Consider the following 144,179-nt stretch of genomic DNA (forward strand, 5'->3'; position numbering starts at 1 on the left):
ACACACACACACACATGCCTTGCATACCTAATTACTTTTAATTGAGTATAAGTTTGTAGAAAACCTTTTTCAAATGGAGACTAAGTGCAGTACCACTGTAAATTAAAATGCCAAGAAGAATTTTTTTTCCTTTTCCTTTTTGGATCACAGCAGGTGGTGCATCTCATTTCTCTGTTTCACCTTTTTCAGAACACTGCAAAGCAGGTGATCCTAGCATCTCTGAGTCAAGAGAGTTAGTTCAATCACCTGCTTTTCTTTTCCCACCTCACCCACCTCCTTCCCAGTTGGAGTTCCAAGTAGTCTGTGAAACCTTCTGCAAATGATTACAAGAAGGAGAGTTCTCAGGGAAAGCAGCAAAGTTCTAATACAAGAAAAACTGTTCCGAATGTAAAACACATTTGAAAATCTAAATGTGTACCCCTCAAACCACATCAATAGAACCTTTAATGATCTTCAGAGCCACACTTCACTCTTCCAGTGAGGAGGAAGATTGTTTCAAATCTGTTTGTGCCTGGAGCACTTTTGATTTGTGACAGTCTTCTCATTCATGGAATAAACATGGCATCCCACTGGAAGTGCCATCCGGGTTCACAGCAATACAGTATAATATGAAAGTAGAAACAGAAGTAGAAACTACATTTCCCCTCTGAGATAACAAGTGCAACTAGATTTTCAGGCCACCTATTATGTCATAAAAATGAAAGGGTAAGGAAAATAAGACCTACTGTATGGCAACTGTTGGGCTCATAGGAATGAAAACTCTTAGACACATTGTTGTCCCTTTTATATAATGATCTTTGTTTCAGAGCCTCAGCTACTAGATGTGGCTAGGTTTTTTTAAGCTTTTCTGAGAATAGGTGACTAGGGGCTGATGAAATATACTCTAATGGACAGACAATCAGCATGTGATTGAAATTCTTTCTATTTTAGGGTGTCTGGTTAATCACTGGTTGATTGATTGAATGACTGATTTGCAAACCAATCCTGTTACTCTTTACTTTAGGTTACCTAGTTGACAACAGGGGCTCAGTCATAGCTGAAGACTTCAGGCTCCCTTGACCCATATTAAGATTTAAGATTCTTCTCTTCCTGCTTCTCATAATAATGAGCTGACTGGAAACAAACAATGCTAGTTTTCAGTATTGATAGATACACTCCACCCTCATTATAGAAGTATTTTCAAAAGCCAAGGATATTGAATGTTATAACAGTAATGTCAGTTCTCATGATTTAATCATGAGGCACATGAGTTTTTCGTTTAAATTTGATGTTCTCATGATCTCAATATTTTTCATGCAAATCTTGTTATTTCTGCATCCTTTCACACTCCAGCTTAAATTGCTTGTCAATTGCCTTGCTCTTCTTGAGTGCCTGGCTTCTGAGCTTCCCCAATATGATTTTATACTGTACATCTATTTATAACGATTACTTCGGTCTCTTTTCTCTTAAAGAAAGCATTGTACATTATTCCCAGTCTCTGTTAATGGAATCTATTGACTTGGGAACAGTACTTTTTGGAAAGTAAGGATAAAAAGAATAGGGGTGAGGAGAGGATAATGTGGGGAAAGAGTGGCCTGAGAGAAGATTGCAGAAACTTTTTTTTAAAACAGTTAAATTGCCATTACAGCTAGTATGTTCCCACTAGGATTAATGAAAGCTAACGAAAGCAGTCTAACAAAATAGCACACTATGAATAGGAAGATAATTGCAATATGGCTCAAAAGAAATACTTCTTTAAAATATTAAAACCACCACAGTCACCTCCAGTAAATTTCAAAGTACATTTATCACTGGGACTAAAATTTTTGGAGCCTAGATCAAGAAAATGACTTAAAAACACATGAGCATCCAAATACATATAAAGATTCTGTTTAATTATTTTTGAGGGGGAGTTATTTTTCCCCCTTCCTGCCTACTCTCCTAGCACCCAAGTTCAATCAGTTTTATTCTTAGAAATCTAAGGGAATAGGTCAAGAGGCCCATAATTCCAAGTTTTACAAGCACTTCACTATGGAAATGAACAATTGTCCAGGCAGGCTATTTTCAGCTCTCCCTTTTCTTTACCTTCTCTACCCTAATGCAGGATTCATCCTACTCTGTAATACATTGGAACTCATCACTGTGTATCTTATAAAACCCAGCTATTGTACTTGCATTGGTCCAGAATGTCAATGATATTGCCAGACATACAACCTTGTTCACTTCTATATTTGAATACATTCCTAATTGATTTCACATCTAATTTCCATACAAACATGATGTTTGGGATAGAATCCAAGAAAAAAAAGTGTTGGTATAACTGTGTAATATTTTAAGTATCCCTTATGTTAACTATTAAACACACTACAGAATTTTCTTTTTCACATGTTTTCCCAGACATGTAACCTACTTATTTCTTTCTCCATGCATTTTTATAGTCCAGAGGATTCTCCAGTGACAGAACATTTTCAATCTTTGCTTCTCTTTGGTAGAATCAATTATCTCCTGATAGATTCTCTTTCCAAGTTTAAAATTGCATTTAAAAACTCATCTGTTTCCTGCATTCTAATTGGGTGTGCTTTGAACTATAGATTCTTTGGGTGAATGCTTGTTTATGAATCTCCTTGGGTTTTAAATAGTTGCCAACACTTTTATGGGCTGGGTACAATATTCTACATACAATATGTAATTCAATTGGGAAATCACATTTATTTTTTTAAAAAGGCTTTGATTCATGCTGAAATGAAAGAGCAGAAAGACCCACCTGACAAAAATAAAAGTTGAGAAATAATTATGTATTTTAAAGATTTTTGTTCTAAATGTCTGATTAGTTTACCTTGTAGGCTATGTAAATAAAACATTGCTTTTTAATTGAGAGTCAGTATGCTGGAGTGAAAGAAGCAATAAAATTTGAATGAGAAGAGAGGACTTTGAGGCCCAATTCTGCCTCTCACTTATATATGCTTATTGAGTAAATTCACCTGTATTAATCATAGTTAAACTCCTATACTAAATAAAGAAGTTAGGCTAGGTAAAGTTCATTCTATCTTGAAAATTTTGTGAAGAGGAAAGGAAGAAGAGGAATCAAGTATTCATTACACATCTATTCTGTGGCAGTATTTACTAAGCACTTTATAAATACTATCTTATTTGATCTTCAAAAGCTTATCAGGTAAGTTATCTTATTATCCGCATTTTATCTAAGAAAACTAAGGCAAAGAGAGGTTAAGTGACTGGTCAAAAGTCAGAAATCTGTTAAGTTTTTTGAGGCTGGATTTGAACTCTGGTCTTCCTGACTCCAGGTCTAATGCTGTATATTCACAGTGCCACCTACCTGCCTAATTAGCCATGATTCAGCAACTAGTTCTTTTTCTCATACACATAGACTCTTTTTTGGGGTATTTTATTAATGAAAGTCTATATCCCTATCCCTATTCCTATATAGTAGAGGGAGTTATTTATCTGGAGGTTATTTCTCTAGTAAGCTAAAACATTTTAGAATCAGGAAATAAGCCAAAACAACCTCAGAGCAATCAAAATAACCACCAAGTCCAAGTCCAAAAGTTCACATACTTTAGTTATATGCACTTTCATTTAGAAATATAATTTATATGTAATTATAAACATGGCTATATACATATCATATGCATGTATGTGTATGTATCTATTATCCACCCGTCTATCTGTTTTTCTATCTATCTATCTATCTATCTATCTATCTATCTATCTATCTATCTATCTATCTATCTATCTATCTATCTATCTACCTTTGACTCCCCTGGTCCCCTTACGCTGAAGACCACATATGTTACATTTCACTCCATGAAGACAAGTACTTTTTTCTTTTTGTAAATTCTTAGCACATGTGATCCTATGATTACATTGAGGCCATGTAGTCAAATACTATCATTTTGTAGATGAGGAAATCATGAAACAAGGAGTTTGACTTGTCCAAGTTAAAAAACATTGTTATTGTTGTTGAATCACTTCAGTTACTCTTTGTGATCCCATTTGGGGTTTTCTTAGCAGAGATACTGGAGTGGTTTGCTATTTCCTTCTCCAGTCCACTTTATAGATGAGGAACTGAGGTAAACAGTGTTAAGTGACTTGCCCAGGATCATATAATTAGTATGTGTCTGAGTCATGATTGGAACTCAGAAAGATACCTTCTAGATTCCAAGCCTAGTGCTCTATCTACTTTGCTACCTAGTTGCCCCTAGTAAGCATTAGAGGTAAGTTCTTATTTAAGTCCTCTGTTCCAGAGCCAGTGTTCTTTCCATTTTGTTACTGTTGGAACTAAATAAATGCTTATTGACTATTTTTTTCTACATTATATATCAAGAGATACTACTAAGCTACCAGTTTTACCCCTATAGGCAATTCATTTGGGTTGATCTAATCTTCCTTATGATTGATCTTCTGGCCATGTGCGTTAATAAGATTATCAAGGTTAGCAATGAAGTCTCTGGCCAGAAAACAGAGCAAGATTATGTAACCTACATTAAGATTCAACCTATTACCCTTGGTTCCCTTACTTTTTCTTTTTTTTTTCTTTGCAGGGCAGTGAGGGTTAAGTGACTTGCCCAAGGTCACACAGCTAGGAATTGTCAAATGTCGGAGGCTGGATTTGAACTCAAGTCCTCCTGAATCCAGGGCCAGTGCTTTATCCACTGTACCACCTAGCTGCCCCCCTTACTTTTTCAATAATTGTTTAGGTTTTCACATTTTGAATTCCCCCCCCCGGGTCTTTTCAGAAATTATTTTCTGATGTTGCAAAGAAATCTGTTTCTATTTAATGTATAACTATTAATATTATTAAGCTATCCAACTATAGTAAGTATATATTGTCCATAAAATATGAGCTCTTTCATGGTAAGGACTATTTTATTTTTGTCTTTGTATCCGCTGCATGAGCACAGTGCTTTTCATGTAGAAGGTCTTTAATCCCTGTTTGTTTTTATTTACCTGATTAAAGTCTGCCTTTAAAAAAGGCATAATAATGAGTCATTCACTTCAAGAGGGATCATATGGGGACAACTCAGAAGCTCAGTTTGGGAGGTTTTACTCCAGAAACAAGATAGTCCTTAAATGCAGCACAGTATTGTGGTAAGGATGTTAGATCTAGATTCAGGGGTCCTGGGTTTGAATTTCAGTTTTGTCAATAAATAACTGAATGACTTTAAGCAAGTAATTTAGCCTTTCTGGAATTTAGTTTCTTTTTTGGTAAAATGAGGGTCATTAAACTATATGACCTACAGGGACTCTTCCAGATCTATTACCCTAAGATAGGTCACAAGCAAGTTGAAGTCATCTTTTCTAGGAAGAAGGACAAATCAAGCAATTGCTATTCAAGAGAGCCGAATGAGTCACTAAAGCTCTTAGTGCCTTTAGTGAGCTGTTAGGAAATGCTAATAGAGTATTTAGCATGGAGACTTTGATTGCTTAAAACAGATGAAAATAGGCTAAGAAAGAGCCAAAGCAGTTCTGACCATCAAATTAAGAAAAAAAAGTTTTAAATGTTTTTTATACTCAGAAACACCATAAATTATAATATTTCTATTCCCTATATGCTGAATAAACAATTTTTCTTTATGAATACTTCTATTTTCTGGGAAAAAACAATGTTTGCTCTTTTTTCTGTGATTCTTAAGTTTTCCAGTCCTAACAGTTGTTATTCTAAATCATTGTCTCTGACATACTATATGTATGATCAACACCACTTTGTGGTAGAAACTAGAGATAAATGTAGTATGGAGAAGGAAATAAGACCTTTTGGGGACACGCTCCCACACCTAAAAAATGATGTTAGTATTAACTAAAACAGGTTTTGAGGCAACCTGCTCTTATCTACTGTCTGAAATGAAGGGGAGATGGGAGTTGGAGTTGGCGAAGATGAAAAGGAAGTTACAGATTTTCTGGGGTATAGCCTATTGGTGGTTCTGATACCCACTGGAGAAACATCAAAGATTCTGAGATTATTGAGATAGGAATACTGAAAATTCTAAGACAAAGTGAGAAACACAGGAAGCCTAAGAAAGTAAAAGTTCAAAGAATATTGGGTCAAGTGCACTCAGCAAATGAAGTTCAGAAATTGAGACTGTAATATAGCCTATTGGGAGAACTGCTATAACTTGTTAAAGAAAAGATAATTCCAATAGGATAGTATTTTTCCAAATATTGAAACTTTTCCCTTTAAACCAAATGAAAACCTGCATATTTTTATAATTCTAATTAAAAATATAATAACACATGGAAAATAATGTGATTCTAGATGTGAAGTAGCTTAGTAAGACAGTTGGTAGAGAACTGGATTTGGAGTCGGGAAGACGAGTTCAAATCATGCCTCAGACACTTATTAGTTGTATGACTTTGGGCAGGTCACCTAACCAACCTCTCTCATCCTCAATTGTTTCATCTTTCAAAAGGGCGTGTACCCAATAGGGTTGCTATGAAGATCAATTGCGATGACATATGTTAAGCATTTTGCAAACCTTAAAACTGCATATAAATGCTAGCTATTATATTATTGTAATTATATATTTCTGATAAATATTCTTTGCTATTTAATATATTTCAGCTAAATTATGTAAGTTATTTAACTGGGTTTCCTCCTTGCATTTTATATAGCGGAAGAAAGGGGCCATATATTCCTATATATTTTGAATCTATCTCTTGTCTGTTGGGAAAATTATTGTTATTTTAGCTTGTAGTGTAAAATGGATGGGAATTAGAATGAAATCCAGAAGTATTTGGACATAAATAGAGGAAATGGAACTGGAAATGCATAAAATGGAAACCACAGCATCAAATCTTATCATTTACTCCTTCTGTGACCTTGGACACTTACATCACTTAAACTTTCTGAGGCACAGTTTCATTAACAGTAAAATGAGGGGGCTGGATTAGATGACACATGGTGTCCTCCTCTTGACTCATGATTCAGTGATCCCTGATCAAAAAGGTACAAGAATTTGCTGCAATGGATCTGTAAGAAATGTAATGGTAGAGCAAATAACTGTTAAGAAAAGTTCACAATCTCCTGCAATAAGAACACCAAAATTCAATTAATCAAATATCTAGTAAGTACCTCCTATGCATAAAAAGGGAAAAGGACCCACATATACAAAAATATTTATAGCTGCTCTTTTTGTGGTGGCAATGAATTGGAAAATCAGGGGATGCCCATCAATTGGGGAATGTCTAAACAAGTTATGGTATATGAATGTAATGGAAAACTATTGTGCTGTAAGAAATGATGAGCAGGTGGATTTTAGAGAAACCTGGAAAGACTTACATGAACTGATGCTGAGTGAGATGAGAAGAACCAGGAGGACATTGTACAACACTGTATCAACAACATTGGGGGGGCAAATTTAATATATGGAGAGTTAATTGGGTGACTCGCCGAAATATTGGGGTCCCAGAAATAATGAGGGACCTCTAGGTTCAAATCTCCTTCTCCTCCAAACTGCCCTTTTAGATATTTCTCCCAGGCCAATAAGAAAGGAGCCTTGCAGCTTCTTTTCCACAAAAGGACCAGATTTTATTGCTTGGGAATTAATTAAACAACAAAGGTGAAATTAATAAAAATCAAAGATAATGCAGTAGGGAAAAAGAAATATAAATTCTCCTAGGTCTAACCTAAGTCTATACAATCCCCAGCTTGTGTCCAATTAAGCTAATTCAAAGGAATGGGGAGGGCTATTGTGTTCACTCACCACACCTGGGAAGTCTGCTAGTTCCTCACACCACCAGGAAGGCAGATGAGAGAGAAGAGAAGCCCACGTTCTGGAAGCGACTCAGCCTCCCCTCAGCGAGCATTCAATCTTCCTCCCCCAAAAGGGGAGGTCCTTTGAAAGCTGCTTATGGAGAGGTTTCTCCTTCTGACCTCAGTAGCATACATAACTTCAGGGTGGGCCAGGTGTGTCCCCTCCCAAATGAGTCAGCTAAATTCCAATAATTTTTACCACAACATTGTGTGATGATCAACTGTGATAGAACTTAACTCTTCTCAGCAATATAATATCCCAAGATAATTCCAAAGGACTCATGATGGAAAATGCCCTCCACATCCAGAAAAAAGAATTGTGGAATCTAGATACAGATTGAAGCATACTGTTTCTACTTTTTTGGTTTTTTAAATTTTTTTGAGGTTTTTCCCTTTTGTTCTGATTCTTTTTTCACAACACAACTAATGCATAAATATGTTTAATGTGATTGTACCTATATGAGATTGCTTTCTGTCTTGGGGAGGAGGGAGAAAAAGTTGGAACTAGAAATCATAAAAACAAATGTTAAAAACTATATCTATATGTAACTAGAAAATAAAAAATACTTTTATGATGAAAAAAGTACCTCCTTTGCATACATTTACTAAGTTAGTCACTGACAGAAGATACAAAGATGAACAAATTACAATCTCTTTTCTTATAGTTTACAGTTTATTAGTTTCTGAAATCCACATATATTCTCATGACTCCATACTCTGTTAAATATACTTAAACAGTAGAATCGACAAAATCTAAGTAGAAAAGTCATTGGTGGAAGTAACTTAAATGATAAATAAATCCAGAAAACCAGAACAAAATAAAGGAAATGATACACCAATTTTATCACGACCATCTTCCTTCTGGATGAAAAACGATATTTAAAAAAATGCATTTGGTATCTCAAGTTTTTATCTGGGAATGAGGAAAGAGAATTCTTAAAATGCTCTTTTTCTTTCAAGGCAGGCCTTTGATTTCCTTCATTATTAGTCTTCTAGAAGAGGTATCATGGTTTAGTGGCTAAAGAGCCAGGCTTGGATTCAGTACAGGAAAAGCTGGGTTCAAGTTTTTCATTTGATTCTTACTACCTGGGTCATCATTTAAATAATTTTATTTTGGAGTATCTCAGGCAAATTTCTTAGACTAAAAGTTATAGACAAGTTGTTGGTCAGCATTAATAAACACAATATTAATGAAATCATGGTTCTTCCTTGCCCCTCCCCATTCCACCAATTCCCTCCCCTGCCTAACAACAATCATGATGATACCCATAACAAATTCTTGCATTGTATACCAGTTGATTCCTGCGCCTTATGTTAAAAAAATCTTTCCTTATTTCCTCATTTCCAGTTTTTATCTTCCTGTTCCTTGATCACTATTTTCTACTCCTGCATATTATCTCCCTGATGTGCTCATTTCTTCATAGAAACATTTCAACTATAGATTTCCTTGGCAGAGAAACATGATAAGTCTTGAAAAAAATAGAAAAAAACCAATAATGTTATGTGGAAGGCAAAGACAATGCCTGAGATGAAAAGAGAAAACATCCAGGTCTTAAGGATGGCCCAGAAAAATTGAAGGCAAGGAGCTACTTGATTTTGTCGCAGATGCAACCCACATGTAGTAAGGAAAAGGAGCTTAGGACTAGGTTACAACCATTTTAAGTCAAGCATTTATATCTCATATGCTTAGAATTCTTCCACTAGGATTTTATGGACATACTTGACTGCTTGTTTCCTTAATATAATGCTCTTGTAATAGGGTGCTTGGACAATGAAAGCCCAATCCTTAAAGATGTGACTTTCCTGATAGATCATATAGAACTTACTCAGTATTCCTTTCCTGGTTTAAATCCAACATTTTAGGAGTGATTGAGGAGTTGGCATTATAGTGATAAAGTGTATTTGTAGTGATGAAGAATTTTATTTGATCTTATAATTCTCTTTCAATTATAAGATTTTGTTATATTATTGTCCATTGTCCATTGTGAGATATCAAGCAAAGTGAACACATTTTACTGCATTTAGAATCTACTAGACAAGATATACTTATTTAAGAGTTCAGGCATTTTTAATTAAGTAGGCTGCTGCATTTTATATTCATTATATCATATGCTATCCAACTATTAAAAACATTCTAAACTGAATTTTAGGTGCCTTGTTTAATCAAATCCCCGGGATAGGTACTAGATAAATCCAGGGACTTCATTTTTATGGCTTTGCTATTGAGCTTCAAACATCTCATTATGTAGCCTTTTGCACTTGCTGAACAAAAGTGGAGGGATCATAGAGCCAAAAGCATAATTGTATACTCATTATTAGGATCTAATTATGAGACAGAAGCTCAGGAAACTATATATTAGAATCTATATCATGAGAGGCCTGAGAAATGAAACCTAGAAGTGGACCTAGCAAGAATGATAAACTCCAACCATTGGCTTTTGACTATGGAGCTCACCTTTTTGTTCCCTCTCATTGTTTCAACAACAATTTTTGGATGTCTTATACATTTCTTTCATCATTTATTTTTCCCTTTCACTACTGTTCTTGCATGTGTCATAAGATCAAGGAAAAGAACTAGAAATGTGAAATAAATGATACAACTAATTAGATCATTCTAGGATATGGTGTTAGAGAGGAATAATTTGGTTCAATGAGCAGATCTGATTTCTTCCTCAATTGATATGGGAAATGGACCTAGTCTTACAAAATAGGTAGTTTTCCATGTTTTATAATATGAGGGGAATTAGGTAAGGACCTCTGTCTAAAAATACCTTTCCCACTCCTCATTCATAGCATCAAAAATTCCACTACTCTTTGTTACACACATTGTGTACATGGGATTACACAATAAACTCCTGTTGGTTTATATAATTTCTGGGTTAACAGAAATATGAGTTGAAGGTCCTATGGAATGCAAAACAAAGTAGGTTCCTGGAGCAAAAGAAACATAATTGTGGGGTGGGGAGAAAGATGCCAAAGAACTCTGCATCCTCTAAAATGTTTTCTAGGGCCATTCCTACTACATTGTAGAGCCATCTGTGCCCATAAAAGAGTGGGTTCTTTGGACTGAGGTTGTTATTTAAAGTCTTTATCATCTGCACTTATGAAACTCAGCAATAATTCAGTGGCTTCCCAGACAGAGAAGAATCTAACTTTAAATTAAGAGAATTTTCAGTTTTCTAGTCACTAACAGACTATATCATACGGCACAATTTCTAGCTCAGATGAGCAATAGGTATTTTCTTGAGGACATCACAATTCTAAAAAGTCTCCTGACATTTCAGTCCATCATCTTCCTTAAGGATTTTATAATGGTTAAAATCCCATGGCCCTTAGGGGTAGGTAGAATCACATCTAACTTGCTCCCCTTAAAGGTATAAAATCAAATTACAACAAAAGCCTCCTTAGAGTACAGCTGTTTGCCAATTATTTGAATTATTTGCAGCCACTTTGGCCCATTTCCCCTCTAGACGAAATAAAATCTTTCAGTCTGCACCAGTGAAGGATTTCATATTTCTCAGTACTTCCACATATATAGCATAATGAGAATAAAAGCTTCTCTGCCTCACAGATCTTACCTAAGGTGCCATAATGCATGGAAAATAACATCTATTTCGAACACAAGAAGCCTCCAGATTTTCTAAAGGAGAAGAGAAATGCATTAACATTACACAAGAAAACTATTTGCTCTTTGCTTAAAAAGTCCAAATTTGAGCACACCAGAGACTCCAGGCTTAAAAACGACATACATCTGTGCTGAGACATGGAACCTCTGAGGTGCTTCATTATTGGCACTTAAAGCCAGTTTCATGAAACACCTGGTCTGAGTAAGCAATGTGATCAGAGAGTGTCAGCAGGGTGGACAGGCTTTAAATGGAAGATTGTTACAAACTCAAAAACCATTTAGAAGCTAAAAACGGCTATATCAGCAAACTGGTAACAATGACTTAAACATCCCTGAGTATTTTATTAATGCTTTTATAACTCCAAAGACCTGATGAGTGTCTTTTAAAATTTTTTTTGTCTGAAAAGATCATGTTTTTCTTCGATTTGTTTTTTAAAAATATTACTATGTAATGATAGCCTTACTTATTTTTGATTACCCCATTCCCTCCTCCCTTTCTATTTCTTCCTCCTTCATTGTGTTATTTCCTTTCCACCACTGCCTACAGCAGCATTCACTGAAATCACTACCCATTGCTCAGTATTCTTCCCTTTTCTCAGTAGCACGGCTCTTAGGATTGAATCCCTTGCCTGAAGCATTAAGAACTGGAAAAAAAATCACTGCTCATTGCTTTGCTTGCAGTTCTCATTTGGCCTAGTGCTTGCAGAAATTGAACTGAACTTTCTTCACTGTTACTGCATCTGCAAGGTAATTGCCTCAACTTGTTGAGCCAATCGGAATTGCTGTTCTTTATTTTTGCAAACGTGAAGAAACCGATGAAGCAATTTGTAAGCCATATGTGGTACATTCCTCTTTCCCCACTCAGTCATATTGCTTTCTGTAGTAGTTTTGTATGACCCTTGTGAAAAATTATACTCCAGTATTCTAGTGTAGTATCCCTAAACACTACTGTTTAAAAGAGTATTGCCACTTGTAGGATGATTTTTGACCTTGTATAATCATGCACAACTCTCAGACTAAACAAAAGGAGCCTATAATGAACTCAAAGTAGTAGTTTGCCTATAGCATTTGGTGTGAGTCCTGAAAACTGGACAAGTTTTATATAAAAATAGCTGAAAATCAAAGGGAGAAAGAGCTTCAATATAGAAATAGACAGAGTGGTGGTATTTTTGTTCATAATGATACATTATTTTTTTACTCCTGAGAAGTTCAGTAATGTTGCCTTATTAACCCTGGCCAAACTAACAAGAAGAATGAGATATTTTTTAAAAAGAAAAACAACATAGATTTAGAAAACAAGAGAACTCAAGGGCTATACCTGTGTTTGCCCCTAGAAAATAAAGTGAAGGAGCAAAGGTTGTATTTCTTGCTAGGAGGAAATGGTCGAACATTTCCTGGACTATTGCCCTACTTGTTGTAAAATTGAATGTGCTGCCCTTCATAAATGAAGATGATGCTACTGACCTAGCTGAATCCTAAGTGAATTCATAACTAGCTAAATTATCTCCTTTGAATTTGATGTCAAGGAGGTCATTTTCACTTCAAGGAGACAATTATGGAAAACTAGTCCAAGTGTGAACACTCTCTTTTTCTGTCTAGCAGATGATCCATTAAGAAATGCAAAATAGAGCCACTTAAAATAGTCATAATACTCTATATCTTAATACATATTTCCACCTTCCTGCTTCACTCCTTTCAGACAGCTCTTTCTTCACAAAGCTCAGATTAATATGAAGAAAGCATCTGCCCTAGAAGTTTCCCCAATTACCTTTGACAAATGGCATAGGAATAAAATGGGGAGGGGGAGGTGATCTAAGTTTATTTTAATCATAGTCATCACCATTGTTATTGATCACTTACTTTATGTAATTTGCTGCTTTGAGTGGTAACTGGAGGATTTAGTCATTACCTGCTCTCAGTGGATTTATGACCTAAAGGGGAAGAGAAATGTACTTAATGAAGATGAGCATCTGTGTGAAGACACAGAGAACCTTAACTAGGTCAAGGTTACCAGGGCAGATCCCAGAGTCCTAGCACTTTTGGTGGAATGTGACTTTTTCACCTAATTGTCCTCTTCTAACCTGCACTGTGTGGGAATTTATTTTGATTTGGGGACCCTGCCTTTGGGCTGAGATTAAAAAGCCTTAGGCCCTCAGGGTTTCTTCTGGGTGAGGGGCTGGTGCCCCTCCCCCTCCACTTCAGCTGAGCCAAAAAAGCCCCATGGGCTTTTTAGGATGCCAGGTCAGACCATTGGGGGGGGGGAATAAAGAAGCCCCAACTCCCTATGCCCTGAGGGGAGCTGCCCTGGAGATCCCAGGCTTGTCCTGCTAGGCCTTAGCATAGCTCGTGTGCAGCAGGGGTCATGCCCCTCGAGCTCCCCTGGGCACAGCTCTAGTGTGGCCTGCAGATTAGTTTGGCATGTGTGGGGGCGCAGAGAGCCCGAGGTTTGATATACAGAGCTAGCGAGAGAGTGAAGGGGAGATACTGGATGACTAGGAGGACTCAAGGATGCTGGAAGATTAAGAGGACAGACAGAAGCGGGGCTGCTACAAGGATGTTAAGGAGACTGAGGCTGTGTAAAGAAGGGGGGGCACCAGAGGGCTAGGAGGACACAGGGAGGCTGGAAGATTAAGAAGACAGGAAGGGAGGATGGACAAAGTGGGGATGCCAGAGCTCTAAGAGAACGCAAGGAGGTCTGTGAGAAAGAGACACAGGGGTTCAGTGCAGCAGTATGGAGAGGAAAGTTAGATGGGGGGGTGTTGACAAAAGTGAAAGGGGCTTGGAGTTAGAAGAAAGGAGCGGAGCAGTGAAAGTGGAGTTGGAGTGAAGGAGTGAAAGTTAGAGAAAGCTGGAGCATACCCTAAGGCAAGAGGTGGCAATGGCCCTTATTATATTCAAAGCAGACAGGTTGTATAATTTGCATTTCTTTACATTGATTTTTATAACTAAATTCTGCCTTGATTATTTAATCAAGAGACTTCTTAATCTTTTGCTTATCAATTTGGGAGCAGAGCAATGGGGGAAAATTTTATAAACAGCCCATAGGAAATTAATAACAGTCAGCCAGGCAGTCAAAAGTCCCCACATTAGTACCCAGATTAGTCCCCCCCAAATTAGTTTCCCTTAGTAAAAATAGTTTTTACATTTGAATGGCGACCACAGCAGGAGTTACAGCCCAATTATAATTTTTCTAAAATTATAATTTTTCATATAATCATAATTTTTCATATAGTCAACAGTTATACAATTTTTTCATATTAAATTAGTAGATATAGTTAATTTTTTATTTACAACTACATGGTACCATCCCTCTCACTATTCTGCCCAGCCTTGGGGTGACACCTTTAGGGTTCTATCTTTATGGGGCTTATTTTCTAGGGACAGCATTCTCTGATTAACTGAGGTTTGAATTCCAAAGTGAATTACAAGGATGGATGGAAGCACAAGGCAGAGTTAGCAGAAAGTGAAGCAAGCAAGTTTAAGGGGGAAATAGAAGGGCAATCAGTGATTGTGGGAGCAGGTCTATTGAAGGCCCAGAATATAATAGGGTGCCACACCAGTAAAGTCAGGTGGGTTCTTAACTGGATCAAGTAGGACCAGGAATTGGTGGTGGTGGGGGGGAAGGGAATGGAGAGCCCAGATCAAAGTTTGGGGACTAGTGCTGATTCATACTGAGGGTTGTTGGAGGGATACCTGGGGAATTGACTGCTAGTTCCACTCCAGAAGAAAAAAGTGTTTATTTGTTACTAGAGGCCTTACTTCACCTGGATGCCATAAGGACTTGGGATTTGAGCATCCCTGGTGACTTTTAATTGAGCAGGAATAGCATGCTACTGATGTCCTTATACTGCCACATTCCTATTTTTGGGTCCAAGAAAAATTCAGATGTACAAAGGTGTGTCTATGCAAAGGACAATCTGTCCCAGGAAGATAAGATATATCTCATATTTACCTGTTTGAGAGATTGGCACAGAGGCTTTCCTTCTTTTTGGAGACATATGGTGCTGTTTTTGTTTTGTTTTGTTTTGTTTTGTTTTGTTTTTGTTTTGTTTTGTTTTTTGCAGGGCAATTGGGGTTAAATGACTTGCCCAGGGTCACACAGCTAGTAAACTAGTAAGTGTCAAGTGTCTGAGGCCAGATTTGGACTCAGGTATTCCTAAATTCAGGGCTGGTGCTTTATCCACTGAGCCACCTATCTGCCCCTCATATGGTGCTGTTCTAGTTCTTTCCCCAATGTTTGAGAAATTAAATAGTATGATATTTGTAATCACATCATGGTACATTTTTTGCTGCAGAGTACCTTCCTATCCCAAATTAAATTTATGATGTATGAATTCATATTTACAGTTATGTGTAACTCATTTGAATGTGTACATAAATTAGTGGAACTACTAGACATACCTGATTATACTGTAATGGAATTTATTAATGTGATCATTGACAATGCTGTGCTAAGGTTAGGAAAAATCCAGCAATTCAAACAGTTAAAGAAGAGAATCCAGCTTTCCAGACCAGAGTCCAGAATCCAGTTTTCCAGACCAGAATCCAGCTCCCTCCTGATGACATCTTACTACTTCAAGAAGACAAGAGAACTCAGAGATTTTATATGAACAGTTTTGTTTTGTTAATTTTTACTATCTCCTTCTGTTATTATATACCATCTGTAACATATACTCTCTGTAGAGGCCCTGCCTCAGCAAGACCAATGTCAAACTGTCATGTTCATGAGGGACTGCCCCTCTGGACAAAACTTTTCTCTCTCCTTTTCTATATTGATATTATCATATTATTAGATAGCATAGGATATTATTTTTGGCTGTTTCATTGAGCAAACATTCATTTTTCAAATGAAAGCAAAGGGGGGAATGTGGTAAAAAATGAAAGTTTTTAACTAAAATTTAAGGGTTGAATGCATACTACTGAAACAGTTTTTGAAGGACCGCCCTTTCAGGGAGGAGACCATGATGAACAGCCATGCGCCTGCTGCTGCCCGGGAGAGTGTGGCCAAGCATGCCACTTCCAGGGCGCCAGCTTAAAAATGAGGAGAGAACAGAAGTGCTCTCTCTCTCGGCACACACACGCTGGCTCAGGTTTGACGGCATGCTGGGGTGATCGGCTCTGGTCCTCAGTGGCAGCACGCGCTTGACTCTGGTTTTCAGCCTGAGAGGCAGTTTTGGGATTCGGTGAGTTTTATAAAAGAATATAGACTAAGCTTAGATCTAAGACTATTCATGTATATTTCTACTTTCCTATTTCTCTAATCATTATTACCTGTTTGTTGGCTAATTAATTCCCAAACAATAAAAGCTAATTAATCCCTCTCTAATTAAAGCTCAGAGGCTTCTTTCTCTTACTGGTCTGGGAGCTATATATAAGGGAAAGGTTAAAGGGGAGTTTAATGCTCTTATATACAATTTTTTTTTTTGGTGGGCAATGAGGGTTAAGTGACTTGACCAGGGTCACACACTTAGTAAGTGTCAAGTGTCTGAGGGCGGATTTGAACTCAGGTACTCCTGAATCCAGGGCTGGTGTTTTATCCACTGCGCCACCTAGCAGCCCCTCTTATATCCAATTTTAAATTTCACAATACATAAGAAAATATACTTATGGGAGATGGGCTAGCAAAGTCTTCAGGAACCCGAAAGGTGGGGAACTAAGACATTCCAGAATTGGAGGGACGTGATATTATGCAAAAAGATATAAAAATCCCAGAATATGGAACATGAGAAAAATCTTAGAAACAGATGTCAGACATGTTAAGGGCTAAAATTCTAGCTAAACTGTCTAAAATATCTAATGAGTGGTCGCCAATAAATTATAAGCTTTAGCAAGAGTTAGACTTTTAAGCATTTATTAAGGAGAATAAGAATTTGGTAAAGAGAGAGAGAAAGGCCTAGATTCCTATCTATTAAAGGGAGAGCACATTTCTAGCTCCCTTCTCCGCCAGAGTCCAGAGGAAAGAGAGCGAGACTGAGCGCCAGTCTCTTCCTTCCTCCTCCCACTAGTCCGCGTCACTTCCTGACTCCTGGTCTTGCCCTCAAAGACCTTCCCTTCATGGGCAGAACTCTTCTACAGTAAGTATCCAGCAGGTGGCGTTATTCCAATCGTTACAGTCCCCCCTGTTGTTCCTCAAGAAACAAAATGTTTTCCTTGACGGAACAGTAAAAAGAATATAATAACTATTGCTAACTAATAATATGTGAACAACAATATAGAAAAGGAAGAGAGGAAAGTTTTGTCCAGAGGGGCGATTTTTTTTTTTTGTCCTCATGAACCGACGCTTTGACATTAGTCTTGCAAAGGGAGGGCCTCTGCAGAGAATACATGTTACAGATGGTGTATATTATAACAGAAAGAGAAAAAAAACCAACAAAAACAACAAAAACAACAAATCAAAACTGTTCATTTAAAGTCTCTGAAAGTCTTTTCTCAGATGTCCTCTAGGTGTAGTCGTAGAATGGAAGTCTTTTCAGGGGTTGATGTGTGGATGCTGGTAATCAGCCAGGAAAATTTCCTACAAAATTGAGCTTAACACAACTTTAAAATAGCTTTGTCAATAATCAAATCAAACAATGAAAGTTCTCAAAAACATGTCTAAGGGAATTCAGAATCTTAGTTGTTACACATGAAACATATAATAAAACAAAAATTGAAACATTCTTTAAAATTATAATATTACTATAGTCCCCCCTTATGGAGGGTAATTGAGAAGATAATTGCTGCAATATTAATTATTAAAAATAATTTTTATCTGTTTCATCACTTTTTGCATCATCTGCCTAATTATCCTCATGCCATTATGAGAAATTTTAAAATCTAATATAATTAGTAACAGATGTCAAGGCCAAATTCAACACTGTTATTTATCATGACACCTGAGATAATTATGGGGGTTACCATAAAAGAACAGAGAAATGATGGGATATGAGCATTCCCACACTTGAGCAATATGTACTGCCCATACAGTATGCCAGGCTTAAAATAGGTGGATGGAATATATGTCCAAGCCACCGAACATATTGGAAGAAACTGAGTCAGACTTAATCAGATGCATGGGATTGAGATGTCCATGGCATCAGGCATATAGGAGGGAGCATAGAAGCCAGGTGTAGAAGTGAGATGGGTGGGATGAATACTTCCAGCCATCTGTACAATATTGTGGGGAAAAATAAAATAAAATATTAAACCAAGAGAATCCAACCTCAACATTTGTCAAAAGCCGTTCCCTCGGCCATACCTTAACTTCGTGCATGTCTCCCCTCATGTAACAGTTCAATGTCTGCTCTTTGCATGTATTCCTCTTGTGATTGGATGGCATCTTGGCCAACTGGCATCTGATAACTCAGAATAAAGGCAATTAATGTCTTAAATGATAAGTTCCCATAATCCAAGTCTCATATGGATTTAAAAATTGAGGATAATAAATGATTGCAAAAAATGTGAATACATCTTGACTCAGAATATAATATATAATTATGCAACAATTTCAAATAATACCTTTTTTTTACTTAGTATACAATTACTTTTGTGAAAAATCAAAACATATTTAAATACAAGTTAAAGCACAACAGAATCTCAAAGAAAACTTTTTTTTTAAAAGAAAACTTTTACAAATGTTCCCCTCTTTTTTTTTTTTTTTTTTGGAATATGCTTATCAAAAATAATACTTCTAGAATCAATTTACACTTGCCATGGCAAACAATTTGCCAGGGAAATGCTTTAAAGAGTTTGATCAAATAATCAGTTGAGAAAAAATAACAAAAACAAACAACTCAGAATATGGGAGCACAATACTCCTAGAATTAACATTGTATTATGAAATCAAAACCATCTTGCAATTTTTTAAAATTAGATAAATGTATAGAAGAAAATACACATGGAACAATAAAAGACAGTGAAATTCAAACTAAGGAAATCTAAATGAGCATGAACTTAATATTAATGAGTATTATAAAATATAAACTTGATCATATGACTATAAAAAGCTTTTACAAATATTCTCCTTGTTTTAGAAACTAAGTATGACACAATCTCAAAAGCATGAAAATCTCTATGAAAATAAACCTATACCATTAATTTCAAAATGTATATGTAATAGCATAGAAATCCTATGTAACCTCTGAACTGACAATAATCTGAGTGAATTCAGAACACTCTTGATTCCGATATCTAAAATCCCCAATACTCATATCAATACCTTGCTGCTTACTTCTACATTTCTGTAAAATATATACCCTTCCATGGCAAAAGAAGCAGAGTCTTGAACTATGTTGATTGTCATTCTTATTCAGCTTAAGTTTTTCTTCTTTAACCCCTCTATATTGTCTGTCGGGCTTTTCACCATACAAATGCTTTATAAGATTACTAATTAAAGACAAAAGCAGGTTAGCAAAATTATGAACAAAACGAGCATATCTGGAATTTAAAGAGTTTTCTAAGATTGTCTCAAAAGCACAGCCAGGCCGGGGAAGGGCTGAGCCTGAAGCTGCAAATGCAGGTAGAAAAAGTTGAGCATGCGCATCAGATCTCTGGACTTCCCAGGCAGGGGAAGCTATGGGCTTGGCCATAGGAGGAGTAGAGGGTGGGGTCTGGAGAGGAGGGGAGGGACCAGAGCAATTTGAATCAGACTTGATTTTGAACTCAGGCCTGGATTCCTCTTCCCCCACTTTGCCTCCAGGTGCTAGGGGATTAAAAGCTTCTAGAGGGTGGGTCATTGCCTCCAGGCATGCAAAATTAAAGCAACAATTACTGTTAGAACTGGGAAAAGCTGCGGGAATCTCTTCAGGTTTCTCTGAAAAAGCATGGTTGGGAGAGGGAGAGATATTTCCTTGTGTGAGTAAGTTGCTGGCTCTTTTAACAAAAATAAAAATAAAAATAGAAAATCCACAAAAACAAAGCATTAACATGATCTTATCTCCCATTTGTCTGGTTAAACAGACTAAAATCAAAAATAGGATAATTAGGGAGTTTAAAAGGTCCATTTGAAAAAATTTAAAGGGAAAACACCAGGCAATTCAGCAGTACTTAAGATTTAAAGGGTTAGGGTAGGGAAAATTTCTTACCCAACCGGAAGATCAGAAGTGAGGTTCAGCTTTCCTCTTCGTGGTCAGCCATCTGTTAAGGGCTAAAATTCTAGCTAAACTGTCTAAAATATCTAATGAGTGGTCGCCAATAAATTATAAGCTTTAGCAAGAGTTAGACTTTTAAGCATTTATTAAGGAGAATAAGAATTTGGTAAAGAGAGAGAGAAAGGCCTAGATTCCTATCTATTAAAGGGAGAGCACATTTCTAGCTCCCTTCTCCGCCAGAGTCCAGAGGAAAGAGAGCGAGACTGAGCGCCAGTCTCTTCCTTCCTCCTCCCACTAGTCCGCGTCACTTCCTGACTCCTGGTCTTGCCCTCAAAGACCTTCCCTTCATGGGCAGAACTCTTCTACAGTAAGTATCCAGCAGGTGGCGTTATTCCAATCGTTACAGACAAGTACAAATAGTTGAAGAAATATTTCTTTTAGAGTCCAGAGGGAAGGTGGCAGATTACTGCTGGTTATGAAAACAAAACCAAAAATTATGGTGCCTGGGACAAGCAACTCTAAATGTGTCCTCCAATCAACTCTGAGGGAAAGAACCCAGGTACCAGGCTTTTGGAAAGGGTGGGTGGGGGGCACAAAAACATCACTAAGCCACTGCTGGAGAGGCCACCAACTTGGAGAAGATCTCATTTAGAGTGTACCTAAAACAGGGATAAAGAGAGTAAGAGAGGTACACCATCTTATAAGTAAGTAGTCTAATTTCACACTCTTGATAGTTTTGTCAAAATGTAATTGTAACTTGTTTTTAAATGGCATGATTCTTAAAAAGTTATTTTTTTTCACTTTCTAATTTTGGTGTTCTTAGTTAAAACCTCACTTGTCTTGCCCATGTTAAAACTCTCAGAAGAGAGCTAGTGGGATAAAGTAGACAGAACTTTTCTGCTCATTGTTGTGTAACCATGGTGGGCAGGTTTCATTTTTCTGAACCTCTGTTCCTAATAAAATGGGAAGGACAATATTGTCTTATCTATTTCATAGGAATATTCTGGGCCAAAAGAAATAATGTATGTGAGTGCTTTCTAAATTGTAAAGCACTACTTAAGTGTTGGCTATCATTATTATTAAATCAGAGGTATGAGTGAGTAGTGGGAGTACTTGGGAACTTTGTCAGGTATTTTGATCTTGTGATTCAGGGTACTGAAAGTCATCTCAGAGTTCTGAGAAAAGATGTATGGTAAAACTCCTTTATAGAGCATAAAGTCACTGTTACTACAAGGAAGTCAAATTGTTATCTGATTGGGAGTTTAAAAAACAGAATGGTATAGATTTCATTTTCTCAGTAATTCAACATTCCAAGTCCTGGCTAAACGAAGAGATTTTAAAATGCTAATTATATTGTTGCAGTGACAAGCTCTATTTTTTAAAAAAACATAAACACTTTTCCTCCCTATTAATCGCAAGAATATTTTCCTTTTACATATCACAGTAACTCGTTTTCTATATGTCCAGACCTCAGTCCTTCACCTACACCTACCTAGCTAATCTGAGTAATTAAAGAAGAATGATGCACGTTGCATTTTATAGTTAAGTGAAATGAGTATAAATCTCACACAACAGCTGTATTCCTATCCTTGGCAACATGGCACAGCATGAGAAAAGCAATCAGCTGCCTTTCCTGTTGGCAAAACACTTCACTGGTCTATCCAATTTTGAGTCCCCTTCAGGATTTAGTGTCTTCTCACTTGTAATACACAGTACACTAATTCCAGATGGACAGCCTTGTCATATGCTATTTTTATGTCGTATTTTAACTTTTAAAAATGGGAGTAGTTCTTCACTCTAAGGCATGAGGTATGTAACTTCTTATATATACATTAGTACAGATTTTCAAATTGAGATTGCTGGATTGCTGATGTGCTTAATACATTCATATAAAAGGATGCATTCTTGTCAATCAAATAGTTCTGCTGTCAGTAAACTACTTTTATTGAACTCTAACCACATGAAGTGTTTTTTAGACAATCAGGAAATATAATAATTTGTTTTATAATATAATAGGCTGGCCAAACACCTACATAGAATAAGGCATGAACAATTATGGAAAAATATATCAATGAGTGTAAAATGAATGGGGAAGGTGGCCTGGAGAAAGTGAGTTTTTATCTTGAAATTGAAGAAGATCATGGGTTAAAAATTTGAGGGGAAGGGCATTCTGAGTGGAGAAGGCAAATATCCAGAGGGATGAATAGGCAAATGGTATGTAAAATCTCAAAATGATTGCTTTGATTAGAGTGAAGGAGTTGTTTGGGGAAATACAGACAGATGAAACTGGAGAAACAGATGGAGGCCTTCAAATGAGAAACTGAGAAATTGGGACTAGGTATGACGTATAAGAGGGAGTTGAATTAGAATATGGAGCTTGGGTTTGAGGTGATATAAATAAAATTTGAAGGTTAGTTTCTGTCAGGCTCAAGGCAGAGACCTCAGCTACAAAAATGTTCTAGTTATATAAAAGTAAAGGTATGAACTTCTGGAATTGGATGATGGCTGTGGGAAGTTTCCCATGGAATTCTCGATGCTCAGTGAAAGTATTTTTTTCTGATAAACATAACAGCTTAGTTAGATTGTAGTGGCAGAGCCTCATAAATTTTATACTTTGAATCCTTTTAAGTCAAATAAAAAGACAATGTTGCTTCTGTCCGGCAGAGGTTATGTGACTGGAAATGATTACTAGGTTATTTGGTATGTCTAATAGGAATTGATATCCCCTTAAATCTGGAAGCATATAGACTTAATGGGATACTCTTCTGTAGTGCTTTTCCCTCCTTTGAACTCTTACATTATTGAGACAGTAGGAGAAGATATAATTGCTCACAGTTTTAAAAACAACTTTTATGGTTTGATGGTCAACTATAAACATAGGCTCTATTCTGCATTTAATGCCTTATTTAAAAAAGGAAAACAAAGGTCATTTCAGTCACACATTTAGATTTTTTTAAACTGAATGAAAGTAGTTTGTTCTACCTATTATTTTTTCATAAAATGCAAATATTTGGTGAAACTCAAGTTAGACTGTTGTTTTACTTCATTGGAAATAAAATATTAAAAAAGTGACTTTCTAAATCTAAGTATTCATTTAAGTAAAAGCTATAAGAATTTTCTTTGAAAGTAATTGTTCTACAATTCCAAAAATATAACTAGAAATATCAAATAACTTAGATACATGCATAATACAGAAGTTCATTTTGAATAAAAATCTGCCCTGAAACAATGTAGCAAAATCATCACTGTAATCAAGGAGATAGGAAACTTACATTCAAGTCTCATTTCTATCAGTTGCATGAATTTGACCTCAGATGTTACTTGTTTGAAATTTCCTGAGGTGTAAAGTAAGAATGACATGCTACTTGGTGAATTTGGCTCTTGGGCCATTCTTACCTGTGAGATGACAGTATAATGGAAAAACTCTCTTTAAGGGGCCCTGGATGCATGTATGAAAGAACAAAAGAAACATTTATTTGTGGCACCTTGGCTTTTTGACAAAGTTTGGGAATACTTTAACATTAAAATGCACTTACTATGTGCAATGCACATCAATATTCTGGGTGGCCTGGGAGGAAAAGAACTGAAAACTTGTGCTATATATTGTACTTGAGCTATTTATCACCTTCTCCAGTAGCACTGATCCCTGAAAAAAAAACACCCTTTGTGGTATTTGAAAGAATTTTAATATTATTGAGGTTTAAGAAATGAAGAACATACTTTCAGAAAAAAACCCTATAGATTTGTATGAACTAATGCAAAGAGAAGTGAGAACCAGGAAAAAAAATACAAAAACATTTGTACATATGTACATATATAAATATAAATACAGACATATATATATAATATTGCAAACAACATGATTGAATATGGAATATTATTGTGTTATGAGAAATGAAGAGCATGCTTTCAGAAAAATACTGTAGTTTTGTATGAATTGATGCAAAATGATGTGAGAACCAGGAAAATAACAAATACACACATATGTGTATATATGTACATATATCAACATCAACATCTACATCTATATCTATATCTACATCTACATCTATATGTATACACACTTTTATACATAGCAGCAACAATATTGCCAAGAAAATGAACTCTGAAAGACTTGTTAAGTCTAATTCAACACAAAGACCAACCATAATTCATAATTCCAAAGGACTTATGTTGGAACATGCTCTCTACCCTCAGAAAGAAAACTGATGGACTCAGAGTGTAGATTGAAATATATATATATATGTATATATATATACACATACATACATATATATACTTATACACACACATATATATATATACACTTTTTCTTTCTTTTTTGTGCATTGTTTTGTATGTCTATACATATTTGTAATGGCTTTTATTTTTCTTGCCTTCTCAAAGATTGGGGGAAGGGAAGAGAAGGGATAAAATTTGGGACTGAAAATAAAAGAGAATAGAATTTTTAAAAAGGTAAACACCACCACCCTTTAACTTTCCTTTGATGACTGATGAGTAAATTAATTGGTAACATATGTGGACTATTATCAGTCCTTTGGATGTGATAACATTACTAAGGCTTAGTTAATAACATTCATGCCAACTGACAAAATATCAGTTCTATGGTTGGCTTCTACTAGTCCATAGATCCATATAGATCCCATATGATAGGATTACCACACAGTGAGAATCCTGCAATAGCTGACATTGCTTATGACAACTGACAGAGTAAACCCACATAGATTATATTTGTAGGGCTGTGATCAGTCTTATTTGTCTGTGTATAGACACAGTCAATGGGATGCTCCTGTCACATCCTATCATCAATGTTTGCAGTGTGTTCATAGGGTGCATAGCACTATTATTTTCTTTGAGAAGTCACCTTTAGTATTAAATAGCCAATGTAAGTGATTTTCCTCCTTCTTTTTCTGGGAGATTCACATTGGCAATGCCTTTCTCCAGGGTAGTAATTTAACTTCTACCTACCATATGTCACTGTGAACTGCTGTGAATGGCACTGTTGAAACCTGTGTTCTCCTTGATCTCCCTCTACATTTAATTCCCTTCTAATCATAGCTTGCCTTCACTTTACTTCTTGTAGTGAAAACATAGCATTTCTAAGCCAAAAGGGGCCTTGGAGATTATCTAGTCCAACTTCATCATTTTATAGATGAGGAATCTCAGGCCCCTAGAAGCAAAATGATGATTCCAAAGTTGCATAGCTAGTCAATTGGCATATCCCAGACTATAAATGGTCTCCCAAATCCTAGTCCACTGTTATTTTCAATAAACTACACTTATTGATTATATCTTTCTAAGTATTGCACTTGAGCTTGTATTGATGCCTTTGGAACCCCATTGCCTCCTTCCAATGCAATAGTGTTTAAAATGAATTACTGTTAATCATATTACATGCCTGTTAGATAATTATATCTATCTGTCTATCTATTTTATTTGCTTCCTATTATTTACATTTTAGTTTGTGCCTGTGCAGGAATATTAGAAAGAGCATTTTTATAACATTTACTGATGAATTCAGTTAAAGAACCTTTTTGGCTGATCATTTGGCTGCATTAGTCTTTGTATAAATAAATGAAAAAATCCACTTGTTTTTTGGCATCATATAGACCCAGCCTTAGTTATTCATTTTAATTAAGGAAATAGTTTATCACCTGCAAAGCACTGTGCTAGGTTCCGCGGATACAGAAACAAAAATGCCCATTTACCTGTCCATTAAAAATAATTACAAAGTAATTTTAAGATGGGAATAGCATTAATAACTGGGGACATCAGCAAATGTTTCATGCAGAGGATGGATCTAGAGTGGGGCTTTGAAGAACCTAGAAGGGTCTTCAACCTACATTCCAAGTAGAGGCATAGCATATGTAAAGGTCCAAATATAGAAGAAAACACATTGATGTTGGAGATAAAACAGCCCAATTTTGCTAGATCATGGAGGGCATGAAATGGGGTAATGTGAAATGTTGGCAAAGTAAAGTAGGCATGAGACCAGTTACAAATGGATCTAAATGGCAGTTTGAGGATTTTACATATTATTCAAGAGTATGTTGGGAGTAAGTGAGTAAAATGGTCAGAGCTGTGTCTTGGGAATATCATTTTTGTCAGGTAGGTGGAAGATGAGTAAGAAATAGCAACAATTAGAAACTGAGAAACCAATTAGGTAACTGGTGCAATAGGCTTGGGAAGACCTACGAAGGGCCTGAACTATAACAATATCTGAGGGAAAAGAAAAATGTGAAAGATATTGCAGAAGCAGAATTAATGAGACTTGGCAACAAATTGAATACAAGGAGTAAAGGAGAGGAAAAATATAAAGATAACTCAGCCTCTGAATCTGAGTGACTGGAAGGATAGTGGTACACCAAATGGAGATAAGGAAGTTTGGAAGAAGATGGATTTTAGAGTTTCAAGATAATGGAATGTGATAGATGAGATTTGGCAGATACTCAGGAGCCCAGCTGAGTGGATTCCTGTCTTATTTGACTGGATTACCAGTTGACTAGATTCTAAGCACATCTGGCTGTTACTTGAGAGTATTTAAAAAAGCATGGTTCTCAGAATCTAAAAAAACTTTGAACTTCTGGTCCAGTCAACCAACCAGTTTGAAGAACCTCCCATTTTTGGGACAGGACAGGAAGGAGGAAGGAGAGCCTGTGAAGAGAGCTCTGTCTTTTTTGGTTCCTGACTTCACCATGGTGGAGGAGAGAGAGACTCCAGGGAAGACTTCACAGGGAAACTGAGGAAAGATAGGATTGCCAGGCTGTAGGAATTCTGTTCTCAATCTTTCTCTTTCTATCTTTCAATAAACCCTTAAAAATCTAAACTCGTGTTATCAGTGATTTTAGTCAGTTTCCCCCAAAAGTGGGGGAACAGATTAGAACCCACATTTAGAATTTTAAATTACACAAGAGGAAATGTAATTTTTTCCTATTTGGGTATTCTTAGTATGAGATGCTAGTAAACTACACTGATTGAGATGATTAGCAGGTAACTGGTAATGTGGGGCTGGATTTCAGGGGAGATTTTAGGGTTGGATACATACATATATACATGTGTATATATGTGTGATCTTCATAGAGGTGATCCTTGAATTGATGGGACCTAAAGAGATCACCATAAGAGAAAAAGCCCAGGACAAAGATATTAGGTAATACCCATGTTTAATGGATAGAAAGTGGATAACAATCTAGCAAAGGAGAGTGAAGTAGGGTTCTTAGACACATGAGAGGAGAAACAAATCAAAGTACCAACTCAGAATCTAAAGAAGCATAGAATATCCAGATAGAGAATATGGCCAACAGTGTCAAAAGTTGTAGAGAGATAAAGTAAAATGAGAACTGAGAGAAGGCCATTGGATTTTACACTTGACATCACTGGACAGAGTGGTTTCAGTTGAGTGTTGGGATAAAAAGTAAGATTACAAAGTATTGAGAAACCGGAGATGTGGAAATGGAAGTAACATGTGGAAATGACCTTTCAAGGAGTTTAACTGTGAAAATGAGAACATATAGAATAGTTTGAGAGACTGGCAAGATTAAGTGATTTAAAAAAAAAACATTGGAGTAAACCTGGAAATATTTATAGATAGCTAAGAAGTCAATGTATGAGAAGAGATTAAAGATGAGAAACAGGAAATAAAGAGGCAAGGGTATGAACTCAAGTAGAAAAATTAGTTTTGTCTGAGGGCCATCTCTGTTACAGAGGGGAAAAAATGAATGATAAGGTAGACAGTTTTTGAGGGAACTCATAGGAAATGGCTTTCATTTTCTCAGCAAATTAAAAAGGAAAGTTTTTGCTGAGATAAAGTGGGGAGTGAGTGATGAGGAGTGGGAGTGGGGTCCTGAGAAGGGAAGCAATGACTTAGAATAGCTGCAGTGGGACTGTAGTCAGGGAGTCAATTTGGAAAGAATTAAAGGATTACTATTTAGCAGTGAGGGCCCTGTTGAGATTAGAAAACATACATTTGCAGTGAAACCAGGTGGCATGGTTGTGTGACTTTCTCTAATAATGTTGATCAATACAGGAGTAATAGGAAATAATATGTATGATAGGGATAACTCTGACTAGGTTTTAGAAAGGGATGGTTGATGGTAGAATAAAGGAACAAAAAATTCAAGGATAAAGGTTAATATATAGTTAAACTGATCAACTATAAGTTAAAGTGTGAGGCTGGAAAAGGCTTAGGAATAAGGCCAGAAGAACAGGTTTAGGACTAAAGCATGAGAAGTGATAGAAAGTTGTGATGAGAGAATTTGAGAGTCCCAAGTGATGAAGGTAGCAGATTTATGGGTAATGATGAAGTAAAGAGTACAGTTAATTGAGATGGAGTGAAGCAAAAGGTCATGAAATTTCAGGAGGGTGGTGAACTAGGCGGCCAAGGTGTCTGAAGTTCTATATTGAAGTGTCTATATTAAGTAGGAGATCTGGACTTGGGTTGAGATAAACCAGAAATTAAATACTTTTATAAAGGAAAGAGAATTGTCTGGAGGTAGTAGATGGCAAAGACAAACATCTGAACTGCATGATATGAGATTACATTTAGGATTTTTCTTTAAATTAGGTCAAGTCCAAGAAAACAAAGCCTTATCTGATATTAACAAGAAGGAAAATCTAAAAAATTACATTTCAGATACTAATCAATATACATCTCTCTCTTATAACCTACATAGAAGTCTAGACTATGCCTAGAATACTTGGAGTCATTATAGGTCTTATTCTTAGTGTAATTTAGTATTCCTGCTACTTAGGGAATAATAATAATTTTTTTAAAAACCTATAACTTTGATTTATAGAACTTTGGAAAAGCTACAATGACCTACACATATGTCACTCCCCTCTCCTTCATGAGTAGACTATAATATCTTTAGAAAACTCCTTGAATATAGACGAATGCAGTTAAAACTTAAATGTTTTAGTTTGTCCAAGTAAACATCCATCTGAGACATTTCGAGCAATTGTGTCAGGTTTTGTATTTAGTTAACAAAAGTCCTGAGACAAAAATGTTGTATGCTTCTAAAGCTTTCAGTTCTTCTGAAAGTGACAAAAGGAAGTCAATTGGGTATGTACACATCATCATATATATGTATATGTGTGTGCATAATATAAATATAAATAATGATTAATAAAATTTAACTACATGCAAATAATCTAGGGAACAAAATATAATGTAGATAGGTATTACACAGGCAATCTATACTATATATCTATATTTACTTATGTACTCACATACATGTACCATATACTTGTATTATAGATAGCTGATCCATAGGTACACACACATATATGTATGTATATATGTGTGTATATACATACATACACTTATATACCAGGGTTTCTTAAACTTTTTCCACTTGCAACCCCTTTTCACCAGAAAAACTTTTACTCATGCTCAGGTATATAGGTACAAAAAATAGCATACATAACCTTTTACTGTTGCCAATTTTTTTGTGACCCCCACATTCATACCTCATATGGGTTTGCAACTCACAGTTTAAGAAGCTTTAATCTATACTATCCTATACTGTATGTAGACTACCATATACAGAGTTTCTAATATATGCAATATAATATATATAGTAAGGATATATGTGTATGTATATATTTATATAAGTATGTATATGTATATATGTGTATATATATGAAGAGAGACAGAGAGATAGAGACAGAGACATACACAGAGAAAGAGTTAAAGAGAAAGAAAGAGAAAAAACATGTAAACACACACACAGACACACACACACGTATATATCATAAATAGCTATCTATTGTTATTGTTGTTCAGTTGTTTCAATTGTATCTCACTCCATGACCCCATTTGGGGTTTTCTTGACAAACATACTGGACATACTGGAATGGTTTTCTATTTACTTCTCCACTAATTTTTTTTTTCTACTACAAATGAGAAAACAGAGGCAAACAGGGTTAAGTGGTTTTCCCAAGATCGCACAGTTTATAAGTGTATGAGGCTATATTTAAACTCAGGTTTTCCTGACTCTAGGCCTGGTACTCTATCTATCATGCCATGTAGCATTATGGCTATAGCTGTTTATACTCTACCTTATTCTCTAGATTATTATCCTGTGATATGTGTGTGTGTGTGTGTGTGTGTATATATATATGTACATATGTATGTATATATGTATATATACACACATATATTTATTACAATATAAATATAAATTCTCAAGTCTTGGCAACTTGTTCATCATCAGGCTGTAGTTGCTTATCTCATACCTTGGGGTTTCTGTTCATCTTATGTTACTAAATTCCAACCCATCTAGATCTAGTATCAGAACTAACAAGAATATCAATGTTGGTTTCAAATCCAACCTTGATCTTTTTTATGATTAGCTCCTTTTACAGGGTCTTGTTTTCTGATGAGATAGCTTTATTCTTTGTGGGGGGCATCATAGCTACAAAATCTGTGTTCAAAGTTAGAATGAAAAATTCTGGTTTCTTATTTGGAACAAAGTTTATGACATGATGACTATCTTCAGTCAGGTAGGGAAGCTGTAAATACTCTCTTTGCCCTGTTGCTTGCACTGACTCATGGTGGCACAATCTGTGACAGTTCTCTTTGCTTTGATCAGAAGAACGTCATATTGCTTCTTCTACTGACATGAGGAAGAGTTCTGTCTTTTTAACCTCAAAAGATCAGATTACTTTGGGTTCTGAGCTCAGATGATAACTGTTATCAGTTGTCAAAGCACTCTCCCTCCAACTTTAATACATCTTGACAATTACTATATGAATGACTGACTCCCTCCTCTAACCTCTAAGAAAATTTTACCTTTGTTACATTTTTCTAGAATTTGTGAGTACATCTGCATCTAATACAAAGAAACTAAATCCAAAGTTTTGGACTTAATTCTATGTGCAGTCTGGGTTAGGAAAGTTGGCAAAACCATATATTGTGAATAAGGTGACATATTTGGAGGCATCCTTATAGTTAAGCCCCCAACCTTACTAATTCTTTTTGTATTTATTTTAAATTTTCTATATGTTTATAAATGTGCAAATTATTTCCCCAGATAGACTGGAAGCACGGTGGCTTTTCTTTTTTGGGGACTTTACATACCCCAGTGTCTATTATTACATTGCCTGACACAAATAGGTGCTTAATAAATGCTTGTAGATTGATTGAGACAAAGGAATTAGACTTTATTCTTGAAAACTGGGTTTTATTCAAAACCTTATACATGCAGAAAAGATCTGTCTCTAGGCATGAGAAAATGAAGAAATCTGTCCATCTTGTTCTTTCAGACCTATAGGACAAGGTAATATACTGGTTAAATACAATTAGCAACATTTTAGCAACATTTTTTTTATTTTTTGGTGAGGCAATTGGGGTTAAGTGACTTGCCCAGGGTCACACAGAAAGTTAGTGTCTAGTGTCTGAGGCTAAATTTGAACTCAAGTCCTCCTGAATCCAGGGCCAGTGCTCTATCCATGTTGCCACCTAGCTGCCCAGTTAAATACAATTAAATACTTACTCTACTGGTTCTATAAGAGGAAGGAGAAGAGATTCTAAAAAAGCTCAAACAGCATAGTTTCTTACTTCTAAGAATTCTGATTGCCCTTGAGGACAACAAGAGTTACAGAAGAAAAACTGGAATTGAGAAGTCATAATGTTTTGCATTGAAGTAACTACATAAGAGACACAATTCAACAAGTTGGAAGTAAAAAGCCAAGGTTGGAATAGGTGACAGTGACAGTAGTATCAATGGATGCAGAGAAAAGTAAACAGAACCAGAATGATTTATGTAACAACATCCATATTACAAAAAAGAACAATTTTGGAGAATTGTTAACTGATAAAGAATGAAATTAGTAGAGTCAGAGGAACAACTTCTACAAAACCAATAACACATTAAAGATGAATATCTTTGAAAGCTATAAAAACTATGATCAAAGCAATGACCATTCGCGAATACAGGGGCATTGAGGAGGAAGCAGACTGCTTGAATTTAGGATGCAAAATGAGTCATATTTTGACCAATAGAGTATTTTGATTTGCTTAACTATGCATATTTATTACAAGGAATTTCTTTTTTTTTCTTTTTTCCCCAAAAGGTAGGATGTGGGAGGGAGAGAAAATGTATTTTTAAATTAAAAAATAAATCTTTAGGGGCAGCTAGGTGGTACAGTAGATAGAGCACCAGCCCTGGATTCAGGAGGACCTGAGTTCAAATTCAGCCTCAGACACTTAATACTTACTAGTGGTGTCACCCTGGGTAAGTCACTTAACCCCAATTGCCTCATCCCCCCCCAAATAAAACTTTAATTAAAAATAGGTAAAATTTTAAAAATTTCATTTATCTCATAATATCCCCCACACACACACACACTTTATGTACCAATCAAGTTAGATTTGGTATCTCATGTACACATCCTGTACTTTCGTATCTCCCAGCTACTCTCTGAAATCTTTCTTTCTCTCCTTATTGAAATCCTTCTCATTTTTAGAAACCTACCTATGTGTCCCTTTCCCCCTATATTTACAACCTTAGTGGCTTCCTTCACTTCTCTCTCTCAATCCAATCATTTGCCACATCCTAATATTTCTACCATATCAACATCTCTCTTACTACTTTCTTCTCCCCTGACATTGCTATCATCATAGCATAACCTCACACCTGGACTTTTACAACAACTTTCTGATTAGTTTGCTAACTGAAGTCTCTCACTATTCTAATCCATTTTCCACTCAGCTATCAAAGTCATCTCCCCTAATGACAAATCTGACTTTTTCATATTTCTACCCTCCTCACTCCTTCAATAACTTTCAGTGGCTCCTTTTTACCTCCAGGTTCAAATATAAAATCCTGTTTAACTTTTAAAGCTCTTCATAACCTGGCCCCTTCCTACATTTCAGGTCTTCTTACACTCTATGGTTCAAGGATACTCCATGCCTGAAATGCTCTCCCTTACTCTACCTCCTTACTTCCTGGATTCCCTCAAGATTTAACTTAAATTCTGTCTTTTGAAAGAAGCCTTTCTTGATCATTCCTATTGTTAGTACCTTCCTCTTTGAGATTACCTCCTATTTACACTACATTTAGTTCATGTATATAATGTCATTTTATATGATGTCTCACCGTTAGAATGTTAGCTTCTTAAAGATGGGGGGCATTTTTTTCTTTGATTTCTATCTTTAGTGCTTAGCCTGTTGCTTGGTGCATAGTAAGTGCTTAATAAATGCTTATTGACTATGCTATTTCACAAATTTGCAAAGATTTTACTTATAACTCATACAAACACCATATGTTATTTGGTATGATAGTTACTTGTATACATATCAAATCCTTTTATTAGGTTATAAGATCCGTGAGGGCAGCAGTCATATCTCAAATAGTAATGTTATAAAAGAATTAGCATTATATAGTGCTTTAAGATTTACTAAATGTTTGCTATACATTACTTAATTTCCTTACAAAAATCTTGTGAGGTAAATACTAAAGTTACTATTGGCCCCATTTTACAGATGAGGAAGCTGAGTGTGAAATCTTACAGAGCACACAGAATGAATGAGTAGTTGAATGAAAGGGAATGTATTAATCACTTGATGTTTGTTGTTCAGCCAGTCGTTTTCAGTCATGTCTGACTTTGTAATCCATTTTGGGTTCTTCTTGGCAGAGATACTAGTTCACCATTTCCTTCTCTAGCTCATTTTACATATAAGGAAATTGAGGCAAACAGGATTAGGTGATTTGCCTAGGGTCACTCTAAGGCCAGATTTGAACTCAGGAAGAGAGGTCTTCATGACTCTAGCCTGGCACTTATTTACTTGGCACTAGTGCTAAGAATATTAATAGGAAAGCGAGGCAGTCTCTGCTTTCAAGGATGTAACATTCTAATCGATGGAAACATACAGGAGAATTCAGAGAATACAATGAAATATTTGTTGAATTGAATCCTTAGAGGATTCAATAGGATGTGTATACAATATGCATACTATATACATATACATATATATACATATATATGTGTGTATTGTTTTACACACATGTGGATAATTTTAAGTGTGTCTGCTAAATGTAAAGTAGTGGAAGAAGCTTCAGTATGTGAATGGTTTCTTTGGCACTGTCAGGATTTCTTTTGGACCAAAAGTACCTTCCTGGGTTTCAGAGGGGTAAGTAAAAATTTTATATGCAAAATTTCATTCTGGAGAAACAAGCATTTCATTAGGCAGCTGCCTGAAAATGTTAAGAGATGTTAATTGCTTGGCAGACATACATGAACAGGGAATGCAGAGGGACTCCCTTATTTTCCCTATTCATGGAAAGGAAAAAGTGACATACAATACAAATCCAAGGAAATTTTGTTATGCCCACTACATTGTTTTATCAATCCTACAAGGAAAATTCATAGATTTTTAGTTTGTGTACCTAATCTTTCAAAAATTATGAAAATATGTAAGTTATTTATTGTTCTGCACAGTCCTATATGCCATACAGTAGTTTATACTAATTGAAGTTAAAAGAATCTCGATTATTATTACTCTTATAGGGTGAGTTAACAACTATTACCTTGAAAGTTCCAGGAATCAGGAATAATTTCATGCATAGCAGGAAGAGGTAATCACTTGAGCCTTGTGATTTGGAAGTTACTAAGGGGCCTTGTTTGTTTACTGGCTGCTATAGTACTAGAGACTATCTCTACAATATTTCATTTGGTGATCTCATCAATTCCTATGGTTTCAATGATCATTTCTATGCAGATGACTTTCTGATCTGCTTACGAATCCAGTCCTCTCTCTAGACCTCTAGTCTCACATTTCCAATTGCCTTTTAGACATCTTGTCTTGGATGTCTCATAAACATCTGAAACCAGAGAGGCCAGGAGAGTGTAGAACATGGCTCTCCTTAAATCCTACCACATGGGACCCCCTGAAGCTGGGGGCAGTGTGTCCTGGAAGCAGTGCCCCACGTTAAGAAGGAGTTAAAAGTCAACATCTGAAACTAAACACATCCCAAAACAAAACTCATTATTTTTACCTCAAAACCCCTAACCGTTCCCTAATTTCCCTATTACTATCAAGGGTACTGCCATCTTCCCAGTTACTCAGCCTCAAATTCTAGCTGTCATTCTCTACTTTTCATTCTCTTTCTCAATGCCCTACCCACATTCAGTCAGTGGTCAGGTCTTGTTTTTTCCACCTTCTTAATATTTATCATATATGTTGCCTTTTTTCCTTTGACCACTCTAATATAGGTCTTCATCACTTCATACCTGGGCCATTTTAATAACCTATTGGTACTTTCCCTGCCTCAAATCTCTACCCACTCCAATCTATCCTTCAGTCAGCTATCAAACTGAGTTTCCTAAAATGCAGATTGACCCTATTATGCCCACCTTCAAGCCTCCACCCCCATTCAATAAACTCCTGTGGCTCCTTATTTCCTCCAAGATAAAATGTAAATCCTTTGCTTTTAAACCCTTTTGTAGCTTGGCCCCTTCCTACTTTTCCAATCTTCTTACACCTTACTGTTCTCTACATACTCTGTTGAGGTGACATTTGCCTTCATGCAGCTTTTTTTTTTATGACACTCCATCTCCCAACTCTAAGAATTTTCAGTTTATGTTACTAGTCCAATGGGCATTCTCCAACCTCATCTTTCTCTCCTAGCTTCTCTGACTTTCTTCAGGTCTCACCTGGAGTCCCACTTTTTGTAAGAAGCTTCTCATGGTCCTCCTTAATCATATAGTACCTTCTCTCTTAGACTACCTCTCCTTTGTACTGTATACAAATGGTTTGTACATTGTTGCATATTTTTCTCTCCTGTCTCAGTGCCTGCAACATAGCAGGGGTGTCTTGAACTAATCAGGGACAACCAGGGATTCTAATTTTTTATTTTTACATGTCTTGGGTTTTGTCTTAGTAGACATTTTTATTGTTCCATTTCTATCCTGAAGATCATTCTTTTAGGGGAAAAAAGACACAAGTAAGACTTAAAAGTTTCTGCATTCCCTCTGTCATGAACTCAGCACCATCATCCTTCCATCCTACATTCCATGAAATTTTTGGCATTGTCACCGTTCTCTAATCCTTCTCTTCTGGCTCAGGAGAAATGTTACTGCTTCTTGAATAAATATAATTCTGTTACCCCTATGCTCAAAATCCTTTGAAATCACCCTGTTGTGTACAGGGTAAAGTTTGAACTCGGAAGCAATCTATTGCTAACTCACCTTTCCAATCTAACCTCCTATTTCCCTCTATGTCAAGGAAAGTCAAGGCAACAAACATTTATTAAACACTTAAACTATGAGCCAGGTATTGTGCTAAGTCTTGAGGATATAAAGAAAGGTAAAATACAGTCTCTGTTCTCTAGGACCTTGAAGTCTAATAGGGGTAACATCATACAAACAACTCTATATAGACAAGATATATAAAGGATAAATTGGAGATAAATCTCAGAGGGAAGACACTGAGATTCACTAAGATTAAGGAGGACTGGTGAAAGCTTATTGCAAAAGATGGTGCTTTAACTAAGATGTAAAGAAAGCCAGGAATGAAGAGTGAGGAGGGAAAATATTCTAGGCCTGAGGGACAGTCAATGAAAACTAATTTTTTTTGCTTCAACCAGAATAGACTACTTGCCAATACATGGCCTTTACTTTTCTGTCATTACTCATACTATTGTTTATATCTAAACTCTCCTCTGTCTTTATCTTTATCTGTTGAATCTAAGGTTCCTTCTTGATTCTACATCCTTTTGTCTACCTTTCACAGGTGGTTGATGAACTTTTCTTTTTTTAGGTCATAGTTAGGTTTTTGTTTTCCACCTCTTTAACCCAATTACCATTCCATATTGTACATTATCATTGCTGTATGTAAATTTTTGCTTCACACCAGACTGATTATAAGCTTCCTTAAGGCAAAGAACATCTTAACTAAACTTTGTATCTCTCCAAGTCCCTAGTACCATGTCTGCATACAATGTTTATGGAATTGAATTATATTTTGACAAAGAGAATAACAAGAAAGCTAATAATTAAAGAACTATATCTTAGACATTTCACCCTAGTAAAGTTGAGTATACTGCATTGCTGAATACATGATGAGAATGTAGAGATTATGTAATATACTCTTATTTTGCAAATGAGAAACTTGAGAACAGAGATGATTTTTCCCCAAGGTCACATGGGAAGTAAATATAGGAGTCAAGATTTGAACCTAGGTCTTTAGTATGTATCTCATAGCCTTTTAAAAGTAGAGATTTTGTTCTATTTATCTTTGTAATTTACCACAATCTCTAATTCAAAGCCTTGTATATTATAAGTGATTAAAAATATTTGATGGGGCAGCTAGATGGCACAGTGGTTAAAACACCGGCCCTGGATTCAGGAGTACCTGAGTTCAAATCCGGCTTCAGACACTTGACACTTACTAGCTGTGTGACCCTGGACAAGTCACTTAAACCCCATTGCCTGCAAAAAAAATATTTGATGGATGAATGAATAGAAATACATTTCAGGAGGTTTGTTTTGTTTCTTTTTTTGGTGAAGCAATTGGGGTTAAGTGACTTGCCCAGGGCCACACAGCTAGTAAGTGTCAAGTATCTGAGGCTGGATTTGAACTCAGGTCCTCCTGACTCCAAGGCTGGTGCTTTATCTACTGCACCACCTAGCTGCCCAGGAGTTTTTCTTTTAAATAAATTTTTGTTGATATATATTTTTTACATTTCCACATTTTTTTATTTAGAATTTTATTTTTCCAAATTACATGTAAAAACAAATTTTAACATCAATTTTTAAAACATTGTGTTCCAAATTCTCTTCCTCTCTCCTTCCCCACTCTCCTTTAAGAACTCAAGCAATTCAGGACAGCTAGGTGGCACAGTGGATAGAGCACCGGCCCTGGATTTAGGAGGACCTGAGTTCAAATCCGGCCTGAGACACTTTACACTTACTAGCTGTGTGACCCTGGGCAAGTCACTTAACCCCAATTGCCTCACCAAAAAAAAAAAAAAAAAGGACTCAAGCAATTCAATAAAAGTTATACATGTGTTGCCATGCAAAACATTTCCACATTAGTCAGGTTCTGAAAGAAAACAGACAAAAACTTTAGAAAAAGGAACAAAAAAAATATGCTTCAATCTGGATTCAGATACCATCAGTTTTTTTTTTTCTGTAGATGGATTGCATTTTTCATAAGTCTTTCAGAGTTGTCTTAGATCATTGTATTGCTGAAAATAACTAAGTCATTAACAGGAGATCATTTTACAATATTGCTGTTATTTTGTATGCAGTACATTTCACTTTGCTTCAACTCTTGTAAGTCTTTTCAGGTTTTTCTGATAACTTCCTGTTCATCATTTTTTTAAATAGTAAAATGCATTTATAAAGTACTTTAAAGAGAGATTTCTTACAATAAACCCATGATGTTGATTATTGCAACAAAGTAATAAATGACATTTATATAGTACCTTATACCTGACAAAGAATTTCCTTCACAATAGCCAGGCAAAGTAAGTACCATACATTTTATCATCATCATCATCATCATCTCTTGTCTCTGCTTCAAATTTTTTCACAATTACTATTGCTGTGTTTCCCTCCATCCAATTCCTTCCCCATGATATTTACCCTATTTAATATCTTCTTTCACCTTATCCCTCCTCAAAAGTGTTTTGCTTCTGACTGCCCCGTCCCCCAATCTGCCCTCCCTTCTTTCACCCCCCCCCCATCCTCTTCCCCTCCTACTTCATTACTATACCCAATTGAGTTTGTATGTTATTCCCTCTTTGGGCCAATTTTGATGAGAGTAAGGCTCATTCACTCCCCAGCACCTTCCCCATCTTTCTCTCCACTCCATAAGCTTTTTCTTCCTTCTTTTATGTGAGATACTTTAACCCATTCCACCTCTTCCTTTCACTTTCTCTGAGTACATTCCTCTCACAAATTAATTTAATTTTTTTAAAGATATCATGCCTTCATATTCAACTCGGACCTTTGATCTCTGTCTAAATATACTCCATTCAGCTGCACTAATAATGAAAAAATTCATAGGAGTTACAAGTATCATCTTCTCATGTGGGAATGTAAACATTTTAACCTTTTATTATCTCTTATACTTTCTTTTCCCAGTTTCCCTTTTTATCTTTTTCTAGGGTCTTATATTTGAAAGTCAAATTTTCTATTAAGCTCAGATATTTTCATCATGAATGCCTGAAAATCCTCTCTTTCATTGAATTCCCATTTTTTCCACTGAAAGATTATAATCAGTTTTGCTGGGTAGGTGGTTCTTGGTTGTAATCTCAGTTCCTTTGCCATCTGGAACATCATATTCCAAGCCCTCTGATCCTTTAATGAAGAAGATGCTAGATTTTGGTTTATCCTGACTATGGCTCCACCATACTTGAATTGTTTCTTTCTGGCTGCTTGGAATATTTTCTCCTTGACCTGGGAGTTATGGAATTTGGCTGTAATATGACTGAAGGTTTTCATTTTGGCATCTCTTTCAGGAGTTAATCAGTGGATTCTTTCAATTTCTATTTTACTTTCTGTTTCTAGAATATCAGGGCAATTTTCCCTGACAATTTCTTGGAAGGTGATATCTAAATGTGTGTGCGTGTTTTTTTTTTTTTATCATGGCTTTCAAAATGTCCAATAATTTTCAAATTATCTCTCCTGGATCTATTTCCCAGGTCATTTGTTTTGTCAAGAAGATATTTCACATTGCCCTCTATTTTTTATTCATTTGGATTTGCTTTATTATGTCTTGATTTCTCATAAAGTCACTTAGCCTCCATTTGCTCAATCCTAATTTATTTTTTATTTATTTTTATTTTTTCTTTTTTAGTGAGGCAATTGTGGTTAAGTGACTTGCCCAGGGTCACACAGCTAGTAAGTGTCAAGTGTCTGAGCCTGGATTTGAACTCATGTTCTCCTGAATCCAAGGTCGGTGCTTTATCCACTGTGCCATCTAGCTGCCCCTGGAGTTTTCTTTTAAATGAAAGTGATAAGAATAAGAAGACATCCAACTTTTATCAGATATCAACAATTCTGTATAAATGACTTTGTCAGTGATTAACAAGTCAGTCCTTTAAAAATGTCTGGAGGAAAACTGCATGATGGGAAGAAATAGGACTGGATATATACAGAGTATGGGAGACAAGGAGAATATACTGGGTCATGGAAGCACAAAAAGGAAGAAAGTGTCTTAGATAGAAGCATGGGAGTGCCCAAAGAAAATATACTAATTTACAATTTTGCTCAGAGTGAGCTCTGACAAGAGAAATTGTCAGGGTTTTATTGACACTTAAGGCTACTAATAACCCCCATGTATTTTAAGATAAATGAGATGGTAAATTTAGAACTAGAAGGAAGCTGAAAAACCAAATTATATACCCTCCTCATCTTACAGATGAGAAAACTAAGCCTCAGAGATATTAAATGACTTTGTCAACGGTCACCAAACAATTAATAGTTGAAAACAGGATTTGAATTTAGGTCTTCCTGGCTTCAAGTTCAGCTTTCTATACATTAAACCAGGAGTCAGCAAACTATAACCTATGGGTTAAATCAAGCCAGCCATCTGTTTATCTGTGGTCCATTTGAAATGGTTGGAAAAATATATTTTATGATGTAAAAATAATATGAAATTCAAATTTTAGTATCCATAAATAAAGTTTTATTGGAACACGACCATGCTCATTCATTTATATATTGTCTGTGGCTTTGTGCTACACTGGCAATTGAGTTATTTGTGACAGACTGTGGTACTCTTATTGATTCACATTGCTGCTTGGTGTTCTACAAATTGCAGTGATGTAGTTATAACTCAACAGCATTTCCAGTGCCACAGTTATTGTTGTACCATGATATTTCCTTTATTTATTTATTCAATCACCAGTGAATACCTATCATGTCAAAACAAGAAAGGAAGAAAAAAGTGGACTCTGAATGTTGTAATTTTAAGACACAATGGAGAATGGATTATTTTGTTATTAAATTATATGGCAAAGCGTTGTGCTTATTATGCAATGACACTATAGATTTGCTAAAAGAATATAATATTCACTGACATTACCACACTAAACTTACACCAGAATATTCCCAAGTCATGGACTATCTCACAAAAGTAGAATTTCTTAACAAAAACTTTTAAAAAATGAAATTGATGTTGCAACCAAAGTGATTTTCTGAGTTATTTATTTGTTAGCCATCAATAAAAGTAATTTACTGATGATGAATTAATTAAATTATGATAGATTGCAATATCTAAAGAAATTCACCAAGAAAAATAAGCTTCATTATGACTATTAGGCTTCTGGATCAACTAAAATCATATACTCATGGATTGATATCAGCATTTGGCAATTCTTACTTAAGTGAAGTGACATGTTCAAAGATAAAATATGTAAAATCTCAGCATTACAAATACAAATCAGCATTAATAGATGCATATTTATAGTCAATTTTGATGATAGGAAACACTAACTTTGAACCCCAACTAAGTGAAATTTTATCCCCCAAAAGGAATTCCATTCTTAATAGACTTGTAGCACCAAAAATTCCACTTTATTATTATTATTTAATTTTACCATTAAAATTCTATGAATTTGCTTCTCACTTGTAATATGAGCACCTACATAATATTCTTGATTTTGGCTTTTAGCCCACAAAACCCAAAATATTTACTATCTGGCTTTTACAGTAAAAGTTGGCAGATGCCTGCACTACAAAAACTAGGTGGTTAGGTGATTCTTTCTATAAAACTTCTCTCTAAATCTTATGGATGTCTTATTTGGATTAGTCTTTTATTATTTGAAGGAGGTTTTAAGTCTGAATGCAATGATTATACCTTTCTATTTATTTGTCTTACATATCAATTACACTTATGAGGGTCAGGTTAATTGAGTCAGTTAATCACTCCATATTGCATTGATTAATTTTAAAAATGCCCTGGCCCTGACACCCTTATAAAATGAGAACTTCTCTTTTGAATAGGTAAATCAAGAGTAGTTAACTAATGTCTTCTCTGACACCCTTTTGGTATTCCATAAAATTACAAGCCTGTTACAATCCAGAATTCCAAGTATTTAGAGGAGAAACTAGCTGCTGAATCTTTCTCTACTCCCTTGAATGAGATTACCTTTTGAATTTTGGAGAGTTAGAGTATTTGGGGGGGGGATCATTTAGAATTTTGTTTTCCAAACTACATGTAAAAAAATTTTGACATCAAGTTTTTAAAACTTTGTATTACAACTTCTCTTTCTCCCTTCCTTCCCACCCCCAACCCCCCAAAACTCAAACAATACAATATAAGTTATACATGAGTAGTCATGGGAAACATCTCCACATTAGCTATGTTGTGAGAGAAAAAAGACAAAAACAAAACTTCAGATTAAGGAACTGTCAAAAAAATTATTCTTCAATCTATTTTCAGATACCATCAGTTGTTTCTCTATAGATTGATCACAATTTTCATAAGTCCTTCAGAGTTATATTGGATCATTGCGTTGCTATAAAAATAACCACATCCCTCCCAGCAGATCACCTTACACTATAACTTTTCTTTTCTTTTTTTTTTGTTTTTGTTTTTGTTTTAGGCAATGGGGGTTAAGTGACTTGCCCATGGTCACACAGCTAGTAAATGTCAAGTGTCTGAGGCCATATTTGAGCTCAGGTACTCCTGAATCCAGGGCTGGTGCTTTAACCACTGTACCATCTAGCTGCCCCCATAGCTTTTCTTTTGTATACAGTACATTTCACTCTGCTTTAGTTCATGTGGGTCTTTTCAGGTTTTTCTGATAGCATCCTGTTCATCAAAACTTTTATATGGTACCTTAAACTGTACAAAGAATTTTCTTCACAATAGCCCAGCAAAGTAGGTACCATACATTTTGCCATTATAATCAATCACCATAACTATTTCCCTTCATCTGATTCCCTTCCCATGACATTTACTATATTTTCTACCTTCTTTCACCCTATTCTACCTCAATAGTGTTTTGCTTCTGACTGTTCCCTCTTTTTTTTCACCCTTCCTTCCTTATCCTCTTCCCCTCTTACTTTCCTGTAGGGTTAGAGATTACTCCTCCCAAGTGCATGTGTATGTTATTCCCTCTTTGAGCTAACTCTGATTAGATTAAGGTCTTTTAATATTCCTCATGATTTCTTTTTCTTTTTTATCTTTTTATGCTTCTCTAGGGTCTTGTATTTGAAAGTCAAATTTTCTATTCAGTTCAGGTCTTTTCATCACAAATGCCTGAAAGTCCTCTCTTTCATTGAAGTCCCAATTTTTGCTGTGAAAGATTATACTTAATTTTGCTGGGTAGGTATTTGTTGGCTGTATTCCCAGTTCCTTTGCCCTCCAGAATATCATATTCCTTCCCCTCTGGGCTTTTAATGTAAATGATCCTAGATCTTGTTTTATCCTTATTATAGCTCCACAATTGGTGAATTCCTTTACTCTAGCTGCTTGCAATATTTTCTCCTTGACCTGGGAGCTCTGGAATTTGGCTGTAACATTCCTGGAGGTTTTCATTTTGGGATCTCTTTTAGGAGGTGATTGGTAGATTCTTTCAATTTCAACTTTACCTTCTGCTTATAGAATATCAGGACAATTTTCTCTGACAGTTTCTTGGAAGATGATGTCTAAACTCTTATTTTGTTCGTGGTTTTCAGGTGGTCCAATGGTTTTCAAATTATCTCTCCTTGATCTATTTTCCAGGTCAGCTGTTTTTCCAAGGCGATGTTTCATATTGCCCTCCATTTTTTTTTTTTATTCATTTGGATTTGCTTTACTGTGTCTTGGTTTCTCATAGAGTCACTAGCTTCCATTTGTTCAATCCTAATTCTTAGGCAATTATTTTCTTCTGAGAACTTTTTTATTTCCTTTTCCATTTGGCTTTTCAAGCTGTTGACTTTTTTTGTCATTACTCTCCTGTATCACTCTCATTTCTCTTTCCATTCTTTCCTCCACTTCTCTAAATCTTCCTTCTGTCTCTCCTATTTTCTCTTGAAAGTCCCTTGTGAGCACTTCCATGGCCTGAGACCAATTCATATTTTTCTTGGAAGGTTTGGATGTAGGGGCCCTGAGGTTGTTATCCTCTTCTGAGGGTGCACCTTGATCTTTCTTGTCACTAAATAAACTTTCTCTAGTTATCAGCTTTCTTTGCCTTCTCATCTTGCCATTTTTACTTGACTTTTAACTACCTCTTATGGTGGGACCCTACTTCCAACCTACAGTGTCCCAATCTTCAGAGGGTCCCAGGTGTTTTGGTTTGAGGAAGGGCAGGTTTTTCTCTTGCCTGGCCTGTTCTCTGGTCCAAAGATAACCTCAAGCCAACTTTCTAATTTGCCAGCCAACAAACTTTTTGTGCTATAGTTCTAAGCTCCAAGGAACCTGTGCCCCTTTCCCATCTGGGTCGCCCACCACTCAAGACTTCTTCCTGGTTTCCTGCTGGTGTGATATAGCTGAATTCCTCCTTAAGTTCCACAGACACCCCTGTATTTCTCCCCTGCTGGCCAGCCATTCTTACCCAACTATAAACTTATTTCCAGAAGATGCTGGTGCTACATATGATTTGGAGGCTTGGGGTTAAGTTTCTCTGGTGCAGCCTGCCTGGGGACTGTGTAGGCACAATCATGGGGCTGGACTCTTCTCACAGCCCAGCACTGTCCCCTCAAAGCTGTCTTTGGCTAGAGAATAATCTCAGCCTGTCTCTTTGTAAGTTTTGCTGGTCCAGGGGTTGTTTTATTGCTGTTTTGGCAGTAATTGTGTCAGGAGCTCTGTGTGTTTAATGTCTTTCCTCCACCATCTGGTTCCGCCCTCCTCTGAGTTAGATTATTTGTACCATGCATTGATGTCCAAGTAGTGTCCACAAAACAACAGTGACTGGTGGCAGTGTCTGCATTGGGAGCCAAGGGCAAACTAGAAAAAGTTATGAAAGGCAGCTTCAGAGATCTACAAGAAAAACATATTATACATAATGAGAACATTGTAAGTACTCCAGGAAAGAGATTTAAGGAGCTACAAATTGCCATTTTATAATATGTGCACTCAGCTTGTGCCCTCTTTACCCTGGACTATGTTTGTACTTGTGGGAGAATGTGATAGACTTTCTGACACATGCTACTAAACCACCTGAGTAAAGAACCTTAACTAAAAGCTAAATAAGTCTAGCTGACTTATTGTTATCCATCAATAATCATGGGAAAAAAGGGAAAGTACACTATTGGTGGCTTAGGAGATATTGCAATAGAATGATACCTTTGAGTTAAAGCTAAAATAGAATTAATGAAAAAAGATAAATATGGTAGCTATATTTTGATAAAAGATACATAGAAAATGAGGCAATATTAATACAAAACCTATATGAATGAAGTAAATTTTTAAAAGAAAAGCTAAATGAATTATAGTTGGAAATAGGTACTAGTTGTATAATGGTAGGGAATTTTAATCTTCCCCTTTCAGAACTAGATAAATCTAACCAAAAATAAATAAGAACGAAATCAAGGAAATGAAGAGAATTTTAGATAAGTAAGATATGATAGTATCTGGAGAAAATTGAATGGGAATAGAAAAGAGTATTCTTTTTCCTTAGCAGTTCATGCTACCTTTACAAAGATCAACTATACATTACAGTTAAAAGCAGAACAGTAGAACTATTTTTTTTTCTTTGGCGGGGCAATGAGGGTTAAGCAACTTGCCTGGGGTCACATACTAGTAAGTGTCACGTATCTGAGGCCAGATTTGAACTCAAGTACTCTTGAATCCAGGGCTGGTGCTTTATCAACTGCACCACCTAGCTGCCCCACAGAAGAACTATTAAAAGTATCCTTTTCAGATCACAATGCAATGAAAATTATATTTAATAAGGGACCATGAAAACATATATTAAAAACTAATTGGAGGGGCAGCTAGGTGGTACAGTTGATAAAACACTGGCCCTGGATTTAGGAGGACCTGAGTTCAAATCCAGCCTCAGATACTTGACACTTACTACCTGTGTGACCCTGGGCAAGTCACTTAACCCTCATTGCCCTGCAAAAAACCCCAAAAAACCAAAACTCCCCAAAAGGAATTGGAAACTAAACAGCCTATTCTTAAAGAATGAATGGGTTAAAGAACAAATCATAGAAACAATCAAGAATTTTATTAAAAAGAATGAAAATAATGAGACAACATGGGATGCAGCAAAAGCAGTAATCAGAGGAAAATTTATATATCTAAATGCTTACATCAGTAAAATATAGAAACAACAGACCAATGAAATGGGAATGCAATTAAAAAAACCTAGAAAAAGAACAAACTAAAAATCACCAATTAAACATAAATTGGTGATTTTAAAAATTAAAGGTGAGATTAATAAAGTTGAGTATAAAAACATTGAATTAACAAATAAAACCAGGAGTTGGTTTTATGAAAAAACCCAATAAAATAGATAAACTATTGCTTAATTTGATTTCTTTTTAAAAGAGAAAAGAAAAAACAATCACTAGTATAAAAAATGAAAAAAGTGAATATACCACTAATGAAGATTAAAATTAAAGCAATTATAAGGAGTTATTTTATCCAATTATATGCCAATATTTTTTTAAAATAAGCAAAATAGTAAAGTATTTACAAAAATATAAACTGCCTAAATTAGCAGAAGAGAAAATAGAATATTTAAATAGACCCTTTTTAGAAAAAAGAAATAAAATAGGCCATAAATGAGTCTTGTAAGAAAAAAATACCCAGACCAGATTACTTTATAAGTGAATTCTATCAAACATTTAAAGACCAAGTAATTCCAATATTAAATGCATTATTTAGAATGATATGCAAAGAAGTGATCCTACCAAACTCCTTTTATGAAACAAATACAATCCTGATACCTAAAGCAGGAGGACTAAAAACAGTGAATGAAAAATATGGATCAAATTTCATTAATGAATATTATACAAAAATTCTAAATAAAGTACTAGCTAAAAGATTACAACAATATATTACTAAGATTATACATTATGACCAAAAGGGATTTATACTAGGAATGAAAACATGTTTTAACACAAGGAAAACTATTAACATAATTGATTATGTCAATAACAAAAGTTTAAAAAATCATGATTATATCAATAGATGCAGGAAAAGCTTTTGGTAAAGTACAATACTCATTTCAATTACAAACAATTGAAAGTATAGGTATAAATGGATTTTTTCTTAAAATGATTAAAAAATCATTTACCTATAACCATCAGTAAGCATTATTTGTAATGGGGGCAAGATAGAAGCCTCCCTGGTAAGATCAGGTGTGAAACAAGGATGCCGACTGTCAGTCACCAAAATTATTCAGCATTTTATTGGAAACCCAGCAAAAACAATAAGAAAAAATAAATGGAAGGAATCATAATGGGGAATGAGGTAATAAATCTATTTCTTTTGCAGATGATTTGTTGACATACTTGGCAAGTCCAAAAGGCAAATAAAAGTTGGTTGAAACAATAATTTTAGCAAAGTAGCAGGATATAAAGTAAATCCACATAAATCATTAACATTTCTAAATATTACAAAAAAACTTTCAAGAAGAAATAGTAAGAGATATTCCATTAAAAATAACTGTAGACAGTATAAACTACCTGGGAATATATCTACTAAAAGAAACCCTGTAAATATATGAATAAATTATAAAATTTATGCAAATAAATTCAGATTTAAATAGAGAAATGTTAAGTGTTTATAGGTAGGAAGGGCTGATATAATAAAAATGATAATTTTACCCATACTAATTTATATATTCAATATCATCCCAGCTAAATTACCAAAATTATTTTACTGAGTTAAAAAATAATAATGAAATTCATTTGGAAGAGAAAAAAGTCAAGCATATCAAAAGAGGAAATGAATAAAAATAAAGGTGGGAGGTTTAGCATGACCAGTTCTTAAGCCATAAGACAGTAATTATCAATACTATCTGGTACTAAAAATAAAAAAGTAGATCAGTGGAACAGAGTAGACATAGAATTTACAGCAGCAAATGATTACAGTAACCTTATGTTTAATAATTTTAAAGAATTAAAGTTTTGTGGATAAGAATTCATTATTTGGTAAAAAAAAAATACTTCTGAAAGCTGGAAAGGATTCTGGAAGAAACTGGGCATAGACCAGTATTTTTTACCATTTATCAAGATAAGGTCAAAAAGGATATATGAACTAGATGTAGAGACAGTACAAGAAAATTTAAAGAACATGGTACAAGTTACCTATCAGACTTATGGAGAGGCAAACAATTTATGAAAAAATAAGATGTAGAGAGCAGTATAAAGTATAAAATGGATAATTGTAATAAAATTAAACTTAAAAGTTTTTTGTACAAATGAAATAATTGTGACCATATTAGAAAGAAAGCAGAAAATTGGGGAAATATTTTTACAGACATTTTCTCAGATGAAGGTTCATATCTCAAATCTATAAAGAATTTTGCAAAATCTCTAAGAGTGAGTCATTACCCAGTTGATGAAAGGTCAAATGTTTTCCAATGAAGAAATCAAAACAATTTATAGTCATATAAAATGCCCTAAATCATTATTGATTAGAGAGATGCAAATTAAAACAACCTTGATATATCCTTTTACATCTATCAGGTTGGCTAAAATGACTGAAGGGGAAAGTGACAAATGTTGGAGGGGATGTGGAAGATGTGGGACACTTTCATTCTTAGTGGAACTGTGAACTGATCCAATCATTTTGGAGAACAATTTGGAATTATGCTCAAAGAGTTTGACCAAGCAATATCTCTATTAGGTCTGTTTCCAAAGATGATTAGGAAACAAGGGGAAGAACCTATATTTTTAAAAATGTTTATAACAGCTCTCTTTGTGGTTGCAAAGAAATGGAAAATAAAGGGATGACCATCAATTGTGGAATTGTTGAACAACTTTTGGTATATGATTATGATGGAATATGACTGTATTAAAAAATAAATGTCAATATATTACAAGATATAAGAAATGCTGAGCTTAAGGGGCAGCTAGGTGGCACAGTGGATAGAGCACCAGCCCTGGAGTCAGGAGGACCCAAGTTGAAATCCAGCCTCAGACACTTAACAATTACTAGCTGTGTGACCCTGGGCAAGTCACTTAACCCCAATTGCCTCACCAAAAAAAAAAAAAAAAGAAAGAAATGCTGAGCTTGATGATCTTAGAAAAAACATGGATTTGCACAAAATGATGAAGAACAAAAAGAGCAGAAGCAACAGAACATTGTGAAAAGTAACAGCAATATTTGTTTAAGAACAAAGTATAATTAGAAAGTCTGGGGATGGTTCAATTATGTTTTTATTGTCAAAAGAAAATTGGAAAGGGTGGGAAAGAGGAATATACTGGGGGATTTGGAGAAGAATGGGAAAAAATTATCTCAAAATTTGAATACACAAGTAGTAATCTATACAAACAATAGAGAAGAGGTAGGAGGATGTGGTTGACACTTAAACTTCATTCTCATCCGAACTGGGCAAAGAAGGGAAGAATATGCCCAGTACAGTACAGAATTATGTTTCACTCAGGAGAGAGAGAAAGGGGAAAAGGGAGAGAGAAAATAAAAGGGTAGGTTGATTAAGGGAGGAATAATTTCTAAGCAAAACAAACTTTAAGGATGTACAAAAATATTTAGAATGGTTCTTTATGTGTTTGCAAATAATAGGAAAATGAAAGGGTGGCCAAAACATTACAGGATGGCTGGGCAAGACATGATACATAAATACAATAGGATAGTATTATAGTTTATATAGAATAGTATAATAGTATTCTATGATAATATTATTGTGATGTAAGAAATTTTGAAGGGATGGCTTCAGAGATTCTTGGGAAAACTTGTTTGAACTGATTTAGAGTGAAGTCAGAAGAATTAAGAGAACAATTTATACAATAACAGTAATATAATAAAGACAAACAACTTTGAAGCACTTAGGAACTCTGATCAATGTGTCAACTATGATTCCAGGGGACTCATGATGAAACATTTTATTCACCCCAGAGTGCAATTTGAGGTATGTTTGTTTGGATAAAGCAGAAAGAGAAATTTGTTTTGCTTGACCATACATGTTTGTAACAGTGGCTTTTTTCTCAACTGGGTAGGGGAGAATAGGCAAGAGAGAAAAAGTGGATTTTTATAGATTAAAAAAATAAAGTTTAATAAAAAATTTAAAAAGATCTAAGACTTTCATGTTCCCCTATAACAAACAAGTGTCATGCTGGAAGGTGTTTAGCAACCAGCTTTATGGGGAAAATATTTACCCATGACACATTTTTAAAATTAACATTTTCCCTATCACTTTCTTAAATCTAATCAATCAACAATAGAATTAATTAAGCCCCAGTTTATAACATTTGAGATTTCTCAGGTGCCAATATTTACACCAAAAATTGGAAACTTGTTTGAGAGCCAGTTAGAGCTGGTTCCAGCACACCTCTGCCCAGAACTCTGAGGGAGAAAAGTAGCATCTACCATGTGTAGAGTTAGCTTGCCAGTGGGAGTTGGGATTGGGAGTGTAGATCCCGAGCTTGTGCTACATACCTGTCTTTGATCAAACTCAAAGAAACAACAATGCAAATCTAAGACCCAGTTCTTTAATTAATAGATCTTTTGCTATTCTTCTGACTAGAATATGAAGGCTAATTTATATCGACCCTACCTATATTATTAGAATCAATAATCTTCAGAAGTTCAATTCCAAACTCTCTGCTTAGTGAATATTTTCAGATGATTCTAAAGAAGGCCTTTTTAAAAATAATCTCTACTTTTAAAATATAGAAGCTGAACCAGAATCATGCTAAATGACTAGAATTAAAGTTGTACTTTTTCTGAATAGAGCTCGCAATTTTTAACTCCTATTTCAAGTCTCTCTATCTTTTAGATTCTGTGCTTCATTGAACTTTTTCTGGTCAAACTGACATGTCTTCCCATCCTCTCTTTCCTTTTGTATTGACAAGAGCTTTATTATTATAAGAATGCAGAGGTATTTTTATGTTTTGGACATTATCTTATTATATGTTTTATGTAAAATAGCTGAGGCAGCTCCCAATTAAAAATAGTTCTATTCTTTTTCATTTTGTGCCAAATGTTTTTTGTGTGTGCATGTTGAGAGGACAGGGGTGAGATGAAAATGAAGGGGAGAATGCTGGCTTCAGTGTTTCTGCTTATATCACAGTGATTAGTATGCAGCCTTACAAATGCCTCTTCTTGTGCTTTTCTACAATACACATACATACAGAATTTCCCAAGCACATTTCTAAGATTTAAAGCCAATTTTTAAAAACAAAAACATCTTTTGTCTTAAATCCCTAGCTCGTGTCTCTTTCTTTGGAAAAAAAAAAAAGATAGCAATAATAACAACATGCAGTTGAAAACATTTGCTGCATTCTACCCAATTATGCAGATAATACCATCCAACCATAAAATGTCTCATTTCCCCTGAAAACTTTCTCTTCCCTCTGGCTTATATGGTCCCTTGTTTACTTGTTGTATACTTACATAGAGCAAGGCTGGTAGGCTTTCCACAATGCTGTTAAGTGTTTCAATCATCAGTGACACAATTGTGGATGATGCTTCCCTGTAGTCACTTATTTGTTAGGAATTCATATGAGCCATCTTTTTTCCTTCTTAACGGTAATTTTTAATCCCATTGTTTAAAGGTTTTTTTTAATGGAAATTGCTTCAAAAATTTGCCACATTTAAAAATTTTTGAAATAGTGAGCCTACCATTTTTCTAGATAGCAAGATAATTATGTGAAATTGCAAAAGTAATGAGCAAATCAATTTTTAAACTTTGTTCCTACTTAATTTGAAGATAGCACATTATTTATCATTAGGAAAGAATGCTAGATTTAGACTCTAGACACTTAGGTTTAAATCAAAGTGTGTCTATTTCAAGGTCCGTGTGATCTTGGACAAATCACTTAACCTGAATAGACTTCAGTTCATTCAGCTGTAAAAAGAGAAAATTGAACTAGATGCATTTTAAGATACCCTCAAACTCTAAATTTGTGACTTGTGATAATAGTCAAGTGATTATTAAGAAGGCCTCATTTTTTTTTTCAGGGCAATGGGGGTTAAGCGACTTGCCCAGGGTCAAACAGCTAGTAAGTGTCAAGCATCTGAGGCCGGATTTGAACTCAGGTCCTCCTGAATCTAGGGCTGGTGCTTTATCTACTGTGCTACCTATCTGCCCAAGGCCTCACTTCTAAATATTTATTCTTATATCTTATAGGACTGAATGTCTCTCTATACTCTACATAGACAATTTTGTGGACATTCTCAGTCAAGAAATCATAGTTTAACTCTGGATAAAAAACCAAATTAAATGTTAGTTGGTTAAAGAAGGTTATTCTATAATATTGTGAATAATGGCATATTTGAAGAATCAAAACTATTGGCCACCTAAAATATAATGGTGAGAAGCATGGTAGGCATGAGTAGATTACTACATTGAAGAACTTTGCACTTGAGATTGCATAAAAATAAAGGACACATATAGCCATAATAGACTGGTCATGTAATAAGAAGGGACAATTTATGGGCAGACTTTGGGTCACATTGGTTCCTATATAACATCTAGAGGTAGTACACTCAACACATTTAATGGACCATCTCTAGTGAATTTATGGAAGAGAATGGATAGGAGTCAGATAAGATAAGAAAACACGGATATATTCAAATCTGTATTGTTAGAGGGGATGCTCAAATCCATGGGATTACAGATTCATTGAAGTATACTTGTAATTAACAAATCTTTTTAAAAAATAGTTCTATAATAAAAATATGAAGATATGTGCTTTTAATTTCTCTTAAGATATAGGATTAGAAGAAATTGTAAGGGACATAAGGAATTATAACAAGACAGAGAGGTCTTTCTCACCCATAAAAGGTTGTGGATTTGAGAAACAATTGAGGAAGATACAGCAATAATTGATATGGTAGGAAATCTTAGAGTACTCTGATAGACCCTACAAAAATGGAAAAAGTCAGCAAAATTCATATTATTAAGTCCAAAGTCAAAGAGGTAGCATGAGCTAGCTCTGTTAGTAAGTAATAAAAATAGTTTGACATTTGCCTGATCCATTAGGATAATCCATTAGAAACTGAGAGTAAAGTGTGACTTTCATATATTTGTATTCCATTAAACTGTTTAATCATGATATAGGTAATGAGATTATATAATTTAAGGGGAAAATGAAAAATCCATGTGGGGCACACTTTCATTTCCTAGTAGACAATGAGTTTATCCACATGTCCTGCATTCCAGGGGCTCCTTGTGTGGCACTCAATAGCCGGAGATGTTCCAAGAGATTGAGGTTTTGATCACTACTGAGGATTCAAGAGAGAGGGGAATAATCATCAGCATTAAGTATACCATTTGCTAAAGAGCCAGGCATCTCCAATCTTGAAGGAACTGTGTGTCCCTCGGTGAATAGAGTCTCCTGGGGCTGCTTAGAGGAAAACAGTCAAATGTCCAAATTGAGATTTATCAAGGAGCCAAACCTATTATCTGCCTTTTCAGTAATCATTTGTCTGTTAGCAAACAGGGCCTCTGAGGAAACATCTATCCTATACATTTTATACAAGGTCAGCTCAAAGGGTTATGCCCTTTGAGGCTGGAAAATGGAAAAAGTGTGTGGGGACCCAGTACCTGAGCTTTTGACTTTGTTATTTAACACACATTTATATTGTTGTTTGTTCTTTGTTCTCAAAGAGGACCATGGTATTGGGAGGTGATGTCATGACTTGCAGTGAATTGGATTTAAGCAAAGTTACCAGCCTCCCTCTTTCCTCCAGAGCCATCTGGATCTAGTGGCAAGATATACATCCCCAGATGTTTGAGGTAATTGGTTAAATGACTTGGCCAGAGTCACACAGCTAGTGGTGTCAAGTGTATGAGGCCATATTTGTACTTGGGTCCTCCTGACTCCAGGGCTAGTGATCTATCTATTGTATCACCTAGCTGTCCCTCACCCCACACACATTTATATAGTGAAACTCTGCACTTATTCTCCAAACACACACTTGCATTGGCAGATTGGATCCCTAGAACCAAGGTGCTATTCAATCTTCCTTTAGGGTAATAGTGATATCCCCTAAGAGGTTGTGGGGTTCTTCTAATTCTATTGCTCAAACCCCCATTCCAGTGTGCACCTACCTCTATAATATGACTCACCAGTGATTCTTGCCCCAATATAATTTGCCAGTACAATTAGTATTTTGCCAGTAACTTGTCTTTTTTTTTTTTTAAGTGAGGCAATTGGGGTTAAGTGACTTGCCCAGGGTCACACAGCTAGTAAGTGTTAAGTGTCTGAGGCCGGATTTGAACTCAGGTACTCCTGACTCCAGGGCCGGTTCTCTATCCACTGTGCCACCTAGCTGCCCCGCCAGTAACTTGTCAATTGCCTTGTTTTTTATATTAACATCAATTGACTTTGAAATATTAATATTTACTGAGAAGATATAACAAGAACAGAATTGACACATATCCCCTGAACAAGACCATGCTCTTCCCACTACTATCTTGATCCTTGCAGTAGGCTCAACCTTAGCTGCTACAAACATTTCTTTCATCATGTTAATTTCTAAAAGCAGGATAATTGATGGACTAGTCACTCTCTTGCCTGTAGGACACAAAACATTGGAAACTACATTGATTCACTGCTAGGTTGAGCAGTATAGATTACTCCATAGGCTGGACTGATCCCTCACCTGGTTCAGCTGTGACAGCTGTAGCAGTTTCTGTCATGGACTCCCATTAAGGGACCTGGTGGGTGATATGACCTTTTGAAATTCACCAGGTTGTTTTATCTCCAATTCTCTTTCATCTAAGATTAGGAAAGAATACAACAGAGAGAAGCGAAGTGCTTTGTATTCAAGGCCAGACCATACATGTAAGTGAGGTTTTCCTCCACCTGAAAGCTTACAGAATTTTCTCTTCCTCACTCAAAACCAAGGAGAGAAAGAGAGGGAGAGCTGAAGTTCTTCTATTGGAGTCTTTTCTGTACGCATAGTTCATTTCAGCAGTTTTTCTTCATACCGGAAGCAAACAGGAAATAGTCACAAAGTAGCTACACATCCTTGGAAAGTTTCCCCAAACATTTCATATGGTTGGCACTAGTTAGAGCAGATTGCACATGATGAAATGACCAGGACCTTGTTGTGTAGTCCTCTATAACACATTCAAAAATTGGTTTTTCAACTTCTTGTACTGTGCTCCACTACAGTAGTGGCTGAGAGTATTGCTACAATTATAGAAAGAATTTTCATCTATGTGTTGGGAGGAAATGGGGGTGGTGAGGAAGGGGAAGCTCCTGGGCTTCCTTTTGGAAAAAAAAAACAGAAGGGTAAAGCTGAACTTTTTTTTTTAATGTATCATTATCACTTTCTCTGGATCCTGAATTTAAACTAGTTGAAAACTAACTTACTCAATTCAGAGACATTGTGAATTTCTCATAGAAACAGAACACATAAAAATGCCTTAAAAGATTCATCTGTCATTTATAAATGTGAACTACAGTTCCTAGATTAGATACAGGCTTAGGCCACATGGCAATGTACTTAGAAAGCAGATGCTCATATAAAAAAATCTACATGGTCTCATAAACTGTGGAGCAGGTTGAGAATCATTAGAGAAGATATTAAAATAAAGAGAAAATAAATTTGCATTTTATATTTTGATGAAAACATCCACCCCAACCCCTTATCTCTCCTTAGACATGATCTATTTTCATGTATTGAGAGGAGATATCATTGTAGAGAAGGTGCCTACATTTTTTTTTATTACCATCAGTCACAACTGCTACCAATGGGCAGATAGACACAGGAACCCAACCCAGGGAGTGGCACCACCTCTCAAACTACAAGTACTCCATCCCCTTCATCCCCAGCACTCACAGCCATCATGTGTATTTTTAAAAATTAATTGCTATCTCTATATACATAAGTTTTGGGTAAGCATATTTTTAATTTATTAATATATACCAGCAAAGGATTGACCATGTGTTTCCCTAATTTCTCATGGTCTCAGGCTGCGTGGTAGAGAAAACAGGGAGGGAGCTTCAGCATGACAGTTAGAGTGAGCAGGAGAAAAGTCCCCGAAGCCCCATGCTGTTTCCCAGAGAGACAGCATATAGTCTTAAGGAGATTGAAGAGAACTCAAAAGACCTAGAAGATCAAGATGAAAGAGAACTCCCAAACCCAAAAGACCTTTTGTAGTATCTCCCAAGGTTTTTATCCTCTTTTGATAGATGCAGGTCATTATACATTGATCAAAGCTAATTGGTTAGCATCTTTCAATTCCACTGGTTGACATGACTTGAAGGTGGTCTACATTAAAATGAACTCTAGAGATGGCATCAGGGAAAAGAATGCAAAAGACCCTCACTCAAGTTGCTTAAGGCAAAATCCATTATTTAGATGTGGTTTAATCCCTTCAGTACTCCACTGATTTAAACTATCTCTATTCCTTTTGTTTACTTGGGTCTGTCCCAGATGAGATTTGATGAAGTTTCTCAAGGAGAACTGGACTTTCTGGCATGGGAGTAGGGAGAAGAAAGGGCTGATAAAGTGATCTCTGGGTCACCCCAAGAAATCCATTATTAATAATTATTTTCTTACAAAGGATCTAGCCGTCCTTATCCACAGTCAGCCAACCACCACAAACAGGTTAGGTGACTTGCCCAGTGTTACATAGCTAGTACCTGTTTGAGGCCTTATCTGAACTTTCTGATTCTAGGTCCACACTCCTATCCACTTAGCCAATTATATTATGTCTTATTTACTTTATTATGTATAAAACTCAAGGAATAATTATGCTATTGCACTCTGAGGGATTTTTATATGCTGTAAAATGCTACAGTACTCTATCAGAAGAGTCTGAAATAGCAGAAGCTGTTAACAATGAGTTGCATACTTAATATCAGGGAAGTCTAAGAAGGATGGACACTTTTATGTGATGTAGGGAATTAGGACCAAAGAAAACTTTCCATGATCTGACCTTGATTTGTACTTTCATACTTTGACACTGCAAATTAGTTTTTCCATTTTCACCTCCCTACAAAGGGTACACCTTTCCCCTTTGATGGTGGAAAATGAAGCATAGAAGTAGAATCAATGAGGTATAAATGAGTTCATCAAAGATTCGTTAAATGTAAAGTAAATAGCATACCATTTTAAATATACTTTGCTATTATAGACATTAGGTGGCTATGCCCATAGATTTAGTTGTCTCCTCAGCTCATGTTATGAAAATAAATGTATCTATTAAGAGAGTTATCCTGGTAAGCCTTGCAAATCCACTCATGTAGCACAGAAATGACAATTCTATCTTTAAGATACACAACTTAAGTAAAATTACCACTCTTTGTTACAGGTAGTGTATGGCTGCCTGCCAAATGGTTCTGACTGAATAATGTCTGAGGGAAACTAGGAGAAACTAAAATGTATTGGAGAGACATGAAAGGAATAGAATGATTATGGTGGAATAGTAGGAGAGGAGAGCCATTAGCAGAAATATTATTAAGCATTTATGGAGCTCTTTGCTTATAAAGTGCTTTATAATCATTTTTATTAGGTTCTTGTACGCTTTAACCAGTAATGTCAATTCTGTGCCATTGTTCTCTCTGGCATTTAGACTGAATAATTTTTTGGTTAAATGTACTGGAGGATCCTGCAAGGCAGCAAGATACTCTGAAAGGTCAGACTAAAAAATGTAGACATAAGATTATAGGTTGAGAAAACAAAATTGACATTCTAAATTTATTTGCCCTTGTTTATCCAAGGATTTTAGTTTAGTACCATACCCATTTTAGAGATTGAGCAAATGAGCCAAATTGAAAAGTAAGTCAATGACAGATCCAGAATATATACACACACACATATATATATATACACACACACACACATATACATATATATGTATATATATATATACACATATAATCCATTGAAAAAGTCCTAATTATGTATGTATATGTATGTGTATATATACATACATACACACACATATACATATATATACACACATACATACACACACACACACACACACACACACATATATATGTAATTAGACCTCTTTCAATGGATTACTTCTAGCTAGCAATATTTAATTTTGTGACCAGAGGCATACTTGTTATTTGAACTGTGTAATCAATTAGAAAGCAAAAACACTTAATTTTTTTCTTTTTTAACCTTACAGTTAAAGTTTTGACTACATTTTAGACATGAACCTTTTTATTTACATGTATAATAATTTGATCAGATTTATGGAAGCATCATATAGATATTGTCAATTTTTTTGTTAAACAAAATTGCTATAAGTTTAATCTATATGTTAAAGATTGCTCCACACAGCTGCTTATTGGCACAAATTGAAATTTCTGTGTAGTTCATACATGAGGCCTGCCTGTGGGTTAAACTTTTATAACATAGTCCACATATGTTCCCTTCTTTTCACACACAGAGTGATAAAACAGTTTAGGCCCTAATTATTTCTCATTTGGACTACTGAAATAACCTCCTAACTAGTCTCCCTTCTCTGCTCTATCTTCCACTCAGCCACTGAAATGATAGCCCTAATGCCCAGTTCTGACAATTTCATTCTTTTGTTCAGTGAACCTCAGAATCTCCCTCTTACCTCCAGGATCAAATACAGGCATTTAAAGCCTTTCTAAACCTTCATCCAATCTACCTTCTTAAGCTTAATACATATTTTTATACATTTATTTATTTTGTTGTTTCAGTCATATCTGATCTTTTGTAACCCAATTTGGGGTTTTCTTGGCAAAGACATTTACATAGAAATATCATCTCTCTATATATATGCATGAAAATGCACATTATATGCATACATTACAAAATATACAATTCAGAAAAAATTGGCCTTCTTGCTGTTCCTCACACATGAGATTCTATCTCCTATCTCTGTGTCTTTGCATATTCTGTCTTCCATGCTTTGAATGCACTCTGGGTCATGTTCATGTCTTAGAATCTCCATCTTCCTTCAAAGCATGACTCAAGTACTAACATATGGCCTTCCCTTATTTCTTAAGCTCCTATTCTCCCCTTCTTCTTCCTTTGTATTGATTTTGAAAATATTGTATATCATATTTGTGATAAAATAATGGGATTTGGCAGGAGTAGCCCCACCTGAAGACTGATTTGGAATTGATTGAATTGGATGAGATTGAGAAACTGACTGAGAACCTACTTAAGAATGATTAAATCAAGGAGGCAGCTAGATGGCATAGTGGTTAAAGCACCAGCCCTGGATTCAGAAGGACCTGATTTCAAATCCAGCTTCAGAGACTTAACAGTTACTAGCTGTGTGACCCTGGGCAAGTCACTTAATCCCCATTTCCTGGCCAAAAAGGAAAAGAAAAGAAGAATGATTAAATCAAGATCACATCTGTCTGGCCCTGAGTGGGATGTTGTTCTCAGAAGTTGAACCTACTTAAGGTTGATTAAATAGAGACCATGTCTGGCTGACCCTGAGCGGGGTGCTGTTCTTAGAGGCTGTGAACTATGACAACAGCAGGAGATGACCCTCAACCAATCAGCTTGAACGACCTCCCCTTTTGGGGAGGGAGAGAGGAACTAGGAAGCTGAGGCTGGCTCTCTGGATTTTCCTCTTTTCATTCAGGAACTGGCATGTGGCAACAGACAGAGAAAAGAAGGGTCCCTCTTTTTGTTCAGGACTTTTGGCTTGGTGGGAGACAGAGAAAAGGCAGACAGATAAAAAGAGAGGAAAGTAAATAGAACGTAGATAGACTTTTCTGGTGTTATGGGATCCCATGTGTTGTCTTTACTCTTTAATAAATCCTTAAAACCCTAAACTCTTGCTGAATTTATCAGTAAATCTTAGCCAGTTACCCCCCCCAAAAAAAAAAAAAACTGGAGGGAGGCAGATTAGGATCCACATTAGATTTTGGGTTTTTTTGTTTGTTTGTTTGTTTGTTTTTGCAGGGCAATGAGTGTTAAGTGACTTGCCCAGAGTCACACAGCTAGTAAGTGTCAAGTGTCTGAGGCTGGATTTGAACTCAGGTCCTCCTGACTCCAGGGCCGGTGCTCTATCCACTGCACCACTTAGCTGCACCCCCCCCATTAGATTTTAAACATCACATATTGGTATGTATATTTATTATTTCCCGCTTATGTTAAATTATGAGTTCTTTGAGGGAAGATACTTTTTTAAATCCATAATTTGAAGTGCAGTAGTTAGAATATGAGTTCTTAATATAAGTTTGATGATTGATTAAAACAACATGCCATTTCATTTCACATATGTGCATAGAAATACACATTGATACTTCAAAAAGTTTTGGAAACTTATGTTGTACTAACAGAAGTTTTCCTCCCTAAACTTATTGATGTGTTTGCAAACCACTCTGAAAACTGCCAGGCAAGTAAGACCAGCCACTAGAAAGAAGGGTGGTGTAGATTTATTGCTTTTCAAAGGTGGATTCAATTCAGTTTCATTCCATTTCAATTACACATGGAAACCTGGCTGTTGCATCAGTGTCTAAGCCAATCTAAAGTATTTAAAGTGGGCCATATGTGTTGCTCAGCTCAAAATCCATTTATCAACCAAGTTATAGCAATCAAAGGGGATTAAGGGAGAAAAATTCTTTCACACTGTGTTATGTAAGAAATCAAGGAAAAGGAGCAAGATAGTATAGTTCCCTGGTTACAAATTATGCAGATCCCAAAATATTTTCCTTTAAAATTTCTCTGGGATAAAATGTGATATGTTTTGCAAGTAGAACATCCAAAATAGCTCTGAGCTGCTAAAGAAGACTTAGAGGGTCAGAGTTCCCAGAGCTTTGTATTAACTAAAGTAATTATGACCCAGAATCCTTCCTACTGTTCCATCCTGAACTGTTGGCAATGAAGAGATTAAATAATTAGCTGCTTGCTTTAGATTAGTTTCTTTATCCGATTCTAGGGACAAGTCTTTACCATATACAGAATGTCTTTGACAAATAATACTAGAATGATAGTTGAAAAGAGCATTGCTACTATTATAACAAATATACTGTTCTAGACCTGCAAATCAAACTCCTGCAAAAGATCATTAACTTGATTAATAACCAAGAAAAATGTTTTGTGGACATGAACAGAAGCTCTCAAGCATTGTGGCAGAATATTTAAAAATTTTTGTAGGTGTTATTGTCTTTATTTTAAATTAGTCACCACATTAAAAAAGGAACATAAAAATTATATAAAGTGTATTGGGTGAGACATACCACACATTTACATATTATACTGACAGATTTTTTTATGACTTCTTGAAAATTTTTATAAAATTTTAACTTATTTCCCCCTCATTTATATAGTAACACTGTATTCAGACAACATAAATAGGATCATCAATTTAAGGTTCCTATAAGTAATCTAGTCCAATCTCCTAATTTTGTTTTTAAACATTCACTTTTGTTTTTTCTCTCTTATTTTGGCCCTGCACAAAAGTATATGTGTCATTCTGCAAACTGTGTCTATTACCTCTCTGTCAGGAGGTAGGTAAGCATTCTTCATCATTACTGCTCAAAATGTTGACTGGTCATTAAGAAAGATTTCTAAATAATTTGCCTGAGGTCACAGAGGTAATCATTGGCAGAGTTAAGATTTGAACTTATAGAACTCCAAATATTGAGCATACTTTCCCCTGAAATACAGTTCCTTCAACATTAAGGCCTAAAAAGTAGAATATTGGTGATGTAAAATTATTTTCACTTTTTGTTAATACACAATTATCTTACACCAATTTGTTATTAACCTTGGAGATACCTTTATTGTGAGGAAAATAGTTTTCCACTGGGGTTTCGGATTCAGGATCAAATAAACTGACAAAGATTAATTCCTGTATTATCCCTCTGGACTCCCCTTCCTTGACTCTTCCCCCTGACATCCACCCTTTATCCCTAATGATAGTAAGAAAGAATGTTGCCAGTCATGCCATGAATATTAGTAATAAAGTTGCATAGCATAGGAAGATGAAAAATAATTTTCTGTACCTGAAACCTTGATTATTAAGTAAAATACACATTGTAAGAGACAGTATTGTAGAACAAACATAAAAAATATATGAATAATATGAGGGTACCCTTTACATTCTGCTCATTCAGACTCGTAGTATTTTCCCTAGGCCTCTCTTTGTCTTGAGCTCAAGCTAGACAGTATGAAGTTTTCCCTTTTTTGTCCTGAGAATTACCCCTAAACTTGGCTTGTTTCCCACATAGACTTATGTTCCTAGGACAGAAAAATTTAGCATTTTTTTCAATGAAATCTCAGAGGATAAGATACTGTGTAACACTCTCGAAGGAGCTATGATTAAGCCTTTTCTTCCTTTTAATTTTTAACAAACAAAAACAATTCATTCATTGAGTATGCTAGGCATTGTAATGGAAATAAAGAATATGAGTACTCCTCCTTATACTTGTATAGTTTTTAGTCTGGTAAGCGATAACTATTTAAAATCTCAATATATGCCAATGAAGCATGACATTAATGAAGATGATTTTAACCTTTTGCACACTTGTCTTAATGCTTTTTTTTTTTAACCTCTGAGGCTGGACTAATTTGTACATCTTGCTAAAAGAATAAAAAAACAACACAATGCTTGACTCTATATCCATTTAACTGTGGTTTGACTAGCCAGCAGTCAGCAAGGCAGGAAAGCATTTGGTACCTTTGTTTCATCTATATAAATAAAAATGTAGGCAGATTTTGGTAGTGTGCCTCTTCTTTTCAAATATCCTTTCTAAACTGGCCCTAGCTCATTGTCCTTCATCTTTTTTTAAAATTGCTACTCTAGTTCATTTCCTACCTGAGCTTTTATAGAGTATAATTTCCATAAAACCATTCTTTTTTTAAAATTCAACAAATATTTATTGAACAATAATGATGCACAATATAAAAAAAAAGAATGTCTTCACCAAAGATGACTCACATTTATGTAGGTCTTTAAAGTTCACACAGTGATTTACTCAGAGTATTATTATGTTCATTTTACAAATCAGGAAACTGGGACACAAGTGAAGTCAAATGATTGGTCCAGGGTCACAAGGGTCATAAATGTGGGGGCTGGGACTCATATTCAGGTTCTTTGGTGCTCAGACCATTGAGTCATCTTTCCAGTGTATCTACTCTGAATTTTTTCCATAAAAGTATTTTATTATTTTCCAGTTACATGTAGAGATAGCTTTCAACATTCGTTCCTGTAAGATTTCTAGTTTTAAATGTTTCCCCTTCACCCCCCTCCCCAAGACAGCAAGAAATAGGAGATAGGTCATATTATGTACAATCACATTAAACATATTTCTGCATTAATCATGCTGTGAAAGAAGAATCAGAGCAAAAAGGGAAATCCTCAAAAAAGGAAAACAAAAAATAGAAATAATATGGTTCAACCTACATCTAGATTCCTTAGTTCTTTTTTTTCCCCTGGATTTGGAGAGCATTTGCCATCATGAGTCCTTTGGAACTATCTTGGACCATGAGAAGACTCAAGTCTATCATACCTGATCAACACACAATGTTGTTAATACTGTGTACAATGTTCTCCTGGTTCTACTCCTCTCAGTCAGTTCATGTAAGTCCTTCCAGGTTTCTCTGAAATCTGCCTGCTCATCATTTCTTACAGCACAATAGTATTCCATTACATTCATATACCACAACTTGTTCAGCCATTCCTCAATTGATGCGCATCCCCTCAATTTCCAATTCCTTGCCACCACAAAAAGAGAAGCTATCAATATTTTTGTACATGTGGGTCTTTTCCCCTTTTTAATGATCTGTTTTGGAAAAAGACCTAATAGTGGTATTGCTGGGTCAAAGCGTATGCACAGCTTTATGGCCCTTTGGGCATAGTTCCAAATTGCTCTGCAGAATGGTTGGATCAGTTCACCGCTCCACCAACAATGCATTAGTGTTCTAATTTTTCTACAGCTTCTCCAACATTTGTTATTTTCCTTTTTTGGAATATTAAGCCAATCTGATAGGTGTCAGGTGGTACCTCAGAATTGTTTTAATTTGCATTTCTCTAATGAATAGTGATGTAGAGCATTTTTTCGTATGGCAATAGACAGCTTTGATTTCTTCATCAGAAAATTGCCTGTTCATATCTTTTGACCATTTCTCAATTGGGGAATGACTTGGATTCTTTTAAATTTGATTTAATTCCTGTTATATTTTAGAAATGAGGCCTTTATCAGAAATACTAAAACCATTGATTCGTGAAGAATTTTTTTTCACTTAATCAACTCTCAATTATTCAGGAATTGATTATACAGTTCTAAACCATGTATGTTCATTTGTTTTTCGGTTGTGTCCAACTCTTTGTGACTCTATTTGGGGTTTTGCCATTTTCTTCTCTGCTCATTTTTACAGATGAGGAAACTGTGAGAAACAGGGTTAAGTGACTTGCCCAGAATCACACAGCTAGAAAATATATGAGGCCAGATTTGAATTCAGGGCTTCCTGACTTCTGCCCACTGGGTCACGTAGACCATGTTGTCAACTAGGTCTCTCACATCTCTTTAACATTTCCTTCTGAAGGAAGGGCATTGAAAAATAAGGTTGAGATGGGCGGCAATTTAAATCCCTTTTGTTCTTCTTTGTCAGAAGGCAAACAAGTGGTGTAGCCACAAGTTTAAAGGATCATAGATTTAGAGCTGACCATGGAGTCTAAACTCCTTCATTTCATAGATGAGACAGGCTTAGAAAGTCTATGAGTTCTTTAGGGTCACACATGTTATAGTGCTAGATTTGAATGCAAATCTTTTGACTCCAATCCATTGATCAACTATGCTTCTCTTCTCACAAATATTTTTGAATCTACATGGGCCCTTAATATACTATAAGAGCCCCAATTATGCTGCAAACTCCTTGTGATCAAGGCCTGTATTTTAAATTTTTTGTAATATCTTCTACAAGCTGAGTATGCTTATATGTTGAATGAATAAATAACTGAATTCTTCTATAAGATTTCCCTCACTTTCTACTCCAAGAATGAAGTGATCTATTTTGTATTTTTTTTCTGCCTACTCCATTTAGGGTATTTGTGTGAATACCCATGCTAAGTGGCTCATTTTCACTGTTCCCCTCATCAGATTCAGAGATCTAATTGTTATGCTTTCTGCATCATTTAAATTGTCTCTCTCCCACATGTTGTCGTTATTTGGCTTGTTTCTATCCTCTGGGAACAATGTAGCTTCCTCATCCTCATCAGCCACTTGATGAGACTGAACAGTGTCAATGTCAGTCTGACTCTCACTTGAATTTGTATTATCCTTCTACAAATTGGCAAAATCTCCTCCTACACTGGTTGATGTGTGGCTTTCATATCAGGCCCATTACTTTTGAGCAGGGGGTGGTCTTGGCCAGTTCTCCTCCATTTCCTTACTGCTTCCTCTCCACACAGCACCACATAAGCCATTATAAACTTATGACACAATACTCTGTAATAAAATCTGCAGTTAGTATTGAGAAAATTGCCCAAAGCAATTCTTCTTCTTACTTTGGTATCCAGTGGACCACTTCACAAAAATCTTAGATTCCCTTTGTTGGGGAGATGGTGTGGGCAGAGGTGGTGGAGGTTATTCCAGCCCTGTGGTTGTTTGAATTTTCTGTTCACTTATTCCCTTACACGTAGCCTGTTTGTACTGGCAACATTTTTTTCCCTAAATAAGGTGAAGGGCCCACAAAACACTATGCTAGGGATAGATATTGGCCACAGATTTTATTGTTGGAACAATATTTTGTAATAACTGTATGATAGCTTTTTGTGCATCTCAAGAGATTTTTCTCCAGAGCAGCAGTTTCACAGTTATGTGTATGTTAAAATTTCTGCTCACTTTTGCCATTTATTTTCTACCTAAAAAGCACATGGCAGCAGCTTCTGAAGGAAATGTTTGTTGGTGCATGCTATTTTAAAATGCATACCCACAAGCTCCTTTGGAGGAGCCTGGTATGCAAATGATCCAAGATATTTGGAGTGGTATCAAATATAACAGTCAGAAACTTTGCAAGGTGGGTTTTCTAAATATGAACTCCTTTCTACATTCAATTTATTCACTAGTCAGTTTTAACAGAGGCCTAACCTTCATGCCTGGTGTCCCTTATAATTGCATATTAGGCAAATGGATGAAAGTGTTGAAAAATGAGAAAAAAAATAAAGGTCTCATTTCAGTAGTCAAAAAATATCAACTTGGAATCACCCCAGGGATGTTTTGAAGTTATTTCACCTACATAAAATTTATTTTCTCCCTTAAAGTTGATTATACTGGTGAAAAATCTGTGGAATGGATTAAATTCTTTCTGGGAAGAATGTTGAGGGTGAGAGGACTGGTTAGAATAGGAGAATCTATGGACTCGAGATCCTATGGCATTAAAAGTTTTAAGACTGAAAAAGAATGACTTGGAATTGTTTTTAAATCTAACTAGTAGGGGCAGCTAGATGGCGCAGTGGATAGAGCACTGGCCCTGGAGTCAGGAGTACCTGAGTTCAAATCCAGCCTCAGACACTTAACACTTACTAGCTGTGTAACCCTGGGAAAGTCATTTAACCCCAATTGCCTTACTAAAAAAAAAAATAAATAAAAAGAAAGAAAGAAATCTAACTAGTAGTCTGAGCATAAAATGAACCCATTCCTTACCTCTATGTTTTTTCATTGTTTTTTTTTTTCTTTTTTTTTTTTTTTTTACCTCAATGGTTTTTAACTCTTGAGCAAGTATATCACTTTGGATCCTAACTGTATGGCTTTTGTTATTGTTGTTGTTCCATATTGAAAGAAAGTATTTAGTCTATTCTTGAGGTAACAATGTTTTTGGTCTTTTGAGAGAGGATTACATAATCTCAGCATTGGAAGTGGTTCAGTGGGCAAGTACGTGGGCAAAATTTCTCTCTACAACATCGCCAACAAGTGTTCATCCACACTTCACTTGAAGACTTCCAGATAATAGAAAAAACTTTATCTCCCAAGGTAGGCTATTCTATTTTTGGACAGCTCCAATTCTTTGTAACTTTTCCCTTTTTGTCAAGAAAAACATAATTGTTCTTTTCCACATCTTCCTCCCATTATTTCTAGCTCTGCCTTCTGAAGTCAAGCAGAACAATTTTCTTTTTGTTTTGTCTGCCACCCTTGCCCTAGGCTAAAAATTTCTCAGTTCCTTCTAAAGATCTATACTTATACTGATACAAAGATGCCCTCCAGTTTATTAATGTCCTTTCTAAAATATGGTGGCCTCTTCTGTTTTGAGCAGCACGAGTGGCAGCATGTTCAAAAGCAACCTGAGCGTTATATGCATGAATTAATTTGACATGAAATCATTAAAACAATGCTGGATTTTTGTCAGATCTAAAAATCCTTTCCCTTTTCCAAATAGAAGTAATTTAGTCTTGCCTGGTGCAGCTAAAGACAGCTGGACTGTAGCCAGTAGGATACTTTTACAGACACTGTGAGAGCAGGGATACCACACAGTTTCTGTCACACTGTATTGAATAGGATGTCATCATGTCTCCCAAAGGTCTCTGTGTGCATTTGGCATGTGGTAATAATAAAGTCTTATGGTTCTTTATATCAAATTGAATTTACAAAAGTTAGTGACCTTTTATTATCTTGAATCAAGGGAAAAATTTCAACAAAAATAATATATTGTACTTATCCTAACCACAAAGATTTTAGAAATACCTCAATTCCTGGTAACCAAGGGGCCATGTTTATGTATTAATAATAATGCAATTAAATAGTAATCGTGTCTAGAAAATAGAGAATAATATTGGGAAGATTGCATGTGAGGAATTACGTTCGTTGTTAATTTGGCTGTTTATTTAGTTTCTATATGTTACAGGAAGCTAAAGGGCACTTTTTTTATAGGGATTTTTGTTATGGACTTGTGCAGATTGGTTTCAGTTTTTGGAAAACCTGACCAGAAAGAAAGGCTATCGAGGCTTTTTCTTGTATTCTCTGGTTCTTTATATCCTTACATTGGAGTCCCAGAGAAAAACTCAATAGAGCTTAGGTATGGCTCAGTCTAGGGTCTCCTGATAAAGGGATTAACAAGATGTCTTGTAGAAAGGTAACTCAATGTACAAAGTAAAACAGGTATAGGATAGGTATTTATTTCCTTTACCACAAAAGAAATATTCAAAGCATAAGAGACATAATTATAAATTAAGACATCCTTAAAAAATGAAACACATTGTGGTATTGTTGGTTAAATATTTCACATTCACTTTGAATCTATACTTTCAGACCAGCCCACAAATTCAAGATCTCCTAACAAACCAGGCCAAAATTTAGACTGTAGAATTTGCATAATGGTTTCTCTAGTGGTGTTGTCTTCCCCAAGAATATTGGAGTTGCAGGAATCACCTACCACTGTCAATTAGGACCCAAGAACTCCTGAATTCTCACAATCATACTTTCTTTCAATATGGAACAACAACAATAACAAAAGCCATACAGTTAGGATCCAAAGTGATATACTTGCTCAAGAGTTAAAAACCATTGAGGTAAAAAAAAAAGAAAAGAAAAAAAAACAATGAAAAAACATAGAGGTAAGGAATGGGTTCATTTTATGCTCAGACTACTAGTTAGATTTCTTTTTTTTTTTTTTTTTAGTAAGGCAATTGGGGTTAAGTGACTTTCCCAGGGTTACACAGCTAGTAAGTGTTAAGTGTCTGAGGCCAGATTTGAACTCAGTGCTGGAAAGGTTCATTTTTTAGGATCTCTGTTCAGTTACCCATGCTTAGGGGAAGAACCACAAAGTAGAAGATGCAGGTAAAGATTTGAGATATAGCCCCACTCTCACCCAGGCAAGCACACATTCTAGCCACCATGTACATGTAGCTGCAGCGACTTCTAAACTACAGAGATCTCTTCCTCACCTTGCTCTTTTCTAGTACTTCTCAAAATTATTGGTCTCAGGATCTCTTTGTATTTTAGAAATTATCAAGAGCTTCCTAAAAGCTTTGCTTTATATGGGTTATATCTCTAAAAATTAACTATATTAGAAATGAAATATTTTTAAATAGTTATATAATTCTTTTGAAACAATAATGATAATAAATTCATTTCCTGGTGACATCACATGTAAAAAATCCCTATATTTTTCAAAAAAAATTCGTGAGGAGTGGCTTTCTTTTACATATTTTTGCAAATTCCTTTAATGTCTGACAGTAGAAGTGGATTGTCATATTTCTTTCTGAATTTAATCAGTTGTGATGCCATTTTGGTTGAAGTATATGGAGAAAATCTGGTCTCAAACAAATGTAGTTGGAAAAAGGAATCTTATTTCATCAGGCAAATAATATCTTAGTATATTTATGTAAATAGTTTTGACCTTGAGGATTCCCAGAAGAGTCTTAGAGTCCCCAGGGGATCTGTTTACAACATTTTGATAACTCTTTGCTCCTCTAGTCTAAGTGAGAGCTTGTTTTGACTGTACCCACAACAGAGTTTAAGAAACTATTTTTCCTCAATCTTTATGGTACATAGAGTGAGTAATTCTTACTTCTCCAGTCCACCATGGTGACAAAAGAACCAACCAAGAGTTTTTGGTCACACATATCCATTTTAATTAATTAATTAATTAATTAATTAATTTATTGAGGCAATTGGGGTTAAGTGACTTGCCCAGGGTCACACAGACACATATACTTTTGGAAAGGGCCAGAGTGCATGTGTTTGTGTGCGCACACACACACACACACACACACGCACACACATGCACACACACAATCTCTCTATAGAGTCAAAGTTGATTTTCCCATATATAAAAGATTAAATAGTTTTTCATATACTTGTAGGAAAAGATTTTTTTCAAAGGATTAATCAGAATACATATCACAGCCTACCTCAAAAGACTCAAGAGGGAGACAAAGACAATACATGAGGAAATGAGGCTGAAGGGGAAATACTGATTAATGAAATTAAGTTGAATTTCTAAAGCAATTAAATAAAAGCTGGCAATTGCACCATGATTTATTTTTCACAAAGCACTTCACCTACATTTTTTGTCATTTAATCTTGACAAAAACTCTCTGAGGTAGGTAGGACAAATGTTATGTCCGCTGTTTTGCAGATGAGAAAATTGATTAATGGACTTGCTTAAGATCACAGCTAGTAAGAAGTAGAATTGGGACTTGAACTCACATCTTCTGAATCTAAATGCAGTTTTCATTCATCATAGCCTTGGCATTACTGAGCTAATTATAAGGTCTTATCTTAGAATATAAACTCTTTTGAGGCCTGAGAAGTAGTTTATCTAGTTTTATTTTTATAGTGTCTGATATTCATTCACCACAAATCATATATTAAATGCCTGTTGTTGTTTAGTCATTTCAGTTGTGTCCAACTCTTTGTGACCCCATTTGGAGTTTTCTTGGTAAAGATACTAGAGTGGTTTTCCATTTCCATCTCCAGTTCATTTTACAGATGAGGAACAGGAGCAAACAAAGTTAAGCAACTTGCCCAGGATCACACAGTAAGTATCTGAGGCTGGATTTGAACTCATGAAAATGAGCTTTCCTGGATCCAGGCTCAACACTCTATCCACTGCGCTACCTGTCTACCATGTGTAAAATGTCGTCTTAGGGGCTGAGGAAACAAAACAAAACAAAACAAAAAGATAAATGAAGCAGAATTCTTGACCTCAAGAGTTTATAGCTTTTTAAACTGTGTGCCATGACTCTATGTGGGGTCATGTAACTTAATGTGGGTAGGTTGTGAAAAATTTGGCAACAGTAAAAGGCTATGTATGCCTATTTTATATACCTACATACACCCAGTGTCACATAAAATTTTCTCACATGAAAATGGATCACAAGTGGAAAAAGTTTAAGAAGCCCTGATTTTAGAAGCTCTAGATTCTAGAGCACTATTCTATTAGAGTCTAAATGGATACCTTTCAATGATAGTAATGGCAATTGGCTGCCTAGTAGGCTATTGATTTTCCTTTTAAAAATGAGATATTTCATTGAGATTATTTTTAATGCTGGAGAAGATATACTGAGTTATATCACTCAATAAAACAGATAATAACAGGGGGAAGTATTTGTACTGAACCAGGTTTTCTTATAATTGAGACTTATTTTAGTTCATTTTAAGTGATTGTCTATGCAGATTAGGCAGCAAATGATAACAAGGCTTCTATAAACATAGAAAATATTTTTCAATGCTATTTCCTAATCTTGGTAGAAATTTGTTTTTAGGGTTTTCATTAGGTTTTTATTGTACCTAAGATTCCTTTAATTATAGACTCTCTTCTATTTCTTTCACTTACCATATTTAGGATGACAATACAGGTCCAAGATAAAATAGACTTTAAGTTATAGAAAAGTAGAATGCAAAATTGAAAATTCTTTTACCTAGAATTTATAAGTGCCTCTGAACATATTTGTGGCATAATCCATGTTTCTAAAATTGTTATAAAATATTTTTTTCACTACCAAAACATTCAATTCAAATAACATTTACTAAGCATCTACTATGTGAGCTAGTCAGGTAGGTGGTTCAGCAAGCAGAATGTTGAGCCTATAGTCAAGAAGACCTGGATTCAAATATGACCTCAGACAATATGTGACCTTGGGTACGTCATTGAATCTCTGTTTCCCTTAATCCCCTAGAGAAGGAAATGGAAAACCACTCCAGTGTTATTTACCAAGAAAACTCCATGGACAGTATGGGGTCATGAAGAGTCAGATATGACTAAATGCCTGAATAAGAACAAACATGTGCTATGAAAATTATAGAGATGATTAAGAAATTGGTCCTGTCCTCAAGGAGTTTATAATCTAGTAGGGAATATGACATATACACATATATCTAACGACAATGCAAGTGTGGATAAAATAATATAAAAAGTTAAAGCAAAGTGCTTATGTGACACTTTCCAGGACTATAAATTAATAAAAGAAGGGTGATATCATGGGGAATTTTATGGAAGAGATAGCATGTGAGTTAGGCCTTGATGGATAGATAGAGGTAGATGCAGGGGTTGGATATATTAGTTTTTTCTTCTAAGATTAGGTCTCCTATGTCCTCTAAATTGAAAGGACAGTGTTCACTAATGGGCCAATCCCAATGCTGAACAGCAAAGAGGCTTTAATATCTGTTTTTTCTTATTTGGGCTAATTTGCTTCTCCCGAGGCAACCTGGTGATCCTCTACTCTCTAGGGGTGCTAGGATACCTAACTGCAGCTCAGATCTGCTGAAGTCAAGCAATTCACCAGCCTCAACCTCTTCAGCATCAGGGACTACAGGCATGTTCCACTATACCTGACATAGGGATGGATGTATTCCAAGAATAAGAAATGATATTAATATGGACATAGAGTTTTGAAAAGGTGCTATTGTGGAATATTTTTGACTGACTAGCCTAATTTGGGGGGACTAATCTATGGAGGACTAATCTGGGAACTTTTGACTGTTTGTCTATCTGACTGCTATTAATTTAATGTGGGCCGTTTATAAAGTTCCACCACAATGCTCCACTCCCAAAATTGATAAGCAAAGGATTAAGAAGCCTCTTAACTAAATAATCAAAGCAGAGTTTATTTATGAGATACTATTTAAAATTAAGAGTACAGGGAAATAAAATGTACAAACTGACTGCTTTCCAGTTCTTCTTTTCACCTGCTGAGCCTGGAACCTTTTTAATACAGTAAGGGCCTTAGCCACCTCTCGCCTCAGGGTATGTTACACTTTTCCTACTCAGTTACTTTCTTCCAACTCCTCTTAATCTTCACTTTCTCCAACCTGTACCCTGTGCTGACCGCTTCTGTGCTCTCCACTGCCTCCTGGTCAGTCTGTCTGTCTGTCCTTTGGCCTCTCTTTTCCCTGCTCCTAGTTCTTCTCGTCTTCTCCTGCGTCCTTGTAGCCCCATCTCTAGTCTGCTGAGCTCCAACCTTTCTAATCTCATCAGCTGCCTCCTCTCTAGTCTTCTCCAACCTCTCTAATCTCATCAGCCACCCCCCCCCAGTCCTCTTCTCTGCCTCTCTCCCCATTTCCTTGTCCCAACCCAGGTCTATATATACCTTTTCTTCTCTCCACTCAAATCTCAGGGCTTCCTGTGCCCCCACAGACCGAGCTAATCCTCCAGCCAGGGCTGTGGCTGGTGGTGGGGGGTGTGCTCGAGCCTCGCGTGCTACACCAGAGCCCAGCCTGGACAAGGCCAGGATCTCTCGGATACCTATGCCCAGGGCGGAGGGAGCTGGGGGCTTTTTCCCCCAGCTGTCTGACCTGGCGTCTTGTACAGCTCACGGGGCTTTTTGGCTCAGCTAAAGCAGAGGGGGAGGGGCACCAGCACCTCCCACACAGAAGAGACCCTGAGGGCCTAAGACTTTCTAATCTCAGCCTAAAGGCAGGGTCCTCAAATCAAAATAAATTTCCACACTATGAATTTTGAGAAGTTTGACTATAGCATAATGAACAAGAAAGTGAGTAGGGTGAGACTGGACTAGAAAACTTGGTTGGAACCAGATTATGGATGACTTTTTTTTTTTTTTGTGGGGCAATGAGGGTTAAGTAACTTGCCTAGAGTCACATAGCTAGTAAGTATCAAGTGTCTGAGGCCAGATTTGAACTCAGGTCCTTCTGCAAGGACTTCTGCAATCCACTGCAAGATTACAGATGATTTTGAATGCCACACTAATGAGTTCAAATTTCATTTTTTGGACAAAAAGAGGATTTACTTGGAAATTGAATAAACATTTATTAGCCACCTAAAGATTTGAGTTATTTACTGAAAACACATAGAAACAAAGCCAAATTTTCTCTTAAGAAGCTTACATTCTGGGACGGCTAGGTGGTGCAGTGGATAAAGCACCGGCCCTGGAGTCAGGAGTACCTGAGTTCAAATCCGGCCTCAGACACTTGACACTTACTAGCTGTGTGACCCTGGGCAAGTCACTTAACCCCAATTGCCTCACTAAAAAAAAAAAATTAAAAAATTAAAAAAAAAATTAAAGAAGCTTACATTCTATTGGGGTAGCCAGAATTGGATCAGCATACAGATGAATATAATACATAGTAGAGAGAGAAGGGGGCAAATGAGAAATTTGAGAAAGTGTTTTAGAAATATTTGAGGAAGGAGAGAGGACTAATATTTGGGGAAGGTCAGTTTCATCAGAGTTATGAATCAGAAACATTACTCTAGCAGTGATGTGCAGGCAGGACTGAAAGGCTTTTGTCAGGAATTTCTCTGACAAATTATTGTAGTAGTCTAACTGAGAAACAATGAAGGCCTGATCTAGGGTGGTGGCAGTGGGAATGAAAAAGCATAAACATGGTACTTTACTCAATTTTCCTCCATTTTTATAATTCAAGAAACTTTTCAAAACCCTGGATTATGTTAATGGATAGTAATCTGCATTTTAGAGCAGTTCTGCTCTTTCTATCAAAGACATAGGCAGCTGTCCTCAGTCTTCTCTACTGTTATGATTGGCTAGGGGCCTGGAACCTGAAGCTGGCTCTTGGTTCCTGTTCAGCTAAGCTACTGGACTTTTTCACTCTGTAGCTGCTTGGCTTCTATGTGGAATCCTGCTAGTGGATGGTGACTGACCACCTGTCCCAGGCCATCCTTCCAACTAACATTTTCAGCCTAAGGCTACAATGAAAGTACTTGGATAACATAACCCACCCTTAGATTCATTCCTAACTCACTTCCATTTCCTAACTCATCTTCTTAGAGATTAACTTGGGTTTGACCTTCACATATGATAGTGATTTGAATGCTTTTCTCAGAAACATTAGTACAAGCTGTGATAGGGCTTCATGTCTAAGGAAAGCAAAAATCACAAAAATGGACAAAAAGATCAGATTTTGCTTTTGTTTAATTAAATTCAGCAAATATTCATTACAAGGGTACAGGTTGATATGAATACAATAATATAATATGACTCAGTTGCTGTCCTCCAGGAGTTTTTATTCTACTTGAGAGACAAGAACTGATTTTATACTCTACCATAAAGTTTGCTCTCTGTCTTTTCTGCTCTGAGATGCTTATGTAACTGTGGATTTAAGTCCTATTCAAAATCCTGAATAACAATAGTTATTTTGATGCATTTTTGACATATCACATCTTTTCTCTAACATATTTTAGTTTAGAATACAGACAGTACTATGCCTCTGACTCAGTCATCCTAATATATTTTTATTTACTCTCTTGGGTGACTGCTTAGAGCTAAAAAAATACTTTGAATTGCTTTTTGTTAGACACTTTGGCCAGAGAGTGACAGCAGCCAGTCAATCTTCTATCCCTTTAAACTAACCCCCTAGAATTTGATTTTAAGTCATTGGTCAAATGCCAGTGCAGTAGTGGGATCTAAGTGGCACCCAGAATGAGAGGTTTATACATACATGGTGAGTTGACAGTTAAGTGTGCTAGTTTTAGTCTTCCAAAGCCTCTTTTTGTGTGTCAGTGAATCTTCCTGGTTAAAAGAAAACATTCTCCTAAAAGCAAATTGAAACCTCATTTAAAATTACTTGAATCATTGAACTTGGCTGAGCTGTGCACTAACATACAAATCACTTTGGTATTGGTGTTCGGTTTTTCTATATAAAATCAGATGGTTTTTTAGGAGTCCAAATTGTTACATCTTGAAAATTGATTCTGCTACACAAGTTAACTTTCTCATAATTATGTTAATAGACACTTTATATTGACATCATATAGTCTTTTTTTCTGTACTGATCTAATAGGTAAGATTTCAGGTCAGGGATCCATTTAAGTGGCAGATAAGAACCCACTGGTGTCTAAGGCAAGAGCTCAGTAAAACATGAAATAAAGATCCCAGTTTAATAGGTAAATATACATCTTTGAGTGCATTATGCTATTTCTTTGATAAGAAGGGATGCTTTTATAAATCTATGAATCAGTTACCTTAATCAATTATATCCATAGGCTATAATAAGGGAATGTGCTTGGAAGATCATTTTCACAACTTGACACAATGACATGAACTACTAGTATATTGGCTAGCTGAGGGAAATGAAATAAGTACTTATGTATTATGAGCCAACATGCTTCTTTTCTAAAGCAACACAGGAAAAAAATGCATTTTTAGCCTTCATGTTCCCATTTCTGTGTATGGGAAAATCTGTCAGAAAAAAACCAAAACCTTTGAAAAATGATGGGTAAAGCTCTAATAAACTCACAGAAACAGGGACAGCAAGGGACCACTTGGGCTTTTTTCGATTTCTTGCCAAATGGTGAATAATCTTATAATCAAATGTGCAGCAATAACAGGCCCAACAGGGAGGATTAAGAACTAAGTATCCATGAGACTGCCTGGATTTCTTTGTTCTTTCAGTTTAAAGTCAAGCTAAGTGAGAAGGGGGAGGACTGAAGGGAGTGGTTTAATATAGAATAAATTGTCTAAAAGGGATCAGTGCAAGCAGGATTATCAATGGATGGGAGAGTGAGCTCACTGACTTTTATTTGGAAACTAAGACAGGATAGAGGTATGGGGATAAAGTAGGAAATCAGATAAGAAAAACAAAAGGTGCAGGCAGATTGGCCTTAAGTAGTCTTTTTCTGTTGCTGAGATTTCTTATGTTCTTCTGTTCTAAGCCAAGATCAATTGAGATTAATCAGTTGTATAGAAAGCATTGTGATCACATTGCAGGCTTTTAAAGTTTAAATTTGTTTATTGAGCACAATTTGGTTAGCATCAGGTGCTGAAGTTATAGACGCCAACACTAGCATAGAAATTACTTTATTTAGCTCCCAGTTGTAAGTTTCTATAGCAACTGAGTCCTATCCTAGGAAGCTGGTATTCTGGAGCACAAATGCCGCAAATTGTAATATTGTATTTGGGGGGCACTCAGTTATGCTTTTAATTTTTTCCCTGCCTTGTGAGGAATTTCTTCAGAGTGAATCTTTGCTTAGTCATACTTTTAATTATACTTTTGCACTGAACTCTCCCCTCTTGGCAGCACTATGAAGTATGTATCTATTTTGGTTGAGTTTCATTTTCATTGAAGAGTTAGCACATTGACTCATTGGAGGTGGGTATTTGTTTCTTTAAGTATAGTTGAAAATTCAGAACAATAGGAGAATGTGTCCCTAACACTGAATTTGGGAAGTGGTTCCAGGACAGAAAAAAAGAGGGTATGAATTTAAATATGAAACCTAATCTAAAATTTTCCATCAGTTACATATCAAAATATAGTGTTTTTTTTCATATTCTCCAAATGCGTAGGAAGTCTCGTGAAGGGTGCTTTTAAAAAGGTATCAGAAAATTGATTATATTCTTATCTTGAAGCCCTCATTGAATCAAATGAGCATTTTACTAAGCACTTTATTGTTGTAGGAATAATGCTTTATAAGAATGGCAAATGGAGAGCTGACTAGCCTCCCTCAGAACCAGAAAGATCTAGTTTTAATTTCTGCCTCTGACATAGTGGCTTTGTGACCCTGGAGAAGTTACTTATCATTGCAGTACTCTAGGCAACTTTCTGGGAACATGAGTTTCAGAGAAGGTGCCAATTTGCATCTGTCATGGGAGTTTCTTCATCTAGGAGTTCCCTATAGCAATGAAATCATAAGTCTGGTCCCTATCCATTATACTTTATCATAATAATGTTGCTATTTTAGGGAAGAAAAAATTTAAACAGATTGCTTCTAGAGTTACATTTTGAGAATAACTAGTACATTAGTGGATTTATTAATTTTTAATGTTTCGAGAAATACACCAAACATTATTATTATTTTCTTTCTTCCTTCCTTCCTTTCTTTCTTTCTTTCTTTCTTTCTTTCTTTCTTTCTTTCTTTCTTTCTTTCTTTCTTTCTTTCTTTCTTTGTGGGGCAATGAGGGTTAAGTGACTTGACCAGAGTCACACAGCTAGTAAGTGTCAAGTGTCTGAGGTCGGATTTGAACTCAGGTCCTCCTGAATCCAGGGCCGATGCTTCATCCACTGCACCACCTAGCTGCTCCCCCATACGTTATTATAGTCATTGTTTTTTATTAGTTCAGATAAGAGCACTTGCAAAAGACGCAGAACAGAATGGATGGGAGTTGGCAGAAATAAGCACACTAAAGAAAAAACAATTATATATTTTTTACCCTTTCATGCTTGAATATAAAACTGCTTGCTATACACCATGATTTTTCAACAGGTAAGAAAAAACTCACAGATCACATAGTTAACTCAGTTAGCAAAATAAATGTCCATAGTAACATATTGCATATGTTTTAGGTAAAATTAGAAATGAAATCATAAAAACTGGAGGTTGTATGCTTCTGAGAATAATTTTTACTTAGTGTTTTCATTTTTTAATAACTCAATACTTAATGAGATTGTAATGGAATTCGATTAAATTCAAAAAGCATTTTAAAGCACCAACTATGTGCAAAGTTGTTTAGGTACTGGGGGCACAAATGTAATGGGTATACCAGATAGGAGAAATTCCTAGGACTGAATTTTTGAATTCTTCAGAGAGTATTGAGAGAAATTCTCAGGATTTAATTTCCTAGGACATCATAAATCTCATTAAAAGGTAACTGAGACTCTGGGGGCAGCTAGATGGCATAGTGGATAAATCACCAGCCATGGATTCAGGAGGACCTGAGTTCAAATCCAGCCTCAGACACACGACACTTACTAGCTGTGACCCTGGGCAAGTCACTTAACTCCAATCGTCTCACAAAAAAAAGAAAGAAAGAAAGAAAGAAAGAAAGAAAGAAAGAAAGAAAGAAAGAAAGAAAGAAAGAAAGAAAGAAAGAAAGAAAGAAAGAAAAAGAAAAAATACTTCCTCCTTTTTAGTTAGATTCCAAGAGGGTCTATTATCAGCTACTCCCACTTTCAGATTTCCATTTTGGGATCTTTGAGTACATTAATTGGTTGAGGGAGATGAGAGGATGAGATCATAATGTTTCTTAATTTATCCAAGGTTTGATAAAGAGAAGAATGTGGCAAGTTATCAATGGCACTAAGTGTATTTAGCCTTTTAAGTTCAGATGGACATTTCTTTATGAAGTTACTATTGATAAAAAAAGAGGGACCTTCTTGGCTGGTTTTAGAGATGAAACCATAATTAACAACACAAATTTAATATGTGTAGGATACTAGCCACCCGATTTGGGAATTAGTCTTCTTGGGGAATTTTGCCTCAAAAATTGCCTGGATGATTCCAGGAGAATGGTCTTGGGTCATTCTTTCACAATGAGAATCAAAGGTCTTCTTAATTTTCTGTTTGTTTGGTTCCCTTGGGGTTTTAGGTAGAAATCTTAATTCATATTTTATAGAGGAAAGGTAATTCATTTACAATATATTAACATCCTAACAAGGGGAGAAAAAAGTTATTTATTAACATAGTTATCTATAAATGTATGTATGCAAGTATATATTCTATAGTAAGCAATAGCAATTCATTTTCTTTACCAAGAGGGAAAAACGCACTTGTAATTAAGTAAGCCTATGCTAATACAAATAATAAGGTGTCATAGAAACTACAAACCAAAGACTTTTTTTTGTGTGAGGCAATTGGGATTAAGTGACTTGGCCAGGGTCACACAGCTAGTAAGTGTTAAGTGTCTGAGGCCCGGATTTGAACTCAGATCCTCCTGAATCCAGAGCTAGTGCTCTATCCACTGCACCACCTAGCTGCTCCAAACCAAAGACTTCTGAGTCAGGAGGAATCAAACACACAAACACACACACACACATACACACACACACACACACACACACACTCTATCTATCTATCTATCTAAATATGTAGTGTAGGTATACACACATATGCAAATATAAAATGTATGTGTGTATATGTATATATGTATATGTATATATATATGTGACATTATGTATATAGACTCTTTCTCTATACTCTCCATTAAATATGCAACTTGATCCCCAGCCAGTTTTCAGTGACAACATATAACTGTGGGTTAACAAAACTCAGGGACTTTCAATCTGCCCACCCAGGGTTTCCAGTTTCTCTGCTGGCATTCAAGTAAGCAAAATCGGCACAGATTTTAATACATTGTCACACACATACTGAGAAAAGACTTAAAATAATAAGATTTGCCAAAGTAATTTCAAAAGCAGCCCTACTTTACTGCCTCAGATGGAGATAGGGTAGTCAAGAGAAGTATGGCCAATCTTTTCTTCCTCCAATTCTCAATTAGGGAATGAATAAAGCAAGGGGATACATGACATTTATAACAGGTGAGAAGACCTCCCTAGGAAAACAGGGGAGAGGACACCAAAGTCAGTCTTTCCAAAAGTCTTGTTCCTGTAGGATTACTTGTATGGTTATTGACCAGTTCTGGCATTCTGTTTCTAGCTCATCAGTATTAACCTCTACCACTTGGAACAGTAATGCCTTACTGCTCATTTTAACCCACAGTGGCAGAGTTCCACTCATAGATTCTGGTTGTGATGCTACTCTCTGTGGTCTACTCTTTACCATTCTCCACGCATTTCCCAGGTCACAATATTTAGTCCTTTATGCTTACTTGATTCTATCTTCTCAATTCCTTGGCTTCTCTCTTCAAGTTCAGAACCCCAAAACACTCCGTACAACTTTTGTGCCAACATTTATTATTGAGGATCAAAGGTTAGAAAATTCAATGGAGAACTTGACAAGAACCTCCAGACTACGTCAATGTGTAACTTGGACATTTACTTGCTTTAGTGCAAAGGTTGGTCCAAGAGAATATTATGAAAAGTACATTATAAAATGAGACCTGATTTTGAATGGGGTAAAAGTTGCCAAAGGTTTCTAAGTTTCCCAGAAACCTCTTGCCTACAAATAATGAATATTTTTCTTCAGAAAAGAGTGATTGTCTAACCTCTCATGGAGAGCACTGAAAAGCATCACAATATTTAATATTTTATTAAATATTTATTAAATATTTAATAAATTATAAGAAATGACTGGCTAATGATATAGGAGTTATATTAGAATTAGTTATCTATGTGCAGGCAGGACAATTAATTAATTAATATAAATATCAAAATCAACAGAAAAAATATGGAGAGGGAATAAAAGGATATTGTGAATAATTGTAACAGCTTTAACAAGACCTGTTCAAATGAACTATAGATACTAAAATGGGAAATGAAAAAGTCAGAGATGTTGGCCTTTGATAATCATTTTCCAGCACAACTTGAAAAGCAGTCATCACAACAAGAATCTAGAAAAAGATCCCCCAGAAACCACACCAACTCCCTTGCCCAGAGACATTTTAAACAAGGCCAATACTAATATAAAATGCAAAATAATTTATATAATATTATGGAGCAATGTGGTGGAATATTATGATCAATATCACTTCATAAGACAATGAAAAGAAATGGAATGGGGGCAGCTAGGTGGCACAGTGGATAAAGCACCGGCCCTGGATTCAGGAGTTCCTGAGTTCAAATCCGGCCTCAGACATTTGACACTTACTGGCTGTGTGACCCTGGGCAAGTCACTTAACCCCCATTGCCTCGCAAAAAAAAAAAAAGAAAAAGAAAATAAAAGAATGGAAGTGAAAAATCAGCTTACAGACAGTTTATTATTACCTCATGGAACCACATCATTCTTAGAACATTCACTGAATTGATTGGAGGACTACAAGCAGATATAAAATGGAAAAGATTTGACATTCATTAATTTAGGGCTGGAAGGGACATTTAGGCAACCCTCTAATGTGATAGGTGGTGAGAGTTTCCCAATGTTTTATCTTTGAAACTTTTCTAGTTTTTCTGTTGTATCACTTAATTTCTGAATTGTCTCTTCTATTTTTCCCCACCACTTTGCTATTATTTCCTATCTTCTTTTCTAAGCTATTTCAATACCTTCCTTCATCTCTTTCAATGGACCTTTTAAACATTCAGGAACCCTTGTGATTGATTGTTTTATCTTCCCCTCAACCCATTATTCTAGTTTTTTTTTTTTTTTTACTGTATACTCTCATGCTAGAAGTTCATCCTGGGATAAATTTTCTACTCAGTTTTTCTTCATTACATCTTGATATTTTTGTAACTTTTACATTTCCTCAGTCTCTTTGCTTTTCTTCCTCTTTTTCCTCCTTTTTCTTTTTGTCATTTGGTGATTGCCCACTTTATTTGCATTTAGTTATAAACTTCTAACTTAGGGACCAATACCATTAGAAGCTTGTGATGTAGGTTCCAGAATGAGTCTCAGGAACTGGCATAGATACTGGGCTAGAAAATAAAGGCCCTTGATCATTATCAGTTCCACATGGAATTTATTTCAAATTTCTTTTGATTCAGTAGCTGTTGGAAACACTACTAGTCAGTGACTATAGCACAGGGACCAGGGCACCTTTTTACAATAGGCAGAGCAGGAATCCACTGATGTGCTCTTCTGTTCTTTCTCTTAATTTTCTCTAAGTATTACTTTTAATTTTTTTTTCTGTTTAGAATTTTATTTTCCAAATCACATGTAAACCCAAATTTTGACATCAGTTTTTTAAATCTTTGTGTTCCAACTTCTCTTCCTTCCTTTCCACCCCCCATCTCCAAGAATTCAAGCAATTCAATATAAGTTATACATGAGTAGTCATGGAAAACATCTCCACATTAGCTAGGTTGTGAGAGAAAACAGATAAAAACAAAACTTCAGATTAAGGAACTGTCAAAAAATGTACTTCAATCTATTTTCAAATACCATCAGTTCTTTCTCTGTAGATGGATTGCAATTTTCATAAGTCCTTCAGAGTTATTTTGGATCATTGCATTACTGAAAATAACCACATCCTTCCCAGCAGATCATCTTACACTATTGCTGTTATTTCGTATATAGTAAATTTCACTCTGCTTCAGTTCATGTAGGTCTTTCCAGGTTTTTCTGATAGCATATTCATCAAAACTTTTATATAGTAGCTTAAACTTGACAATCATCATAACTGTTTCCCTCCATCCTATTCCCTTCCCATGATATTTACTCTATTTTTCTATATTCTTTTACCCTCTTCCTCCTCAAAAGTGTTTTGTTTCTGACTCTCCCCTCTCCTGCTATGCTCTCCCTTCTTTCACCCTTCCCTCCTTATCCTCTCCCCTCCTACTTTCCTGTAGGGTTAGATAGATTACTCCTCTCAATTGGGTGTGTATGTTATTCCCTCCTTGAGCCAACTCTGATGAGATTAAGGTCTTTAAGTTAATCCTGTGTTCAAAATATTTTTCCTCCCTCTCTCCTTAAGCCCTCCCTATGAAATCAAGCAATTCAATATAAGTCATACAGATGCAGTTACACAGAACATCTTCACCTTTCTTGAAAGTGTTTTGCTTTTTATTGGTCCCTCCCCCAATCTGCCCTTCCTTCCTTCCCCTCTTCTTCCCCCCACACCCCTTATCTCTGTCTCCTTCCACTTTCCCTCAGGGCAAAATATATTACTATTTTGAGCCAATTCTGATGATAGTAAGGTTCACTCACTCCCCCATGCTTTCCCTCTCTTGTCCACCCCTCCATAAGCTTTTTCTTGTTTCCTTCATGTGAGCTACCTCTCCCCAGTCCACTTCTCCCCTTCCCCTCCCCACAGTGCATTCCTCCTACCACTCAACCCTATTTTAAAGATATCATCATGGGTTAGCTAGGTGGCACAGTAGACAAAGCACCAGCCCTGGACCCAGGAGGCCCAGAGCCCAAACAGGCCCCAGACATAAGCCGCCCCACCCTGCCTGCCCCAGAAAAAAACAAGGATAAACAAAAAATAAATGCTTTACAGATATTATCCCTTCATATTCAGTTCAGATCTGTGTCCTGTGTCTAAGTGTATTCCTTTCAGCTACCCTAATACTGAGAAAGTACTTATAAGTTGGAAGTATTATCTTCCTATGTAGGAATGTAAACAGTTTAATTTTTTAATATTCCTCATGATTTCTTTTTCTCTTTTCTCTTTTTATGCTTCTCTAGGGTCTTGTATTTGAAAGTCAAATTTTCTATTCAGTTCAGGTCTTTTCATCACAAATGCCTGAAAGTCCTCTCTTTCACTGAAGTCCCTTTTTTTCCTCTGAAAGATTATAATTAGTTTTGCTGGGTAAGTGATTCTTGGCTATATTCCCAGTTCCTTTGCCCTCCAGAATATCATATTCCTTCCCCTCTGGGCCTTTCATGTAAATGCTGCTAGATCTTATTTTATCCTTATTGTAGCTCCACAATTGGTGAATCCCTTTTCTCTAGCTGCTTGCAATATTTTCTCCTTGACCTGGGAGCTCTGGAATTTGGCTATAACATTTCTGGAGGTTTTCATTTTGGGATCTCTTTCAGTAGGTGATTGGTGGATTCTTTCAATTTCAACTTTACCTTCTGCTTATAGAAAATCAGGACACTTTTCTGTGACAGTTTCTTGGAAGATGATGTCTAAACTCTTATTTTGGTCACAGTTTTCAGGTAGTCCAATGATTTTCAAATTATCTCTCCTTGATCTATTTTCCAGGTCAGCTTTTTATCCAAGGAGATATTTCATATTGTCCTCTTTTTTTTTTTTATTCATTTGGATTTGCTTTACTGTGTCTTGGTTTCTCATAGAGTCACTAGCTTCCATTTTTCCAATCCTAATTCTTAGGCAATTCTTTTCTTCTGAGAGCTTTTGTATCTCTTTTTCCATTTGGCTTTTCAAGCTGTTGACTTTTTCTCATTACTCTCTTGCATAGCCCTCATTTCTCTTTACATTCTTTCCTCCACCTCTCTAAATCTTCCTTTGATCTCTTCTACTTTCTCTTAAAAGTCCCTTGTGAGAACTTCCATAGCCTGAGACCAATTCATATTTTTCTTGGAAGGTTTGGATGTAGGGGCCCTGAGGTTGTTATCCTCTTCTGAGGGTGCACCTTGATATTTCTTGTCACTAAATAAACTTTCTGTAGTTCTCAACTTTCTTTGCGTGCTCATCTTGCCATCTTTTACTTGACTTTTAACTACCTCTTTCAATGGGGTCCTACTTCTAAGCTACAATGTCCCAAGCTTCAGAGGGTTCCAGGTGTTTTGGTTTGAGGAAGGGCAGGTTTTCTCTTTCCTGGGCTGTTCTCTGGTCCAAAGATAACCTCAAGCTATCTTGTTAATTAACCAGCCAGGAGAAAGGTGTGCTGTGGTGCTTCTTAGCTCCAAGGAGCCTGCACCCCTCTCCCACCCAGGCCTTCCATCATTCAAGATTTTTTACTGGTTCTCAGCTTGGTTGGCATAACCAAATTCACTGTAAGCTTTTTTCCAGAAGACACTAGTGGTACAGCTGATTCAGAGGCTTGGGGTTAAGTTCCTCTTGCTCAGCATGCCTGGGGTCTGTGTTAGTGTCATCATGCTGTTTGACTCTACTAACAACCCAACACAGCTCCCTTTAATCTGTCTTTGCCTGGAAAATAATCTCAGCCCATCTTTTTGTGTGTTTTCCTGCTACAGTGGTTGTTTTATTGCTATTTTTGGAGTTTGTAAGTATTACCTGTTGAGAATTAATTTTCTTCATTTTTTTTATTGTTGTTCAATTATGGTTTTTATACTTCCTACTTTAAAAAAATAATTATACTTTAAGATTTCTTTTTTAATATTTTGAATTGTAAGTTATCTTTCTCCCTCCTACCACTTCCATACACATTGAGAAGTTAAGTAATATCACTTATACATGTGAAGTCATACAAAACATGTTAGCCATGTTACAAAAAAAGGCAAGAAAATTTAAGTAAATAGAAAATCTAACAGGCTTAGGCAAAGTAGTGGCAGTGACCCCAGACCACTTGACCTGCTTCCAGCCTAAGCTCTTCAGCCATCATTATGGGAGAAATTACTGTTGAGAAGGGGCCCACCTTTCTCAAGCTTTAAACCAACACTGATGTAGATGAAGGGAGCCATCACAGTGGAGAAGGGGCATATCTCCTTTTCTACCACTGTCCCCACTAAAACCAATTTTCATCAAAGGGCAATTAAGCTTAAGAGCCTTGATAATTGAGAAATTCCAAACTCATACTACTGAGAACACTGGTTCTGCTTCCAGCACAATCCTCTCTGCTTTCCTATACATCATCTAAAGATGAAACTCATAGGATAAAGGAGCCAGCCATTCCCATCAAATACTTACTGTTACCTATGGAAAAGGCAAGTTAGCCTACTTGATGCAGCAAGACATCCTGAAGAGGAAGCGAAAAAGTGGCAGCAAATGCTACACAGTTCAAACCATAACTACCACCTTGACCACCATCACCCCTTAGATCCTGATGGAGGTAGCTCAGGACCCTGAATCCAAGAGTGTTGAGAATAGCAGTACCCCTCAGGCCACTGCTTTCTTTCTGGGTCCCAAAGGCATAATTGAAGTTAACAATTACTATAGTGAAGGGAATCCCCTTCCTAACTATCACCAGCACCAACTAATGACCAAGGTGAGCAGATAAACCCAAGAGCCCTGGGAGTGGTACCAACCCTTAGACCATCAGATCTGCTTGTAATCCACCCCCTGAAGTCAACTTTCTAGAAAACAGTCCCTGAAGTGAATTAGACTGGCAAATGCTTTTGAAGATGCTACAGTCATAGAAAAGAAAAATTCATACCACCAAAGTCCTTGCCACTACTAAAAGATGTATCATCAAATACTGATATGATTTTATCAGTAGAAATGACATTAACAATGATACATTGCCATCTGCTTTGCTGCCATACCTTAAATAATCTTTCTATTGGGCCTTTCTCTCTGACTTGCAGCTAAAACCTTCTATATCTGTTGTCTTCCCTTTAGAATATGAGTTCTTTGAGAGCTGGAAGAATTTTACTTTTCTATTTCAATCTTTCAAGATTAGCACAAGTCTTTGCATATAGTAAGTATTTAAACATGTTTTTTATCCATCTATCTAACAATTAGTTCATCTATACACTCATAACTATAACTATATATAACTTTATATATAACTATACTATAACTATATATGTATATAACTATATCAATGCTTTTTATTATATTTATATGACTTCATATGTATTATTAGGGGTAACAGTAATTAAAATATAAGAATGATACCAGCAGGCTTTTGTAAATAACTTTCTCTTGGAGACTACATTTGTAGAATCACAAAATATATGGGAAAATATGGAGAATACAATATCCCACTATATTTATTGTTTTATTATGAAAAAGCATTTGAATTCATGGAGACTTACAGGCTCTCTTACAATTAATTCCTTTTGCTATGTTAAGATTCTTCAAGTTTTCTTGATAAACAAAACCACAGAGACAACTGTTCAACAATTATTGGATTATTGTCAAGGCAAGCATAACATATTCCTTACTATCATGGAGGAAGTCCTGCAAAGGTTCAAATGACAGAGATATTACCAATAAATGGTAAGTCTATACTGATGTTTCTGTTTATAGATGATATTTTTCTGATTACACAGAACCCTGGAATATTACAAGGCTTCCTTTTTGAGATCCATAACCATTCAAAAGTAATCAGCCTAACAATCTACATAAGAAAAAAAGGAAACCTATATAAAATTCATATTTTCTAGACTATGTCTTGCAAATTAATGGCTATTTGTGAATCCTCTCCACATATATCTGGGATACATAATATCAATTAATTTAGACTAAGATTCAACAGGCTGTATATATAGAGACAAGGATTATATTTGGGAAATTGTGAAATGCTTTAAAAAATCTCAAGCTACCTTCAGAACAAAAACATCTTTTAAATACAAATGCTTTCTGAGTAATACTTTATGATTGTGAATGTGGGTACATCAGGTCACTTCAGAATTAAATCTCAGCTGACTCACATGACAATGGAGAGATGAATGATGTATGTACAATTTGCCTATATAATATCCCTAACGATGACCTTGCTTCAAGAAGAAAAAGAGTATTTCATTGTCATATAGATATATATGGCAAAAGTGGTAGTCACACATATAGCGTGAATGAGGGATAACATGAAATGTAAAGAACTCTAGAGGAAGATGTCCAGCATTTTGGGTAGATCCTCTTTGGAAGAGTTATGGGAGAATATGTACAGAAATACCATGAGATGAGAAGTTGTAGTTGTGATCTGCACTGATGGAGCAAATAAGAGGAGAAATAGGAGAGAGAGGAAGAAATTCCTGTCCTAGAGTAAAAGGGCCTGGTTCAAAATCATGTCTTTGATCATATCATACCATATCACTTTTGGTTTTTCAAAAATATTAGTTCACTGCATGTCTTTTAGGTTGTTTGAAATAATACTTGGTCAGCATGAATTCAGGGTTAGATTAATATTAAGAAAACCATAAATTAAATTAACTTTATTAATATGAGACTTTCAAATATATTGTGAAGAGAGTTTCTCAAGTTGGTTGCTATATCTGACATTTATTACTTACATGACCTTAGGAAAGACACTTTATTTCCCTCAGCCTCAATATCATCATGTGTAACATGAAGGAGTTAGATTAGAAGGCTACTAAGGGACAGCTAGGTGGTGCAGTGGATAAAGCACTGGCCCTGGATTCAGGAGATCCTGAGTTCAAATCTGGCCTCAGACACTTGACACTAGCTGTGTGACCCTGGGCAAGTCACTTAACCCTCATTGCCCCGCAAAAAAACCAAAACCAAAAACAAAGAAGGCTACTAAAATCCCTTCCAGTTCTAATTCTATCATCCTATGATCCCATGTCCAAATAGGAGGTCATTATTATTCTTCCACCCCAGAATTTGGCATAGAGTTGAATAGGAGATATTGAGTAGATTGTTATAGACTTGGGAAATTGCTTATTGCTTTCAATTATTGCAAGTTTGTTCACTTTTGAAAAATCCATTTTCTTAACATTGAAATTTTCTAAGCAAAGCTAAATGACTATGTTTTTCATGATTTGGGAACAAATAGAATTGTAGGTGTCCCACCTGATAGGTATAGGATGAATATAGCTTATTTACAATGATACTTGCAAAAAGTAACATAAAACACATCATCATGGACATGTATAACAGGAAAAGAAGTGCTGGTAATGTAGTGAGAGTGAGGTAGGCACTCATGTCCATGAATTATTAAAAGGATTAGAGAAAAGCCTCTAGCAGGTTAGGTAGAACCTTTATGAAAGATTTATGGAAGAAAGTAAAAGAAAAACCCTGCACAATTGTGCACGGGTTGCCATCTGCACAAGTGGGGTCAGTACTCACAGTAAAATGGAGATCAAAGGCACTAAGAATTCTTATGCAAAAATAAATTTGGATTTCTCAGTTTTTAGTGGAAGAAGGAAAGGCATTAGTAATTGAGAATACAAAGATAGCTAACCCTTAGTATTCTGTCTTTTTATATGTAGTGTTTATTTTTAAAAGAGAGTGAATCACAGATCAGTTGTTATAATAAGAAATAGAAAATAAGTTTAGTTCTTTAACACTTTAGAATGAACTTTGCATCCTCATTAGCTAAAGGTATATTTTCCATTTCTCAGTTCTGAGGGTTAGAGATCTTACATCTCCCACTAGGAATATAAACAGTTTAAAATGGAATCACACATGTTTCTAAAATATCCTGCAGAGACAAATTTGGTACCATTGTATAAATTTAACAACTTGTTTATAAATACTCTGAATGCTAAGATGAAATGATCACCAAACATCACTCTTTTAATAAATAGAGTGCTGTGAGACAATAATAAATGGTCTGAGATAGCTATTGGAACTTGGTTTCTAGTTCAGTTTTAAAACCCAAAGATTAACATAAAGCAGAAACAATTAAATAATGGAATGAAGAAGAGCTGAAATTTAGGTGAGTGATTTAGTAATTAAATGGAGATAAATCAGGTCTTTCTTTGCTAGGTAAACACTTGATTATTAGAAAGCAATGAAGAAGGAGCATAAGATTATCACAGGGACACCCACGTGAGAAGATTTCATTCAGCACTCAGTAGTTCAGGAGAATTTAATGTGAAACAGGGAGCTTTCTAGAATAAGCAATCAAAATAAGCCATTAAGGTAGTAATCAGTAGTAAGCTTAGGTGTTGCTGTACTTGAGATGTAAACAGATTTCATAAGTATTGTTGGAATGGCACCTCTGGATAGTTCAAAGTTATTACAGAGGTGGTATGTAGAAAGCAGTTCATTATCACCTTAGATTTTCATGTAATACTCCTTTCTATAATGCTATAGGGGTAGCTCAACCAAATGAATAGTTGATAAGGTCATAAATGTGGCATACATTATTATAAATCCATAAGATTATAGTACTGAGACTCTCTCAATAAGCACTTCTAATTTTGAAAGCCTGGAAGATTAAATTGAATGAAATTCATAATGGCCAAGTTTTTCTTGCCTCTGCACAGTGTTGGATGATTTCAGTATACTGTTTTTGTGGAATATGGGGAGACTATAACTTTGACTGATAGATATCAGATCCATTTCATTCCCATTACCACTCTCTGCCTCCCAGTCGAATTTGACATTTCTTTTACAATTATAAAAGCTTTATTGTTAACAGTCATTTTAGCATTTTATAATTAAAAATACAAATTTGGAGAGACAAATTACCAGAGAAAACAATCATTTATGCAAGCCTATTATTCAAGAGTAATAACAAGGCATTACAAGGGCTGACCAATTTCTGTCCAGTCCTTAGAGCATTCAGAGAGGTCTCTGCTTGCTGCCAAAACAGGGGGGTGGGATTCCTAAAGGTGTAATGATGTTTGAGAAGGGAAGTGCCCCCAAGTCAAATCATGTGCCAGGATCCTAGGACTATTTCCTGTACATAGATTGTATAGTGAGGAAAAACCTTTTAATTGGCTCCTAAGCTCCAACTAAAGACTCCAAGAGAAGAAATTGACTTCTCTTTTCTTTGTGTTCTCCACAAAATATAAACTCCAGAACCATGGAAAGAATGCCCTTCCTTGCCTCCAAGACTGTTCTGTAAACACAAGATCTCATTGGCAAATCTGTATTTGAAATGAGGCTGCTTCTTCTTTCTGTCATTTTTCCTTTGGTAGAAAGACTCATGAGTTATATGTACCATCAGAATTCCAATAGACTAGCTCAGGAAAAAGCAAACTAGGGAGTAACCTTCCTGATCAAAGAGTAGTGCATCTACCTGAAATATGAGAAACCATGTCCTGAAAATAAAGGGAATGAGTTCTACATGTGCTATATTCATTTATTTGATTAACATTTATTAACACCTACTATGTGCCAAACAGTGTAGTAAGTGCAAGGGGTATTAAAAAAAGAGAAAGACAATTCCTACACTTGAGCAGCTTATAATCTAATGGAAGAGATAACATGCAAACAAACATACACAGGGTAAGCTATATACAGGATAAGTAGGGAATAATTAAAAGGAAAAGCACTGGAATTAAGAGGGGTTAAGGAAGGCTTCCTATAGAAGGTAGAATTTTAGCTGGAATTTAAAGAAAGCCTGGGAGGTAGTAGGAATGGAAGAGGGAGAGTCAAGGAGAGCCATGGGGGACAGCCAAGAAAATGCCTGGATCTGAGATGGAGTGCCTTGTTTGTGGAACAGCCAGGAAGCCAGTGTCACTAAATGGAAGACTATGTGTTAGGGAGTAAGGTGTAAGAAGACTGGAAAGATAGGAGGGGGCTGGGTTATAAAAGGCTTTGAGTGACAAATGAGCATTTGCTTCTGGAGGCAATAAGAAACCACTAGAGTTTATTGAGTAGGCCGATATGATTAAGAGGAGATGTCACCAATCAAGCTATGGAGGCATGATTTACTAGTGCACATGTGGGTTGGGAGAGTAAATTCAGAGTTTTTCTGCAGTTGTTTGGTAAAAGTTGTAAGAGGTGTTGTGGGGAAACCACTTTATATCTGTTTTAGAAAATGATGTACAAATTCTACTTAGGGACTTATGAGTGTGTATATGTATACCCCTATCTACACCTACATACCCCTAAGTAGAATGCCATATAACATTTTCTTGTGTGTATGTGTGTATCTTTTTAAAAATTGGAATCACATTTGGAAGCAAAACACAATGTATTGTTCAAACATGACAAATCTGATAGATTATACAAAGCATAACCAAATATTTTCTTCTTGGATTCAACCCAACACTTGGAATTTTGGGAGCTGGTTTCTAGTCATGAGTGATTGAGGAATTGATATAGTTCGATGATACAAATTCTTCTAATTGGCTGTAGAGCTGAAAGACTCTGTAATGTAGGAAGTGTTGAGCCAGAAATGTTTTTGCAGTTATTAGGTATATTCTTTTCCTCATTCTATTTTCTTTACTTTGCATTTAAGTTTTCTTATGCTTCATTATATTTTTCATATTCATTATTATAGATCAGTAATATTCATGTATCACACTTTGTTTAGCTATTTCCAATTGATAGGCACCTACTTTCTTTCCAATTCTTTGCTTCTAAAAATAGCACTGCTATAAATATTTTGGTGAATATGGGGCCTTTTTTTTCATCATCCACTTCTTTGTTAATTGTAGGGAAATATCTGGGTTAAAGGGTATTGATTGATACTGCTTTCCAGAATGTTTGAATCAATTAAAGCATCACTGGCAATGGCTTTATATACCTGTCTTTCCACAACCCTTCCAAAATGGACTATTCTCACATTTTTTCATCTTCGACCATTTATTGAATGTGAGGTAAAAGCTCAAAGTTGTTTTGCTTTACAAGTCTCTTAGTTCATTTATATCTTTTGATCATTTATACAATGACTTTTACCACCATTCATTTCAAAGAGGTTTCTAGTGTTACTAGAAAGAGTAAAGTAGACCAACCATTTCTAATAATGTCTTGTTTTTTCTTCTTAAATTTCTCAAGTAAGATGTATCTATCTATCTATCTATCTATCTATCTATCTATCTATCTATCTATCTATCTATCTATCTGTCTGTCTGTCTGTCTGTCTGTCTGTCTGTCTGTCTGTCTGTCTGTCTGTCTGTCTATCTATCTATCTATCTATCTATCTATCTATCTATCTATCTATCTATCTATCTATCTATCTATCTAATGAATGTATGACTCCAACTCACTGACACATTGCATCAGTATAGTGTTTGCAAAAGTAATTAACACATTTTTTAGTGCAATACAACTTTGAATGGATCATTTTCTATTCAGTAAGGCTTTCATTATAAAACATTCCCTTGCTATGAAAATATCTATGTTGAATGTATTACCAATGAATATTAGACATAGACACTTGACATAATATAATACCTTAGATGAAAGACTAAAATCACTTTCATAAAGCTTTGTCATCATAAGGCACACGTTTTTTTCAACTTTGGGAAATTTGTTCTTTCCATATCAGTAGGCTGGCTTTATACTTGACATTACTTGGGTATAGAAAAGATTTGCTTCCTTTCTATATCCTTCAACAGATCCCTATAATTAACTTTTCTCATCATATAAGTCATGCATTTTGACTGCAGAAATAATATATTTTATGTTATTGTTAGTGTTGTTCACATCACCTTTTTTTACTGTTTGTTTAAAGAGAGCAGGGACTGTCTCATTTAATTTCTGAAACTGCCCCAGTGCCTAGTTAATTAGTATTTAAATTATGTATTGAATTTGAATTTCAAATGGAAAAGGCACAGAACTTATGAGCTATAGAGTTTGACTCATTCTCTAAAACTCACTTTTTATATGGCCTTGATGAAATCATCATGATAATTGTTCTCAGTTCCCTCATCAATAATAAAATTAGACTAGATGAACTTTTGTATCTTTAATAATTTGTAGTTCTATGAAATTATTTGTACCTTCACATGACAAAAATGTCAAAGTTCCATCATCCCAGAAGCTAGTTAATAAGGAACACTTTTCTTTCATTGTTTTTTGAATGAATATATACATGCAAATAAAAGTCTTTCTTATTTGAGGTGATGAGAAATACTCGTTGTGGCATTTAAAATTATATGGGGTTGCATCATTTCTGTCCCAAGTTTTAGGGAAACATATCTGGGGTTTCTAATATATAGCTACTTAGAAATTAGAGGCTACTGCACCAGTTTGGGGCATTAAGCATTTGTTAAAGCATATTAAATATTAGTAAAGAGATAGCATATTGTTCAGAAAGATCAGAAGGCCTACCTAGGAAAGAGGGAAGAGAGAATAATCTTGTGTCTTGCCTCCTTGAACATTAAAAGCCAAGAGTGTGAGTGAGAGCAGAAGCATCCTGCCGGTCCGGAGCAGAAGTGGCCCTTCCACACTGCTCAAAGCTAATTGGCTAGCATCATTCAAATTTACTGGTTTACTGGATTTGAGGGTAGTTTACTGGCTTTGAGCAGTATGTGCTGATGTCAGAGTATGGAGGGTAGACCCTCTGAGGGGAAAAGCTTTCAGGTAGGTGTGGTTTTAACCTCTATTGTCTGTATTCACAGTCAAAGGTCCAACTACATTTAACTCTGAAATTCTCCTAACTCTGGGCTGTCATTAAGAAAGGTCAGGTCAAGCTCTCTGGGTCCCCTAGAACACCATTATTATCTCATAGCTTCCTATTATGTGTTTTTCTACTGACATTTTAATCATTTTGAAAAAAATTGTAAAGTACTGTGTCAGAGCTATGTTGAATCAACTAGACAGATAAAACATGAGGAAAAGGGAAAAAGTTTACTGAGAGTAATGTCTGTTTTCTTTGTTCCTTGAGCTACTCAAATTTCTTTTATCTTTGTTTAGAAACTTAGTTATTTACCATTCAAGAAACTTCATGCATGTTGTTTCTCAGTCGATGTCATTTTTGGGTACAGTGTAGTTACTAAAATTTAATGTATTCTTTTATTGTCCCAACTACTGTATGAAAACTGTGTGAATCAGTTTGATCAATTCCCTCAGATGCAGTCCTCTTTAATTACAATATTGATTCCAGCTAGTGCAACAGAGCTTGTGATTCCACACAACACTGTGTCAGCCTTCAGAGGAAACTGGCTTTGGAAGCAACTGTTGCAGGTTACTATTTATCTCCTGACCCTATGAATGTTGACATGTGTCATCAATAGGGAGGTGGAAAAGATTCAGATTTCTCTGGCACAGCATCTGAAAGTTTAGAGAGCTCTTTGAATCTCTCTGGTCTTAAAATTCTTCCATGCACTTTCCTCTTAAAAAACATCAGTATTTCTTGGGTTCAGAAGGGTCAGGTGCAAAGCAGGTCCTCTTCCCTCCTCCCCCTGGCATTTTATATTTAGCCTTTTAGTTTCAGATGAAGTGAGTGAGAATAGAATCTAAAAATAAAGTTACTAAAATAACTCCATGCAAAAAGGTTAAGGTCAACTTGTATTAGGGTCTTTTTTGAATTATGTGTCAATTCAATTTAAAGGTCTGACTTAGTATAAAGATTTTTATAGTTTCCTCCTTCATTAAAAATTTTAAGTATTGTATAAATACAGACCTACACCTATATACAAGTTTTATTGATATTGGAGAAGTTAGAAAGTGGGACACATTCATTAGAATGTGAACTTTTTGTGAGGAGATCGTCTTCCTGTTCTACTTGTATCCACAGTGCTTTGTACATAGGAAACATAGTATCATTCCTTCACACAAGCTTGAATGCAAGCTTGCATGCATGAAAATTACATACGACACTGTCCATCTTCTCTGAGGTAGGGTGATACATGTACAAAAATAACTCTAGATTAAGGATAGGTCCTTACAGAAATTTTTGTCCAACACCCTCATTTTCTAGGAAATTAAGGCCCAAAGAAGAAAAGGTATGTGCCTAAGATCACACAGCTATTAAATGGCAGAGTGAGAATCTGAACCTAGATTTTTCTAATTCCATGTTTGGAAATAGACTTTATGTTACATTTTTTCATTATACCTGGCTACATCTTCAGCAGAATCTTTTCTATATGAATGACCTTGGGCTTCTCTTTGAGCCTCAGTTTCACCACCTATAAAATGTAAACTCCAGTGGCTTCCTGTTGACTTTTGGGTAAAATATTATTTCATCTTTATCTTGCTCCTTTAAAAAGTACTATGTATATTGAAATGTATTGTGTATATTAAATCTATTATGTCTATTAAAATATAAAATGTGTAAGTTTCATAATGTATATAATTATTTCTACATTTCTCTTGGTCTTTGTAGCTAAACTCATTGAAAAGGCTATCATTCTCTTCTTAACCCCTTACAATCTGGTTTCCAATCTCCATCTTTCACTCACTTCTTAACCACTTATAAACTAGTTTCCAGCCTCATCATTCCACTTTCTGAAACTACTCTCCCTAAAGTTTTCAATGACCTCTTTTTTAACAAAAGTTTTAAAATATTTATTTTTGGCATTTATATATACATATAAATATAAATATACTAATATATACGTATGTATATGTTCTAAATTTTCTCTCTCCCAGCCTCTCTCCACCCCACTGAGAAAGCAATAACATATGAATTATACATGTGAAATCACATAAAACAAATGTTTGTATTAGTAATGTCACCAAAAAAAAGAGGAAAAATTAAGTAAGAAAATTGTGCCTCAATTTACAGTCAGGATTCATCAGTTTTCTCCCTGGAGATGGATAACATTTTTCATTGAGTCCTTTGGAATTGTCTTGGATCATTGTATAAGTAGAATAACTAAGTCATTAAAATGTTGTTGCTACTGCGTACAATGATATCGTCTTTCTGTCATTTCATTTTGCATCAGTTCATATATGTCAATGTAACTTTTTCTGAAACCATGGTATTCATCAATTCTTATAGCACATTATAATTAATAATTCATTATAATCTTATATCAGAGCTTACTTAGCCATCCCCTCAATTTCCAATTCTTTGGCACCCCAAAAAGAGTTGCTATAAATATTTTTGTACAGATAGGACTTTTTCCCTTTTCTTTGATCTCTTTGGGATACAGACATGGTAGTGGTATTGCTGGATCATAGGATACGCCCAGTTTTATAGCCCTTTGGGCACATTCCCAAATCTCTCTCCTGAATGGTTGGATGAGTTCACACTCCACCAATGCCTATTAGTGTAACTATTTTCTCCTATCCCTTCTATCATTTCTTATTTCTGATATGTGGAAGGTTGTACCTGAGACTTGTATTAATTTACAATTAATTAATCAGTGGTGATTTTGAGCAATTGATTTCGTTTTTTTTTTTTCATTTGAAAACTGCTTGTTTCCTTTGATCTTTTATCAATTGGGCAATGACTCTTAGATTTATATTCCTGAGTCTGTGTGTAAGTGTAAGTCTGTCTGTCTGTATATAAGTATGTAAATATATGTATATACATACACACACAAATATATATGTATATACACACACATTCATATGTATATATCCTTCTATCTTTGAACCAGTTCTGATGAAAATAAGGTTTAAACATTGCCCACCACCCCTCACCATTACTTTGGGGTGAAAGATGTTCCTTGCTCAATTCTTTTATGTAAGATAATTTCCTCATTCTTCTTCTCTTTTTTCCTCTTTCATTGAATCCCTTTTTTATGCGTTCATCTCAATATAATCAATTCACACCCATATCTTCTGACTGTGTAGACAACTTTTGACTGCCCTAATAATGATAAAGTTCTTAGGAGTTATATGTATCATTTTTCCATATAAGAATATAAATAATTTAATTTTATTGAGCCCTTTATGATTTTTTTCATATATTTGCATTTTTCTTTTTCTTTTAAATCTTGTGTTTGAATGTCAGATTTTCTATTCAGCTCTGGTCTTTTCATCAAAAGTGCTTGAAAGTTTTCTATTTCAGTAAATATCCTTTTTTTTTTTACACTTAAAGAATTATATTCAGTTTTTCTGGGTAGGCTATTTTTGGTTGCAATCCTAGCTCCCTTTTCTTCTGGAATATCATATTACAAGACTTTCACTTCTTTAACATGGTAGCTCCTATATCTTGTGTGATCCTGACTAAAACTCTAAGATATTTAAATTGTTTCTTTTTAGCTCCATGCAATATTTTCTTCTTGACCAGGTAGCTCTTGAAGTTGGCTAAAATATTTTGGAGAGTTTTCAGTTTTGGATTTCTTTCAGGACGTGATGAGAGTATTCTTTCTATTTCTGTTTTGGTGTAGCTTTCCTTAATAATTTCTTGAAATATGAAGTTTAGGTACTTTTTTATTATGGTTTTCTACTATTTCAATAATTTTAAATGATCTCTCCTCAATCTATTTTTTGAAGTCAGTTGTTTTTCCAACGAGATATTTCACATTTTAAAAAATTTTTTGACATTATTTTATTGTTTCTGAATGTCTTATGAAGTCATTAGCTTTCACTTGTCTGATTCTAATTTTTAAAAAATTATTTTGGGTTCAGGAGGACCTGAATTCAAATGTGACCTCATACACTTGACACTTACTAGCTGTGTGACCCTGGGCAAGTCACTTAACCCCAATTGACTCACTAACCCCCCCCCCCCCATAATTGCATCACTCATTTATTTTTTCAAGTTTTCCTCCATTGCTCTTATCTCTTTAATTCTCCCAGGACTTCTTGTTAGGCTTGTGTCCAATTTGCATTTTTTCCTTTGAGGTTTTGTTTGCAGCTATTTTTGTGTTGTTATCTTCTGAGTTTGTGTCTTTTTCTTCCCAGCCACTCTTGTAACCTTTTTATGATGAAGTTATTTTTTTGTTTGTTTGTTTGTTTGTTTTTCTAGCCTATTTCTTGATTTTGAGTTTTATGTTAATGTTGGGCTCAGCTCACCTAAAGATGAGGAGGTCCTGTTCCAAACTTCAGGATTCTCATGTTGCTGTTTTGATAGCTAGTTCTAGAGGTCTTCAAGTTTTTGGTGCTTCCAAGGTGTTGTGATCCGCAGGAAGGTATGGTCACTTCTTTCTTGGTCTGGGATCTGGTCTTTACTCAGAAAGGGTCCCTGCTCCCTTGTAGCCACAAGTGCTAATTCTCTCTGCCTTGGAACTATGATCAGGGCTCCTGCCCCTCTGTGACTGACAAAAAGAATTTCTCTCTACCCTGGAACTGTGACCTAAAGCTGTGTGAGGGCCACAAAATTGCCAAACAATGCCAGGCCCTGTACCCTGTGCCATCAAAGGGTCCTCTGAATCTCTTTCTGGTCATTTGTCAGACCCCTTATCATCACAGGACTGAAAGCTTTTAAAGCTGCTATTACTGCTGTCCCAGCTATCTCCAAGGCCTACCACTAGTGATAATGCTATGTGTGCTCCAGGCTGTCCCCACTCTGGTATAACAGACCAATCCTGCCCAACTCCTAAATTGTCTTAGGCTGTAAAAATGTCTCATCCTGACTTTGTGTTTGCTCTGCTGCTCCAGATTTTGATTTGAGGCATTATTTTAAAGTTGTTTGAAAGGACATACTGAGAGAGTTCAGCTGGGTCATTGTTTTTACTTTGCCAATGGGCAAGCCCCATTTCCTAAGGAAATGGGAGAATAAACTGCTTGTGGGCATTCAGCAATTAGAGGCAGATGAGAACTCCTTCTCAGATCATGATGCAGTAAAAATTACATATAATAAAGAGCCATGGAAAGGTATACTGAAATTAGTTGGAAACTAAATAATCTCATTCTAAAGAATGAGTGGGTCAAACAAGAAATCATAGAAACACTCAATAACTTCATCCACAAGAATGACAATAATGAGACAACATACCAAAATCTGTGGGATGAAGCCAAAGCAGTGTTTAGGGGATATTTTATATTTCTAAATACTTACATCAGTAAAAAAAGAGAAAGAGGAGATCAATGAATTGGGCACGTAACTTTAAAAGGCAGAAAGAGAACAAATTAAAAATCCCCAATTAAATACTAAATTAGAAATCCTGAAAATTAAAGGAGAAATTAATAAAATTGAAAGCAAGAAAACTATAGAATTAATCAATACAACTAAGAGCTGGTTCTATAAAAAAACAATAAAATAGATAAACCATTGGTTAATTTGATTAAAAAAGAGAAAAAAGAAAACCAAATTACCTGAAGTGGGTGATTTCACCACCAATGAAATGGAAATTAAATCAACAGTTAGGAACTATTTTGCCCAACTGTATGCCAATAAATTAGACAATCTAAATGAAATGGATAAATATTTACAAAAATACAAACTGCCCAGGTTAACTGAAGAGGAAATAAAATCCTTAAACAAGCCCATATTAGAAAGAGAAATTGAACAAGCCAATGATGTACTCCCTAAGAAATAATTTCCAAGACCAGATGGGTTTACAAGTGAATTCTACCAAACATTTAAAGAACAATTAATTCCTATATTATAAAAATTATTTGGAAAAATAGGTGAAGGAGTGCTACCAAATTCCTTTTAAGACACAAATATGGTGTTGATAACAAAACCAGGCGTAGCCAAAATAAAGAAAATTATCGACCAATTTCCCTAATGAATATTGATGCAAAAATTTTAAAGAGAGACAGATGAGAACATACTCTATGTCTTTAATAATTATGCCTTAAGATGCCAAATGATGCAGCATGTCATTTGTTGAATTTATATAGTTTTTGTATTTGGTGGTGTAAAGAATTAATTATTATTTGAGGTTTTTATGCCTCAGCATGCACGGGCCTGAGGCTCTGCAAACTGCATGGTGCTCCACCCACTGGTTGTTGCCTTTGCCATGGTGCTGGCACCTTATGTCATCACCACTTGCCAATGCCTACATGGGCCTGGCAAAATTATAATGATTGGAAGCCTAGTGAGGGCAGTCATGTGACTGTCAGAGTGGCCATCCAATTGGCTGGGGACTGTGTGGGGTTTTCTGGGATTGGGGAGGAGAATTCGCCATTTTAGCTAGAAGCTGGAAGGCGACAGGATCTCTGCTGTGTATTCTCAGCTGATTCCTGGGTGGTGGTATTTTTTCAGGTTGTATATAATTTTCCTTTCCCCATTTTATTTCCTTTCCCTTGATCCTACTGATCCTGTTTGTGTTGGTTTTTTTAAAGTTTGTTCTTGTCAAAATAAATCCTGTTCTGTTTTGAGGGAGGCTGCCAGTCTCCTTCCTTGCCCCAGTATTGTGGCAAACCACTTAGCTAACACTCCCCATTTAAAAATTGGTCCCCACAGTTTTTGGTGAGTCAGCCAGGAGTTGATTAACCTGGTAAATTTCTTTAACCTCCCCCCCTTATTTGGCCATGGGCCAACTAACCTGGGGGACCTTCTTGCCCCTCCCCCACTGCCCCTTTAGGCAATCTCCCTTGCCCTTAAAAAACCTTATTGTTTATCTTGCTGGTCAGAGAAAAGCTAGCTCATTTTGAACTGTACTGTGATTGAATATTTGGCTCCCCCCTTGTATATTCTAATTTGCATATTTTGGGACAACATACTGATTTAAACTATTGGCCTGCTCAATACTTATTCATGGCATTGCTGGTTTCCTCCTCACAAACACAGTAAAAAATCTTTGGGACAATAGTATGGGAGAGTTTACCTTTCCCACTGAATACATATACAATATTACTAGAAGCATTGCAATTAAATTCAAACTTTACTATACTACTATAATTATAGCTCAAATGGCTATAAATTTTATTCTCGTTATTGTCATTATTGCAATGTGGTATTTTTTCCAAAAAAGCTGTAAAAAGAGGAAGGGATATGACCATAGTAGACCACGTGTTCAGAGGGATACCAGTACAGGTCCCTCTCTTGGAGATGACCTGAGTTCAGAAACAGATTTAGACCAGTCTTTAGAATCAGATCAACAGAAACTGACAGGATTTTACAGCCTGCAGAGGAACATGGCATAAAACGTATAGTCCATTCAGTCCAAAGGATCTGAGTGCACGGAAGAAACTTATACCTAGGTTTGATCAGAATCTGAAGTCAGTAATTTCACAGTTAAGGACTATATTTAATACATATCAAACCACTTGGGCTGATGTCATTTGTCTTATGGAAATTATACTATCCCCAAGTGAAATTGCAGATATTGTCACAGCAGGAAATTCCTTGCTGGCCTCTGGGGAAACTTTAACAGAATGGCCTCTCCAGGAGCCAAACTGGGATTATAACAATCCACAGCAAATCCAAGAATTAAAAAATTCTAGGGAAACGCTACTGAAAGGAGTGGAATTGTGTTTTAAGAAATGTGACAACTGGCAAAAGTTTTTAAAACTCACTCAGGAGCCTAATGAACAACCTAATAGATTTTATGATAGACTTTGTGAAGCTGCTAGGTAATTTACAAGACTGGCCCCACTAGACTCAAAAGATTCCTATATTGTACATAATACATTTGTATATCAATCATTGCCTGAAATCCATAAATTTTTTATGACACAGTGTCCAGACTGGAAAGATATGGTTGTAGAAAGGCTTAAAGAAATTGTCACCTATATCTTTGAGGCAAATGAAGACAATACTGCTAAGCAATGCATTTTGGCACCAGAACTTTCAGGTCAGGCACCCTAAGGTGTGTCAGTACTGTGAAAAACAAGGACACTCATTGAGAGAATGTAGAATTAGAAAGCAAGAACTCAGGTAGGCAGTAACTGAGGGTCTAGAATATTTTTTCAGGAGAAACCAGAATAATTATGGAAATTTTTACCAGAAAGGAAACAACCAAGATAATTACAGACCCTATACACTTGTAGACCCTATCAGGGAGGTACAGAAGGACAGAATCAGAATCAGGGTAACTCTAGAATCCCTGAGGGAGACACTGGACTGACAGTGTCCAGGGGAGGAGTGGAAAATAAATAAAGAAAGCTTTACTTTTCCAGATCCTGAATTTTTGAACCCTGTTGTACCAATCCATTCACCTCCCCAGATTAATGAACCCCATGTGACCCTCAAAGTTGGGGACATGTATTATGATTGTCTGTTAGATACAGGAGCCTCTAAATCAGTCTTAGTGCATAAACCAGACCCTGGATGCAATGCTATTGGATCTTTAAATGTGGTAGGAGTCTCAGGTAAGGCCCAAAGAGTGGCAGAATTAACCCCTTGCATGGTATTTATGGGGCCTTTAACTGTCGAACATTCATTTTTACCTATGCCCAATGCCCCTGTAAATTTATTAGGTCATGATCTCCTTTGTAAACTTAGAGCAACCATATCTTTTGCTCCAGATGGGGCTATCTCTCTGTGGTTGCCAGAGGACACTGTTCATTTATTACCAATTTTGATTGCAGATGCTCAAGGAGCAGTATGAGATACATCCAAAATCCCCTCTGATATTCCTGAGTCCCTATGGGCCTCATCCTCTACTGAAGTGGGGCTCCTTAAATCTGCTATGCCTGTTACTATTAAAGTTAAAGGGTGTAATGATTGGAATGACGCCACCTGCTGGAGACTTACTGTACGAAAGCTCCAACATGAGGAGAGGGCCTCTGAGGACAGGACCATGTGTCTTTTCTTTGGTGTCAGGAAATGACATTTGCTTGTGGGAGGAAGAAGGGGGAGGCTGGTGCACTGGCTCACTCTCTTATTGTGTAGACTCTGGAGGAGAGTAGAGCTAGGAATGGCCTCTCCCTTTAATAGAAAGATGAATCTAGGCCTTTCTCTTTCTCTTCACCACATTCTTATTCTCCTTAATAAATGCTTAAAAGTCTAACTCTTGCTAAAGCTTATAATTTATTGGCGACCACTCATTAGATTTTAGACAGTATAGCTAGAATTTTAGCCCTCACAGGTGGCTGACCACGAAGAGGAAAGCTGAAGCTCAGTCTTCTGATCTTCAGGTTGGGTAAGAAATTTCCCCACCCTGTCCCTTTAAACTGCTAAGTACCTTTAAATTTTCAAATGGACCTTTTAAACTCCCTAATTACCCCATCTGTGATTTTAATCTGTTTAAGTAGACAAATAGTAGATAAGATCATGCTAATGCTTTGTTTTTGTGGATTTTCTATTTTTATTTTTATTTTTGTTAGAAGAGCCAGCAAGGTTCTCAAACAAGGGTGCTCCCCCTCTCCCAGCCATGCTTTTTCAGAGAAACCTCTAATTCCTGCAGCTTTTCCAAGTTCTGACACTAATTGTTGCTCTAATTTTGCATGCCTGGAGGCTTCTCTAGAAGCCTTTCATCCCCTAGAAGCAGGGGAAGGGGAAATCAGGCCTAAGTTCGATTTCCAGGCTGTGCACCACATGGGAGAGGTGGTCCCCTCTCCTCCTCTTGGGACCCCGCCTCCTCTGGCACCACCTCCCTTGGCCAAGCCCCTTGATTCTCCTGCCCAGGAAGTCATGAGATCTAATCCACCCTCCTCAGATTCTGATCTTGCGCATGTACAGCTTTCTCTACCTGCATTTTCAGCCCTACCCCAGCTGAACTGTGATTCTGAGACAACCTTAGAAAAACCTTTAAATTCCAGATATGCTCGTTTTGTTCATAATTTTGCTAATCTGCTTTTGTCTTTAATTAGTAATCTTCTAAAGCATTTGTATTATGAATGGACCGACAGACAATATAGAGGGATTAAAGAAGAAAAACTTAAGTTGAATAAAAATGACAATCATCATCATAGTTCAAGACTCCGCTTTTTTTGCCATGGAAGGTGTGAGATTTAAAATTGGATATAAGAACATTAAACTCCCTCTTTAACTTTTCCCTTATATATCTCCCAGACCACTCAGAAAAAGAAGCCTCTGAGCTTTAATCAGTGAGGGATTAGCTTTTATTGTTTCGGGAGTTAATTAGATAACAAAAAGGTGACACTGATTAGGGAAATAGGAAAGTAGAAATACAAATGAATAATCTTAGATCTAAGCTTAGTCTATATTTCATTATAAAACTCACCGAATCCCAAAACTGCCTGCTAGGTTGAGAACCAGAGCCAAACACGTGTGCCACCACTGCTAAGCTGAGAAGCCAAAGTCAGCGAGGCAGAGAGCGAACTTCCGTTCTACTCTTAGTTTTAACTTGGCATCCCAGAAGTACAGCGTGTTCGCCACGCTCTCTGGGCAGCAGGCGCATGGCTGTTTGCGGTCTCCTCCCCAAAAGGACAGTCCTTCAAAAACTGCTTCTGTAGCATGTGCTCAACTCTCAAATGATTAAGCTAAAACTTCTGTTTTTTGTGTTTTTTTTTTTTTTTACCACAAAGGGTACATATTGTATACAAATGTAGAAGTAAGTGGCAAGGTATTGATATGAGCATTGGGGATTTTAGATATCGGAATCAAAAGTGTTCTGAATTCACTCAGAGTAATAATGTCAGTTCAGAGGTTACATAGGATTTCTATGCTATTACATCTACATTTTGAAATTAATGGTATGTGTTTATTTTCATAGAGATTTTCATGCTTTTGAGATTGTGTTTTATACTTAGTTTTTAAGACAAGGAGAATATTTGTAAAAGCTTTTTATAGTGATGTGATCAAGTTTATATTTTATAATACTCTTATTGATATTAAGTTCATAATAATTTAGATTTCCCTAGTTTGAATTTCATTGTCTTTTATTCTTCCATGTATATTTTCTTCTATTCATTCATCTACCTAATTTTGAAACATTGTTAGGTGGTTTTGATTTCATAATACAATATTAATTCTAGGAGTATTGTATTCCCATATTCTGAGTTGATTTATTTTTATTATTTTTTTCTCTCAACTGATTATTTGATCGAACTCTATAAAGCATTTCCCTGGCAAATTGGTTGCCATGGCAAGTGTAAATTGATTCTAGAAGTATTATTTTTGATAAGCATATTCCAAAAAAAAAAAGAGGGGAACATTTGTAAAAGTTTTCTTTAAAAAAAAAGTTTTCTTTGAGACTGTGTTGTGCTTTAACTTGTATTTAAATATGTTCTGAATTTTCACAAAAGTAATTGTATACTTAGTAAAATAAAAGGTATTTGAAATTGTTGCAAAATTATATATTATATTCTGAGTCAAGATGTATTCACATTTTTTGTGATCATTTATTATCCTCAATTTTTAAATCTATATGAGACTTGGATTATGGGAACTTATCATTTAAGACATTAATAGCTTTTATTATGAGTTATCAGATGCCAGTTGGCCAAGATGCCATCCAATCACAAGAGGAATACATGTAAGAGCAGACATTGAACTGTCACATGAAGGGAGACATGCATGAAGTCAAGGTATGGCTGAGGGAATGGCTTTTGATAAATGTTGAGGCTGGATTCTCTTGGTTTAATTGTTTTTTTCTTTTCCCCCACAATGTTGTACAGATGGCTGGAAGTTTTGATCCCACCCGTCTCATTCTACACCTGGCTTCTATGCCCTCTCCTATATGCCTGATGCCATGGACATCTCAATCCAATGCATCTGATTAAGTGTGACTCAATTTACTCCAATAGGTTTGGTGGCATGGACATATATTCCATCCACGTATTTTAAGCCTAGCATACTGCATGGCTTGTGCAATAGCGCAAGTGTGGGAATGCTCATATCCCATCATTTCTCTGTTCTTTTATGGTAACCCCCATAATTATCTCAGGTGTCATGATAAATACAGTGTTGTATTTGGCCTTGACATCTGTTACCAATTATATTAGATTTTAAAATTTCTCATAATGGCATGAGGATAATTAGGCAGATGCTGCAAAAAGTGATGAAACAAAGATAAAAATTATTTAAAAAAAATTTATATTGCAGAAATTGTCTTCTCAATTTACCCTCCACAAGGGGGGACTACAGTAATATTAAGTTTTACAGAATGTTTCAATTTTTGTTTTATTACATGTTTTATGTGTAACAACTAAGATTCTGAATTCCCTTGGTCATATTTTTGAGAAATTTCATTGTTTGATTTGATTATTGACAAAGCTATTTTAAAGTTGTGTTAAGCTCAATTTTGTAGGAAATTTTCCTGGCAATGGTGCAATGGTGTTTACCTCAGGTAGAATATTTGGGCTTCATTCTGGCTACTGGAACTCACTCTGTCTCTCCTAAGCAAGTCCAGGCTATTCAACAACTCGCTGCTCTCTCTACTAAGAAACAGTTAAGGGGCAGCTAGGTGGCGCAGTGGATAGAGCACCGGCCCTGAAGTCAGGAGTACCTGAGTTCAAATCCGGCCTCAGAAACTTAACACTTACTAGCTGTGTGACCCTGGGCAAGTCACTTAACCCCAATTGCCTCACTAAAAAAAAAAAAAAAGAAAAAAAAAGAAAAAAAGAAACAGTTAAGGGCCATTCTGGGAGCAGCTGGGTATTGCAGACAATGGATAACCTCTTTTGGTGAAGTTACTAAGCCTCTTATAGCTCTAATCAAAAATTCTGTCCCAGAACCTTTACAGCTGGATTCCCAGCATCTCTCAGCTATAACAGAATTGAAGCAGGCATTGTTATCAGCACCTGCACTAGGACTCCCAGATTACAGTAAGGCTTTTACTCTTTTTGTGCATGAACAGAAGGGAGTGGCTTTTGGGGTCCTGACTCAATCATTAGGACCTGTCCAGCATCCAATAGCTTATTATTCCAGCCAACTAGATTCTGTGGCCTCTGGGGTGCCACCCTGCCTCAGGGCAGTGGTAGCTATAGCCCTTTTGGTAGAAAAAGCCTCTCATTTGGTTCTAGGTAATCCTCTTACAATACAATGTCCCCATGAAGTAGAGGCCCTCTTACTATGCCATAGAACACAAGCCTTTTCAGATCAAAGGCTGGCTAACTATAAAGTAACCCTGCTAGGTCATGAAAATATCACTTTAAAATGCTGTACAATTCTTAACCCAGCAACACAGGTCCCTAACTTACCACTCTTGGGGGAGCTGTTGCATGACTGTGCCTCTTTAGTTGATATGGCTGAGAAACCCTGTGATGACCTTTTGGATACACCTTTAGAGAACCCTGATATTGTCCTCTATATGGATGGTTCTTCGTTTATGAAAGATGGTACCTGTTTCACTGGGGCTGCTGTAGTTTCTGATTATGATATTATCTGGGCAGCTTCTCTGCCTTCACATTTTAGTGCACAAGCTGCTGAACTTGTGGCTCTTACACAAGCCTGTAACATAGCCAAAGGGAAGAGCGCTACCATTTATACAGACTCCAGATATGATTTCTGTGTTTGCCATGCTGTACGCATGCTTTGGCTACAGAGGGGGTTTTCTAACATCCTCTGGCAAAACTATTGCTAATGGAGACCTTATCAAAGACCTCCTACCTGCCCTGAAACTTCCTTCTGCTCTAGCAATTGTACATTGCCCTGCCCACACAGGGAATAGTGATCCTGTTTCAAAGGGGAATGCACGAGCTGATTCAGCAGCTAAGCTTGCTGCTTTAGAAGCCCCTGAACCTGTATTACAGAGAATTGGGGAACCAGTTTAAAAAATGTGGTATACCCCAAACTCTAGCATTTTAAGCTCTTACTTTACACAAACTTTTCCTCCTACAGGTGAAGAACTTCTCCACCAAAAGCACATGGCTCTGTCTTCTAGAAAGGGTTATTGAACCTTATTGCTTGATTTATAAGACAATTAATGAACATATTGAATCTCACTGATATTTTATTTCCTTTTGATAAATTGTTTATCATTTCAAGTATCTGTTATTGTCATTGTACTAGATAGATAATTCATGGACAAGATGATGTGGTTCACTTGCTTAATGAAGATTCTGTAATAATGTTTAATAATATCAGCCATTTACATTCATTTATCATTTGTATGTCATTGTGACTATGTATACTCTGGGTATGGTTTGGGGTTATATATATATTTTGAATATATCCTAAGTTATGCAGTGTAGCACACATTTTTACCATCAAATTATTTTTGGTGAAATTAATATGAGATTTATGATTTATGGAAACTTACCATTTCAGAGACTAATTGATCTTACGATGAGCTTAATGGAGATGGTTCAACTCCACATTGCAGGCCCTGGAGAGAATATATGTTCAACAGGAGGAGAGACAGGTACATGTAAGATGCCCTGATGGAGGCTGAGAGAACAGCCAAATACATTCAGGAAGTCCATATTTTGCTTATGAGATCAGGTATGTAGAGCACAATTGCTGGATATAGTCCCGTTTCTTCCTCTCTCACTCCAAAAATGTTCTGGTGTCAGGTTAACCCTTATGCATGCACCTGGTTTAACTTAACTTGGCTTCTTCACTCAATCTGGTGGCATGGTCAGAATCGATCCACCTGAGGCCTAGCACAATTATTAGATGTCTATGCACCACGAGATGTGTTATGGTAACCTTTCCATAACATTTTCAGGTGTCATCATGGTCACATAACTAAATTTGGCCTTGATCAAGACATATAGCTGTAAAAAGTGTTAGTAATGTCATAACTGTCTCAGTTTTGTATTGTGTATGGATATGAGTATCCTCCAAAGGGGGGACTCCAATATGCTGTGTATATATCTATATCTACATCGATATAGATATATAGATACACACACACACACACACACACACACACACACACACATATATATATATATATAAAGTTTAAGCTTGTTTTGTATATTTTGAAGAACTTTCATTGTTTAATTTGAACATTTTTGGACAATGTTATGCTAAAGATGAATTAAAATCCAGCAGTTCCAGAGACAAGCAGAATCTAGAGATAGCCAGAATCCAGACCAGAGTCCAGTTCCCCTGATGACATCTCAACCCTCCTTCGAAGACAAGATTTTAAGGACATTAAATGGACATTTTTGTTTTTCCTTCTGTTACTATATACATCATCTGTAATATGTATTTTCCCTTTCCTATATTGTTATTAGTATATTTTTGTTAGCATTGGTTATGATATTCTGTTATATTTTTTAATTTGTTTATTGTTTATTATTTATTGTTCCATCAAGGAAACACCCTGTGTTTCTTGATGAAACAAAGGAAGGAATGTAAAGAATTAATTGTTATTTGAGGTTTTTATGCCTCGCATGCACGGGCCTGGAGCTAAGCAAACTGTATGGTGCTCTACCCACTGGTTGTAGCCTTTGCCATGGTGCTGGCACCTCACATCATCACCACTCGCTGATGCCTACATGGGCCTGGCAAAATTATAATGATTGGAAGCCTAGTGAGGGCAGTCATGTGACTGTCAGAGTGGCCATCCAATTGGCTGGGGACTGTGTGGGGTTTTCTGGGATTGGGGAGGAGAATTCACCATTCTAGCTGGAAGCTGGAAGGCGACAGGATCTCTGCTGTGTATTCTCAGCTGATTCCTGGGTGGTGGTATTTTTTCAGGTTGTATAATTTCCCTTTCCCCATTTTATTTCCTTTCCCTTGATCCTACTGATCCTGTTTGTGTTGGTTTTTTTAAAGTTTGTTCTTGTCAAAATAAATCCTGTTCTGTTTTGAGGGAGGCTGCCAGTCTCCTTCCTTGCCCCAATATTGCAGCAACCCACTTAGCTAACACTCCCCAATTAAAAATTGGTCCTCACAGTGGTAATAATGCTTTCCAGTTTCACTTGTGGTAAACATGAGGTCCTTCCTAAAAATTCTGGTATTTTCCCATGAATAGTGCTGAAGACACTATTGGGATTTTTAATATGGTTTTTAGGAGGCCATTGAAACTACCAAGAACATTTTGTTGGAAATGTGGGGCATAAGATAGTGGTATCAAACTCAGATAGAAATAGATCCCTGAGAACTACATATTGATTTAGAGAATCACAAAATCACTTTATCTATTTTGAATTGAATTTTTATTTATTTCATTAAATATTTTTCAATCATATTTTAATCTAATTCAGTCTGGTGCTTGAAGTCTGCAGGCCACAAATTTGACACCTCTGGGGAATGTACTTGAAAGGATGATTGATTTTCCCCAGGAACTCAGAAATCTTCCTGCAAGATGACCTCTCACATTTTTCTCACAAATCCTCCTCTGTCAAACTTACTCTTATTATTAAAGGCACTACCATCTTTCAATTCAGGCAAATTTATAACTCCTGTATCATCTTTGACTCCTAAGTTTCTTTGATCCCACAAATCCAATCTATTGCCAAATCTTATTTTTCTAGCTCTTCAACATCTCTTTGTTTTTTTTTTTTTACCCTTTGTCTCCACTAATAGCTACCACTAAGTACAGGGTTTAGTTAATCAGTTGTCTTTCAGTCATGCCTGACTCCTCTTTATCTCATTTCGGATTTTCTTGGCAAAGATACTAGAGTGGTTTGCCATTTCCTTTTCCAGCTCATTTTATATATGAGGAAACTGAGGCAAACAGAATTAAGTGACTTGCCCAGGGTCGCAGTCAGTATCTGAGGCCCTATTTGAACTCAGGAATATGATTCTTCCTGACTCTTTATCCACTGTGCCACCTTGCTGCCCTCTATTTCCTCCTACCTTATATTATTTCAATAGCTCCTTAATTGATTTCCCTGCCTCAGTTTTTTCCCCACAAGGGGTCATGGTAAAGAAAGTACAGAGAATCAGGAATGCAGTCTAGAGATGAATGAATACAAGACTAGAACCAGCCAATCAGAGGAAGAGGTTGCAGGAGTGGAATTAAGTTCCAGTGTAAAAAATCCAGGGGAAAATGAACTTCTAGACTGAAGAAGATTTTGTGATGAGGTAGAGAAAGTCTGGGTTGTCTAGAGTGCAGTCTGGACAGGAATGAAGACATGGCTGGCCTGGGCATTCTTCTTAGATGGAAGTTTTCTTTGTCATGGTTTGTCAAGATCACATTTTTAAATTTCCACACTAAAAAAACAAACTTGTAGACAGAAAATGAAAATGTATTGCTATTTGAAATATGTCTACTCTGAAATCAGTAATGAATAAACAGATCTTTTCCTCCAAAAACATTCTAAATTGTCTGTCAATTGATATTTCCTTTGCCCTAATATAAAGAAAAACTTTTAAAAACTTAAACATATTTAAGCATTGTATTTGTCTCATAAATTCAAAAGGAACTGTATCATTCTGCCTTATGACTCCAATAGAGAAAAATAATTAGAAACACTAATTATCCTCTCTTTACATTTCAACTCCAGAGGATAAATGATAGGTGGTGTAAGTAATGATTCCTGCCTTAACAAAATAATTTTTCTTACAGGAATTTAGCTCAAATTGTTAAGACTAGTGAGATTCAGATATACTGTACTTATAAAATGCAAATTATTTAATTTATTAATGATCATGTTCAGTCAACAAATATTTATTAAGCCCTTACTAAGTGCCAGAAACTGGTAATCCAAAGACTAAAAACTCAGTCCCTGAACTCAAAGAGTTTGCATTCTATTGAGGAGAAGACATCACACAAAAAGAAACTGAAGGAGCAAGGAGAAGAGATGAAGGAATCAGTTAGGTGGGTGGATGGGTGAAGGGGATAGCATGGGAATCCTGGAGAATCATTAAAGATCACTAATGACCTGTAATCAAGCACCAACTAGTAAGTAAACAAACCCTGATTAAAGAACAAAAAGAATCAAGAACTTGATAATTCTTTATACCTACTATAAATTGTAGCTAGAGTTGGTCTTCAGTGTTGACATAATGTATTCATTTTATTCATCACTCAGATATTTATTGACACTAGCATAGCATTCAGCCAGGTACTGTGAATCAGATATTCCTGCCTTCAAAAACCATTTAAAGGCTAATAAAGGAGTTAAGATGTATTCAAAAATAAAACTAATACAAGGTTATAGCATGATGAATACTTTGTATATATAAAAAAAGAATTGTACATTTTTTTTCCAAAGTGAATGCTTGCTCCAGAGATTGTGTAACCAGACCTAAGGGAACTTAGGCATGTTTCCAAGAACTATATGATTATTTGGAAGTTAGAAGGTTGGCATATTCCACTTTCCCAGTAATAATACTGGGGCTTGTCTAACCCTAGGGCATGTTTCCAACATAAGTCCACCTACTCATTTCCCAGCAATCTTCTATCTTGCTGCCCCTCCCCCAGTTTATTTAACTGTGCCTCTGGTCACATAGATAGATAGATAGATATAGAAATCATCTATCTATCTATCTATCTATCTATCTATCTATCTATCTATCTATCTATCTATCTACCTATATTTTACTAGCCCAGTGTCCTTAGTATAAACATAATTATTTGTTGATGTTTCCTCCCAAAATGTGCTGTTTAGAATTGGTCTAATTTGTACAGAATACAGTGGAATTGTTTTCCCTCTCTTTCCAGCATACTCAATTTATATTGATTCAGTAGTAGATCCAATAGAAGTACAATAGATGCTAATAGTAGGCTAGTATTTAGCAAATTAGAGGAATACCAGAATCTTTACCACTTCATGTGATATTAAAAATGCCAGAGGAAGTCCTTTAATGCATTAGGTAATAATTGTGACTCACATTTATATAGAGCTTTAAAGTTGCAAATTTATTTACACATGTTATTTTTCTTCACAAGATTTCCATCATGTAGGTGCTATTACTACCATTTTGTAAATGAGGAAACCAAAGTTCAATTAACTCAGAAGTTATTAAGATCCTGTTTGTAACTATTCCATATGGATTTAAATCCAAGGTCTTCCTGACTGCTCTTAGTTGGCTAGATCTTCTCTGGAGGGTTTGTCCAAAATTATGGATGAGAATTTTACAAGATAAAAAAAAGCATAGCTAGGTTATAATATAGACTGGTGGAATGAGTACTTATACCTATCAAATTAGAGGTCAATCAAAGTTATAAACTGTACTACTTCTGTATTATAATCACTTTTTTTTTTTTGCAGGGCAATGAGGGTTAAGTGACTTGCCCAGGGTCACACAGCTAGTAAGTGTCAAGTGTCTGAGGCTGGATTTGAACTCAGGTACTCCTGAATCCAGGTCCGGTGCTTTACCACTGCGCCATCTAGCTGCCCCTATAATCACTTTTAAAAATTAATTCGATAAAGATTTGGCACGCCTGCCAAACTTTAAGAAATTGCATAGGTTCCTGGAAAGGGCTTTACACCTGGAATCCTGTGAAATGGGATTAAACTAATCAACTAACAAGTGTTTATTGAGTGAGTACTAGAGTATATGCCAGGTATTGTGGCCAGGTACTGGAGGTACAAAGACAAAAGTCAATCTGTCCCTGCCTTCGAGGAGTTTACAAAATAGATATTAGGTCAATTTTGGAGATGAGGGGGAGGGCATTAACAGCTGAAGGTGGAGATCAAAAAACATTTAAATGGAGTCACAAGTAGATTTTTGAAAGAAATTAGGAATTCTTAGTGGCAGAGTTGAGATGGGTTAGCATTCCAGGGCTGAGGGATGGCAAATTTTTCTAGCCTGTAGAATTTAAGAGGGAAAACAATATATAACAAAGTTAGAAAGGTAGGTTGTAGAGACATGTTGATAGGAATTCAAAGCTAAACAGAGGATTGGATTTTGGATGATGGAGACAACTGGAGTTTATTGAGTAGTGTGGTGAATGAAAATTTCTAGGGACAGAGCTCCAGGTATATAATTTATTAAATAGGCCAGTGTGATGTTTAAATTTAAATGTGTGGTCGCCTTAAATTAGAAGCTTTAGCACCAGTCTTTGGGCATTAAGCATCCATTAAAGCATACCGGTTATTAGTAAAAAAAAAAAGAACACTTGGAGTTAAGAAAAGGCCTATCTAGCCTAGAGTTCCAGCCTGGTCTGATTCTTCCTCAAGTCCTCCACCAGGAGCCTATTTCAATCACAAACTCCCCAGGGAACTGAGTGTTGAAGCTTTTTATAGGTCTGGAGCAGATTGGTAGGCATCATCCAAATCTGCTTTTTTTCTTCATAAGTTGGGTCTCCTGAAATGCTAATGTAAAAGATTAAGGACAGAGGGATGTGTGTGTGGGAGTGGTGGTGGTGGTGGTGGATATCTAGCTGAGGCTGGCTTTTGTTTACTGAATAAACAAAATAAATAAATAAAATAAACAAAAATAAGAGTCCTTGCCCAGGTAGATGCTTTGGGACTAGGAAAAGATTTCCTTCCTTAGTCATACCCTTCAGAGACTGACCTTTTTTTGTTTGTCTGTTTGTTTTTTGCAGGGCAGTGAGGGTTAAGTGATTTGCCCAGGATCACACAGCTATAGAGGCTGACCTTTTTAGGAATGGGGTCTTAACAAAAATAGGAAGAAAAAGATGGATCACAAATGAATAATTAGTTATTAACATGATAGTATAACATTAACTTCTCTCATTGGGCTATGATATGTTCCGACCTATATAGAAGATCGATTGGGGCAGCTAGGTGGTACAATGTATAGAGCACTGGCCATGAAGTTAGGAGGACCTGAATTCAAATTTCACTTCAGTTCGATCCTGGGCAAATGACTTAACCCCAATTGCCTTAAACATCTGGGACCATCTCCAGTTATCCAGATATGTATCTTGTCACTGGACCCAGGCAGCTCTGGAAGAGATATTAAGGCTGGTGACTTTGCACAGCTCTGTCTCATTTAAATCCAATTCACTGCAAGACATGACATCACTGCCACATCATGGTCCTCTTTTAGAACAAAGGACAAACAACAGTTGAAGATGGATTACAAAGCGAAGAAGCTTAAGACAAGATAACCAATTAAAAAAAATTATTGTTAATAGTCCTACTTAAAGGTGATGAAGGCCAGAACTTGGTCTGTATCCCTGTTAGTAGAGAGAAGGGGATGTGTTTAGGAAATACTGTGAAGATAACAATTCAAGAATTGGTAATTGACTGGTCATGTGATGTTAGCAGTCAAGCAGGATGCCAAGATTGCAAACCTAGATGACTGGAAGGGTTTTGGTTAACCCAGTAGGAAAATTTTGAAACAGAGATGGATTTTTTTAATGTGAAAGATAATGAGCTATATTTTGGACATATTGATTTTGATATACCTACAGGGCATTCATTTTGAAATATCTAGTTCATGTCTAGACAGTCATAGCTTTAGATCAGAGCACTCATTTGAAAGTCATCATCATAGAGATGATCATTAAACTCATGAAGCCATTAATAAAGTTACCAACTGCAGAGAAAGAATGGAAGAGAATTCAAGTCTAAGCCTTGGAGTACAACCACAGTCAGGGACAAGATATGCATAATAAAGCAGCAAAGGAGACTGAGAAAGAGTGTTCAGATAGGTAGGAAAGCAAAAAACAGAACAGGGTCTCAAAATTCAGTGTCTACAGAGATTGTATCTAAGTCTCTGACAAATTGTAAACTGTGGGATCAGAGGCAAACCACTTAACCTCCTTGAACCTCAGTTGCTTCAGCTGGAAAAGAGAATAATATCTGTACATTTTCCCCTATAAAACAAAACAGATTGGAGTTTTCTGTTAGCCTTGAATCTTTAAATCAATATGTTATTATTATCAATTTCTGGATAATAAAACCTCTGGGTATGGTTGATTTATGTAATCACTGTGAAATATTTTGTATATATCCCAACTAACTTTTATATTATTGGTTTATGACCCACTATTACAACGTTCAATCTTATCTTTTGAATATTAATACTTTCATCTGGAGTATTAGTTACCCTTACTATATTTTTCTCATTTGTAAATTTGATAAACCATGCTTTGTATATTTTTTCAAATGATTGATAAAAATGTTGAACTGAATCAAGCACCAAACTTTGTAGCACAGGATTAGAAATCTCAGTCCAGGCTTACATTGGTGAATTTATTTAAAATAAATTGAGAGGTCTTTTATTTAACCAGCAATGAATCCACCTAATTATATAATCACTGAGTTGACATTTCTCCATCTTGCTCACAAAGATGTTATGAAAGACTTCATCAAATTCTTTGTTGAAATCCAGATAGAGTGATTATTAAATTCCTCCAATCTCCCAACATAGTATGTAAATATTTCAAAGATCTAGAATTTTGACAGTGTGGGCACTTCCTCCAATGATACAGATTATAGCTCCTCTATGAATTAGTATATACCCTGAAAGTTACTATGGCCAATAAGTTTATCCTCCTCTATTTAACTTCTATTTCAATCCATTATACCAGAGCCAGGATTATTACATTACAGAATTCTAGGGTAGCAGAACCCTTATAATTTTATGCTATAAAGAGGAGTTAAAGGGATTCTTTCTTTCTATTGACATCAGGTCTAGACCCTGCCAGCTATTTTTTCTTATAAAAGTATTTTATTCTTTTCCAGTTATATGTAGGGATAGTTTTCAACATTGTTTTTTTAAGATTTCCAATTTCAAATTTTTCTCCCTCTCCCCTCACCAAGACAGAAAGTAATCTGATATGGTTTATATATGTACAATCACATTAAACATATTTCTACATTAGTCTTGCCATGAAAGAAGAATCAGAGCAAAAAGGAAAAACCTCAAAAAAGAAAAACAACAGCACCAAAAACAAAAGAAATAGTATGGTTCAACCTGCATCCATATTCCATAGTTCATTTTTTCTGGATTTGGAGAGCATTTTCCATGATGAGTCCTTTGGAGCTATCTTGTGCCATTGTATTTCTGAGAAGAATCAAGTCTATCACAGTTGATCAACACATAATGTTGATGATACTGTGTAAAATGTTCTCCTGGTTCTGCTCCTCTTAGCATCAGTTCATTCAAGTCTTCCAGGTTTCTCTGAAATCTGCCTGCTCATCATTTCTTACAGAACAATAGTATTCCATTACAATCATATACCAAAACTTGTTCAGCCATTCCTTAATTGATGGGCAACCCCTCAATTTCCAATTCCTTGACACCACAAAAAGAGCTACTATCAATATTTTTGTACATGTGGGTCTTTTCCCCTTTTTTATGATCTGTTTCTGAAAAAGACCTAATAGTGGTATTGCTGGGTCAAAGCATATGCACAGCTTTATGACCCTTTGGGCATAGTTCAAAATTGCTCTCCAGAATGGTTGGATCAGTTCACAGCTCCACCAACAATGCATTAATGTTCCAATTTTTCCACAGCTTCTCTAACATTTGTTATTTTCCTTTTTTGTCATATTAGCCAATCTGATAGATGTCAGGTGGTACCTCAGAGCTGTTTTAATTTGCATCTCTCTAATCAATAGTGATTTAGAGCACTTTTTTCATATGGCAATAGATAGATTTGATTTATTCATCAGAAAACTGCCTGTTCATATCCTTTGATGGTTTCTCAATTGGGGAATAACTTGGATTCTAATAAATTTGATTTAGTTCCTGATATAGTTTAGAAATGAGGCCTTTATCAGAAGTATTGGCTATAAAAGTTGTATCCCAACTTTCTGCCTCCCTTCTAAATTTGGATGCATTGCTTCTGTTTGTACAAACCCTTTTTAATTTAATGTAATCAAAATCATCCATTTTGCATTTCATAATATTCTTTTGTTTGGTCATAAACTGTTCTCCTTTCCAAAGAACTGAGAGGTAAACTATTCCTCCCTCTCCTAATTTACCTATGGTATCACCTTTTATGTTTAAATCATGTACCCATTTTGGCCTTATTTTAGTATAAGGTATAAGATGTTGGTCGCTGCCTAGTTTCTGCCATACTATCTTCCAGTTTTCCCAGCAGTTTTTGTCAAATACTGAGTTCCCACCCCAGAAGCTGGAGTCTTTGGGTTTATCAAACAGTACATTACTAAAGTCATTTACTACTGTGTCTCCTGTGCCTAGCCTATTCCACCCTGCCAGCTATTCTAACTCCCATTATTAGGGGAGTAATTCTGTCATTAACAGTCTTTAGCTTTTACAAAGAGATATTTATTTTGAAGGTATTTCAAGAACAAAGTATAAATGTTTTCCCCAAAACATTACAGGCATAATCTCCCCTGTAATGTGGCCAGGGTTAGGAGAAGGGGGAAGATTAGGGTCATAATTTATTTCAGTTCACACATAGCATTGGACAAACCCAAATGTCAGGACTCTATTCCCTTCTAGTCCCTATAATGGAAATGAAAGTAGTTAAAAACAAAGGCTAAGGACCAATACTTGTTTCTTAGGAGCCATACAGTATTTGTTTTAATCTATAGACTTTTTTTTTGTGGGGCAATGGGGGTTAAGTGACTTGCCCAAGGTCACACAGCTAGTTTCAAGTGTCTGAGATCAGATTTGAACTCAGGTACTCCTGAATCCAGGGCTGGTGCTTTATCCACTGTACCACCTAGCTGCCCCCTGTCTTAATATTTTATCTTTTTCCCCCAAAATGCATGTTATAACAATTTTAACATTATGGGTTTTTTGTCGTTGTTGTTGGGAAATGAGGTTTAAGTGACTTGCTCAGGGTCACACAGCTAGTAAGTGTCAAGTGTCTGAGGTCAGATTTGAATTCAGGCCCTCCTGAATCCAGGGCTAGTGCTAAAATTAGTTTTTTAAAAAAATTTGAGTTCCAAATTCTTTTCCTTCCTTCTCCCCTCATTGAGAAGGCAAGCAAATTGATCTTGGTTATATGTATCAGTCATGTTGCAAAAGAAAACATAGACCAAAAAACAAAAACAAACCCAACAGAAAAATAAACTAAAATAAAAAATAAATTATTCTTCAATAAGCACTCAGACTCCCTCAGTTCTTTCTCTGGAGGTAGATAGCATTTTTCATCATATGTTCTTTGGAATTGTTTTAGATTATTGTATTGCTTTAAAGAGAAATTCATATTTGCTTATCATACAATATTGCTGTTACTGTGTATAATGTTTTCCTGTTTTTTCTCATTTCACATCAGTTCATATAAATCTTTCCAGGTTTTCCTGAAAGTATCCTGCTCACCATTTCTTATAGCACAATAATATTCCATCACAATCATATACTACATCTTGTTTAGCCATTCCTCAATTGATGGGCATCCTCTGAATTTCCAGTTCTTTGCTACTACAAAAAGAGCTGTTATAAATTTTTTTGTATATATAGGTCTTTTCCTTTTTTTTTTTTTTTAAATCTCTTTGGGAAACAGACCTAGTAGTTGTATTGCTTGTTGAAGAGGGTACGTACAGTTTTATAGCCCTTTGGTCATGGTTTCAAATTGAGGAACCATACAGTATTAGAAGGTAGATGGCCCTAAGGCCTTTTCCCGAATTAGCATAGTCTCTTACTGGACAACATGAGTGGAGTCCTGAATGAAACAATAAGACAGTCAAAACTGTTTCTGGCATGTTTGAAGATGACAGTTCTGGCTACACATTTAATCAAAAAAGGCTATTCCAAACCATGTGGTTATCTAATTGGAACCAGTAGATGTATCTTCAAGGTTCTCTCCAAAGCACTCCTCTTACATATGATTCTAATTATCATACAAGCAAATTCCTTAGCATCCTACTTGTGTTAAGTTTGCATAAGCTGAGTAAGTTGATGGGTCTGTGCATACCCTGACCCCTGACTCTGTAAGGGACTAAAATTCTAGCTATATTGTCTAAAATATCTAATGAGTGGTTGCCAATAAATTATAAGCGTTAGCAAGAGTATTTGAGTGTTTAAGTATTTATTAAAGAACATTAAGATCAGAGAGAAAGGTAAAAATCTAACTCTTTCTAAGAGACCCCATCATGTGCCATGCCATGGTGAGGTCAGGAACAAAAAGGACCCAACTCTTCCTCCCAGAAGCCTCCTGTCAACCTGGGAACACCCCCTATCCACACGTACATGCACAGCTCCAAGCTAATTAGCTGGTAGCTTTGATAGACAGTACCCATGAGCAAAAGTCACTTCCAACCACTAAGGTCTTGAACGCATGGCTTGCCCACAGATACCTTCTCTTTCTGGTGGAGCTTTACCACAGTAACTCTCCAGAAGGTGGCATCACTCCAATCATTAACACACATCATCAGACAAGTTATACATATAGTATATCATGGCCACAGTTTGTACTCTATTGGTATAGTTTTTGAGAATCCAGGATCATATTCATGTCATGATAAAGACTCAGAATAGCATTTCAGAGATCAATAAAACAACATTTTTCATATCTTCCTTCATTTCATGTAGGTATTGACATAGTCCTCTTGGAAAATATACTATTATTTTTTTTTTTTGAGTATCTGCACTTGTACTGGAACTCTTCTTCCTATTTACATTTTTTCAGAATATTTTAATCTCTAGTAATTCTTTATAGTGGCTGGTGACTCCTTTAGTTTATTCAAATCTGCAGCCTTAATTCCTTTACTAGGATGTTGTACCATAACCAGGGCCAGGGCCATGTTTTTCGATAGATTTGTTGACCCTATTTGTTCTTATCCTTGGCCCTTTTAGTGCCTTTGTTTACTGCCATATCCTAGAGCAAAATCCCTTGAATATTTAATGTTCAAAGTATTAGATTTTTCTGTGCCTTCTATGACATATCAGGAAAAAAGCTAGGGACTATGGGGCCTGGGTTCTGGGCTGTGCCAATCTAAGCACTATCATAACACAGATATACCAAAACAAGTCCCATCATCCCCACTTGTTTGTAAGGTCCATGCAGTGGTTTTCCTACCATTTTCTTATAGAGGGCAAGTAGAACTTTTCATTTTTGCTGTCTAGGAATTCAGAACCCTGTAGGCTATATATTTCTTGTCTTATTGCTATAGTAACATTTCAAGTATAATATTAAATAATATAGGTGATAATGGGCATCCTTGCTTCACTCCTGATTGTATTGGGAAGGCTTCTAGCTTATCCCTATTACAGCATATATTTCTTTATTCAATTTCTGGTGCACTAGAAGGTTTATTTGCCTGATCACAGGTTGGGGGTAGGAGAGGGGACCTCTTTCTTTGATTGCTCATGGACTTCTGACTGACTTTTTTGTAGTTCAGGAGTAGAAGAAGTAATTTACTTCACAAGCTCATTGGATTTCTTGATCATATTGCAACTGGTACCATCTTTAGATTTTTGTTAGGAGTGTGAAACCAGGGCTCCTTTGTCTATCCAGGCAACCCTGTTGGCCAAAAAGTGAGATAATTTTGTACTGACTTCTTGTTAGTGAACATATGCTGACTTTCAGGGATTCCTTATTCTTTTCCAAGTACTCATAAATCATCTGTTCAATAGTCTGTACCAGAAATTTTCTACAGTGTATTTCAAACTCATTTGTTTATAGTTTGCAGAATCTAGATACAGAAATAATCTCACCATTTGTTCTCCAGTCTTCTAAAAGTTTTCTAATCTCAATGATTCTTCAAAGAATATCAGCTACAATCACATTGTAACATAGAATGTGTTTTGTTTGGAGCCATGAATTCATTTCAAAGAGACCATGTTCTTGCATGATCTCATAATCTTGGAATCCAATTATCTTTTAAACATACTTATTTAGCTATTCTAGATTGATAATAGAGGAAAATAGAAGCTTAGTCATGCTATCTTTTTGTCATCTGTTAATTTTCACATCTGACCCAATGTACAACACTATCTCTTCTTTGTTCTTGCTTTAAGTATATCTGTTTATTGTTTTCTTTACTATCTTCCATGTTTATTCAAAATCCTCAGCTTATTCTGGGATACATAAATAATTATTATATTATTTTTCACTCTTTTGGTCATCTGTCCTTTCCATCATGTGTATATGTCCTTTTGAAATCTGGACTCTTTGAAGAGCACCTATGCAATTAAATTGTTCTTTTTAGTTTACTTCTTTTCCCTAAAAACTTAGAATTATAAACAAAAGCAAACAATCAAATAATGCTACAAAGCAAAGATTATAATCTAATCTTAAACTTTTAGCTTTTAAATAGGCAACAACTAAAATAATAAATAAGAAACCAAGAGAGAAAAATGGTTATTACATTTATTTATTTTTTAGCCTTGTGTAAAGTTTTTTTCCTTAAAAAAAAATCATGCCACTCCACAAGTTTTGCTAGTGACTTTTGTTTATATTCCAGTAATATCTAGACATATTTATTCTATCCTACTTCATAACCCCTAATCCATAAGAAAGGAAAAATTAAAAACAAACAAACCTGATATGTCTGCATATGACTGCATCTGAAAGTGTATGTGACATCCTATACCTGTAGTCCCCCACCTCTTTATCACATTTCATGTTTCTCTAAATTTATCATATTTTCTTTTTATAGCATAATATTTATATCTTGATATTTATATCATTTTTTAATCCATTTTCATTTTGATAAGCACATATTTAATGTCTAGTTTTTATATCACACAACAGTTGTTGGCCCCATTTTCTCCCCCCACCCTTTTTGTTTTACTATGTAAATGCAGTCAATATATAAATAATTATGGTTCTTCTGAGTTATCTTTATCTCATACATCTGTCTCAGCAATGAATATCTTTGTGTTGGTAAGTCCTTTTTATTCTCTTTATAGTATTTTCAGATTAGAGTTCTAGAATTTCTGGTTGAAAGATAGAATAAGTTTTGTGGTTCTTATTGCATACAGTTACATTGTCCTCTAAAATATGAACCACTCTATAATCTCAGTTTTGTATTTCTTTCTTTCTTTCTTTTTTAGTGAGGCAATTGGGGTTAAGCAACTTGCCCAGGGTCACACAGCTAGTAAGTGTTAAATGTCTGAGGCTGGATTTGAACTCAGGTACTCCTGACTCCAGGGCCGGTACTCTATTCACTGCACCACCTAGCTGCCCCTTTGTATTTATTTCTATTTACTTCCAGTAGGGTTCAATTGCTAGTGTTTTTCTTTGCTATGACAGCCAAATAGGAGGTAAAATATTAGTTGTTTGAGAGAGATGTTACATGGCATGCCAGTATATCCATTGAGGTATGTGTCAGAACTAAAAATCCAAAGAGAAGCTAATAGACTTGGTATTAATTGCTTTCTATTGGCAGGAATCAGAAGTACTGAAATTTTCCCCTAATCTACCCATATACCAAGGGTGAAATGTCATTCTGATGGTAGCAGGTGATGTGACCAGGATGGCTCATTTTCTTTCTTAAACATCCAACATATTTATCTCCAAACATCTTTAATTTTCTGTACAGACATCTGTAGGAGCAGAATATGATGACTTTCATTTATTGTATGTGCATTATGTGATCCTTTAAGGGATAAGGGTTTATGGTAAGAAACAACTATTTCATAGTTTGTGATGCTGAGAACAGATTTTAGGTGGAAATCATTTTAATCAGATTGGTCTATCTTTTTTTCAAACGTAGTCTTCCTAGTTGACAGAGATCTAGAACTAGCATAGTTGCTACTTGTTGGCTTGCTACTTTGTTAGCTGGGAAGCTGGAAAAGAGGTTGCTATGCCTAAAAACAGACCCAAATCTTGGGAACAACTAATTATGCTCCCATGGTAATGTGGCTCATACTTGCAGCTAACTATTCTGTATCACACTTCTCCTCTGATTTGGAAGTGGTTGGATTGTGGCAACTTCTATAAAGCCTGGCACAAGATACCTTTCTCTGCTGGTTATAATGAGTCTAACTTCTGTTCTTAGTGATGGAGAACCAGTGCAGTGTTGTTTCATTAAAGGATTAAAACCTTGGACAAGATCATACTTGGATCCAACTGATAATACTGGAAGATTTGGTGCAACTCCTTTCCAACCCTACCAATCAGTAGTGTCAGACATTGTTACTAACCTGTCCTCATACTAAGGAAGTGGTGATATTCCAGTGGTGTGAGATGCCCTGACCGAGATGGGTCACTATCTCTAACCACTTGCAGCTTCAAATGTCTGAATCTCTTTTTCTATGACTTGCAAATCTGGGTTTCCTTAAGGTTTAGTGTTTTGAATAATGGTCCAGACTTAGAAGTGAATCTTGATCTGATAGCATTTCAAATGTCATTGCCCTCTAATGGAAGCCAACTTCAGTCTGTAGATAGGCCTCTGATAATGTGTTTCTGAGATCCCAACCTCTCTCGAGCAATCTAGGAGGACAGTAATCTTATACTCCTCAAGAGATGTCTTACTAGATTATAACCTCCTTGAGGACAGATACGATGTCTTTTAAAATTTCTATATCTTGGGGGCAGCTATGTGGCATAGTGGATAAAGCACCGGCCCTGGATTAAGGATGACCTCAGTTCAAATCCAGCCTCAGACACTTGACACTTACTAGCTGTGTGACCCTGGACAAGTCACTTAACCCTCATTGACCTGCCAAAAAAAATAAAAAAAGAAGAAGAAGAAGAAGAAAAGAAAATTTCTATATCTCAGGGCAGCTAGGTGGTGCAGTGGATAGAGCACCAGCCCTGGAGTCAGGAGGACTTGAGTTCAAATCAGATCTCAGAAACTTGACACTTACTAGTTGTGTGACCATGAGCAAGCCACTTAAACCCAATTGCCTCACCAAAGATAAATTTCTATATTTCTCCCAGCACTTTGTGCATTACACAAAATAAGAGCTGATTTATGTGGAATGGACAAATGATTTATATAGATATAGATAGACATAGACATAGACATATAGATATAGATAGATATAGATATAGATATATACACCATCTTTTTACAGAGGTCCACCTTTCTGGTTATAGTTTAAGGATTGGATTGTTTATTAATACTACCATATTTTTCTTTGCTCCTTTATGACTGCAATGAACCATACTTTATTTAATCTAAATCTTGTTGTTTATTTCCCATATCTTATTTATATCTTTTTCTCATTTAAAATCATAAAAGTTCAACTGGAAGAAGAAATTATTAAAATGCTCTGAGCCTCTGAGTTCTTAAATTTCCTCTCCAGGACCTCAATTACTAGAGATGCATTTCTAGGATTCTTCTGGTAGTATCTTTCATTATCATTTGTGTCAGCAAAATAAGGTTGTGGCTGGTGGGTAAGTGTCATATGCTTTGTCTTGCCTTGGATACATACCACAGAAAGACACTCTACAGATTGGGCATGATTACTGTACATATGGTCACCTCTGTATCCTTTAACAAGGAGTTAGTAAACATATTTTCTTTCCTGGAGTCAGTAACAGGATTCCTCATATTTGTTAGCATGTGTTCGTTTTATGCTAAAGACTGGTTATTAAATTGCTTGTACCTTCTTAGAAGGTTTTTCTTCTTTTCATCTTAAGAGGCTTAAAAACACATTTGAGTGTATTTGCATTTTTAGATATTCTTATCCTAACTACTTTTAGAGAAAAATTTCCAAGTACTTATCTTCACTTCTTAGCACACTGAATTTACAAACTAAGCAACATAATTATTAACTTCTGGGAATGAACAAATTTAGATCTTTCATAAAATTATTTGTTTCACTACTAACTTATTTACTCATTGTTTCAGAAAAGGGGCACTGAAATTAAACAAGCAAACTCATAAGAGGTAGAATATCAAGCAATTTCAAATTTCTAGAGAAAATCGGTAGGGCATATGTATTTAAACACCAACATGGATCTGGTCTTATTGAGAATAATTAAATCAATTGCACAGTTATCCCTGTGATTGCATTTTCCAAAGAATCTTAGATAATCTTAACAAATATATGAGATGGAATCTTTACTGGAGGAGAGATTGGTTCTATCATGTAAAGGTTTTTTTTGGGGGGGGCAAGTAGTAGCAGGAGTGGGACTAGGTAATCAACTAATAATAAAGATAGATTTTATAGTTTGCATATCTTTGAGGCAATTTTCTAACCATAAATGTGGTCTGTTATAATAAATCTTTTGGGAGAAATCTAATCCTTTCTTCAATTTTTATTAGCAATACCCAAGATATACACATCAGCCATTATCATTTAGATTTTAATAAGTTTAGGAAATAAGTTAACTAATGTTCTTTTCTCATTTGCTTTTTGAGGGTATGGTATAGTTGGGTTTTTTGTATTTTGTATTTTGTATTTTGTTTTGGATTCCTTTAGACAAGATTTCTAGTAAAGTCACGTCTAAATGCTCTTAAAACTGTATTGCCACTAGAGTAGGTTTTTCAGCACCTACACAGTCTGGGCCAGCCATTTTTCCTTAGTATGTCTTCCTAGGTGCCATTTCTAATTTTTCATATGGCACTTCTACTGAGCTGTTAGAGTTAAAATGTTGTTGTGCCTTTAAAACTGGTGAGAAAAGTAGATTGTAAGAGAAATGTTCACACATTTGTTCCATCATGTGTAAATTTTCTGTCACTTTACCATTCTCCTCCATGAATTCTCTTACATGATGTGACTTCTTTGGGTCCCATGCCAAGATTTCTGTAGACTTGTTTTTCTCCTTGTTGCTTTTAGTGTAAGGTAATGTTCATAATTGTTCACCAGAACACCACCAGTGTTTACAAATATCTCCTCTGTTTGCCAAGAAGATAAAATGTTTGTTAGCTAAGGTGATTTGGAAGCTCTTTGGGCCTCCTTCTTGTGCCAATAGTTTAATTAATCTTTTAAAGAAAACAATAGTCAAGGAAAAAAAAATTTTGTGTGTTTTTTTATTCTCTGCTTATTACTATTGAGGCAAGTTTGAATAGATCAAGTTGAAGTTGTTACATTTGTTCACAGAATCATATTTTGTCTTCACTAAACATGTTGCCCTGCTCTCTCACAGAGACCTTAAGATCAAGTTTTAATTTGGTCAAAAGGTATGTGTTATTCCTCCAAATCTCTATAACTACTTGCCTCATGTGCAGCATCTTCCTCTTGAATGCTTTCCATTTGTACAGTCATTCTTTTTCCTTACCAGGCAGCTGAAATGTAGAGGAAGAAAATGAAGAACATCAGGAATATTAAAAGACCTCCTCAGTGAGATTCATTGTTATTCGAAAGAGATTGCCATAGCAAATCATACAGGAAAAATTAAATGGATGAAATGGATGAAAAATGCCTAGATTACAGACTGAAATATATGAAAATGTTAGTTCCATTGTTCTCAAAGGTTTGTCACAGAAAATTTGCTATGTATTCTCGACCTGCATTTTTCTACCTGCTCTTCCTGATTTGGCATTAGGAAGGACGTAATTGAAGCCTGTACTGCTTCCAGTCTATGGGAAGGAAAGAAATAAGAGACTGAGTGAGGTAAGAAAGAAGAAGCAGTATTGAAGGAATTCTATGACCTAGGAAATGGACTAGATGACCTAGTATCTGGGAAGTCTTTGTTGCCAACTTAAATATTCAGTGTGCTACAATTCTTTCTGGAAAAGAACGTTGTTGTGTGACCTCCATTTAACAAGTGGCCCAGGTTAGGCATATCTTCATTTACCACCTTGCTTCACTCTTTTGAATTTCTCTATCATCCCCCCATATCAGGTTCTTTTCTCTCATCAGCTGTCTTTTGTGTTTTGTCTTCCCTCATTAGTAGGGAAGTTCTTTGAGTGCAATGACTGTTTCTTTTTTCCTTTACATATTTGGATCCCTAGTGCTTATCACAGTGCCTGGCACATAGTAGGCACTTAAGAAATGTTTATTGACTCAGTCAATCAGTACGTATATTTTTGAAAGGTGCCATAGATTGATAACATTGATCTATGAACTCAATAGGAAGAAAGATTTAGAGTAGATCCTATTTGGAAATGCTTTTTAATGATTCTAAGCTGTTTATCAGTGTGGAGGTCTCTTTTTTTTCAACATAAAAGTTCTCCTGGTGATAATCAACAGTTGAAAATCTTGATCTATTGTAATTATTAAGGAATCAAAATTGTAAGTCAAAGCGCAGTGTAGAAACATGGAAGCCTTAGGCAAGCTACAAAGTCTTTTCCAACAGTGACCTCTACCACAAAAAAAAAAAAATTATTACTGAGGAAATTTATAATTGGAAAAAGAGGTAGGCCACTGATATGGCACAATGGAAGGGCAATAGATAACTTGATTGTTTCAATGGTATCCTTGAAATGTAAAAAGAAAAATCCCCCAAAACAAAAACTAAGATGGCTCCTCTATAGTGGATCAATGGAATTACATAGATAAATGTCTCATAGTATAAGAAGACATGGATAGGTTCCAAACTGTATAGATGGAGAGAATCATCTAATGGATAAAATAGATCAATTTAATGGCTTCATTTATTTTTGTAAAATCTTAGCAATCTACTTGACATGGAAGAAGTATATTCAAATTTTTTAAAAAATTTACTAATTATTGACTCTCCTGATTTATGATTTTCTACATGTATTGTTGTTGTTAATTTGTTTCAGTTGTGTCTGATTTTTGTCACCCCATTTGGGGTTTTCTTGGCAAAGATATTGGAGAGGTTTGTCATTTCCTTCTCAAGCTCATTCTATATATGAGAAACTGAGGCAAACAGGTTTAAGTGACTTGTCCAACAGCTACTGTCTGAGGCCAAATTTGAACTCAGAAAAATGAGTCTTCCTGACTTCATGCCCAGTGCTCTATCCATTGTGATATCTAGCTGCCTATTCCTACATGTGCATTTGTGTGTATGTGTGTTTGCTTATGTATGTATATATATGTGCGTGTATATGTATACACACATGTATATGTGTGTTTGCATATGTATGTGTATATATGTGTGCATATGTATACACTATATATATGTGTGTGTGTATTATATATATATGTATATATATATTTATATATCTCCTAGGTAGGTAGCTATAACTCTTCTTCCCTACCCAATGCTCTCCCTTATCATCACTGCAAATCATAATATCATAGATCCAGAAATGAAAGGGCCTTAGAGGTCATCTGGTACATCCCCCTTACTTTCAGATAAGAAAACTAATGTCAGAGAAATTAAGAGACTTTTTCAATATCACTCAGGTCTATTGTGAAGGATAAATATCTTTTTTGGAGGGAGATAATAAGTGGTAGAATCAGAATTTAAACTCAGGCTCTGTGACTCTATGTTCTGAATTATTTCTACTGTATCACAGATCCTATTGATATCTTGAATCCTCACTCCAATTCTCATCTTTCTTCTGTAAAGAGCCAAATTCTTTACTTCTTACCTTATATAGATGTTTCAAGAAGTAAGTAATGGGAGGGTAGACCTAATAGGGAAAAAGGGTAAGGGAAAAAAAGGGTAAAGAGGGGAGAGAGAACCTCAACCTACTCCTCCCTACCCTTACTAGTTCCAATTCTTTTCTTACCTCACTTTTCAACTCCCATCCCTTTTCCTTTACTAGAGTCATTTCCTTCCATATTTTCTACCATTCCTAGCAGTACTCCTGTAACCTCTGTTACAGACCGAAAGAGTAATCAGAAATATTTATATTGGGAATTTCTTGAGGGCAGGGATTGTCTTTTGCCTTCCTTAACATGGTGCCTAGCACATAGTAGGTACTTTATAAATGCTTATTGGCTGTGTGACTGGGAGTGTGTGTGTGTGTTGGGGGGGGGTGCTTGTTGAAAATATCTAGATGAGGACTGATCTCAGAATCTCACAGGAGGAAGTACCTCAACGTGTATCTATTTCAAGCTTTACTTGTTCAGAAGTCTCATCTATAATACCATGTTAAGTTGTCTTGCAGCTTTCACTTGAAGACCACTACTGAGGAAAAATCCTTTATTTCCCAAAGTAGCTCATGCCACTTCTGGATGCCTCTGTTTTTAAATCTGCCTCTTTACATATTCCACACATTTCTCCTAGCTCTTTCTACTAGGCTGTATTTTGTTAGAGGATTTTTCTGCATCTACTGAGATAATCATATGATTTCTATTGGTTTTCTCATTTATGCTAAAATTTTTCCTATTATTGAACCATATCTGTATTTGTGGTAGAAATCCCATATGGGCATAGTGCATTATTCTGGTGATAAATTGCTGTAACATCTTTGCTAATATTTTATTTAAAATTTTTACATCAGTATTCATTAGGGAAATTGACCTATATTTTCTTTCCCTGTTTTGGGTCTTCCTGGTTTGGGTACCATATAGGGTAGCTAAGTGGCACAGTGGATAGAACACTGGCCCTGGAGTCAGGAGGACCCGAGTTCAAATCTGGTCTCAGGCACTTGACACTTACTAGCTATGAGATCTGGACAAGTCATTTAACTCCTGATTGCCTCAAACATCCAGGGACATTCCCACTCATCTTGATGTATAACGCCACTGGACGCAGATGACTCTGGAGGAAAGAGTGAGACTGGTGACTTTGCATAATCATTCTTCACTTCAATCCAATTCACTGCATATCATGACATCACCTCCCACTGTCATGGTCCTCTTTGAGAACAGAAGACAAGTAACATCAACAACAAGAACAACTAGGGCTAGAAATTATGAGTCTTAATCACTCATCCCTTGAAGACAGATGTATTCCTGGTTACCCAAAATTGGAACTTTGGTTGTATTTTCCAGTTTTATACGTGGTGTTTAGAAAAACTAAAAATGAGTATCAGATAATAGTAATGGAAAGGAATATAGTTATTTATGAAAAACATGTGACGTGTAACAACTCAGGAATTTTAGATAAGAATGAGAATAAGAAGATTCCATCAGGAATTTATTGAATCAAACATGAAAATGGACTGGTTACATGGTGAGAGCTAGAGAGCTCTAGGAGATAGCCCCCATGCTCCTTGAAGTGTCAGTTTAAGCCTAGGGATAGGGGAGGGTGTGAGGTAGGGCTCTGTGGTCTCTGTGGTGAACTTGTGGGAGGAGATAGATTAGAATCCCATAGATTGTGTTGTCGGCATAAATGGGTTTTGATCTGCATTGTTGTAGTGAATGTCCACATGGATGAGATCACAGATTCATTTGAACATTGGAGGATTTGAGTTAGATTTCCAGGCCAACCCACAAAAGTCATTTTAACTTACAATATATCTGAAGTATAGAATAAATAGCAATTGTGGCATAGGAACCATGTGTAATGCTATTTCTATGGGAAAATGCCTCCAGAATTCCAAACTGACTCTCAAATTATATTTTGGAACATATACCATTTATAATTTGGGGACTGCCTACATTAATTCTTTCCAAGATTCTAGAAACAGAACAGAAAGGAGGAAAAAAGCATACATTTACAAAAAATAATCTTTACTAAAAGAAATAAATCAAGGTTTAAAAAAGCATGCAATGATCCAATTATTTCCTATTTTAATTCTCTCCATGTTGTTACCTGTTCATTCAGTTTTGCTTTCTTCAGTCCTGTGGCAAATACACAAAAGTCTGAAACCTGAGAATTCTCTGGAAGTCTTTTGTTAAATTCTGCCCAATGGTGATCTGACTATTGTTTTCTAATGGCAGCTTGTTCAGGGATGACCCCAGGGAAAAGTTCTGAAGCAGATAAAGTTTTTTTTTCATGCCCCATCTACATGACCCTACCTAGGTTCTATGTATGTAGGGTCTTCATGCCCAATAGATCCTGGCTGACTAGGACAGTTCAGTGCTATACACCTATACATCTCTCAAAGCATGATTTAGATGATTCCTTTCTTCTGCTTCAGCTTTTTCTTCAGCATGCTGCTATAGTACTGGCTGCTCATTTGATAAATGACCTTGAACTAAGCCATTAATGTTCATAATGACTCACTGTTTCCATAACAAAGTGTGTTATTTTCCTATAGGTTTAGGAAAGGGAAAAGAAATATATAAAGTCAAATGTTGAAAAAAAAGATGTATCTTGATGGCTGAGGTGGTACAATTTTATAATCTCTGCTTTGGGAGAAACTGAGTCTGTGATTGCTTTAGCACAGTAATTATGAGTTGCTGTAGAGCTGATTGGGTCTCTGCATTAATTCAGCGTCATTACAGTGTGCACCTGAGGATGGATCTAAGATTTTGTGATGATCAGGAGTGGGATTAGCAGCTGGAATCAGACATTTCCAGCATGGGTGATATACAGGTATTCCCCCCCCCCCAAAAGGTACATCTTTCCTGAATCTGACCTCATAGAGTAGCTAATTAATGATGCTCATCTAATATTCTTTAAAGACTATAACTTGCATTACAAAGTATTTACATTTTAAGAAAGGTCCTTAATACTTTTACCCCAAAGCACAAATAATGGGGAAATTGCAGTCACACTATTGGGGCCAGTGGAGATGTTTCTGGACGTGAGGCCTTCCTAATCATACCATATACATGGTTACCTACTTAGCCTAGAAATAAGGACAGTCATTATTATTACTTAATACTATTGGAGCCTCTAGAACTCTTTTAGAAATAATAAAAAGTATTTATTTAAAGTTTTGAATTCCAAATTTTATCCCTCCTCCTATTCCTCCCCTCCTACCTTCCTGAGGTAGCAAACAGATATAGATTATACATGTGCAAGCATGTGAACCATTACATATTAGGCATTTTGTATAAGAAAATTTGAATAAAAGGAAAAAATGAAAGTGAAAAATAGTATGCTTCCATCTATGTTCAATCAATATCAGTTCTTTCTTTGAAAGTGGATAGTATGCTTCATCATTAGTCCCATGGGATTATCTTGTATCATTGTATTGCTGAAAATACTTAAGTCATTCATGCGTCTTCATCAAATAATATTTCCGTCACTGCACAATGTTCTCTTAATTATCTAGAACTTTTGATAAATAATCTTGTGAGAAAAAGCGGAAGTACCTTGATTCCAATTTTAAAGTAAAACAAGAGACCGTATAACAGGAAGGAAAGACAGAGTTATGGTGCTGTCTAAAAGAAAATCTGGAGTTGTAATTTATTGTGTTTCATTAGATTGTATGGATAGAAGCCTTTTCTAATTGAGCTCTAAATCTATTCTTCAAAATTAAAATAATTTTCGTATTTTACTACAATTCAATTGTAATGTTTTGCTTTCAATCTTCCACCTTGTATCCATTCCCCTGATCAGTTATTTTGGTCAACTTTTACAAAGTTCTAAGCTCCTAATAACATAAAGTTACATAGTAATTTTCAATAATTTTGATTTTTCTTCTCAGTGGAAAGGAAGCACAGCATAATCATCTTTAAAACATTAGTTAATTAGATAACTATTAGAAAAAATATCCCAACTATTTTGCTTAGGTTTAGAAAAGAACATTTTCCAGACACTTCTGCCATATATAACATATTAAATTTGTCCTGTTAAGAACCACTATTTTTTTCTGTCTGAGTCACCTCTCTGAGCCCTCTCAACAGTTCTTCCTATTCACTGACCTCTTTTCAGAAGCAGACATATCTATGGTCTCTCCATATCTTTCTTTTGAGGAATACATCCTGATACATCCCTGGATAATCTTCTGGCTTCCTGTCCCTTAAGGGATAGGCTAACCTGTCTTTCTACTTAGGCATTTTTCACTTATTTCTTCTAGTCACCTTCCTGAGCTGCATATAAGATTGACCTTGTATACCATGAATGTAAACTGGTTTTCTATATGTATCAAATGCCTAATTACATAGGGACAACAGTAATATATATATATGTATGTATATGTATATGTATGTATGTGTATATATATATATGTGGGTGTGGGTGTGCATGCATGAATGTATGTATGTATGTATGTATGTATCATCTATCTATCTTTCTATCCATCTGGAGAGACAGTGAAAGCATGAGTACAGAATCAATGGACCCCAAATAAAATATTCCTCCTATAACATTTTCCTCTCTTTAAAGCCCACAACTGACCTTCACATGTCTATTTCTTCCTTACAAATAAATAGCTCATTAGGGCATCTTTGTTCTAGAAAATTTCTCTCAATTTATAGATTTTAAAACAAATCTGAAACATGGTGTAGCTAGCTTTTTGAAAGATGCATGTTCTGCAGCCATTAAACATTGATTTAATCCCTGACAAAATGCTTATTTGCCATTATCTGAATTCTTGTTTAGTGTTTTCCATATAATTCAATAGGCTGAGGTTAGAGCTGGAAGGTGAAAGCTGCTATTCAAAATTCTAGACTCCCTTTTATTCCTGTGTGTCCAATAATTGTTGATTTGTCAACTCTGTTAGGTCAACAGTTGTACATGATTTTAAATTAATATTTTTATTTGCTTCTATACTTTTCAAGCTGGCTAGAAATAACTTAATGGCAGGACACTTATTAGCACTGCTAGTGGACATTTGGAACATTTCCTAATATGACACTGAAAATTTAGGGGAGCCTAAATTCTGCCAATAAGTTTTTTTTTCCTGGGGCAATGAGGGCTAAGTGACTTGCCCAGGGTCACACAGCTAATGGTAGTAGTCAAGTTTCTGAGGCCAGATATGAACTCAGGTCCTCCTGAATCCAGGGTTGGTACTTTAGCCACTGTGCCACCTAGCTACCAGAGTAAGCTTTTTCTATACTTCCATTAAGTTCAATTGAAAAATTCTCAGGAGAGCCCTTTTCAGGATGGAAAAAAAAATCCCTAGGCACATTTTTTCTTTCTTAAAAGAATAAAAACCTAAGAACTAAAATGATTATGGCAAAAAAAGAATATTGTATAAACCTTCTGGTGACATCTTTTGGAAGGGGAAAATCTTTAGTTTAATTATATAATAGAGCATTTCATTTCAAATATATTTTACCCATTTAAAAACATTATTTCTTGCAGATTTATGGCTCAATTATTTTAGTACTTAAACCAAGAATAATTTCAATCTGCAGAACTTTTTTCTTTTGTCTTTTTTTCTACTCAATATATTACTTGTATTTTTCTCATATATTTCAACAAGATTTTATTAAAAAACACCAACCAAAGAAAGGTTGTTTTCTCATTTTTCAAAAAAAGAAACACTGTCCCTTCCCTTAATCATATAGCTCCTACAATTTCCTTGTGTTTTAATGATGATGTTTATTTTTATGAAGGAAAAAATATTTTGCCTCAGATATGTATGTGAAAAAAAAATGAAGATAGTTTGTGAATAGTGGCCATATAAAGCTAACATTTTACTATGGAAAAGATATTTTGGGAGGCTATAATTACTTGGACTTACATTCTTATCTTATAGGAGTTCTGTCATTTTTTTTTTGTCATCCTCGTTGTTGTTCAACATGAGATACATCTCAGTGGTTCTTTCCCTTTTAGGAAAGGCATGTGCCCTAGATTAGAAAGAAAGAAAATCTTGATTGTATTGAAGAGGTTTTTGTCATTTCACATAATCAAACTCATATTTGGGAGGGACCTCAGAGCTCCAACATGTGTCTCAACAAGATTTTCCTTTCCTTCACACCAAGTTGTTATCTTGCTTTTGCTTGAAGACCTCTAGTGAGGGGGGACCTATCATTGTTCAAGGTAGTTCAGTATACTTTGCATAGGGCTAATCATTACAAACTGTCCTCAGAGAAGTCCTTACTTTTGCCTCTTTGCAACTTCTGCCCATTGCTTGTATTTTTGTTTCTGGAGCCAAACAGAAAATATCCAATCCTTTTTTTCATTTAATAATTTCTCAAATATTCAAAAAATAATTTCCATATCCCACCTCCCTTCCCAAGTGTTTTTCCAAGACTAAACACCCCAAGGTCTTTCAAATGATCCTCTTCAGTTTGATCTTGAGGCATTTCAGTTTCCTGATTTTTCTTTTCTGGATGTTCTCCAGCTTATCAGTGTTCATCTTAAAATGTCATGCACAGAACTGAAAATAAAATGCTCTGGTTGTGATTTGACTAGAAGAAAAATCACTTTTGCAAAAGTAATATGTCCCTCAATACTGTATAACATTAGGTTAGCATTTTTATACCACCATTATACCACCATTAATCTTTTTCAGAAACACTGGTAGTGAGCTATTGATCCTCTCCCAACCTATATTTATGACACTGATTTAAAAAAAACAACAATTTTGAGAGTGAGATACAAATTTTGCTGATCAAATTTCTCATTAGATTTATCCTAATGCTTTACCCTATCAAGACCTATTTGGAGACTGACTCTGTCAGGCAATATATTAGCTATGTTTCCTACTTTTGTTCTAGTGGCAAATTTCACAAGCTTTCAATTTCTGAATTCATTCTCTTTTCCAAGACATTAATAACAATTTAAAATAACACATGACCAAGCATGCATTGGGTACTGCACTAGAGACCTCCTCCTAAGTTTACATTAAGCCATTTGGATGAGCCTTTGGATCCAGATATAAAAGCAGTTTGAAATTCATCTAAATGTACTTATAATTCAGATCAATAGAGCATTACTGAGCTTCTATGATATGCCTAGCACTGGGAATACAAATGCAATCAAACAAGGATCCCATACATTTTATTGAGGAAAGACAGCACATAAAAAGGAACTGGTAAGGAGAGGAGAAGTGTATGGTTTGGAGAGAGCTGGGAGGTATAGTAGATGTTTGATTTCTGGCAAGTTAAAGTCAAATTTCAATCATTAGAGTTGGGGACTCAAGTGGGTAGAATACAAGGATAGAACTATGGGAAGGAGAAAGAAGAAATAAGAATGATGATATTTTTTCTAAACTATTCACAAAAAACGTAGGAGAGAGTTTATGACATATATTGCTAAAGTCTAAGTAAACTATGTCTGTGCCATTCCCCTGATCTTCTAATCTAAAAATTCTATCAAAAGAAGACATGGGGTTATTCTGATATGTTCTATCCTAAATGAAGACATGCTGACTCTTTGTGACTATCTCTTACTTTTTAATACATTAATAAGATTTAATAATATAAAACTAACTTTTCCTTTAATAAGATATTCAAGAATTTGGCCTATAATTTAAGTCAAGAAGAGTGATGCAGTTACAGACTATACTTTTTCTTTTTTAGAAAATTAGTAGGAAATTCTGTTCCCATGATACCTCTCTTATTTTCTTTGCTCTTTCAAAGATTCACTACCACTGCTTTATCAATCACATGTGCTAGTTCTTTCAGAATCTGGTATGTAGTCCATCTATTCCTGATGTTTATCCTGTTCTTTTTTTCACATTGATTTTTTTAAAACTTTGTATTCCAAATTTTCTTCCTCCCTCCCTCCTCACCCCTCCCTAAAAATCAAGCAATCAATGTCATACATGTACAGTCATGCAAGACTTCTTTACATTATTCAAATTGTGAAAGAAAACAGACAAAATAACTTTAGAAAGAGCAACTAACAAATAAAATAATACTTCAATTTGTTTTCAAATACCATCAGTTCTTTCTCTGTTGATGGTTTGCATTTTTCCTGTCCTTCTCATAGCATCCTGCTCATTGTTTCTTTCACAATTATTATTGCTAACTGTATTACCCTTCATCCTATTCCCTCCCTTTGATATTTACTCATTTTCTATCTTCTTTCACCCTAACCCTCCTCAAAAGTATTTTGCTTTTTGCTACTTCCTCCCTGAATCTGCCCTCCCTTCATTTGCCTTCCCCCATCCCCTTCCCCCGCTGCTTTCCATCAGGGCAAAATATATTACTATACCCACTTGAGTGTGTATTATTCCCTCTTTGAGCCAATTCTGATGAGAATAAGGCTCACTCACTCTCCTGCTCCTTCCCCATCTTCCCTTCCACTTCATCAGCTTTTTGTTTTTACTTTTATGTGAGCTACACATAAACCACCTTCCACCTCTCCCTTTCCCTTTTTTCCAGTGCATTCCTTTTACCCCTTAACTTTATTTTAAAGATGTCATCATGGGTCATCTAGGTGACACAGTATACAAAGCACCAGTCCTGGAATTCAGGAGGTCCTGAGCCCAAATCTGGCTCCAGACATAAACCACCCCACTCTGCTTGACCCCCCCTACAAAAAATAGCCAAGGATAAACAAAAACTAAATGCTTTACAGATATCATCCCTTCATATTCAATTCACACCTGTGCCCTCTGTCTAAGTATATTCCTTCCAGATGCCCTAATACTGAGAAAGTTCTTATGAATTAGAAGTATTATCTTCCCATGTAGGAATATAAACAGTTTAACCTTTTTATATCCCTCATGATTTCCTTTTCCTGTTTACCTTTTTATGCTTCTCTAGTGTCTTGTATTTGAAAGTCACATTTTCTATGCAGTTCATGTCTTTTCATCATGAATGCCTGAAAGTCCTCTTTTTTCATTGAAGTCCTATTTTTTCCCCTGAAAGATTATGATACATTTTTCTGGGTGGATGATTTTTGGTTGTAATCCTGGTTCCTTTGCCCTCTGGAATATCATATTCCATGCCCTCTGGTCCTTTAATCTGGAAGCTGCTAGATCTTGGGTTGTCCTGACTGTAGTTCCACAGTATTTGAATTCCTTTTTTCTAGCTGCTTGCAATATTTTCTCCTTGACCTTGGATCTCTGGAATTTGACTATAATATTCCTGGGAGTTTTCGTTTTGGGATCTCTTTCAGAAGGTAAGCTGTGGATTCCTTCAATTTCTACTTTACCTTCTTCTTCTAGAATATCAGGGCAATTTTCCCTGACAATTTTTTGGAAGACAATGTCTAAGCTCTTATTTGAATCAGTTTTCTTTTAGTGCAATGATTTTCAAATTATCTTTCCTGGTGTTATTTTCCAGGTCAGCTGTTTTTCTAAGGAGATATTTCATATTACCCTCTTTTTATTAATTTGAATTTGATTTACTGTGTCTTGATTTCTCACAAAGTCATTAGCTTCTATTTTCTCTATCCTAATTCTTTTTCTTTTTTCAGGGCAATGAGAGTTAAGTGACTTGCCAAGGGTCACACAGCTAGTAAGTGTCAAGTATCTGGAGCCAGATTTGAACTCAGGTCCTCCTGAATCCAGGACCAGTGATGTATCCACTATACCACCTAGCTGCCCCCCTGATCTATCCTAACTCTTAAGCAATGATTTTCTTCAGAGAGTTTGTGTACCTCCTTTTACATTTTGCCAATTTGGCTTTTCAATCTGTTGACTTTTTTTCATGACCCTCTTGCATCACTCTCATTTCTCTTTCCCTCATATTTTTCTTGGAAGCTTTGGATATAAGAGTTTTGACTTTCTTATTATCTTCTTCTGAGAGTGTTTTTTGATCTACCTTTCCACCAAAGAAGCTTTCTATCATCTGCTACTTTCTCTCCCTGTTCATCTTGACTGTCTATTTCTTGCCTTTTAACTCCTCCTCAACTTGTAGCACTGCTTCCAGGATGCACTGACCCAAGCTACAGGGATTCCAAGGCGGTATGATTAGGCTTGTTCTCAGCCTACCTGGCATGTAAGTAATCATGGTCCACTTTCTTTTTAACCCAGAAGCAGAAATCTGATTGAAATCTGATTTGCTATATTTGGAAGCTTGACATGCCTTTGCACTCCCCCACTGGGCCAGTGTCACTCGAGTCTATTTACTGGTTCAGAATATGGGTGCTCCACTTTAGCTCCAGCAGAGACCATAGCTATTTCCCCCCGACCAACCACTGGACCCCCTCACCTGTTCATGAGCCATGTTTCAGAAGAAGCCACTGGCACTGAAGATTTCCAGGCTCTGGCCTGCCTGGAACTAGATCTGTGCTGCTGAGCTTCTCTCTCATCCTGAACAGCAGATGATCCCAGTTGCCTAATTAAGTTGTCTTCAGCTGGAAGATAGTATCACTCTGTTGTTTTGTGGATTATGCTGCTTCAGGAGTTGTATTATGGCATTAATTTTGGAGGTAGGCAGACAGATTTGTTGGGAGTGGGGAGAGTCACAGTCTTGCTTCAGTCATCTTGGCTCTGCCCCTATCCTGTTCTTTCTAGTGTAACAGTCATTCTCTTAGGCCTAGGAGGCAGAAATAAACCATGAGTTTATAGGATATGAGACACGGAGCAGGGATTCTTAACCTAGGGTTTATGAACTTGTTTTGAAAATATTCTGAAAACTTTTTCAATATAATTATTTTCTTTCTCATCCTACATATTTTCATTTATTCATTTAAAAGTATTATTTTTGATATATTATAGGCTTCATCAGGGTATCAAGGGGTCCATGAGAAAAAAAAGGGTTAAGAAAACCTGATCTAGAGCCTGAAGGGATATTGGTTATAATTTAGTCTAATTTCTTCTTTTTACAACTGAAGAAACTAAGGAGTAGAGATATTAAATGACTTGCCTATGATTATATTTCTAGGAACAGTATTTGGTGCAAAGTAGATTCCTAAATATGTATTGACTTCATTTGAAATAGGATTTGAACACATGTCCTGTGATTCCAACTTCTGCAGTATTTTCTGTGAGACAAGCAGTTATACTTTCTTTCTGTGACCTATTATCATTAAATTCTCCCCTCCGAGCGATATTAATTCTTTTATAAAATATTCTACTTCTTCCCAAACAGCCAAACAAAACCAAATCCTTCTTATGTTATCCTTATTGCTCTTTGGCAGACTCAGTTACAATGCTAGCCTTTGCTTCAATCTTTTGTGCAGGAATTTAAATAAATAAACTAATAAACAAACATGCACACATATATGTATACACACACACACACACACACACACACACACATATATATATATATATACATGGATATAGGTACAAACATAAACACATAGTTTAATGAGCTTCCTGTGCATTCATATTGTTTTTTTACAATTAACTCTTTTCCCCTTTGTGAAAATAATTTAATTTTTTATTTTCAAAAAGCAAAAATACATACACATTTCTATGTGCTATCAATATTTTATATATTTATATATACATTTGAGGTAATTCTTATTTCTGGCTTTAAAAAAATTTGTTTCCTATGAATTTGGGGGCATCTCTAATATTTTTTCCTTCTTTGTAGCTTATTAGATTTATGCTTTAAAATTTTTTAACCCCTTTTATTAGAATTACTATATTCTATGTGAGTAGAATTGATCTGATGTGGGCAGATTGAAATGCATATATTTTATAGTAATTCTGTCCTTTGGAGAATGATTATGAAATATATTGCCTTTTGATAATGTCCTCATTTGTAGAAAGAAACTTCTCCAACAGTGGTTTTAGGGACTGATATCCCCCCCTCCCCTTTTCTAACTCTTGAGCTAGAAAAGATCACTTTCTTTTGTGGCTCCCAGATATTCCTCATACCTGTATGTCAAAAACAAAGGGGCATAATAAAATGCTGAAGACTAGAATTTAGAAAAATCTGGTTTCTAGTCTCTACTCTGTGAGCTTTGTGACCTTTTAACCAAATCATTTAACTGTTCAGAATATGTTTTCCTTCTTTTTAGCATCTCTATTTTATTATTAATGGGTTGAGGAAGTCAGATTGATCCTACAGACTAATTTTCCAAATTTAAAATGAGGTTGTTTAGATAATTTTCTACATTTTCTCTCATATTAATAACTTTGATATGTAATAATATGTCAGTGTTCTAATTTTACATGAACTAAGCAGGCTTAGAGAGTAATAGAGATTTCTACAGGTCTTAAAAATAACATTATTTAGTGACTTATGTTGTCTACCATACTATGTTAGGCATTCTGAAAATATGCTCAATGAAGATATATTATCACTTAGTTCAAGAAGATCACAGTTTTGGGGAAGGGGAACCAAATTAAGTTGCACAATCTGCAATGTTCTGTGACTACTCTATTGAAAAGTTTAAAAGTATTATGTGGATATGAGAGGGAAGATCATTATTGACTTGTGTGATCAGGGAAAGTTGTATAGAGGAATTAAATATGTGGGTTGGGCTTTAAAAGATGAGTAGGAATTTAGCACATAAAGAGAAGGCATTACAGACCTAGATAGTTACATTGATAAAGACAAGGAGCATACATACTGATTATTCATGAAGAGTTCAATTTGGCTAGAGTGTATCATGTAAGGAGAGGTACAATTTGAGATAAAACTATGAAGGCAATATGAAACCGAAATGTGTAGATCATTAAATGTAAGGTGGAGGGATTTTAGCTTTACTTAGGAAGCAGGTCAGATGGGAAAGAGAGATTTTGGAATCATTTTTATAGAGGTAATTGAAACTATAGGTGTGAATAAACTTATTCAAAGAGATAATACGGGGAAATAATAATAAATTTCTAAAGATGGGTGTGGGGAAAATCAACATTTAGCTATGGATAGGCAAAAGACATGGAGAGAAATGAAGAATAAGTAGAATGAACCCAAACAGGGAGAATGTATCTACAGGGATGGGTTGATCAATAGTCTCAAACATAGAGAGGTCATAGATGAAGAGGACTGAAACAAAGGCATTGACTTAGGTGACCAAGAGGGCATTTGCGACCTGTTAGTGAATAGTTTCATCAATGGAGATAGAAGCTCAATTGTAAGGTATTGAGGAAAGGGAGTGTAGTGGCACATAGGAATATGAGATATAGGTAGATTTTTTCCAGAATTTTAACAGTGAAAGAGAGGAAAAAAAAAGGATGGAAGATAGTTTAAAAAGAGGGTTTTTTTCCTTTCCTTTTTCTATAATTAGGAAGATTTGTATATGTTTGTAGACAGATGAAAAAAATTAAGAAATGAGAGAGAAAGATATTGAAGATATATGAGAAAAATTCAGTGAAAAATAGATCATACAATCCTAAAGGAGGTTAGATCAAATGGCATCAAAGGCACAAGTAGAATTCTCAGTCTTTGTGAAGACTTCTGAATCCTCTCCCTTGAGAAGGTGGAAAATAAGCAATGATGCTGAGAAATTAGGCAGGTGGAGAGAATAACTGAAGAAGCTCAGTAAAGATGGACAAAATTTCTCAGTGAATAAGGAGGCTAGACTATATTTTAGGGATGCAGAAATGCGGAGGAGGTTGGGATGAAAGGAGGGATGTGGAGATCATCTACATAAGACTGAGATATAGAGTGGATCTCTCTCTCTGTCTCTCTCTCTCTGTCTGTTTGTCTCACTTCCTACACCAAAACATATTACAAACCCTCTACAATTTAGTCAAGAAACTTTGAGACTTGCTGGGGTAGGAAAATTCATCACCTTAAAGTTGATCTAGTGACAAATATTTCTGAATATAAATAAGCCGTTCCTTTAACGAAAGATTTATATGTGAATACATGCATATGTACGTGCAAACATACATAATATACGCATGTGTAAACACAAATATGTGCATATATGTATACATAAGCATACATACACACATATTTATATATAAAATCTGCCATCAAACCAAAACTCAAAGCTTTATCAGTTTGATAGGCTTTTTTGGAGTTTGTGGACCACCTACATGGCCAAGGTCATGTACCTTTGCATCACAACAAGGTTTTAGAGGAAGATTATCTTTATTTATCTATCTATCTGTTCATTCATCAATTTATCTTAGTATTTTATTTTCAATTACATGTAAAGATAGTTTTCAATATTCATGGTTGTAAGATTTTGAATTTCAAGTTTTTCTTCAACCCTCCCTTCCCTCTCCCCACCCCAAGACAGCAAGCAATCCAATGTAGGTTATACATTACATTCTTGTTAAACATATTTCTATGTTAGTCACATTGTGAGAATCAAAACAAAAGGGAAAAAGCACAAGAAGGAAGAAACAAACAAAAAAACAAAACAAAAATAAAAGTGAAAATAGAATGCTTCAATTTGCATTCAGATTCCATAGCTCTTTTTCGGGATGTGGAGAACATTTTCCATCATGAGTCTTTT

At 35.8% G+C, this 144,179-nt stretch overlaps 1 long non-coding RNA gene across 1 annotated transcript; it reads left to right on the forward strand.

The window, feature by feature from the left end:
- Nucleotides 1-22,162: 22,162 nt before the first annotated feature.
- Nucleotides 22,163-87,681, forward strand: LOC122750764. Its single transcript, XR_006355753.1, has 3 exons — nucleotides 22,163-22,249; nucleotides 87,091-87,169; nucleotides 87,547-87,681. It is a non-coding gene; the product is annotated as an uncharacterized LOC122750764 (long non-coding RNA).
- Nucleotides 87,682-144,179: the final 56,498 nt, after the last annotated feature.

This window comes from Dromiciops gliroides, chromosome 3 (genome assembly GCF_019393635.1).
Source record: "Dromiciops gliroides isolate mDroGli1 chromosome 3, mDroGli1.pri, whole genome shotgun sequence".
Classification (NCBI taxonomy): domain Eukaryota; kingdom Metazoa; phylum Chordata; class Mammalia; order Microbiotheria; family Microbiotheriidae; genus Dromiciops; species Dromiciops gliroides.